Genomic DNA, 118,276 nt, shown 5'->3' on the forward strand with positions numbered 1-118,276 from the left:
CTTTTCCATATCTGCTACAACTCCTTTCTCTTTCCAGAGTTCTCTCCAATGAAAAATTAAAGAGTAAATTGTGGCCCTCAAAGTGAAACTATAGAATGACAATGGTTTAAGAAGTAAATGTATTTTAACTAATTACTACCAGCCTCTACGAAGCAATGGATGACTTTATTTTTGTAAATTAAATATAAAAAATACAATGGAAAAGATTTAAATTGGAAAAAGAATAGCAAAGAGAAAAACTTATAAAACATACGTAGATATCGTAACTGGACTGTAGAAAGAGCAACTTCCGCTGCTAAAGGAAGCACGTTGGTCAATTATCAACTCAAAAACATTTCATTAACGATGCGTATGAATTAAGACCACCACCACCACTCCAAGGTCTACTTCAGAACATGCAAAGCATTTGATTAAATCATATTCCATTGAAAGCTCTTTAACTTAAGCCTCACTCAAAAGCATTGTCTGTGAGCCAGTAATTCCCATAACATGCAAATCAATGTTAAACTCTCTTCCTTGAGGGTAGCTATATGCAAAGATTTGAAAAATTAAATTTAAACTCCAAAATGTCATAAATATTTTCAATGACAGATGACCTTACACATATTATACAAAAGCCTTATAATAACAGAAGAAAAAGTGAAATTAAGTACCTGGTCCCTTAATTGATCCAATAATGTGACACCAATCAGAGCAGGTCGGATATTGCCCACTGCTATTGCGGTTCTTGAAAGATGTAATGAGCCCTAATACAATCCTCCCGCTTTATCACTACAGGAATTTTGTACTCAGTACAACCATGAGCAATTGCACACACATTAATGTTTGCCTGCATTCATAAAACAGATTAGATCCCATCGTATTGTAAATAATGGATTCTGAGAAACGTGTAGAATCAAAGTCAACAGTAGCCCGTATTGTAAACCAATGTACAAACCATGAAATGTTAAATCAAATAAAATAATCCAACTTGTCGCCAAAATTAATAAAATGACAATAAATCCCTAACCTTTGCCAGTGCATTGAAAAGAGTTGCACTAACTCTTGGAGTACAGGCAATTTTTGGCCAACTGCTGCCAAAATACTACAGTTTGGAATGACTTGAACCTGAGAGGGAAGTGGTGCCAGATATTGGTATTAAAAAATGACCACAAATATACATTCAAACATATGTAAAATAAAATAAAAAATAGCGTGCAGTAAAAATTTCAATGTGGGAATCAGTTAAGAATGGAATAAACTAATCAGTATTCACATGGAATAAAACATATCTGAATATAAACCAACACATTCACATTAAAATTCCTGTCACCATTTTCAACTCTTCTTATAATTCTTTAACTGATCCACAAAATATGGGTCCAATAAGGTTTTTCACAAGTAAACAATAAAATTAGTGTCAGTACATTATCCTTGATCTGCTTAATTTACATATCAAGCAATCTGGTCAAGAACATTAGTCAAATAAAAAGCAAGCACCTGAGAGACACCCAGCATTCAAAATCTCACAAAATCTAGACTGCAGTAACTGAGAAACAGCTTTTACTTCCTTCAGCATATAACATGAACACAAATTCAGAGGATGACATAACCTGAGATATCATAATAACATTAGCCCCAACATCCTTTAATGCACTGAATATATCACTGTCTGCACCAGGAACACCAGCCAGTCCAGTTCTGTGAATGAAAGAGAATGTTACAAACAGAGGGAAAGTAAATTTTAACCCAGCAACAACCACTGCAATGCACATCTCACCCTTAAATCATGACGGGCCAAGTTTAAATTATGGCAAATGCCTTAAGAAACGACTCCAAACCTTGAGCAGTTTCATCCTCATTAGGGCAACAAAGTTTTGTTCCACGTCCCGCAACGTCAATCCTTATTATAATGGGAAAAAGTGCACAACCAAAGCAAAAGTACAACTTGACAATAAATTCATAGTTTAGAATAGTTTTAAATGGCAGCAATACATTATGTTACAGTACCAGTAAATTAAATCACAAACACTTCTAGCAAAAATTAACAAAGCACAATTTTAAGTCTGTTTCACAAAACTAAACATTACAAACTATAATCTATAGATGACAATTTGTCATATATTACCAATTTTAAATTGTTCATAGAAAGGAAAATGAGACGGGCAATAAATGTGACCCACAGAGCTCCACTTACACACAGTAAATGTGACCTACCCAATAAATGTCTGACGAGGTCCACTTACACACAATAAATGTGACCTACCCAATAAATGTCTGACGAGGCCCACTTACAGGCTGAGCTGTTGGCTTAATGGTATTTATTAGGGATCTGTCCGTTTCTCTACCCCATAAAAACAAGTTTTTTGCTCTTGTTTTTTCATTTTCTGTTTTCAAATTCATGTATTCATAGATGTTATGATTTTTTTTTTTTGGTGCATTGAAACTGGTTTTAAAAAATTGGAAGTACAGATACAAATTCCTAAATCGAATAGTATTATTATTTGATAAAAATCAAATAATAGATATATTAATAAAAATCAAATAATAATACGATTCGATTCAAGAATTTGTATCTATACTTCCAATTTTTTAAAACCAGTTTCAATGCACCAAAAAAGAAAAAATCATAAAATCTATGAATACATGAATTTGAAAACAGAAAATGAAAAAACAAGAGCAAAAAACTTGTTTTTATGGGGTAGAGAAACGGACAAATCCCTAATAAATACCATTAAGCCAACAACTCAGCCTGTAAGTCGGCCTCGTCAGACATTTATTGGGTAGGTCACATTTATTGTGTGTAAGTGGGCCTCGTCAGACATTTATTGGGTAGGTCACATTTACTGTGTGTAAGTGGAGCTCTGTGGTTCACATTTATTGCCCGTCTCATATGCCAAATACCTTTAATTTCCTTTCGAACTCACCGGGAAGTACCCAGTATACTGACTTGAATACGTGGAACAACTAGATAACAGCACCCGCCCATCTCAAATCTGCTTTAACACATAACCAATCGGCCTCTTATCCTTTTTGCCAAACACATTCTAGTCTGCCATCCAAACATGTCTTCTCTCTCACCAAATTACTACCAGTCTTCCATGAGTTCCATGATCCATCCCATTATCCCAAGCCACCGTCCTCTCCCACCACCACCACCAAGCCCACCCACCCTCCTCCCACCGGTGACTCCACCCCGCAGTGAGACTGCGCTGACAGTGGCAGAGGCCACTGTTCATCTTCTTCCCGACGAACTCCAGACGATTTCTCACCACCCCGACAAACTGCTCGGGGAGACTTCCAAGTTCCAATATTTCTTACGAGTTCCAATTCAATTTGTTGAGCGCATTCCAATTTTCAAATGCAATGTTCGTTATAAACATTTCAGAATGGAGGTCTTGGAAGAACTTTTGACTAAGAGTAAAAAAAATGGAGTATACTTCTTTTTTTAACAATGTTGGGCTCATTTGGATGTACTTTTAAAATAATTGAAAGCGTTTTTAGAGAGAATATTTTTAGATTCCAAAAGCACTTTACGTGCTTTCTACAAGAAGCACTAGTTATGTGTTTCTTTCAGGAAGCACTTAAAGTGTTTTTTTTCATGATTTACTATCATTTTTACTAAGGATTGTTTCTAAAAATATTTTCACCAAAAGCGCTTTCAGTCATTTTAAAAGCACATCCAAACAAGCCCTACACTAAGAGAAAAGAGGTAGGCAAAGACCATCTCCAACCATATAGGCTAAAACTCTCCAATCACAATTATAACCCTACACCAATATATTATAATTTGGATTTGCCTAATCATTGGAATGCATGAACGTCCAGTAAGTTCCATGAAAATATTTATACAAATCTACTATCAGTAAAGATTATCTTTTAATCAGCAAAACAATTCATTCCGAAGAAAAAATGTCCAAGAATCATGGCCGAGCAGAGAGACCGGTCAAAACACCCATAAAGTATTTAAACAATTCATTGTTACGCAGACATTTTATAGGAGACGGACTAAATCAAGTCACACAGTGAACTATGTGTGTGTTTAAATACACGATAATTGAAAAAATATATAAATTAAAATTAGAAAAGAGAAAAGTGGAAAGTGGGAGAGAGAGTGAAGTAAAATTATGGTTACACTAGCCTCCACTTATGACGTTTTACTCATGACTTGTACAATTTAAATGTATTTATCTACGTGGATTTGAGAAGGGAATTAAGCGTTAAAAGAGTGAATGTAACCTTATCATATTTAGCTTCAATACTACTGCATTTTGTCAAGGACAATGGTCCCCGCTTGGGAAGATCCAGAAAATGGTTTGGTTGACTCATTTCAAAACGAACAAATTTAAATAGGCATTTCAGGAAAGACACAGGGTAACACAATTGGATCTTTGTACCTTATAAAATCTTCATGCATATGTTGTTTGCTTCTTTTTACAATTTTGATAATAATCTGCATTGCACATACACAAAGATGATCACGAACAGGTAGCGTAGGACCATATGTCTGGAGCTGCATTGAATCAAATAAAGGCTATCCATCAGAGCCTGCTATATCACTTTCAAAACAGCCTTGCACGTAAGAACAAATTATACCCCGTTTGTAAGTGCAACTGTTCAAATAATTTACTTGTTGAAAATTTTAGTGTTCCTTGATTTTCTCGGGAACCACACACACCACCAGCAATGGACTAAATCAGAACGTGCATTTTCAAATTGAAGAAAAAATTTCCGGGAAGAGAGAAAGAAAGGGATAGAGCAGTACACACCTGAAAATGTGGCCTGATTGCCCATTTTTTCAAAAGTAGTCAAAACCTGAAAGCAATCAAGTCTGATCAATGCCAAAACAGAAATGACAATCAGCTAGCAGAAGCTATCCAGCAACAGGCATATCCAAACAGATACCATTCATGTTTCTGTAGATGATCAATGCCAAAATTCTCTCACTCAAAAGCACTTCTATAGTAAACGAAAGTCATAGAGTTGAGGACTCAATCTATATGCTGGACTGATGTCTGCAGCGGTGGCGGCCTTTCCGTTTATTTTGTTTGGGACTTGGGTGGAGAGTCCATTGGTAGATGGAGATGGTTTAACCTCTGGAATTCCAGAATCTGTCACAGTAACTCCCCTTAGTCTAGCAAGCGCCTGATCTGCAGGTCCACAAAACCGTATACCAACAGTTTGCAACCTATTTACAACAGCTTGCGGTAAATTAAGTTCCTGTAAAAGAAAATAATTATTAAGAAATAAATAATCTAATTCTGACCGACAATATATTCAAATATAATGACTTTCACATCATTATTTCACAATTGAGTTAACAAAACTCTTTTTGTGCTAGTTTAACTGTATGACAACATAGCTACCAAACCATTTGAACCCTTCGTTTCTATTATTAATTAAAGGATTTGTTCCTACTTTCTCTTCTTGAATTTCTATGGTGGAGATAGTCACATGTAATGACAGGAAAAAGAAAAAAAAAAAAAAAAAAAAAAAAAAAAAAAAAACACTGTTAGATGAATAAAAAATGCAAAGAATTCTCTTCGAACATCAAGAAGTCACTTGAAATAGTTTTTTTTTTCTTTCACAAAAAGGATAACTGGGTATATGATGGTTGGAGCCTTCACAGAATCTAAATGAAACTGAAGGATAAGATCTGTACACCTAGAGACAGCTGTAAACAAAACATGAAAAAATGAGCAAAAAATAGAGAGGCAGCAGCTCCCAAGCACAAAGGCAAGAGGGAAAAGCTGAGAAGACCCGTAAGTACCATGATCAAGCTTTAAACCTCTCACCTAGCTAAACTCAAAGCAAGGAAGGACATGAAAGGGCATCAAAAACCATTTCATGTCTGATAATTGTAGTCATACATGTTGCAATGATGTTACACCACTTATAAGATCACAACGATTCAATTTTCATACCATAAAAAACACAATTCTCACAATATTAAATAAGATATTCTTACAAAAAAGACAAATAAAAATAAAAAATAAAAAAAATCGAAGTTATTTACGTTGACTACGAACGGTTTCAAAGCTACAGACAGAAGCCCCAAAAAAAGAAGAACAAATTGTCCTGAAACAAAGCACACAGCCAAATCATATAACCAAGCAACAGATCTAAGCATATAAGATCACAAAGATTTAATTTTCACGCTATAGAAAACACAACTCTCACAATATTAAATAAAAAAAATCTTATACAAAAGGCTAAAACGAAATTATTTACCTTGAGTATAAATGGCTTCAAAGCTACACACAGAAGCCCCAAAAAACGAAGAACAAATTATCCTGAACAAAGCACACAGCCAAATCATATAACCAAGCAACGGATCTAAGTATATAAACAAAAAAGACAATCAGAAAAACGAAATTGAAATAAAACATAGAACAATCTAAACCCTAAGAAAACCAAAACCCCATAAACAAAAAATTAAAAAAAAAATCATTAAAAAAGCAGATCCAATAACATCAAACGCAGCCGGATCATAACAAAAACCGAGCAGCAAAACCTCCCAAAATGCCCAAACAAACAAATCATGGCATAAATTAATGAAAGAAAATCAAATACATTACCGTTAGCAGGTCGTTCATTGTCGAGGGCAGCTGACAAATGCAACCAGAAAAGAAGAAATCACGAAGGAAGCAGAGATGGAAGAGATCACGAAGCAAAGACTGAAGAAAGCGAAGCAGAGATCGAAGAGAGCAGAAATGGAAGAGAGATGGCGAAGCTGAGTGCTTAAATTTCTGGGTTTCAGACTGATCGGCGCGAGTAGAGAGATGAGATCAGAAAGAGAAAAATTAGGGTTTGAGAGATAAACAAACCTAATGGATCAAGAAGGTAAGAATGAAACGGACAAGGATCGTCTATCCTTCACTTTGATCACGTCAACATTTTATATTATCTATTTTTGTAAAAATAATAAAATAAAAATAAATAATAATATAAAATATTAATGTGGTTTAATCATGATCACATAAATAAAAAGACATAGTAATATAAAATATTAACGTGATTTAATCGTGATCACACAAACAGAAAACCATCAGAAGAATCGAAAGTGAAGGGCAGACAACCCTTGTAAACTGGGTCGAGAGGTGTGGAAGGAGCATTATTAAAAAATAAAATAAAAATACAAAATTACCCTTGAATTATCTTATGCATTCATTTTTGCTGATTTGATTTTTTGTGATGTAGGAGCATTTTGGTCCAATTATTTTATCGGATGACATTAAGGCTTGGTTTGGTACTGAGGTAATTTTAAAAAAAGTTGGTATCAAAAAAAATTGGGAGCTGTTTTTGTGTTTGGTAAACATTCAGCTTCAAATTTTTTTCACAGTTTTGGGTGAAAAAAACCAAAAACAAGAAGCTGCAAAACTCAGCTTTGAAAAACCGATTTTTTTTCACATCTGTTTTACATAAAAGTTTACCAAACACTATAATACTGCATTTTTTTTTTTTCAAAAGCACTTTTACAAAAAAAATTTACCAAATACTCTGCTGCTTTATTTCACAGCTACTTATTCTCACAGCTTAGCAGAAACAATTTTTTTCAAAGCACAGTAATACCAAACCAGTCCTAAACTGGACCTCTGGCTGTATGCATAAAAGATGCAGGTGTGAATGACTAAAAGAGACGGCAAAAATTATAGTCCCATGGTTAAATTATGGTTACATGTAGCTGTAAATGAAGAACAGATCGGTACCGCTTCCAAAAAAAAAATAGGAAAAGAGACCAGTACCAAAGACAGGGGAAGAAGTCAAAGGAAAAAGAATAAAAAAAGAAAGAATATAGCATCTTTAAATTATAATAGAAGAAAGATAGCAACAGCTTCTATTGTTAACAAATTACGAGTGGACACGTGTTCAAATTATGATTAAAAAATCAATTTGAAGATGCTATAGCAGCAGGAGTTGCTGCTGATTTTTCAGCAACCAAGCTCTGTTCATTATAATAGCATGATCTCTTTTAACGTCACATGTAGGTGGGGCTTCAATAAAAAATAGTAAAATTTAGACATTTGAAATTACATTATTGCCCATCATATTTTTTGTGTGATAGAAGACTAATTTGTCTTTTCACCCTCTTTTAGTTGACAAATAAGGTTTAATTAAATAGTAGAGATAATTACAATGAAATATATTATCAATATTTTTTTAAATGGGGTTTTTTTATATGGGTACAAAGTAATTAAAAATTTGACCTATTTCAAAAGTCAAAAGTCAAAAGTCACTAAAAATTGGATTTATTTCAAAAGGTGACCTATAAAATTGGACCTATTTCAAATTTTTCCTTTTTAAATTATAAAAAATATATTTTTTAGCCTGACAAAAAATTATGTTGAGTAAAACATTATAATTTTTGTAACTTTTTGGTTTTACAAATTTGCCTCGCCACTTTTTCGTCGAGTTTTTAATATTGTTCAATTTAGTGCAAGGTGACAAAATATCTTGGTTAGGTCAAGATGGTCAACACACATTTATATAACAACTATACTCGTCAGGATAACTCTGTTTCACCTGACGAAATTTTATATTTCGTTAGGTGAGACTTCCAACAACGGATTTTGCTGGACCAATATTTCTAGATGAACTTCCGTCGGCTAAGGTATATGATAACAAAAACCACTTTGACTCGACAAATTTTTTCTTCTAACAAGATGTTTTATTTAGTACACCATGTTGACAACCTTGGTTGATATCCATTCTTCTAACTTCAAGGTGGAAATATATATATATATATATATATATATATATATGTGTGTGTGTGTGTGTGTGTGTGTGTGTGTGTGTGTGTGTGTGTATAACAGCTGACTACAATTCTTCATTCAACATACATGAATTATCAACAAGAGCGAGGCCAACTATCTGAATTTAAGTAGGTTTCCCATCGCCTGAACGACTGGTATTCGAACTAAGAGCAACTCCAACCCAGCTAAATAGGCTGGAACAAAGGCTGAAAAATAGGTTGGCACCCATGGAAAACCACTCTAGCCGAACCAAATAAGCTCGCCCACAGCCCAAGCCAGCATATAGGCTGGCCCAAAATGTGTTGAGTTGACACACCCCGACCGAGATCGGAGCGTGCTGGCCGTCACCCGAAGGTGACGTAGCCATGTGCACGTGCGGAAGCTAATAAAGTAATAACATAAAGGTACGAATAATTAAAACTAGCATACAAAGTCCTAGAACAGGTGCTAGCACAGGTGAAATAATAATTCAGAGCAGGTCTATAGCAGTCCAAACGAAAACGACAACAGTAGTACGCCCGAAGGCGACCCTACAATGGTGAGTGTCTGTCAGAAACGCCGAAAAGCCCTCTGGGGAAACCACCGCAACGGCTAAGCAACTAGAACCTGGAGGGGCGCAAAACAAAAGCGTGAGTGGGCAAAAACAAAGCTTTCGAAAACCATTTATAAAATACTATCTAACCCCTCGCCGTAAAACCTGTATACTTCCCAGAAAATATATACGCATAAGACAAATGCCAAACATGCTCAAATATATGTCAAACGCGCTCAATAATATGCCATGCCAAATCTCATAATGATATGCAAGTGCTCAGGTATAAACATATCAATATCATATAATCTGGTAGCCGGAGTCACCTAACGTGACCTGTACGGCTGCATATAGAGCTCTAATCTCAATCTCAATATCTGAACCTGACCACGAGTCGGAACCACCAAAAGTGGTCTGTACGACAGGACTGGGTGTGAATAAGTGCTACGATCACGTGAAGCCTGGGCGAATAATCGCGGGTCACCTACGAGTCGGAACCACCTAATGTGGTCTATACGACAGGCCTGTGCACCTAGCTTGGATCCAAGCTGAGCATATGGTGCGGGAGGTGAACATCACGTGAAGGCCTGTGCCCTGCTCAGGGCGGGAGCACTAACACCGGGGGTGCAGGTTATGAGCTCTCTAAACATCTTAAACATACTAAAACATAAACATGATTAACGCTTACCTGGCACTTACCTGTGCGTCCACAGCACCCAATATGCATATGTATTTATATGCCACTACTAATGCATGTGATGATGCATAAACGATAATAATAATGTGCATGGCATAAAACAATCAACTCCTTTATCTACTTTCTGGGAATATAAATGTATATAGGTATATACGGAAAACAAAAGCCCACTCACTGGTATGTAGAAGGGTCGTAGCCCCCCTGTCTCGCGTGTGCACGCTCGTCCTCGGGGTACGTGTCACCTAAATGCGAAACAACTATAAAAACGTTAACTTTAAAGCACATAACCCATTTCTCGAAATAACTTCTCATACATTGTTCAAAATGGACAAATGAATATACCAATGTGCTCTACACAACCTCAGGATCACAACCATATTTTTAAAATAATTTTTGGACCCCGCACGCGCCCCCACGCGCCAGAACAGGCACGGACCCACGCGCCCCCACGCGCAGTCACGTGCCAGGCACACTGACGGTGTCAACAGACGCCGTCAGGAATATTCCGTTAAACTGACGGAATATTCCGTTAAACTTAACCTCTGCCGTTAGGAATATTCCGTTAAACTTAACGGAATATTCCTGCTTCTTCTCCGGTCAGTCCCCGACGCCGTCGCCGGCACCGTCGCCGGAAAACCTGTAAATCGCGATAACTCGCTCGTTTTTCCACCTTTTTCCACGTTTCTTGCACCAAATTAAAGCCCTAAACTAGTAGAACACAACCATACACGTTTTAAGGTCTAAAACTCACTAGATTATACCTGTGCAAGTTCTCCAAAACCGGTCAACTCCACAACCAACGATCCTGACGTCCAAATTCAACCAACGAGCCACTCCCAAGCTCCTGGGAACCTCACAAAGACAACTACAAGCTCAGAAATCCCAAAAACTCAATGTATAACTTTTGCATGAACAGTACTCGAATCGGCCATCGTCGAAACGACGTGAAAACGAAGGATTTCTCACCTGAAAAGGGTACGGCTGAGCTTGCCTCGACCTCACGAGTTCAAATGTGTCCTTGGTTTCCTCGATCTGCAAAGGTTTGAGGGTCCTTGGTGTGTGTCCGTACACATACAGAAGGAAGAAGAAGAAAGAAGGGAGAGAGAGAGACACGGGACAGGGACAGAGGGAGAGGGAGAGTGAGTCAGTGTGTGTGTGTGGCCCTACACTTGCCAACACTACACAAGACTACCAAAACATCACGAAAACCAATTAGGGGTAAAATGGTAATTTCACACGTACGATCTGATAATCCCGGGACGGGATGTCACATGAGTGATGTATGGCCTATTTGATGTCATGCTAGCGTCAGCATGACGTTAGTGAAGGTCACAAATTTTTTGCTCAGGAAGAAGACCTTGAACATGAAAAACTTTTTTTTTTTTTTTTTCCACAAGGTATGGATCATGGTTACAAATATCAATCATGATTTTGTTGAACAAATTTCGTTGCATTCTAAAACAACGTCTAAAAATATGATCAAGGAATAAACTGTTGGAGATAAAATAATCTTCCAAGAGATCCTTACCTCTTCTTTCCCTCTTTCTATCCAAGTTTGAGGCACGTTTGGGTTTGGAGTGAGGCTTTATGCCTCCTATGTTCATCATCCTCATCCTCTTCCAGGAAGAACGTCTCATTTCCACCATCCTCGAGATTGAACAATTCTCTTGTCCTGCCAACAATTTTTTTTTTTTTTGGCTAATCAATTTCATACAATCTCCTTGAAGAAAACATTGTAAGAACTCAAGACTTAAAAACGATGAAGAAGGATTCTAAGCTAGTTTGAGTTTGGTGTATGAATTAGGATGGATGTAGGGTTTATATGGACAAAAAAAAAAAAAAAAAAAAAAAAAAAAGAAAGGATGAGGATGTACATAATGCCATGTGGCATTACATGATTGGTTGAAAATCTTATCGAAATTTATTCTAAAGGATTGTAAACAGATAGTGACACGTGGCGCGTCGTGACACACCTCGAACCGGAAAATCTAATTGGACTCTGAAATCGAATTCTGCTGGCCGACACTGGAGGGTGACGAAGCCATAAAGTGTAGTGTAGTGGAAAAAGAATGTGAATAAATTTAAACCTAAAAGTGCCTAAACAAAATAGTGCACGGGTGAGCGAGATTGCACCCATTTCACTCTTGATGGTAGAGTATAAGAACAGTACAGTAAATAGGGTGAGGGTTATACCACTAAAGATAACCATCTACTGAGATTTGTTGTCACATCCTGGCCCGGGCCCTCACCACATCCCGGGCGGGGATGTGACAATTTGGTATTAGAGCCAATCTCTGGTCAAAAGTGTGCCGATGATGACGTCGGGCCCCTAAGGGTGGTGGATTATAAGATCCCACATCGCCAGGGGGAGTGGATCTTGTAAGCCTTATATGTATATTCCCACTAGCTAGCACAAGGCCTTTTTGGAGCTCACTGGCTTCGGATTCCATAGGAACTCCAAAGTTAAGCGAGTTCACTCGAGAGCAATCCCATGATGGGTGACCCACTGAGAAGTTCTCGTATGAGTTCCCATAAACAAAACCGTGAGGGCATGGCCCGGGCCCAAAACGGACAATATCGTGCTACGGTGGAGTCGAGGCCGGGATGTGGTGGGGGCCTGAGCCGGGATGTGACATGTCGGGATTGGTTTAAAATCTTATTGAAAATTTATCCATAAAATGGTACTTTTGAATAATGACACGTGGCGTGACAAGATTGGTTAAAAATCCTATCCGAAATTATAAATAAAATTATTTTTTATTATTGTATAAAAAATTTAATAATATTTTAATACGAATTGACTAGACTTTGGGCTATGCTAGAGCATTTTTAAGGGTTGGAGATGCATTTGATCAATTACTGTTCATTGGAGTCACTTACTATTCTTTTGAGTGGATTAAATGGGTTAGGTGCCAGCGTATTTTTTGGGGATGGAATGGGTGGTCGCGAGTGGAAAAACGCACGGGAAAGCTGGGAGCTTTCTTTTTTTTTTTTTTTTTTTTTGATTGGCTGAAGGCTTTCCTCCTCTCTTCTAATTGGTTCCTTGTCCCTTTAATTTAATTGGTCCACTATTCCCACATGGTGGGAGTTCAAAATTATTTAACTAACAAGTAACCAATTTCAATGTCCGTAACTAAATCTTTATAATCCGGACTCGCAAATGATTTCGCCTATGATTTCGTACCAACGAGTACTACAAGGACATACTAAAAGAATAAGTCCCACGTGTTTATAACCTATGGTCAACTAAGGTCAACACCCTCGCCTCTAAGGGCATTTTCGTAAAATCATGCTTTAAAAATTTATAAAATTGTAAAATTAGGGACGGGTTGTCACAGCATCTATACTACAATTACCTTGTACTCTTGCAAATATTTTATGTGATTTTGACCCTATTTGTGTAGACGGTAAAAATCCTATCAATCTTCTCCTCTCACACTCTTTTTGTCTTTTTCTCTATATTAAAATAATCCTTGTGGAGAACAACATTTCATGAGCATCTATATTACAATTACTTTGTACTCTTGGAAGTATTTTATGTGATTTTGACCCTATTTGTGTAGACGGTAAAAATCCTATCAATCTTCTCCTCTCACACTTTTTCTGTCTTTTTCTCTATATAAAAAATTCAAAACAAAATATAAATGTGGTGTAATTGTAACTGTTTAAATATGAAGGGAGGGAAGGAAAAAGAGATTAGTAGGAAAGATAATCCTACTCTTTTATTTATATGATTAGATGTAAAATTTATGCCCCTGATTTGATGTAATTTTCTTTTTCATATCAATGTAACTTTATTTCTACAATCAAGGTTTCTTACTTACATCTAAGAAATAGAAAAGTCTTCAGCAAAAGAATACTAATTTAAACCATATATTCAATAGAGATGGTGTCCGCACTATTAGTAAGATAATTGTTATTAGCACTCTTAAAATCTCATCATATGCTCGTCATGACAAATGTATGTGTCTTTTTCTAATTATTGAGAGTTAAAGTGCAAAATAAAATTTTTAAAATGCCACCAACACTTCTCTATCAGTAAATCCCAACTTTATTAAACAAATGGTTCAAATGTGACCTACATAATACAATCTCCTAGTATTTTCCAAATCTAAAGTAATATACAACTAAAAAGTTAATACTCAAATATAGAATTCACCACACGACTTGCACTTGAGTTTGGAATTTGTCCTTGAATTAAACTTTCATTCATTTACACTCTGAATTTAACAAAATGTGTACCATTTAATCCTAACTATTAATTTTCGTAAAAAAATCTGTTAGTTTAATAACATGACACACATGTGAGTCCCACACATGGACAGAGCCAATGAAGGCTCACTGGAGGCATATGCCCCCACTCAAGTGATTCGATTGTTAAGTTGCAGACTACAATTATATAATACACACACGTTATCTTTGAAGAAAATATAGGTATCTAATGTCCAACATACTTTCATACTGCATATACTTCATATCAATTATCATATGAGCAAAAGTGTCATTGTCCTGTCATTCAAACCGAAAAACCTCTCTCCCATGTAATCATGTATTAATATTTTTCTTATCACTCTGCCGCTTTCCACTACTACACTGAAATTTTGTAACATTGGAATTGTGATACATCATCATTTGAAATCATCCCTATTATCATATTGGGTATAAGCTATACTATAATAAGATTTTCTTAGTTGATTTTCTGGTTGCTCCTACTAGAAGAAATTTCTAGCTCCATCCCTGTTCCCACATATGTGATCCTAGCTCTTATCTCAAGATCTGAGTTCTTATGCAGTGGAGGAGACTAACACTATGTTTGAGTGAAGAAATTCAAGATTACTAAGGAATTTAAAAATGACGGAAATTGAAATGACGAGATTTTATTTTCTAGAATTTGTAAATTTTCTTGTTTGGTTAACCTAAAATAACAATGGAATTGAATACGGAATTTGTTATTTTTAAACTCTCAATCATAGAAATTGAGAAATGACTCCTATTTACATGAAATTTGAACTTGATATTTGAAGGTCCCAAATTCTAAGTTTTTTTTCTACGCGAAAATTCTAAATTTCTATGTTTATGAATCCAAACAAAAGAATTGGTACTTGTCAATTTATAAATTCTAACTTTTACCAAAATTCTATGTTTATTTCCCTCATCCAAATATAGTTTAAATGTAGAACGACTAGCAAAGACATTTATGGAGCAACTTGACAAGCTTAAATTTTTGTTCCCTCTCTCTTCTTTTTGGGTTGACGATGTGAAATCGTTTTTCGTTCATCTGCTTTTGATTGAATTAGATTGTCGCTAGGTTGTAAGCATCTTGCGTGACTTGCCTCTTAAAACTAATGTCCATCCTTCATGTCGTCGATGGACGTGTAAGTAGTGAGATTGGCACAGTTGGAATGGCCCGCTACACCGGTTGTCTCCATTGCAGTTGTGTTTGCAGTCTTCGAATTTGCCCCCGGTGATAGAGGTAGGGTTACTATGGCAACGTATGAAGAATCACAGAAAATTTGAATTTGTAAACACGAAATTCCTAAAAGCCAATCAAACAAGAATGCGCATACAAAATAATATTTTTTGTATTTATCATTTTCTGGGTTAAATTCTTTACAAAAATTATTTCTCTGATGCTCTCTCCTACTGTCAAGAAATTATTTCCATCTTCTTTGGCCTTTTCTTTGAATGCTAACTTTGGATGTTCCTTAGTGCTCCTTGTGGTGTTGTTTTGGAGCTGCTATCTTCATCCAATGCGGAACGCAAAACACGTTTCCGTGGTGCTCATATCCAGAACTCGTTCGGTAGTGTACAACACAAAACACATCTGGACGAGCCATTCACATTGAGATCCATACTTCAATCGGATCTTTTCTTCACAGATTGATTATAATTATATCAAAAGCTTGAATTTTTTTTGGCTGCATGACTTAACTTGTGATCCATAAGTTCAAATTTCGTGTGTACAATATATTTTGTTTTGTAATATGACCGCTTATTCAACACACAGTTTGTTTTGTTCATGTATGCTTACAAGTGAGGGAGCTTTCTTATTGGTGAAATCTCTAATTCGATAATGTTTTAGCAGAATACTGCGAGGGATTTGGTTTGTCCATTTTTTTGTTCTTTAAACAGAACAAAAAAGAAGAAGATATAAATACATAGAGCATGAAGCCCTAGAAATATTCAAACACGAAACTAGTAGTTTATCCACAAAATTACAACATACAAATACTACTGCTCAGTGCAGGCTATTATATTTTACATAGCTAGACACTCAAACAAAGACCCTGGGAACAGAATCAACAGGCATACAGCCCGCCTCCTTGAGCTCAGTCTTAAACCCTTTTCCTTCTCCGTTGGCCAAAGGATGAATCCCAAGATTCGGCCCCGCCATATACGCTCGCTTCTCCCTCTCCTCCTCAAAACTCACCCCATACCGCCTCTCCACGTCTCTCGCGAGCTCCGGTCGCAACTGTCCATCCCTAGTTAAAGCCAGCATAATTTGCGGAATACCGAGCGGCAAATCGTGCCCCCTATCCACCTGCCAAAAATGGATGGTCTTCCCGTAAGTCTTGCACAGCTTGTCCAGGTCTTGCCTCTCGATGGGACCCGGAACCCCGGGCATGAAGAGAACCCCGCTCTTGACCTCGTATTCATGCGAGTGCCAGAGCGGCTTCTCGCTGTCCGGGAGTTTGAGGAAGAGAGCCTCGGATATGAGATACTCGAGGCCGATGAGCTTGGCGTCAGCAGCTTCGCTGTCGTAGATGAGGCACTGACGCATCTCTTCGTTCTGGTGGGCACAGAAGTGGTGTGCTTCAACTTGGCGGGTCATGTCGTTGGAGTAGAAGTGGAAGGCGCAAAGGTGCTGGTGGATGCTTTTGATAGGGCTGAAGTTTTGGACCGCGGCTGTCCCGGTCTCAAGGAAGGCCATGCTCGTCGGGGTTGGCTCGCCGGGAACCTGTGCGTGAGTCGTTGCCATTTTTGATGTTTGGAGAGATTGGATTGGGTTGTGATGATGATCAGTTGAGAAGAGACTGGTTGATTATATAGCAATGATTTAGGGTCTGAAAATATTGTCACTAGTTTTGTTAGTTGTAGTGAAGTCGTGACAAGTGGCGTAAGAAAGGGTATGATTTGCATGTTGAAGTGAAGTCGTGTAAGAGTTTGAGCTACTTCGTGTGACTGCCTGGCTTAAAAGGGAAACGACACGAGCACAATAAATTGAATTTTTGAGAGTGGTGTGGAAATTAAATTTCCAGCGTAGATTATACTTACCATATGTTTTACATCATATTTGTATCAATTTCCACCGTAGATTACACTTTTGTGTTCCTTACATCATATTTTGTACCCATTTTTTAAACAAAAGTAGGCCATCAAACATATGTGCGTTCCATCTTTAATCTTTATTAAAGATGTGGTATTTTGTAATTCCTTATATGGTATTATGTTCTAAACAAAGCGATATTCTACTCTCCAAGGTACAAATGCAACTCTTACTACGTTTTTCGTATCATATTTACCATCTCTTCAATAAAAATGAGACTTACATGTATTTATGAACTATTCATCTATTAGATAGTATAATGTTATATAAAATGTGGATAGTGTAGCATTATTCACTCTAGAAAGAGCAGGATACGATCATACGACTAAGCCACATAATTGGATAGTCTTAACTAGATTTGAAATTAGCATTGCTGTCATACGTCACCATCTATGGGTAATATGAACTTAAAACCTCATTTACAAATAATAATAAAAATTAAAACTAATACTAATCAGTACATACTCCTGCTGGAATAGAAAAATCTGAACCACATTTCTCATCAGGAATTAGTGATACAATTCAAGAGTAAAATCAAGACATCTCCTATTCAATTTGCCAAAAGTTGGATAATTACAAGGCAGTGAAGTAGCAATCAACTTTTTACCTTTTTTTTTTCTTTTTTTCTTTTTTGAAGTTTCAAATACATTGTGCAGACTTCATGGGCAGACAGACCCCGTCACCTAATCGATATCTTTTACAGCATCCTGCATCAAAAACCAGAAAGATAATCATTTCAACATGGCGTAAAGATTGCCTATTTAGGCATCCGGTTTTCAAAAGGAGCAATGACATTTGACAAACCCTACAAATGACAATGCTTGTCAAAGTGGGAGCTTACCTTTGCTAGTCGTGTTACATAAGCAGCAGCCAATGCTGTGGCTAACAGTCCAAGCCCTAGTGTCAAGAGCTGACCATTTCCTCCAGGCAAACCAACATCAGATTCTTCTTGCTGAAACACCACCAAGACCAAAATAAAAACATTAACAAACGATTCAAAATGAGCCTCGGGTAACTACGCGGAACCTAACTAAATTCCTTAACTGTACAACATCAATAGAAGGAAACACATGTTTTCTAATTCATAATAACAATGTGTCTCATAAACAAATTGCGCATTATTTGATAACACCAAATTCTGATCCTTGGTAAGTCGTAAATTTATCGAGCAGCAGTATGCAACTACATAAATCTGTACGTAACAATATGAAGTTAAATACTGCTAAGAAATTCCTATCAATATGACCAGCTGCTTAGTGCCTGTTCATCGAATACTGTTCTGACAAACTTCTCATGTTTTCCAATTGTTCCAGTCTGAACAGCAATAACATGACACTCTTTCCCTAACAGAGTACAGTTCTGCACTATATCCAAAGCTAATAAGAGATATAAATCATTCAAAACATTCCCTTTAAAATGACAGCTGCTACCAAATAGACCCCAAAAAAGACGTAAAAATCCAAAAATTTGACGGTTCCTTAAATTCTGTAACCATTCATTCTTTAGATTCCCTTGCCATAAGGATTGCAAACAAGTGTAACTAATTTGATAGGATACCCAAGTTACTAACTGCATGAAAACGTGCATTAATACATATGTAGAGCCCAGTGTTGCAGATGCCAGCATGACAATCACCAATGCATCTGGATGTTACGACCCCTTTTCATTTCCCAGACTTGTAACTGCATCAACCACAGAATATAGCAAGGTTGATACAATACCTGACCTAGGTCTGGTAACTATCTATTCTATCATATAGAATAAGAATGTAACTAGGGTGTCCACACTTTTTCACTGCGTCAATCTTATGGCAAGTAGCAGTTCTCTAATTTACTCAAAACTATCAGATAAAGAAAAAGAGTTTGATTCGAACATGATGACCCAATAAACGTTAACCAGGCACTTACCAATGTAAAAGCTGTCTCTTCATTTGTGGAAGGTTAAATATGTCTAAATTTGCATTACATTGTCCATCTTCACTCAGAGTTAGTATTGATGGCTCTAGTCACAAGCATTGTTCATACTACTTAACTTCCATTAAGTGTTACCAGTTATTGCTAATGAGAAAGCAACTCCACAATATTTTCCTCAGTCTACTACTTATTATTAACTTGTTGCAGCATGTTAACTGAGAAAGAAAACCAACCCCTACTTCATAGACCTTATGGACAGGAACATACCACAGCAGAAACAAAGATGTTAACATTATCCCACTACGTTCCCTTTTTCACAACCCGATGATGTGCAATAAGTCAGTTTCTTGATCTATATTTGTCATTTTGTACTATCGTAGCTTCAAAAGAATATTTTTTAAAAGATTTTGTCTTATCAAGGAATAATAAGCATAGCCATCTATTAAATTAAAATAATGTAAAGACAAACAATGTGTCTGTTCTTATGTTTCATTTTCACATCTGATCAACGTTATATATCAACTTGAATTATATTGCTTCCTACGTATGGTAAGTATTTCTTATCTTGGTCGAATACTTATGGTAAGTTTAAATCATTTGTTTCATACTCATTCACCTAGCTCAACTCACATCCCATCTCCTTCAGACAGGAAGATATATATTAATATAAGTTTATCGGTGTAAAACATAGAATTGTCACAAGAGAAAAGTAAAACAGGGAGACTCACAATTATAGCTCGCCCAAATGCACCAGCACTTACGTAAGCCCATGTTCCTGGAAGCATCCCCAACCAACTGCAGGACGATTATAGATTTGACTTAGAACAAGATAGTCAATAATGTTACAAACCTGTTATACCTATTTAGATCAGTTCATGAGATTAGATATCAACTACTTTTGAACGTAAACTACCAGACATGAGTCCTGAGTCCTAACCATCATATTCTCCCCTTTTTTTGAAACATGAAAATTTGAGCCCTTGTGAGGAAATCAATGAACAAGCCATGAACGCAGACTGGCACAGAAGAATCTTCTTAGCCTCAACTTACTAGGTCATCCAATTTGTGTGGCCCGAAAATTTCAGCTAGAGCAACATTTAGTTTCCAAAAGATGATCTCTGAAAAGATTTTGAGCCCAAGCCTTTTTCAGGTAGAGCTTGGGCTTATCCTAGCCTATTATATGCCTGATCCAATTTATTCTTCATAGTTATCTTACGTTTGGTATGAAGATATGCATTTTGTATCTTTAACCTAGAGGTTGCCTGCAAGTTGGTTATTAAGTCATTTCCACAACCTAAGGGGTAACAAGTTGGAACCAGAATACCAAATTTTGTTTAAATTACCAAAACAACTTAGACCTAATCCACTTTGGTCCGACCCAAACTCAGCCTGTAGCTCATCAAATAGGACAGTTTAAGCTGGGTTAAATACTTGGTCCAAATAATCATCCTATGAACCTTACAAATTGAGCTGGGATAAAAAAAAGGTCCTAATTCCAGCTCAACCTGTCTGATTAACAGCCCTAACTCTCAAGAGCGGCCCATAAAAATTTGTATAAAAAAACCCAAGTTGAGATGTAAGAACTTTAACTGAGTGAAAAAGAAGCAGAGCAGCAAACCTTCCCAACACGTATGGTACAAACTTTACAGATGTCAATCCATATAAATAGTTCCCCAATGAAAAGGGAAGCAAAGGGCTCAAGCGAAGGAGAGTGACAACTCTAAATCCATTTTCTCCAATAGCCTTATCAATGGCAAGAAACTTTTTGTTTCCCTCAACCATTTTAAGAATACGCTCACGAGCAAAATATCTAGCAATCAAAAAGGCAACACTAGCAGCAACCTGAAATAGGTAAATACTATAAGGGAAAGAAAAAAATTCAGCACAAATATTGATAATTTGTTCTTTGTATAGTTATTAAAAAAAAAAAAAAAAAAAAAAGGGATAAAAAAAACTCACCGTGCTGCTTATAGAGACGAGAATAGAACCAACAACTGTGCCAAAGAGAAGACCAGCTGACATGGTCAATGGAACTGCTGGAATCGCAAGGATCTACGGAAACATAAGTTTTATTATGTTAGTACTTGAAATGACGGTTTGGCTTTCTATGTCTCATAAATCTAAAACAGATACTACAAAAAAAATAAAATAAAAATATCTGCAAAGGTTGAATGTGGAAATGTACATAAATAGCATAAGGGTGAACAAACAAGTGGGAATAAAAACATATTAAAGGCTAAAATCCATATAGATAGCAATACATTCAAGGAATGGGTATCAAAGGCATACTTCCAGTCCGGCATAAACTGCAACAAACAAAGCATATCCAGCTGGACCATAACCTGTTCACCAAAAGTTTGATGAGATTAAGTCAAATATAGAATTGTATCAAAAAGGAAAGAAACAGAAAGCCCAGCGTAATGCTACATATCCTTTTTCTTTGTTTTCCTTTTTTATCAAAAGATCATTAAGGTACAAGAACTAGCACTTCAAGAAATAACGCAGGAAAGGGAGCACAGTTTTCCCCCGCATATTAAGGGTTGATTGTTAAAAGCCCATTGGGGTAGGTCTTATGTTCATGCACCGCATTAAGGGAATGATTCCATCACAAGGGCTCCCTAAAATCAAACTAAAACATGTGATTGTACCTAAAAGGGAAGAGAACCTAGGAAGACAACACACTTAAATATATAACTATATAACTTGAACTCTACACAGTTACACTGTTACTCAAACACACACCGCAGCAACTTCTAAAGCACTGTTTTTCTTATGCACTTTGGTGGGGGCTATTGCAAACTTAAATGGTGAATCTATCAACTGTGGCCAGCGATAGCTTGCACTGCTTATGCAAACTATATTTGGCTAGAGAAAACAGCTAGATGTTTTACCAAAATCTGAGGATGATTTGACTCGCATTAAAATGAAGGCTATTTGCATGGAGATTCTTCCTTGCAGAAAATTCAAAGAAAAGAATGAAAAAACAGAACATGCTTTAATTTTTAGTGGCGTCTTCCTGATCAATTTTGTCATTGATCTGTATCACTGATATTGTTAGGCTGGTAAACGCTTATGTTCTGTTTGTTATGTGTTTTTTTCTTAATGCTGCTTGTCGTAAGCTGATCAACTGCCTCATTATTCAGATAAGAATTTTCAATCATCATGAATGAAAGAAAACATGAAGAACATATGAATATGGTATTGCAATGTAATGATTAAACTGTTAAGTGCCTTGGACAGATTTTTGTGCCCATAAGTTGCCTAGTTTCTAATCAGCATCACCTGACCCATCCAAAGTCCCTTAAAAGGCTAGACTTCTACATTGTCACATAGCTAAACTATGAGGGTTGAGAAACTGAATTAATAAAACATTGAATCTACCTCGAATCTGTCGACTTCTCCATATTACAATCAATCATATGCCAAATACATACTACAATCATAATGATATCACAAAAAGATCTGAAAAGCTGATATCCGATTTGCGTAAATGGCAATCCTATCCATTCAAAACTAATCATTGCACCCAGAAAAATTCTTAAATAAACCTCAGGTGGGTATACAACAAAACCAAGTTCTAACACCAATGAACAAAATCCAAGCAGAATTAACAGAAACCTGAAAAGGTACAAATATTTGGCAAATTTACCTTCAATGAAAGTGGAAAACTGATTCAAGAAGGCGTTGATTTGATCCTTGTACACATACCCAACACCGGCGAACCCACCAACAATACCGACCAGGACAACACCGGCCAAAACAGTGCCTTTAAACGCAGTGTCGCCGTCGAAGGCGCCGTCGTCAGCCTCACCGGTCTTTTCAATTTCAGCGCCGTCGTCGTTCTTGGGGGTGTTGAAGAACCAGCGCTGGCTCTGCGGAGGAGCATTGGGGGTGTTCTGGAGGGACTTCTTCTTGGACTGCTTGAGAGAAGAGCACGGGGTGAGGAAGTGGGAGCGCCTGTTGGGTCGGGAGCTGAAGAGGAAGACGGAGGAGGGAGGAGAGAGGGCGGAGAGGCATGGGAAGAGGAGCGACGACGACGGTGGTGGCGGCCTCAGAATGAGAAGGGTGCGCATTTTAAGTGGTGGGTAGTGTGTAGGATAAGAGCGGGAGGCAGAGCACTGCCATGTATGGTAAGATGGATAATTATTGTGATTTATAAGGGAAATGGAAAGGACTGGAAATTTTGATTTGATGTTTGGATTGAGTGTGGGGCTCTTTTGTGTGCACGACGTCGATTTTATGAAGTTAAAATTCAATTGAAATTTGTGTGGTTGAGATTTGATTTGGGGTAAAAGAGTGATGGAGGAAGTGCCATGTATCCTTTTGTTTACCACTCCTCTCGTTGTATTTGTAACGTAGGAGATGGAGTGGAGTGATGGAGTTATACATGTACATTATTATATGTTAGCTATCTAAATCGGGCAGGTTGGGCGGGTTAGATGAAGCCAACTTGAACTCAACCTTTACAAGCTGGATTGAGGTATAGTTTTGTGTACATGTGAGTTTATTTCAACCGAACTAGAACTTAACTCGAAGCGGTCTTAAGTTTACTAACTTTTATGTAGATCAATCTCATTGATTAGTGCTTATCCAACGAAACCTCACTTAAGCAATACAATTGAGATCTGTCATATTTTTAGCCGAACAAACCAAAGCTAGTCAATGATCCACCAAAAATAAGTATCATTTATTTTTACGAGACATAAGAAATAGGAAAGTTTAAGTCCAACAAAATTAGTCTTTACTAATACTGATTAATTGTCCATCTGCAATCCGACCACCACATCAATTCCAAGCACAAACAAAAGCTGGATTGTGGATACACAGTACTAGCAAGCTTCACAAGTACAACTGCTGATGGAATTGCAATCTGATCATATTCCAAAATAGCAGCAGCAACAGCAGCAGGCCGGTGTTTGGACGTTCTCCTTTCTTGTAATCTTCTGAACATATTCAGAAGATTAGCTGCGGTGTAATCTTCTTGCTAAAGGTTTCGGCTCCCTGGTTTTCCGGTCAAACCCTCTCACACAAATGAACCCTGCAAAACATAATTACTAATTTGATCAGCAACTGCATTATTTCGCCGTCTGTAACAAGGAACCACATACATTCACTTTTGAGTGTTACATGCAAATTAATGTTCCACATCATACCTTTCTTAAAGCAGTCCCGGATTTCTTTGGTCAATAAACCTGGTACGGAGAATGTAAGCTAACAAGCAAAATTTTCCAACCACTGTAATCAATTCCAAAACACATACATATACCTATAAATATTCCCGAAACACTGTTTCCACAATATAGTGTTCGTCTCCTCAAATGTTGTATCGATGACACAGGAACATCGATTGGGTTTTCACTTACTAATTTTATCAGCAACTGCATTATTACTAATTTTATCGATGACACAGGAACAAATGTTGTATCGATGACACAGGAACATCGATGACACAAAACATAATTACTAATTTTATCAGCAACTGCATTATTTCACCGTCTGTAGCAAGGAACCACATACATTCACTTTTAAGTGTTACATGCAAATTAATGTTCCACATCATACCTTTCTTAAAGCAGTCCCGGATTTCTGTGGTCAATAAACCTGGTACGGAGAATGTAAGCTAACAAGCAAAATTTTCCAACCACTGTAATCAATTCCAAAACACATACATATACCTATAAATATTCCCGAAACACTGTTTCCACAATATAGTGTTCGTCTCCTCAAATGTTGTATCGATGACACAGGAACATCGATTGGGTTTTCACTTGTTTTATAATCAGCTACCACCTGTTGTTCATATTATTATTTCATCATACCAGTTTGGATAGTTCAAATAATATACTTCCTAAATAAATGTTAAGTTTAGATGAGAAAAGAAATAGGCTTTACCTCATTAGCTTGAAAGTATGTTCCGTTGGGAAGGCTAACTTTTATGTAGATCAATCTCATTGATTAGTGCTTATCCAACGAAACCTCACTTAAGCAATACAATTGAGATCTGTCATATTTTTAGCAGACCAAACCAAAGCTAGTCAATGATCCACCAAAAATAAGTATCATTCATTCTTACGAGCCATAAGAAATTAGGAAAGTTTAAGTCCAACAAAATTAGTCTTTACTAATACTGATTAATTGTCCATCTGCAATCCGACCACCACATCAATTCCAAGCACAAACAAAAGCTGGATTGTGGATACACAGTACTAGCAAGCTTCACAAGTACAACTGCTGATGGAATTGCAATCTGATCATATTCCAAAATAGCAGCAGCAACAGCAGCAGGCCGGTGTTCGGACATTCTCCTTTCTTGTAATCTTCTGAACATATTCAGAAGATTAGCTGCGGTGTAATCTTCTTGCTAAAGGTTTCGGCTCCCTGGTTTTCCGGTCAAACCCTCTCACACAAATGAACCCTGCAAAACATAATTACTAATTTTATCAGCAACTGCATTATTTCGCCGTCTGTAGCAAGGAACCACATACATTCACTTTTAAGTGTTACATGCAAATTAATGTTCCACATCATACCTTTCTTAAAGCAGTCCCGGATTTCTGTGGTCAATAAACCTGGTACGGAGAATGTAAGCTAACAAGCAAAATTTTCCAACCACTGTAATCAATTCCAAAACACATACATATACCTATAAATATTCCCGAAACACTGTTTCCACAATATAGTGTTCGTCTCCTCAAATGTTGTATCGATGACACAGGAACATCGATTGGGTTTTCACTTGTTTTATAATCAGCTACCACCTGTTGTTCATATTATTATTTCATCATACCAGTTTGGATAGTTCAAATAATATACTTCCTAAATAAATGTTAAGTTTAGATGAGAAAAGAAATAGGCTTTACCTCATTAGCTTGAAAGTATGTTCCGTTGGGAAGTCTAACTTTTATGTAGATCAATCTCATTGATTAGTGCTTATCCAACGAAACCTCACTTAAGCAATACAATTGAGATCTGTCATATTTTTAGCAGACCAAACCAAAGCTAGTCAATGATCCACCAAAAATAAGTATCATTCATTCTTACGAGCCATAAGAAATTAGGAAAGTTTAAGTCCAACAAAATTAGTCTTTACTAATACTGATTAATTGTCCATCTGCAATCCGACCACCACATCAATTCCAAGCACAAACAAAAGCTGGATTGTGGATACACAGTACTAGCAAGCTTCACAAGTACAACTGCTGATGGAATTGCAATCTGATCATATTCCAAAATAGCAGCAGCAACAGCAGCAGGCCGGTGTTCGGACATTCTCCTTTCTTGTAATCTTCTGAACATATTCAGAAGATTAGCTGCGGTGTAATCTTCTTGCTAAAGGTTTCGGCTCCCTGGTTTTCCGGTCAAACCCTCTCACACAAATGAACCCTGCAAAACATAATTACTAATTTTATCAGCAACTGCATTATTTCGCCGTCTGTAGCAAGGAACCACATACATTCACTTTTAAGTGTTACATGCAAATTAATGTTCCACATCATACCTTTCTTAAAGCAGTCCCGGATTTCTGTGGTCAATAAACCTGGTACGGAGAATGTAAGCTAACAAGCAAAATTTTCCAACCACTGTAATCAATTCCAAAACACATACATATACCTATAAATATTCCCGAAATACTGTTTCCACAATATAGTGTTCGTCTCCTCAAATGTTGTATCGATGACACAGGAACATCGATTGGGTTTTCACTTGTTTTATAATCAGCTACCACCTGTTGTTCATATTATTATTTCATCATACCAGTTTGGATAGTTCAAATAATATACTTCCTAAATAAATGTTAAGTTTAGATGAGAAAAGAAATAGGCTTTACCTCATTAGCTTGAAAGTATGTTCCGTTGGGAAGTCTAACTTTTATGTAGATCAATCTCATTGATTAGTGCTTATCCAACGAAACCTCACTTAAGCAATACAATTGGGATCTGTCATATTTTTAGCAGACCAAACCAAAGCTAGTCAATGATCCACCAAAAATAAGTATCATTCATTCTTACGAGCCATAAGAAATTAGGAAAGTTTAAGTCCAACAAAATTAGTCTTTACTAATACTGATTAATTGTCCATCTGCAATCCGACCACCACATCAATTCCAAGCACAAACAAAAGCTGGATTGTGGATACACAGTACTAGCAAGCTTCACAAGTACAACTGCTGATGGAATTGCAATCTGATCATATTCCAAAATAGCAGCAGCAACAGCAGCAGGCCGGTGTTCGGACATTCTCCTTTCTTGTAATCTTCTGAACATATTCAGAAGATTAGCTGCGGTGTAATCTTCTTGCTAAAGGTTTCGGCTCCCTGGTTTTCCGGTCAAACCCTCTCACACAAATGAACCCTGCAAAACATAATTACTAATTTTATCAGCAACTGCATTATTTCGCCGTCTGTAGCAAGGAACCACATACATTCACTTTTAAGTGTTACATGCAAATTAATGTTCCACATCATACCTTTCTTAAAGCAGTCCCGGATTTCTGTGGTCAATAAACCTGGTACGGAGAATGTAAGCTAACAAGCAAAATTTTCCAACCACTGTAATCAATTCCAAAACACATACATATACCTATAAATATTCCCGAAATACTGTTTCCACAATATAGTGTTCGTCTCCTCAAATGTTGTATCGATGACACAGGAACATCGATTGGGTTTTCACTTGTTTTATAATCAGCTACCACCTGTTGTTCATATTATTATTTCATCATACCAGTTTGGATAGTTCAAATAATATACTTCCTAAATAAATGTTAAGTTTAGATGAGAAAAGAAATAGGCTTTACCTCATTAGCTTGAAAGTATGTTCCGTTGGGAAGTCTAACTTTTATGTAGATCAATCTCATTGATTAGTGCTTATCCAACGAAACCTCACTTAAGCAATACAATTGGGATCTGTCATATTTTTAGCAGACCAAACCAAAGCTAGTCAATGATCCACCAAAAATAAGTATCATTCATTCTTGCGAGCCATAAGAAATTAGGAAAGTTTAAGTCCAACAAAATTAGTCTTTACTAATACTGATTAATTGTCCATCTGCAATCCGACCACCACATCAATTCCAAGCACAAACAAAAGCTGGATTGTGGATACACAGTACTAGCAAGCTTCACAAGTACAACTGCTGATGGAATTGCAATCTGATCATATTCCAAAATAGCAGCAGCAACAGCAGCAGGCCGGTGTTCGGACATTCTCCTTTCTTGTAATCTTCTGAACATATTCAGAAGATTAGCTGCGGTGTAATCTTCTTGCTAAAGGTTTCGGCTCCCTGGTTTTCCGGTCAAACCCTCTCACACAAATGAACCCTGCAAAACATAATTACTAATTTTATCAACAACTGCATTATTTCGCCGTCTGTAGCAAGGAACCACATACATTCACTTTTAAGTGTTACATGCAAATTAATGTTCCACATCATACCTTTCTTAAAGCAGTCCCGGATTTCTTTGGTCAATAAACCTGGTACGGAGAATGTAAGCTAACAAGCAAAATTTTCCAACCACTGTAATCAATTCCAAAACACATACATATACCTATAAATATTCCCGAAACACTGTTTCCACAATATAGTGTTCGTCTCCTCAAATGTTGTATCGATGACACAGGAACATCGATTGGGTTTTCACTTACTAATTTTATCAGCAACTGCATTATTACTAATTTTATCGATGACACAGGAACAAATGTTGTATCGATGACACAGGAACATCGATGACACAAAACATAATTGCTAATTTTATCAGCAACTGCATTATTTCGCCGTCTGTAGCAAGGAACCACATACATTCACTTTTAAGTGTTACATGCAAATTAATGTTCCACATCATACCTTTCTTAAAGCAGTCCCGGATTTCTTTGGTCAATAAACCTGGTACGGAGAATGTAAGCTAACAAGCAAAATTTTCCAACCACTGTAATCAATTCCAAAACACATACATATACCTATAAATATTCCCGAAACACTGTTTCCACAATATAGTGTTCGTCTCCTCAAATGTTGTATCGATGACACAGGAACATCGATTGGGTTTTCACTTGTTTTATAATCAGCTACCACCTGTTGTTCATATTATTATTTCATCATACCAGTTTGGATAGTTCAAATAATATACTTCCTAAATAAATGTTAAGTTTAGATGAGAAAAGAAATAGGCTTTACCTCATTAGCTTGAAAGTATGTTCCGTTGGGAAGTCTAACTTTTATGTAGATCAATCTCATTGATTAGTGCTTATCCAACGAAACCTCACTTAAGCAATACAATTGAGATCTGTCATATTTTTAGCAGACCAAACCAAAGCTAGTCAATGATCCACCAAAAATAAGTATCATTCATTCTTACGAGCCATAAGAAATTAGGAAAGTTTAAGTCCAACAAAATTAGTCTTTACTAATACTGATTAATTGTCCATCTGCAATCCGACCACCACATCAATTCCAAGCACAAACAAAAGCTGGATTGTGGATACACAGTACTAGCAAGCTTCACAAGTACAACTGCTGATGGAATTGCAATCTGATCATATTCCAAAATAGCAGCAGCAACAGCAGCAGGCCGGTGTTCGGACATTCTCCTTTCTTGTAATCTTCTGAACATATTCAGAAGATTAGCTGCGGTGTAATCTTCTTGCTAAAGGTTTCGGCTCCCTGGTTTTCCGGTCAAACCCTCTCACACAAATGAACCCTGCAAAACATAATTACTAATTTTATCAACAACTGCATTATTTCGCCGTCTGTAGCAAGGAACCACATACATTCACTTTTAAGTGTTACATGCAAATTAATGTTCCACATCATACCTTTCTTAAAGCAGTCCCGGATTTCTTTGGTCAATAAACCTGGTACGGAGAATGTAAGCTAACAAGCAAAATTTTCCAACCACTGTAATCAATTCCAAAACACATACATATACCTATAAATATTCCCGAAACACTGTTTCCACAATATAGTGTTCGTCTCCTCAAATGTTGTATCGATGACACAGGAACATCGATTGGGTTTTCACTTGTTTTATAATCAGCTACCACCTGTTGTTCATATTATTATTTCATCATACCAGTTTGGATAGTTCAAATAATATACTTCCTAAATAAATGTTAAGTTTAGATGAGAAAAGAAATAGGCTTTACCTCATTAGCTTGAAAGTATGTTCCGTTGAGAGGAAAAGTTCCTCGCATTGCCGTGCGACATGGTATCTGTATGAGGTTAGTTTTTGTTATCTTTTGTAGTTTTGGCATATGAAAAAATGCAGGTTAAAACTTAAAATACATGCCGACGGTTATGGGTTCTCCTCACCAAAATTGTTCCTAGAACAGTCTGGGCAGTGTCTTCACCATTGCCGCGCAAAAATTGTCCATTCTCATCAGAGCAAGTGGTTTGACCTTCAGTTGATCCAACAGGATTGGATAGTTTACCTGAATCAAAAGTTGCACAAACAACACCATCACACCAATGTCGGTTCAAGGACTGCATACTTTTGGAAGATTAAAACACAACCAGACACAACAATTGGCTAATCGCTCTTACCAGATGACCATACAACAAGAAGGTAAGGGCAGGGATCATCAGGTTCTCTTCTCTCTAGCTGCATTTGTTTTTCATGGAAAAAAAATATATACCAGTGTCTGGAAGTCAAATACATCGACATATATGCCAGTATAAAGCTTTAGAGCAAGAATGCTTGAGATTCTAACCCCTTTCAAAATGTGGTGAGCGTCTGGAAGTTCTAAGCTGCAGTTGAATATACTTTTATCAGTACATATATGAACTTTTAAAGTTTAAATTACAGTTGTACGTACTACGTAACAATTTCTTTCGAAGATTAATATAAGCTCATAAAAACCTCATCCATATCTCACCCTACGAAAATCAAACTATTTTAGGTTTATAAATGTTGCTTACACTTGATGCTTTGTCCTAAATTGGCTCATGCACTTCGATCTGGGTGCGCGACTAGTTGGAACTGGAGCACTAAATTTTGACATGACACCTTCTTGAAGCGACTCACTTGTTCGGTCGAAACACTTCTGCTTACTTTGTGTATGATCAGCCTTTACAATTTTACACCCTTTAGGATTGACTTTGATTGTAAGATTCTTATCGTGAACCTTTACGCACAAATCTTCAATGTCCCCTTCACTCCTTGCACTTCATGAAACATATTTGTTACTTGAAATATCATTAACATAGAAGCACCGTATGATTTTAATTTTTTTAGTCAAACATGGGAAGTCTAATATCCCATGTCATGAACGTTGGATAATGAGTTTTGCGACACATTAGAATCAAAAGATACTGTGAAACTATACCTGAAGAGAAGATCAACTTATACGTTATAGCAAAAATATGTCACATTGCATAGATTCGTAGACTATCGAACAACATAATACTGCTCAATTGCCAGGTTGATTTCTCTTTCTTTTTCCTTTGCAAAATGAATCTAAATGATTCTAATTATGTCCAAAAAATAAGTAGAAGATATAAATAATTGAGCAAAGAACGAGAGATGAAACCTTGCAAAGTGTTGGCACTCTTCTCTCATCGGACATGCATTGCAATTTCGTTGATTTTTTCTACAGAAAACCTGTACAAGTACCAACTGAGAATGTGATGACGGAGAAACAAGGAATACAGCAAAATATATATTCTTTTCGTGTAACAGAGGTTGAATGAACAAGATGTATACCTTGCCGCATGTAATCATTTGGCAATGTAATTCATACCTGTCGAAGATTAGTACTCTAATCAATCAGTAATATTTGTCTTAATACATTCTGTAAACTGGAAAGCAACAATTTTATGGCATGCAGATTATATTGAATCGTCAAAAGAAATCATATAATGTTTGTTCATCCCTTAGAAACAAAAAGCCATACAGTGTTTGTAGGTCAAGGGCAGACAGCCTTGGCCAAATATATTTATGTATTGAATTTACCGTCGGGTACCTACGCAGAAAGAATGTTAGATGTTCAAGTAAGATCTGAAGGTTCTAGTTTCACATTATTTGAAGGATCCCTCAATCGAAATTCTCTCTCTACTTATGTGTTATATTCTGACCTCTTTAGATGATGATGTTGAAGCTTCCAATGCAATGGCTGAATAGGGATCCAACCAAGTCGCACAACTATCCGAGCAACATTAGTATCAACCTAATGCAACAGAAGATATAAAAGAAAATTATCAAGCAGCAGAATGAAGCTTTGTACTTCTGATTCATGCTACTTCAATTTCTTACTGGGAAGGCACGCTGCTTCAGTGCTAAAAGCCGCACACACTCAACGCATTTCAAGCCAATTCCATCTATGCTCAACAGATACTTCCTGCATCATAGGGAAACCTTAAATGTCCACATTCCCTTGAACATTTAATTATGTAAAATAATATTTGTCTCTTCAATGAGCTTACCTCACTCCTTCCGGGGGGGCATCTCTTAACCATTCGAGATCAATGCTGTCATGATCTCTCTTCAGTATATCAAGGAAACCCTGAAAAGTTGAGTGCCAACATATATTGACATTTTTCAAATGGAATTCATCAACCTAACCTGTTCTCAATCACCACAAGTTTTACCTTGATGCGTTCTGCGAGCTTATTGTTCATTCCTCTTCCGAAAATGCTTTTTGAAATTTCAGTTAGAGGTGCTTCTCTAACAGCTTCCCAGTCTAAAGAGTCCATTGTATCATTACTTCTCTCTTTTGTTGTTCCTCTGGTGTAATAAATGTACTCTAAAAAATCCCAACCAACAATGCTTCTCACATTTTTTTCGTTCCTTGCATAATCGCATGCTTGCTCCTTTTGAATAGTCGGATATTTTGCAGCAAGTGACATAAAGGCAGAACTGCACACCAACAAGAGGTCCACATTTACCGTTTTCCATAGGACAATATAAGCAGATCAAGGAGTAATAACATCTTACCTTGATGACTGATCTTTAGCATTTTGAGTTAAAAATGCCCCAACAACCGAGTCCACTATGGAACCTCTCCACGCTGAGAAATGTCTATTTCCTGCAAAAGTTAACATTGTGCTATGAGAAAAGGCTTGGAAAATTAACTAATCAACTTCTAAAAAATTGCATATATATGCTTGGATTCAAAAAATCCATTTGCCACCTTGGACTTGATTCATGCAGGCAATGAAAGAATTTGCTCGTTTACAGAACAGTTTCGTTTCTTCTTCCCACCATTCCTCCTTGTCTTTAATATTGTCGGATACATCTTTGCTCCAATCAATCTGAGGTTGTGCATGCCATCGCAGGATAGAATCAGAAGGCCCTACTCGATGAACAGATTTATTGCGCTTTCCTAAAATATCTCCATGTGCCTTCTGATCTTGTTTCATGGATTGAGCTTGTGTATCGTTTTGTACTTTTCGAACAGAAACTCTGTTATAACGTCCAACATTGGGCAACTTTTGAGCAGTAGCACACTTGGATGACCTAGTTTCTTTCAATTTTACAGGTTTTGGAGATTTCGTGCGCTTGCCACCAATAATTATTTCTCCTTTGGATTTATCTTCCATTTGTATTCTGACTCTCTTCGGTTGCTTGTGCCTCAAGTAAATGGCATTGTAGCCTCTCTTCTTAGACGTAGATTTATCCGGCGCAGTTGATACATCAGTGACACGAGTAGGAGTTGCAGAGCAGTCATCAACATAGCTACAGAAGATGTCATTACCATCTGCTGCTGGTCCCATTTCTTCAACTTTTGTGTTGGAACTGAACCTAAATTGAATTATACAACTATTAGGTACTATTTTAGTTTAGGTAACCATGATCGAGACGCGAGAGTGAGTAACATTGAGGGATGCAAAGAAAGAGACACGATCGTTGTGAGCAAATTATTCCTTCTTGTTTGACAGACAAGTAAGCCTCATAACGACATAAAAAACAGCAATCCTAATTACATCTTCTCTTAAAAACAGCAACAATCATTTATTTATTTTAAACAAAACAGAGGATTATACGATATTAGCTCTTCGTAGTAGAAGAACGTAGGACCCTCAAACCCGAAGGCGAATGTTCCTAACACTGCTGTGGCAGCCTACTGCCCTTCCCTCCATTTCTTTAATTAAACTAATAGTAAGCGAAAACAACAACAATTAAACAACAGTTAATCCGCAAATAGCTAGCTTGAGCTTTTAACAAGATAATTAAAAAAAAAAAAAAAAAAAAACTAACAAATATATTATACAACATATCTTGTTTGTAATCTGCGTACAACAGCAACGATTCAGCATGCATGCATGAATTAATGACATTTACCTTGTGTTGTAATCTGTGTGCTCCTGGGGTCAAAACTAAACTACTAGCCAGTAATTAATCGAAAAAGGGGGAGATTGGAGTAGTAATTAAAGTAGTTAATTAATTAATTACCAAGGAGTAGCAGAAGAAGAAGCCACGCTTTGAAAATTCTTTGGCTCCAACTCTGCAATCTTGTTTTTTATCTCATCATCTCTTTGTTCCAAACGCTTATTAGTCTTAAATCTTCTTCTTGTGAAAACTTTAATACCTCCTGCTGCTGCTGCCGCCGCCATTAACAAAAGGTAATTAACATGCAAGCACAAATTATGACCAAGGAAACAAGATTAACAAAAGGTGATTAAGTAAGAACATGGGCAGCATTACTTGAAGATGAAGGCTTGATTACGGAAGACATGGGAGATAAACTCTGTCTTCCACTTGAAAGCTTCAAAGGTTGGGAAACGTTGGATTGCGCAAGTAGAAATATTAATTAAAGAGGAAGGTAGGAATCGGCGGTGGTGGGGTGGATGATGTGACAATGGGCAGGGCCGTGGTTTGATCGCCACGTTTAAGTACCATTTGACATGTCTTTTCTTCATAATTACCATTATTACAACCCATTTTCTTAATCTTGATGGACCATGGATGGTTTCTTTGTTCTCAAATCTGGACTACGACTCGTTTTTCGTTCGCATTTGGATAGTTGGAGATCAAGTTCGAGTCCGAAAATGCTCTAATTGGTTTTTCGTTCGCAGTTGGATCGTTGGAAACCAAGTTCGAGTCCACAAATGCTCTAATTGTTCCTTTGGTTCCTTCATGGCCAAACGCTTCTATACCACCAAACCGAAGCTAGTCAATTCAGCTTAAGAATGATCAACCGGATACTTAAAATCACGTTCACCTCCGACGTATAAAGCGGAACAGTGAGACAAGGTTCACAATAATCAAATCGACAACGCCATATCATTTCGTACAAGATACAATGCTGACCCTAACAACCTGAAAAACACTATCTAAATCGACTGACTTAAAGTAGTTCTGGACTGTATTCCAGTGTGGGATTCAAGAAATCAATTCATTCTAAGTAATCTATGATTTACTAGAAGAGCAACTGGCCTCTTTTGACGAGAGATTTCCTTTGAGTAACAAATGGTTGAATTCCGGTTTTACCAAAGAAGACTTAATTTTGTGAAGCTCGTTGTAAAGACCCGCTTGCAGTTGCTGCGGAGAAAGCAGGTCTGGCCTTTCAAAAGCTTTCACTGCTGAGTTTGCTGCAGCATTAATCTGTAAGGCAACAAGGGAAAGTCCTAGGACAAATTAAAATTTATCATTCTTTCAGCATCAGAGAATTGTTGAATGGAATGTTTTTTCATGTTCAGTAACATAACAATCAAATATCTAACATTTTCTATATCCCATGGCCTAAGAAGCAGAGAACGAGCTAATCTACATAAGACGGGTCATTTCTACAAAGCTTTGCTGGAAGAATTCGCCATAAGGCAAGCAACTGAATAGAATTTTTACAGTGAACACGAAATACATACAAGGCACATATATATATATATATATATATTATTTAAGGACCTAAAATATAACAAATAAACAGATATCATAATTTTAGAACCCAACAAGATCTTGAATATATAGGAACATATGATTAAAACGTACTTACATGTATCTGCAACCTGCCATTTTCTATCCCAACTAGGACAACTGTATCCACATAAAATACGAGAAAGGAAACATATGCAAACGTCTAGCGACTGCTACTCGGTTTATGCTTTAGGTATCATCTGCTTAACACGTATTCTCTTGATGACCACTATCTAACGACTCCAGAAGGGCTGAACATCATGTACTTGCTACAGTTTAGGTCTACCACTGCCCAGCCTGCAAACAAGGTGAACTTTATGCTTTTTATCTTGCAAAGCCACACCTTTTTTATTTTCTGCTGAGAAAATTTCTACGGTGAACCTGCTAATGCATGATGATGGGTCGGTGAAACTCTCTAGCTCAATGGAAACAGCAACATGCTATAAAAGCAAATGCTGACAGAATATAAAGCACTATTGATTCATTCTGTTGGGTCAGTTTTTGTTCGAGTCTAAAGCATCGTTCCATTCGGGTCAAAACTTAAAATCATACTTGATCCTTAACCAAAAAGTAAAGCATCCTTGATCATACAAAAATACAAGCTTCAGTCCCAAATGTGTTATCCAAATGCTATCATACAAAAAGCAAGTGCCAGTCCCACAAGTGAAAATGTGCAACGGAACTATATAATTGCCAAAGACGTAATGATTAAACGCGTAATTTAGGATATTTAGGGGCAGGAAATTCATCATCATACCGATTGGGAAGCCATCTTGATCAAAGTTTTTGCAAGCGGCAGTATGCAAAACCTGAACCAAACCACAAGTAAATCCACAAGCATGGTACAAAAATTTCCAATCTGTGTTTCCAACAGGTATAAATTCATTACTTCGAATTATATCCCAATTCTTTTTCTTCTTGTTTCTCACTAACCAACCAATGGGTTTCAAGCTAAAGTATTTCAAAACAATAAAAAATAAAAAAACTTACATCCCTCGGCCACCGGCAAGAGCTTCCTCTGATGGGTCTTTCAATTCATCAATTCTGAAAAATTAATCCTAATTATTTCACGCTTAATTAATTACGTTTAGAGAGAGAGAGAGAGAGAGACTTACACCCAACCGTAACGGCGGTCGAACAAAAGGCGTTTGGAAGGCGAATTTGAGGACGCTGTAACGGAGAGTGAGGAAGCAGCCGAGGACTCCATTATCTCTCTCTGAATGTCTCAAGTGAGATAACAAGACGAAGCAGGACAAGTCCTTGGAAATTTGGGCTGAATGTGAGATGGGCCTGGCCCATTTTCTTGTGGTACTTTTCGTAAATAGAGACAACTACCGCAGCTAATATTACGTTACAAAACAGTTCCACATTACAAACCGCCTCAATTTTCCCGCTTCGCTCGAATCTCCCTTTGCTCTCTCTCTCTCTCTCTCTCTCTCTCTCTCTCTCTGTGGGAGCTCTGGGGAATGGCGAACGTGAAAGAAGCAGCTCAATTTCCGCAAAAATCCATGAATTCAGGTACTTTTCCTTTTACTTTTCACCGATTCATCAATTCACCCCTCTCATTTTTCCTCGGAAAATTTAGAAACTGAGTTCTTAATTTGAATTAGTCTGAATTCGATCATTTTCCAGTGGAGCAATTATCTGTTTGATACAAATTCTGGATAATTTTATTGTTTAGGTTAACCATTTGATTAGAATTTCGATTAGAAAGATTACGATTGATTTGTGCTGGAAATGGTAGAATTAATGGAGTGAAGAAATCTTAAATGTTGGATTGTGATTGCAGGTGGTGGTGGTGGTGGGGTTTGTATGATGAGCAATACATGGAGGGACGAACAACATCCGTCCTTCATCAACTTCGTCTCCGCTTTCCTCACCGCAAACTCTTTCCGCCTCAACTTTGTCCCAATTACCCCCGTAATTTCCTTCAATTTAATCATCTGATCTCATGCTAAAAGGACAAAAGAACTGAAAAGAAAATAATTTTGGTGCATCTGATGGTTGGATTTGCATTGCAGGACTTCATTTTCAACTGTGGGGGTTCATCTGTGGCATTCATTTTCATGACTAGCTTGGATTCCAGTACCGTCTCGCAATTCTTCGGCAGGTGAACAAATTAATTGCTTTCGTTTTTCGGTGCCTCTTGCATGCGTGTGTGCTTGTGTTTTGTGTTTGACGTGATCAATTTTATTATTTGTACAGAGTTCAGAAGCTGAAACTGCAATTTGCAAATCTATACGTTGTCATCACGCTCCCAACCAAGGAGCAAAACGATTTGTTTGTTCGTTCTTACTTCAAGTGAGCTATGTCAAAACTTGAAAGAAACTTATGTCCAATTGCTGTTTGATATGTCAAAACGATACAAATGGTTTTCCAATCTGTGAAGATTCGGGATGGAACTCGGCAAGCCAACGTTCGTTCTGGTTAAGGACTTGGAAATGGGGTTTGAGAAGATAACGAAAATAGCTCATTCTCGTGGGGGTAATAAAATCTTCTCCAAGCTCACTTACCTTAATCATGAATTGTTTTCCCAGTAATTTGTCTAAGACTCTTAAGCAAACACTAATTACAGTGTGCAAGCGAGAGGATGCCACAACAAAATTGAAGGCTGAGGTTAGTGTAAATTTTGACCACATTTATGTAGAATGCTTTGGTTCTTAGGAGTTCGGACCTCAAAACATCCCCATTTTGTTCAATTTTGTTGGAGAAGAGGAAGCAAACAGTGCAAACACCAGGCATATTTCAAAAAGTGATCACAGCCATTCCGGGCATCGACAATCATGATGCAAATGCGGTACTTAACTCATCCTAATGAACGAAATTGAATCGTATAATCATACGTTGGTTTCTTATTCTGGGTAATTTGTTCAGCTTAACCAGGCTATCGGATCGATTGATGGAATTGCCAAGGCATCAAAGGAGCACATTATGGAAAACACAGACCTCTCAGCTGACAAGGCACAAGTGCTTTCAAGGTTTTTCAGAGATCCAAAGTTTTACCTCAGTCCTAAGATCAACTGAGAGGAGTAACTCGTTTATCTCAGTACATGTCAAAGTACTGCTTTAAACACAATCAGGGTCATGTATTGAAAACCATGATTATTATTATTTCTCTTTTTAGTTCCGTACATAAAGGATTTGAGACAGTTTCGTTTCAGGAGACAAATAACGTGTTTGCATCCGCTTAAACACTACCGAATGAACGACAATTATATACCCCCATATCCCCAGCAGGTAATAACTATTCCTCATATCAAGAAGCTACACTTACACTTCTCAGGAGCCACAACAGATCCGCATCTCAAAAAGCTACACTACTCGGGCTGTGTTACACCATATTTCAATCTTCGGGCTATATGGGCTTCCCACCTATGATGGGGCACCAAGGTATGAAGCAAGCCGCAACAGGTCACTGAAGACTCCACCAGCAGTGACTTCAGCACCAGCACCAGGTCCACGTATTATTAGGGGTTGAGCTTTGTATCTAGTTGTTGTGAACGCAATTATATTATCTGCCCCGGAAAGCTGAGCAAATGGATGATCATTCTTGTACGTCTGCAGCTTCACTTCCCCTTTCTGATTGACCATGTCAACCACCCCAACGAATCTCAAGACCTTCAGATATCAAAAAGAAAAGTCAGGCGGGAAGATGAGAATCATTTAAACATATCAGAAACAAAAATACAAAACAAGAGGAGAAAGTGCTTGTCATCTACTATATTATTATATATCCCTGCCCAGAGAACTCAGAAATAAAAATATCCACATTCTCTAAACTATTATCGCCAATAAAAATCCATAGCGCATGTCAACATAACGTAAAGAAATAATGCATCATCGAAGGAAACCAGAATGATATGATTCAAATATTTATAAGAAACGTCCAATGGTCCATGGACAGCTGGTAAGCTTCTAAACAACTACTTGATTAATATATTGATCAAATATCGCTAGGTTAAGATTGTGGTATCACACAGGAATAAGAGAAGAAATGCATATGAGAGATACTTACTCCTCCTGCATCCTCAGCTATCTGTCTTTTCTTACTCATCTCTTGATCAAATTGTGGAAGTTTTTGCATGAATTCTTCGGCTGATGCACTATCCTGAAAACATCTCATCCAAAATTTGATTGTTAATGGTGAGCTTTTGCACTTGGTAACGTACATTAGAAAATGATTTTACCTTCAACGGTTCCGGCACAAGGCTTTCAACAGGGATGTCAGAGAGTTCCAGCTTAAGACCAGATTCCCTAGCAAGAATTATCACCTGCATTTGATGGTTTTACTCAGGTGGCAAATCGCACACAAAACAGTGAAGCAAAAATCAAGAAAGCAGAGATTGAAGTTTGGGCATGGGGGCCCAAATAAGATGGCGTTGATCTTTTATCAACAATGCAAACTATAGGGTCTCATTCAAAATTTGGGGACGTAAAACTGATTAAACAGACAAAACATCATCACATTATAAGCCTACATAACTAAGCAGACAAAAAATAGGACAAGCACCTTTCTACAAACATCTGTTCCAGATAGGTCATCCCTTGGATCCGGCTCAGTATAACCTGCCTGCTTTGCTTCAGCCACCACCTCACTAAAAGTGCGTCCTCCAGTGAAATTGTTGAAGATATAACTCAGAGTACCACTGCAACATCAAATGATAGATGCAAGACTTGTGTTAAAAGTCATATGAAGTGTGCATTTGCAGACATCAAGATTTTACGTGTAAACAAAGGAATTACTCCATTAAAAAAGAGAGGAACCACTCTTGTAATATTTTCAATTTGCACAGAGAGAAGATATAAATCAAAAGTTCTCCACAAACCTGAAGATGCCTTCAATACGCAATATTTTGTCTCCAGTTTCAAGGAGACCTTGTAATGTATTAATAATTGGCAGACCAGCTCCAACAGTAGCTTCATAGAAGTAATGTGTATATGATTGCCGTTGAAGAGCTCGTAATTTTAAATACTGCATGAAGAAAAGCAATGTCATAGCCGATTAAACCCAAAAAAAAAAACACACACACACATGCACGTACACAAGATATGAACACTATTATTGCATTCTCAGAATGCATTAATATTTTTCTAAATTTTTCTTAAAAGGAAACTAAATCAAAGTCAAAGTTAAAAAGAAGTAATTTCTCTTTTTCTTGCAAGTCAGTATATGGTAACGTTGCAGGGGGACTCATGGCAAGCAGATCAAACAAAATAATATGATAAAACTAAGATATGGAGGTCCAAGTGTGAACTCAAAATAAAATCCTTAAAAAAAAACAAATATAGCAGCTGAGCTGAGTATAATTGCTACTAGAAAATTTTGTGGGATTTCAATCAAATTTTACAAGGAATCTCTAGAAATGAATAAAAATTCTATTAAACTCCATAAATTTATAAATCCAATAAAATCCTCAATATCCCAATTGAATACACCCCACAATAAATTCGAAAGACAAATATTGGGATCTTTTATCTAAAAGAAAACAGTCAAATTCATATTAACATTGCATCACATTTCTGGAAATTTTTGTGCACGATTATTAGAATAATTTGCATGTGTAAATAGCTGGTTTTATCACCACTTTGTTCAGACGACAAGGTATAACTGAAGTCTCTCTAAATGTAAAAAACCAAGTGTTAGGAATCAAAACTCATCGCTCACATCTCAAAGATAAACCAGTAACAACCAAGAGTCACACAAAGCAAAGCGAAAATAAATAAATTGATAAAGAACTGGAAGATATAAAACTTGAACAAAAAAAATTTGTGGAGACCATAAATAAGCATAATCATGGCTTGTTAACCGTGTAAATCGTCAGAAAGAAAAACATATCCCAAATACATGGGTTTTGGATGCAAGACTATTAATGAAAACCACAAAAACACACTTGGGCAGATAAACTAAGTAAAGAAATGGTTGATGTTCTTGTTCTTTTCAGTTAATTGGAATTATACGTACTACTGAAACAAGAATTTGCAATTAGATATCCTCAAAGATACAACACTGGAAAGAAATTTGCATGTATAAAAAGACATATTACTTGATCAAGCGGCCCTGAATTGGCCTTTTTGTTGGGAGTGACTACGTGAATTCCTTTCCGCAACCAGTCATAGTAATGGCTTGCAATACTAGAGTCAGCTGTGCAGTCAACCAAAACAGTATTTGGAATAAAATGATTCCCATGTACATGCTGCACAAACTTTTCCATATCTGCCACAGCTCCTTTCTCTTTTTGGAGGTCTCTCCATCTAGATAAGTCAACACCCCTACAACAATGAAAAATAAAAAAGTAAATTATGGTCCTCAAAGTGTAACTATAGAATGACAATGCTTTAAGAAGTAAATGTATTTAACTAACTACTACCAGCCTATACGAAGCAATGGATGACTTTGTTTTTGTAAATTAAATATAAAAGATACAACGGAAAAGGTTGAAATTCAAAAAGAATAACAAGGAGAAAAACTTTTAAAACGTAAGTATATATAGTAATTGGACTGTAGTAAGGGGCAACTTCTGCTACTAAATGTTGGTCAATTATCAATTCAAAAACATTTCATGAACGACGTGTATGAATTAGGCCGCCACCATTGTCAACTTCAGATTATGCAAAGCATTTGATTAAATAATATTCCGTTGAAAGCTTTTTAACTTACGCCTCACTCAAAAGCATTGTCTGTGAGCCAGTGATTCCCATAACACGCAAATCGATGTTAAACTCTTCCTTGAGGGTAGCTGCCTGCAAAGATTTGAGAAATTAAATTTTAATGAATTGCCCAACCTAATAAAGAAATTCAAAGTACCTGGTTTTCATCAAAGTTTGGTTAATAAGCCATCAGCAATATATAACTTATGACGAACATGATTAAAGTTAAGGAGGATATTTCAATTGGTTGGGCCGTAAAACCAAATTTTAACTTGTATGTGGCTGTAAATGAACAACATGCATGCCCTCAGAATGTATTTGACCATTCATTGGCTGTGTTTCCTGTGCTCAAACTTGATGTGCATATCTCACCACATAAACAGGAGAATAATGAATTCAGTACAATTCAACATTTTGCTGCTCTCAAATCTAAATCAGACTAGGATGGGCACTCGTATGTAAAAACCCAAAAAGGCCACAATCAAAGCACACCGAATGACAAAATCTGACTAAACTGAGCCCTTCTAAGTTCTAAACTTCTAAGTGCCACGAATAATTTTCAATGACAGATGACCTTACATGTGCTATATTGTACAAAAGCCTGATAATAACAGAAGAAAACGCAAAATAAAGTACCTGATCCCTTAATTGATCTAGTAATGTGGCACCAATCAGACCAGGTCCGATGATGCCCACTGCTATCGTGGTTCTTGAAAGATAGAATCTAGAATGGACAGCTCTCAGAGCCCTAATACAATCCTCCCGCTTTATCACTACAGTAATATTGTACTCAGTACAACCCTGAGCAATTGCACGTACATTAATGTTTGCCTGCATTTCATAAAACAGTTTAGATCCCTTCGTATTGTAAATAATGTATTATGAGAAACACTTGGAATCAAAGCCTACAGCAGGCCATATTGTAAACCAGTGTACAAACCATGAATTGTTAAATCAAATAAAATAATCCAACTTGTTGCTAAAATTAATAGAATAATAATTAATCCCTAACCTTTGCCAGTGCATTGAAAAGAGTTGCACTAACTCCTGGAGTACTGGCCATTTTTTGGCCAACTGCTGCCAAAATACTACAGTTTGGAATGACTTGAACCTGAGAGGGAAGAGGTGCCAAAAATTGGTATTAAAAAATGAAACAAAGATACATTCAAACATACTTAAAATAAAATAAAAAACAGAGTGCAATCACAATTTCAGTATGGAAATACACTAAGAAGAAATAAACTATTCAGTATTCACGAGGAGTAAAACATATCTGAATAACTTTCACATTAAAATTCATGTCACCATTTTCAACTCTTCTTATAATTCTTTAGCCGATCCACAAAATAAGGGTCCAATGAGGTTTTTCATAAGTAAACAATAAACTAATTGTCAATGTCAGTACATTATCCTTGATCTGCTTAAGTTACGTATCAAGCAACCTGGTCAAGAAAATTAGCCAAATAAAAAGTAAGAACCTGAGAAAGACGCCCAGCATTCAAAGCCTCACGAAATCTAGACTGCAGTAACTCAGAAACAGCATTTACTTCCTTCTCAGGGACAGCAAAGCACACAGAGTGCTCACTACTAGCCTACAATGAACCATCATTAACAACATTAAGCATCATAGATGCTCTAAGCTTTCAGCATACCATGAACACAAATTCAGAGGATGACATAACCTGAGATATCATAATAACATTAGCCCCAACATCCTTTACGGCACTGAATATATCACTTGCTGTACCAGGAACACCAGCCATCCCAGTTCTGTGACAAACAAAGGAGAATGTTACAAATGGGGGAAAGTAATCTTTAAATTATAATCCAGCAACACTGTAATGCACAGCTCACCCTTCCACATTGACAAGGGCCAAGTTGTCTATTGTGGCAAACCCTTTGACAAACGACTCCAAACCCTGAACAGTTTCATCCTCAGTAGGGCGACAAATTTTTGTTCCAGGTGCAGCACGGTTGAAAACGTTCCGTATTATAATAGGAATGTCATATTGCATCACTGGGATGATAGTGCGTGGATGCAGAACATTTGCCCCAAAATAAGACTGCACATACATGTATATCAAATGTCAGATTTGTAAACGCACCAATCTCAGAAACTTTGATAGAGAGTAGTGAGATTCACCATTTCCCAGGCTTCTTGATAAGACAAAGTCTTTAGAATCACTGCCTCACTGACTGCAAATGAAGATTTCTTATCATTAAATTAAATCCCACAGAAACTCAGTAACATTTTTAACTTTCTTAGAATGGCATCAACCAATTATTCTCCCAAAAAAAAAAAATATGTAGACCGGTATTCATATTTATAGTTATTTAAAATTTTATGATGTTTTATATTGTTTACTAAATACAAAGGCAATACGAACCTTTTCTGGGGTCTGCACTATAGACTCCATCAACATCTGTCCAAATTGTGACTTGACCGGCCTTGAGTAAGGCACCCATGATTGCTGCAGAGAAGTCACTTCCATCTCTCTTCAAAGTAGTAGGAATATTTTGAGGTGTGCTAGCAATGAAGCCAGTAGCTACAATTGTTTTTGATGGGTTTTTGGAATACCATTTCTCAAGTCTGTCTTCAGATTCCTTTAAATCAGGATCAACTTGATTAGAACTTGTAGGATTTACAATAAGGACTTCCCTTGTATCCATCCAATTGCAATCTACCCCATTCTGCAGAAAGAAATCAAAGAATAATAAAAAGATATTAATATATCAGACAACTAGGAAAGGTGACATTCAACAAATGCTCTTGAAAATTGAACAAACCACCATTATACCTTTCTAATAACGCATGACAACATTTGCGCGGACCATAACTCTCCATGTCCTACAACAAAATCTGTGAACGATTCTGTTGCATGACCAGCTGCAAAAAGTAAGAAAAACAGTCAACCTGATAAGCTCCAAACATTTAAGTTTATCCAAACTTAGAAGAGTGGACACCAGCAAAAATAACAGGTAAATCTAGATTACGTGGCACAACAACTATGACTAGGAAAATAACAAACTCACCATTACAGAAATAGCGGATGATAGGGGCACTAACCCTTTTATGCATTATAATCCATTCTGCTAATTTATTGTAATTAATAGCAAAATGGGAAGAATTAAAGAAGTCATTAACTCCATACCACACTACTAAGGATTCAGATAAAAGAATTAGTCTTTCTACGAAAGAGAACACTGGCTCGTATTGTTTGTAATATAAACAAATACACAATACAATTAACAATACTAAACATGAACAGTTTGAATTCTGATGGGAATTGAAATTACACATCAAATTTACTTCTTGTGAAAATCCATTTGAGAGTTTATATAGATCAGAGAGCCACCAATGTCCTGATGTTTGATGGAAAATTATAAATGAATAGAGAGAGATAAAAAAGTAGTACCAATGTATATAGCACGAAGCATCGCTTTCAGGTTACTGATGTCGTGATGCAATTGTGCTAAGAAACTACTAAGATCATCCCCATCAAGTAAATCAAGAGCTGTAGATTTGTGCTTTTCTAAAACGGCATCTAATGCAGATATGTAGGCCTCATCTCGTGATTGAGCCTTGTAGATAAGATCATACATCATGTCCGTTACCTTGGACATTGCCGAGACAACTACCATCTTCCTCTCTGAGTCATCACTAAGAATTATTTTTGCAACATTCTTAATTCTTTCTGAACTCCCCACACAGGTGCCACCAAATTTATGGACGGACCAACAGTCACCCTTAGGAAGCTGAACTTTTTCTGGATATGCATTTACTGGAGTATCTACTAATAAAGGAAAGGAACTAGAGTTAGATGAAAAGCTAAATATACAAGATCCTGAGGGAAAATTTGTATAGTTTTGGATGAGTATGGGAAAGAACCTGTGACTGATGCAAAGATACAGGTTTTGAGTGACCTTTTCCTTTCCAGCCCAGAAACAAAACGCATTTTGCAAAAGGCAACAAACCTCCAAGTCAATTGATAAATAATTTAAGATAACCTAAAGTATCGACAAATATGCTCCACATGGAATAAGAAGTCATATGTGGATCAATTTCATTCTTTGTTTCCTAGTCAAATAAACCTACATTACTATTTTTTTATGAACCCTACATCACAAACTTGGTAATTTTAGAAGTGAAAAAGGAGGATGATTAAAAAAAAGGACTGTTTAATTGAACAATAAAAAGTACATTTCTCAAAGGAAAATCCAAAACTAAGATAGAAAATTGAACATCTTTCTTGAAGGTTGAAAGTAGCTACTTTGATCATGGTAGTTATGATCCGTAAGCAAGAATGTTCAAAGAAAAAAAAAAACTAGTTGAAAACGACGGTAACATTAAGAAATGAGCAAATTCATACAGATTGAAGCAGCTCAATACTATCTCTTTCGGACGCGCTCGCATACAAAATCAAAGAAAAACAGAACCAATGAAGAATTAACAAAAAGTACCAATACAAAAGTACAATTTGACAAAAGAACAAAAACGTCCCAACAGCCCTCGGAAAAATATTTCCAGTTTCCAACAATGAAAAGGACCCATTTTCCGCTGTGCTTTGGCCTCTCGATATAACATTTTTGTTAAAAAAAACCTTTAACCACAGCATGAAACTTTAGGGCAAGTTAAACATTTCAATCGGTCCAGGCTTAGTTACACATTTACTACTCCAGTTTTAAGCTCAAATGGTAAAGTAAAAAACCAAAACTTTATATACACAAAGCTCGTCCATTTTCTCGGGAAACAAACAGAAAATGGAATCAGGAAAAACTGAGTACCTGCAAATGGGAGAGCGGTGAGGAGGGAGAAAGAATGTAGAGCATTGAGAGTAGCAGATCTTCCTGGGCTTGGCGTCGTGAGACAATATGTTGGGGGAGAGCGCGTGGCCGGGATTACTGGAGATCACCGAGGCGAGCGACGCCATGGCTGCTGCCTCCACGAGAAGACGAAGAGAGATTTTGGTTGTGTTGGCGGCTTCACGGAAGCGATGAATGATTAAGGTGGGGGGATGGATGGGATTCGAATACCATGTAACCAATACCGTGTACCAGATTTGTACCGCCTCTAAGATTTGAACACGCGTACAACTATTCAATCACTGTTAAGTTGTTAACTTTCAGCGGGCTTTCTCTTCAATTCTTCAATGGCCAACCGCCACACCCAGATCGGAGAGAAACAGAGGACGGGAGGTAATGAGAGAGATTGAGAGGTGGCGGTGGCTGAATGTGGTGAATTGGTTGCGTGGTGGCTTGGGAGGGTTTAAAGTGCAAGAGAGGAATGCGATGCGACGTCTAAAACTGTGGGGAAGGATTATCAACCCATTCAGGTTTTAACACGCGGCTCTCAAAACCAAATTTTATTTTTCCTCTTGTTCTTTGGTCTCGTTATACTCACAGGTCATAATTAAGCTGATGATTCTTTTTTTTTTTTTTTTTTTAAACAAACATATTAATGAGAAAAAGAGAAAACAATCAGCAAAGAGCTCTTGAATTAAACAATCAACCAGCAAAGAGCTGCTGAAAAAACAAACAAGCAGCAAGGAGCTGCTGAAAAAAACAAACAAGCAGCAAAAAGCTGCGGCCACATTGAAAATGACAGCAAAACTAACAATGCTGCATCCAAGCAGCAACAACAAGTACTAACCCATTCATAGATGTATTCTATTTCCGTGAAATAGACGATTTTCATAAAACTCAACCGGCGTATTTGAAAAAATTATTTTTACTGACACTACTATTGACAGTAGAAAAGCAAAAGTAAGTTCTAGCATACTTAAAAAAAAACACTTTTTAAAGCATGCAAGTGAGTCCTCATTTAATAAAATTTTCAAACAGAGTGTACATCCTCACATGTATTATTAAACTACAATATTTGCCTTTATATTATTATATTATACTTAACATCATATCATTTTTAGTCTTTTAAAAAAGATTACCAAACATTCAAATACTTAACTTTTTATTTTTTTTAAAGAACTTTTACAAAAAAATTATCACACACTTAACAACTTTATCTTATAACACAACATAATCAATATTTTAAACAAGCACATCATTACCAAACTAACCATAAATATGTATCTAAAAGACATTAGGCGCTAGTCGGGTGACGGTTGGGGCCTAGCGCCTAGGCGGACCAGGCAGATTTAAGTAAAACTATTATATTTCGTGTAAATAAGTGTCTGTTTATACTTAATATATATATAATTTCATCATAAACTACAAAAAAGAATAACATATATATTATGAAGTATTGGAACATAATGAAAATATGGGGAACAAACATATAATGTGTGTTCATTTAAGTATTCAACAATTCTCTTACAATTTATTGAAAGAATAAAAATGCAAAATGAAAGTTATATGTTTTCTGTCTAAGTGAGTCGCAACTTAGGCAGGTGCCTAGGTGGTCTAGGCAGGCACCTCATCATGTCCAGACTGTAACGACCCGTCCCCAAAAATTACAGTTTTTATAATTTTTAAATGTGAATTTACGGAAATGCCTTCGAGGCAAAGACGTTGACTTTTGTTGACCGTCTTGTCATGTCACGTAAAATCTATTTTCTTGGCTTATTCGGATAGTACTCGTCGATATGAGCGTGTGAGCGTAAACGGAACGTGATTTGGAGCTATAACGAAGAAGTTATGGGTGAGTAAAAATAAGGACAAAATAGTCATTTAAATATTTTCTGTAATGCTCCAGATTTTTGGAGCATAATCTGGAAAGCCATGTGTGTGGCCCAGATTAAAGGGAAGAAAAGATGGGCGGTGGAAATGAAATATAAAGGGAAGAAAGGAGGGGCGAGATGCCTAATCAGAAAGAAGATAATGAAGAGAGTGACCAATGGGGGAGAGAAGAAAATAGGGGAAATGAGATAGTGGAGGAGCACTGGATCACCCTTGACCTGGTTCCTACCGCCGACCCGACTCAATTTTCTTGTCTTCTTCAGCGGGTTTTCTAGCAAATCATGCCATCTAACCACCTAGAACCAACTCCACGACCTTCCTCCTTCATGTTTCACCCCAAAATCGAAGGAAATGAGCCTTATTTCATGGAGTTCGAAGCCGTCGACTCCAACGGCAATCTCGTGAGTTCCTAAGCGACGATTTGCCATTTCTGAATGCAATTCCATTGATCCTCACCATCAAACAACTTCCCTTAAGCTCAAAAACAATTCACAATCATTGGTTGGAGCGTTGGAGTCGATTTGAGGACGAATAAAGAAACACCCTTTATGGGGTTTCCGACGGTTCGAGGATAATTTGGGGCATTTCCCGGCCAAATTGGACTTAGCCACAAGTATAAAACTTACTCTACTCATTGAGATCTTCATTTCTGTGAAGTTTGAAAATTTTTAGAAATAGTTGATTTTTCCGACGAGTTGGGGCGGCCAACCGCCGTGTACAATGACGCGTGGGCCGAGGCATCTCCTGACCTTTATAAGCTAAGTTTGATACCCCAATTCCATAGGTGAAGTTAGATTGATGAATTCTCATCATTTGAGCATAGTTTTGATAGGAACCGCCACTTGATTATTATAGCAATCGACGATCTGACCGTTGGATCATCACCAAACTTTACTACATTATAGTACGTAATATATGAGGATCATAGGAACTTACGGATCAGGAATCTAATGTATGGATCTTCCCGAATTGGATTTGTAAGTTCATAAAATAAAACGTTAATCGTCACTTGCACTTACAATTGGCGGAGATCTAACCGTTGGATCGTAATGAAACTTTAGTGTGATGTTTTAGAAGCATAATGTGGATCTTTGAAGTTACGGATTGGTAATCTGTGATGCAGATCTTCTGGATTGAGTTATGTAGGTTTGTGGACCCTATTGTCAATCTTTGACCGACGGCTGACTTTTGGTCAATGGGTCTTAAATCATTTTAGAACATCCTTAGGGATGTATTTTATGTAAGTTACGTGTTCTATTAATAAGAACTCTGAGTCATGATTGAATATTTGTTCTAGGCAATGATTGTTCATGATGCGTCGATATTCGTGCTAAGGAGTTGTATAGCAGACCTCAGGTGAGTAGGCATTTGTTATATATATATATATAAGCTTTACGATTTTCAAAAAACGTTTTTAAATGAATTTATGCCTTCTATGCCATGTCTATACCACTTATTACTATATTGTTGAATTAGTATAAAATGTGAATTATACTATTTGATGCTACGGAGGCTCAGGTAAGCTTCATGTGAGTTAGCATGTGATTGGCCTTGTTGCATTGCATATTGCTATGAATTTATGCATTTAGAGCTAATTATGCTGCACACCGGTGTTAATGCTCCGGCTTGAGGCCAGGGCACATTATTCACGTGATTGTTCATCTCCCGCACCACACGCTCACCTTGGATCCAAGTTTTGGTGCTAGCCTGTCATACAGACCACAATAGGTGGTTCCCACTCATAGGTGACTAGTGATCTATCGCACAGCTTTCACGTGATCATAGCACTTGAGCGTACTTATTTACACCCAGCCTGTCATACAGGTCACATTAGGTGACTCCGACTCGTGTGCAGACATATGTTGATGAGTTACAGGTCTAGTCGTACAGGTCACATTAGGTGACTCTGACTGGCATACTATTTTATAGTGGTTTAACACCTGGCTTACATTTATTGTTGCTGAGAGATTATGACATGATATACTTCAATTTTCGTTGCTCTTGTGCATTGGTTTTCATACCTATGTAGTAATATTATTTTCTGGAAACTATATGGGTTTTATAGCGAGGGGTTATAACACTTTCAAAAGGTTTTATTAAAACTTTATTTTTATGCACACTCACCCTTATTTTTCGCCCCTATAGGTTCTAGTAGCAGAGTTTTTGTATCGACGAGGATTATTGGCAAATCTTGGGTAGATAATTACCATTGATGGTATAATTCTCACCCTATTTTACTGTACTGTACTTATGCTCTGTCATCACATGTGAAATAGGTTCATACCCGCTCACCGCGCACTCTTGTACTTAGGAACTTTTAGGTTTAAATTTATTCACATCATCCACATCAATACACTTTATGGCTTCGTCACCTTCCAAGTATCGGCCAACACAGCTCGATTTGGAGTCCTAATGGACATCCCAGGTCGGGGTGTTTCAGTTTGGTATCAGAGCATAAGTTGAGCTGTATTGCATCCATCCCACGTGTGAAGTAAGCATTCTAGGTTCTTGAGCCTAATTTTTGAATCTCGCCACCTCGTTGAACATGAAAAATGTATTAGTTTTTCAAAGTCTTGAGTGACTTAGTCGACTTATCGACCTTTTTGAAGATCATTTTGACGAACCCTTTAAATTGTAAGTGAAGATTTTCCCCGCCAAGGAAAGATGTAGATTTGAGATAAGTTGATGGCCTTGAAGCAGGGCTACTATATCGACAGTTGTGCATCATGGGGGAATTACACCCCAATTTTACTACCATCTAGTCATTTCTACCAACCCTTTCGAGAATGGAAGCTAAGAATAGTTTTGATCTCTTAGCAGTATCCGTTAGTATACCTTATATCAAAATTCCTACGAAGTTGTATTTTCGTCAAAATTTCCAGAAATGTCTCTAGTGACAAGGTGGTGCTAAAGGGTTAGCACTTGACGGAAGAATATCGGGGGACAGCCACCTTTGGTCCCCGATAGTGCTAATTTTTTCAATTGCACTAGTGATTATTTTGGATCTTCAGGAGGAAGATCAACTCCTGTTTTAAGTTTGTTCTAAAGTAAATTATTAGCAAATTCTTTTTCTGGCCTTAGGACATCCCAACCAATACTAGTTTTCGAATTTCTTTGGTGAGGTAATCATCCTTTCGACAAGCATAGGCAAGTGTACGAGTTGTTATAACTACAGTCAGTAGAAATCCCTGAAGTAGTAAGTACCTTCCCCCTAGAAACAACTGGAACCAACTCACAGGATCAGTTCCTTACCAATCGTCTTAAACTATTTACCTGAGTGGGTTCTAACATGTAATATGTCTACAGTGGTGCTACAAATTGATGATATTGTTCAATATCTGGGAACTGTCAACCAATACCCAGGCGGTATGATTTTTGATATCGGACACATGCTAGTATATGGGAGTGATACCTCTATGCCAGAACGTTGGTTCACAGTTTCAGGGTAGCGAACAATATCAAAATATCGTATATGCATTAATTAGCGGTGCGATTGATAGACTGATTAACAATGACTACTTAAGCCGAAGAAACTAAATCATGGAAACTGAGGAGCAAGTTTTGTATTAGGATAGTAAACTCATAGTTGTTTCTACCTTATCACCTATCTAGGCAAACAGAATCCCTTCAACTAGTCACCTTTTTTATCACTTCTACAAGTAGGCAGAAAAATTGAAGTACGAGTTAATTCCTCGCTGCTAGAGTAAACTGAGTATCGAGAAAGCTGTGAAGACCTTTTAGCACGTGGCGTAGTGAAAGGAAGTAGTATGGTATGTTTCAAGGATGAATACTTTTGGCATCATTTTCCAAAATTTACCTGAGATATCACAAATGGTGAAGTGAAATATGTCATCGACCCACTTAATTTTCAAACACCTAGGCATTAATTGGGGCGGTGGCCAATCGCCTAGCGCCTAGGCAGGGCCTAGGTGGAGATATTTAGAACAGTTACAGTATTTGACTAGTAACTACCATAAAGTAAACGTACATGTTTAGTTTATATTTGGCTTCAAAAGAAGACTATGGAGCACCAACAACTTTGTTTTGATCAATTAGACTGAGATTCAAAACCATAACCTCTTTCAACATTAAACATTGGATAAGAAGTATCAGAATATCTAAGATATATAAAAAACTAAATTTGAGATAAAAAAAAAATATATATCTATATTAGATATTTGTATGGTATAAAGCGTATGTGAACAATATTTGAGAATTTCTTTGTCACGCTCCCATTTTCATAAAATCCTAGTCTCGCAACTACGCTTTGTGATTTGTTAAATTTCACATACATTACAACTTTAATGTACGATATTCATAGTATACATGTATGCATGTACTGTGACAACCCGTCCTTAATTTCACGATTTTATAAAATTTAAAAGACTAATTTTATGAAAATGCCCTTAAAGGTGACGATGTTTGACTTTTGTTGACTGTCTTTTCGTGATGTGTACAAGCTACTATTTTAACGTATTCTTAAAGTACTCGATGGTACGAATGCGTATGCGTAATCAGAATAGAAATCAGCGTTACGATTAACCTTTTATGGAACTACAAATTCGAAAGTTATTTTTGAAGAAATTACTATTCTAATTATCTTATACTATTTTATATTACTAAGTTATTATTTTCTAATTGGATCTTTTTATTATTTTATTAGTTTTTCTGGTCGTGGAGCCCACACCCACAACAAAACTCATCTCGTGCCTCCTTATCTCTCAGGACACTGTCTCTCAATATTCAAATCTCTCTTACCTCACTCTCCCAATGGATGAATGCCACCTCACCCTTCCTTCTAACCCTCTCAGCTTTATTTCCTCTCCTTATTTTTTTCTCACTCTAACTCTCTCTCTCTCTCCGTGAAACTCGCCGGATCACGACCACCATCCTCTCCAAGAAGCGTCGTTGCCACGAACCCAAGGCCTCACCTCGTCTCTTGGTCGTGGACTTGAATGCTTAGGCATTGAACTACAAACGCGAACCTAGTTCGCACCGTTGCTCCTTTGATTTTTCGTCATTTCCGATGAGGTAAGTCACGGAACACCCTCAATCTTTCTCATCCCACCATCCTAAGTCAAATTTGTAGGTTAAATGTGCGTGTTGGTGATGTTTTGGTGCAGGAAACACCTTAGAACTCAAACTCTGTTTCTCCGGTGAGAACCTAGCGGCTTTCGAGCCGTTTTCCAACCAAATGAGGCTGGTGCCGAGGAAACTAATGGTATTATTCGAATCCTTGTTCCCTGATCTTCATTTTCGTATAAAATATGGGTAGGGTTAGTAAAGGTTTTGTTAGTCGGAGCTTCCCAGAATAAGAAGGGAAAAAAAAAAAAAAAGGGCTAATCTGGACCCATGGGCCTAAGTCCAAACCTGGCCCAAAACCTTAAGCCAAGCCTTTGGGTCTTTGTCCCAGACCAACCCATTTCTGAATTAGGCTCAGAATATTCTAATAATATTCTCTGGAATATTCCTTGGGTTGATTTTTCAGAATTTTCTCGGAAACCCTCATAGGCTAATTTCGACGTCCCAAGTCCGTTTTTAACATCCATTTAATGAAATTCCAAAGTTTTAACGTAGTTGACCACCAAAGCGTCTTGGTTGATTTTTTAGAGTTAACCGTTGACCTTCTCATTGACTTTTTATAAAATTTACCGAAGACCCTCCTTAGCGTATTTCGACGCCTTGATTCCAAATTCGCACTGCGTTTTCCCAAATTTTATTATTTTAGTGGAGTTTTACTAATGGGTCCTAATATTACGCTTAAGTGCGCTATTATTGGAGACTTCGGCTTTTCACACCCGAACAGTTGTGTCCTCGCAAGTAATTGTGAGTGGGTATTTTCTTTTATATAGCATATATATATATATATATATAATCGTTAGTTTCCATTTATACATTTCATAAAGAATTTTCTACAATACACGTAGGATAGTGTGACGCTTATAAGATTTAGCACATTGATAGAAATTATGAAGTTATGCTACGTCCTATAGGATGCACATGTATGAGTATTATTATTGATGCCATAATTATATTTACAGCTATGAATGATATTATGTGGATTAAAACTATCGAATCACTATATTTGTGTTATCTGCTCATCGTTTGCTACATTAACACTATCGAATTACTCAACAAGTGAAGGGCAACAACAAATGTCAAAAGCCTCACACACTCTTGATCAAGATAGTATGAAGCAAAACCAACTTATAGTGCCAACAAAAGCTTCAACAAATGTCAAAAGCCTCACACACTCTGTATCAAGATAGTGTGAAGTAAAACCAATTTATGGTGACTAACACAAAAGCTTCACCTACAAAGCTTCAACACAAAAGTTTCACCTACAAAGCTTCAACACAAAAGCTTCACCTACAAAGTTTCAACACAAGAGTTTCACCTACAAAGCTTCACTTACAAAGGCTTCACCTACAAAGCTTCAACACAAAGGCTTCACCTACAAAGCTTCAACACAAAAGTTTCACCTACAAAGCTTTAACACAAAAGCTTCACCTACAAAGCTTCAATACAAAAGCTTCAACACAAAAACTTCACCTACAAAGCTTCAACACCAAAGCTTCACCTACAAAGCTTCAACACGAAAGCTTCACCTACAAAGCTTCAATACAAAAGCTTAAACTATAAAGCTTCAACACAAAAACTTCACCTACAAAACTTCAACATCAAAGCTTCACCCATTAAAAAAAAAAAATTTCAAAAATTCAAAAAAAAAAAAAAAAAAAAAAGAAAAAAAAAAAAAAGAAAGAAATAAAGAAATGAGCCTAGGCCTCCCCTTCTTTAGGCCTAACAACTTTCATACCAAATATATATGAAGGAGGAGGTTTGGGCAACCACTTAGAAAGGAAAATGATGAAGTTTTGTTTGGAAAATTGCCTACTAGCAAGACGCCTCCCTCGTCAACTCCCTCGACCGGAGACTTGGGGGACTTCTACCATATACCACTAGACCTTGGTACTTGGAAGTTTCGTGATTACTCAATGGCTTGGATCTTGCAAGTCCCTAAACGAGGAGTTTCCCTCACTCGAGAACTTAGGGGAGCATTGTTTGTACCATACTTGACCAATCCCGAAACTACTAAGCACCGATTAACAGTATACCGTCAAGGACCCACAAGACTTTTCCTCCAACCAGGAGGCCAATCACAATGCGACATGTGTCGATATCAGAGACCAATCACAGCGCAACACGTGTCGATATCAGAGACCAATCACAACACGACATGTGTCAATGTCACAACAAAGCTAGAAACTCTCTTCTATAAAAGGGGATCATTCTCCCACAATAATCCCGAATGTCATTTGTACTAAACTATTCACTAGAACTCACTAAAAGAGAGCTTGAACCTATGTATTTGCGTAAACCCTTCACAACTAATGAGAACTTCTCTACTCCGTGGACGTAGCCAATCTGGGTAAACCACGTACATCTTGTGTTGTTTGCTTCCCTATCTCGATTCATTTACATACTTATCCACACTAATGACCAGAGCAATCTAGTGAAGGTCACAAACTTGACACTTTCTGTTGTACCAAAGTCCTCGCCGATTTTGTGTATCAACATACACGAAGAAGGAAGAGGAATAAATTGGTTGCGTACTCGTTATTTGCGAGATTCGAACATAAAATTTCTGATTTTCAAGTGAAGAGAAACACCAATGGAACCTACTATTAAGTAGTCCTGCTCTCATAAGGTCCTCATTTTGAGAAATGCATATTAACCACAAAATTATATTAGTTTATATCCAAAGGCTTAAAATATTTGGCAACTTAATAAAGCAAAACCAACTTAAAATCCATGAACTATTCGAAAACTTAGTTTATTGTTTTGCTTCTCAGATATTTTAAGCATTCATATATAAACTAATATAATCTTGTAGTTAATATGCATTTGGTCATCATAGGTCCTCAAATGAGGACTTACGAGAGCACGACTCTATAACTCGTTTTTCAGAAAATAAATTAAATATATATATATATATATATATATATCTTGTTATTACTCATTAAATAAGTTATTTTCTAGTATTAAGACTACAATATATCTACTCAAATGGATGTAGGACTTGAGTCACAATACACCAACTATAATAATATGGTCTGAGCTCATTTTCATTGAAGGTGGAACCTAAAAGCTCACTTACAAGTGAAAGAGAGTAATGAATATTATTGGACTATAGACTAAGGGCGTGTTTTTTTTCCCTCATTAAGATTCATTGGATTAGATTAGCTTAGCTAAGCGTACTAATCCGTGTTTGGTGAGAGCACGGATTCACTACCTATGTACCCTAAGACGAGATCAAGCCATTCATAGTTCGCAGCTCATTAGACTCCTATATTTATCATAATATGTTCTAGCAGAAAAGCATAGAATTCCATAATCACTCAATGAAACTTGATTTAACTTCCAGACTACGTAAAGCAATTATTTCACGATTAGGATGTCATTTCGCCATCTTAATACATCACGCTGTTTTCCAACATTATTCCTCTATTACATCAACTTAATGAGTTTAATGACTCAAAGATGCATAATATAACTATGTTAATCAATCAACCACATCAAGCATTAATTCACAAAATTTAATAAAGTTAATCACCTTATTTTGCTACCTGGATCCCAAGCAATGTTAGAGTCCCTAATTTACCAACATAAATGTTTACCATGAGCAATTTCTATTCACCCTAAACTAGGGTTTCACACTATCTCAACATAATCAACCCCGAGCTAGGATTCTAGACCACTCAACGGATTCCAACTTAAGACGGTCGCCCGTCAAGGATTTATCAATCCATACAAACTTAAGTAGCCAGTGAACACCAATCATGGATATATCAAACACGATCACCCCTAAATACGTATAGTCTTTCATTATGGATATATCAAGCAGAACCATAGGCATATACGTATAGTCCTTCATTATGGATATATCACTGCTACATGATGCAGTCACATCATCACACGTCATGCATCAATTCAACATGCAATTTAACTGTTAGCATACACATGATCAATTCCACAAGCTAGACGAATATCTAATCACATATACATATAGAATAATTCCAACATGGTTCTAAGCTTATCTTTTCATACTAGCAATCACATCGATCATTCATATCACCTAGGAGTTTAATAATCACATACTTCTAGGTTTTATACGCCCCTTAGGACACAAAAATCAATTGTTGGTCAAAGGTCAACGATAAGGTAAACAACCCTACGTAACTCGAACCGGAAAATTCGATTACCGAATTTATGATCTGTAACTTCTTAAGGCTCTTATTATGGTTCTAGAACAACATATGGTCGAATCTTTGCCAATCGCAAATTTAAGTGGTGGCCTATCATAAATGTATTTAAATGAACAATTTTGAACAAACGGAGCGTTGATTTGGAATCAAAGCGTTGAAATACCTTGAGAGGGTTCCTGGGCCAAAATCTTTAAAAAAAAGTCAACTGTCATTGGTGAACGCTAACCTAGCCGAGCCAGAGCTGACCCGAGCAACCGAAAACCCAATAGAATCTGGGTAAGCTCGCCGGATTTTTGGAAACTTTTCTAAAGCTCATAACTTTTTCATTTTTCAACCAATTCGATGATCTATATATGGAGATTCGTCCACTCAATGAGAGGAATCGATTTATACATGTTTGAAGTCCAAAAGATGGATGAAAACGATTTGAAACTTACGGTAAACTCTCGATCTATTTTGAAGCTCTAGAAACTTCATTTCGTTGTCATTTTATCACAATCCAAAGCTCGTCCTTGAGCTGGTAAAGAGAAGGAGCTTGTTTTGGTGATGATTTAGTGATTAACTTGTCAAGATTTAGAGGTGGTGTGGTGTTCTTCTTGGTGAGAAAACAAAAGAAAAACGGGAGGGAAAACAAAAGAGATATGAGAGTGAGGTCAAGAGAAAAGAAAGAGAGATGTTCCAAAATTTTTTAGTAGTGGGCCCTATGGGCACACACAAGAAGGCCACTAAAGACAAACAACATGTGTCGAAAAAATGGTAAAATTACTAAAATGCCCTTGACTTTCAAGTTTGCAAAATCTTCATTATAGCTCCAAATTCTATTCCGCTTGTGGTCACGAGTTCGTATCGATACGTACTATCCAAATATGCAAATAAATGTGGAAAAACATACAAGGATCAAGTAAGAGCTTAAAGAAGTCAGTTTAGCCTATTAGGGGCATTTTGTCCTTTTATTTATCAAAAAAATTATACACCGCAAATATAAACGCGTTGGAATTATGAAATACAAAATACTAAATGTCATCACAAATAGTGAAAATCGAGGACAAGATTTCATAGCACGCCTTGTTGTCTGTAACTCGTACTCCCTTGCCTAGCCCAGATCTGAAACCCACCCCCACCCACCGTTTAAATCTCAAAATCCAACTCATAAAATTTGAAAAGAAAAAAGCAAAATTTTTAGAAAATCCCAAGATTTTTCGAGAAAATCAAAGGATGCGTGGTGTGGAGAGCTCCACCGAATCTTCTGCACAAGGAAAAAAGGGAGAGTTGAGGGAGAGTGAGTGGAGGAAAAAGGATTCCGTAGAAAAGGTGAAACAAAGAAAAAGATGTGAAAGGAAGAGGATTCCATAAAATAAAAAAAATAAAAAAAAGGTGAAACAGAGAAAAGGAGGTGAAAGGAAGAAGGAGAGGGTGGACGGAAGAAAAGAGGGATAGGTTTAGAGAGAGAGATGATTCTTAAAAAAAAAGAAAAAAAAAAGAGATAAACTAATAATAAATATTAATAAATATGAATTGAATGATATAATATTTGAGTTTTTTCATTTTTCTATTTTTTGATCCGACGCTGTTGTAGACATCGAAATTTCGGTGAAATGAATGTTAACCAATAATTAAAATTTCAACGCTTACGTGTCACATAAATTTTACATGTAGCGTGTGACTCAATGAAAAATCGAAATAAATTGGAAAGGTCATCAAATAGGACACGTGTCAATATCTGGCAGAAATGATTTATTTCATCTGATTATTTAAATCCAAAAATCAAGTTTTGGAATTCTATAAATAGGAGGCCAAGGCATTCATTTCGAAGAAAAAAAGAAGGAAAGGAATTTACATCACACCAAAACCTTGAAGCCTCGAAACTCTAAAGCTCTCAAGCAAATCCCGAAGGATCAAGAAAACACTCTTCGTTCTTCGTCAAATCCTCCTTCAAAGGTCAAGCCCCAACGGCCCTTGAAGAACTTCCACCGACTCAAGATCAAGCCCCGACGGCCCCTTGAAGAAAGTGTTCATCATCCGTTCATCCTAAGATCAAGCCCCAACGGCCTTTTGGATCAACAACCTCAACAAATCCACACATCCAATCGTTCTTCAAGATTAAGCCCAAAAGCCCTTGAAGATCCGCTCATCCATCAACCTTCAAGATCAAGCCCAAAAGCCCTTGAAGAAATCCATACATCCAGTCTTCAAGATCAAGCCCAAAAGCCCTCGAAGATCCGTTCATCAACTGTTCATCCCTAGATCAAGCCCCGACGGCCCTTTGGATCAACAGCTCATCCACAAACCTTCACCCTACGAAGATAGAATCAGAGGATCAAATTACAAAGAGATTGTAACCCCAAAATCATTAACACAAAAAATATATTTTGTACACGTATTCTTGTTTCTTGTTTCAGGAATTTTTCGTGTTTACAGCTGTACCAAATACTTCACTAAATTAATCTAGCTTAGTCCCTGAAACTAATTTAGTCTGAGATAATCCATTGCAACAAACGCACCTTAAACGTCTTGATTACTTAAAGTCTAAAATATATGATAAACGAATAATAAAAAAAAAAACTTGGGGGTAAATTGCCAAATACTCTCAAACTATTACAAGGCCCATTAACTCCAAACTTTTTTTTTTTTGTTGATTTACTCTCTTAACCAGTAAAAGACTACTAAATATTTTGCAGTTAAATGCGTCTCATGCCTCCCACACGACAATATTTAACTGAATTTGGACAATTCTCTTAAATTTAACAATGGGGAGATATTTAAATAATTTGTACTAATTAAAGGGGATAAATCAACTGAAAAAATAGTTTAGAGGGTAATTAGCAGATTTGTAAATTTGTAGTAGTTTTTTAAATGATAGATTCGCCTGTTTATTTAAAGTTTTTAGAGAGAATTAATAAGAAATTCCTCACAAAATTTTTCATATCGAAAAACACTTGGGTAAATAAGACATTTCCATTAAAATAATAAACAAAAAATATTTTTAGTTCACGAAAATTTTGAATTGGCCTTTTACATTACCACCACCATAAACGAAGAAGCAATCGCGATGAGAAATCACACCTGTTTTTTCTCTCTATTCTCTTTATTCTCTCTTTTCCTTGCCGCACATCTCTTTATAACTCTCCTCTTAAATAGGCCTACAATTTTCCATAAGAAAATCACAAGCTTTTTATTAATTTTCTAACAATCTTGAGCAGTCCTCGAATCCTGTCATCCGCACTCCAAGTGAAAAACCCTAGAACCTCTCACACAGTCTCTCTCTCTGAGCTCCGACAATGGCGGAGCTGCCAATGATAACAGTAGGAGGCAAGGGCTCGTCTCTGTCCTCCTCCTCCGTCTGCTCCATCGCCAAGGGCCTTGCTCATCTGCGCACCGACTCGTCGGCGCTCAATCGGCTCGACTCCTCCTCCTCCTCCTCCTCCTCCTCATCGCCCCTCGCCCACAATCTCGTCTCTCTCCTCCCCTCCCTCCCAACTGTCGAAGAATCCAGAGCCTCCCTCGTCGTCCTCCTCTGCAAGCTTTTATCTCTCTCCGGTTCCCCCAACGTCCGTACGGTTCTTGCGGTTCGACTCGCCGAAGCCATCAATTCCCGAGACTTGGAGCTCGGGTCGCTCGTTTTGACCGAAGAGGAGGCTCTTGCGTTGGAGGAATTCAAGTTATCCTCAGCTTTGTGCGGGATATGTGCGCTTCTGGACCACCAGTCCGCCGCTTTGTCTACTGTTTCCGATGCGGTGGCAGCGATGTCTTGCGAGGCGTTGAAGGCCGATGTAAGGGCGTTTAATTCGATGGATTTGGGGGATGGGTACGCAGCGAAGGAGGTCATTGCTGTGGCCAGTGATTTGAAGGTGCTGCTCAATGGGTCTAAATTAGTGGGTAAGCTTGAAATTGAAGCGGTATCGGAAATCCCACAAATTCACGCGAGTTTGAGAGAGCAGGTGAAATCTTTGCACTCCAAGACTCGAACGGAGCTGAATTCTGGCGGGAAAGTAGTTACTCCTAGGACAGTGGTGACCACATTGTTGTCACTGGCGTCGGCGCTTCATCACTTGGGTGACCTTAGTTTGTCCCGTGCGAAGATGATTGTGGATGCGGTGGGGAGTGAAGATTTGAGGTCGAGTTTGGTGGCATTGTTTGAGAAAAAATGCCCAAGTGGTGAAAGCTTGATTAGTGGGTTCAAGTTGGTTTCCCATTTGGGATCTGACGCGGAAGTGAATTATGATAATTTTGCTCACGAAGTGAATCTGTTAATGGGAATTGTGTGGAAGATTGTGACTTGGGAGGCAATAACGGCATTTGTGGTGCTCGAGGGAGCTGAGTTGAATGTGAAGAAGAGTGAAGGTAGTGAAGTGAATGGAGGAGGGAATGTGAGAGTAGAGAAGAAGAGTGAGAAGAAGAAGAAGGTGGTTTTGGGTAAGGGGACTAGTGTTGTAGTACAGTTGATTAAAGATAGGTTGCAGGGCAAGGGAGGAAATGCTGTTGATAGTTTGGGGTTGTTGGTAATTTGGGCGGACGAGCTTTCATCGTTTTTGGACCCCAAGGACCTGGAATTTGATAGTTTGTTGAACAAGGTGAAGGAGATAGTGGAAAGCAATGAGAGTAGAAGACTCCCAAAGCTTCCAAAGGTAAGATTCCAGTACTCATGTCATTTAATGTAAAGTATAGTTGATCAGATATGATTCAAGATGATAATTAAGAAGGATTATACAGTTGTTAATTGGTTGAATTTTGTTTGTTACTTGATTGGTGGCTTTAGATAACCTTTTATTCAACATGTTTCTGCTTGTGCGGTAGATGTGGATAATGAAAAAGATTGGTACTTGCACCCCCTAATTGTGAAGTTGTTTTAGCAGTCATCTTTAAAAACACTCTTAGAGTGAGTTTTTTGACATCAACATAAACTTTTAAAAGTTAAAAATCATTTTAACCCTTTACACATGTTCTGATACCTTGAAGTTTATGTAGTGGATAGTTATTGGTTTTGAAATTTAGTATAGAATCATTGTTATTAGAAACCTGTCAAGAATTATTTCTTTCTTTTATTTCCAAATGGTCCGGACTAGGATATATCTCTTAAAAGAATTTAGTTTAACACTCAAGTTTCGAATGGAAACATGTGCTTTGTTCAGCACGAAAGCAATCTGGAGTGGAATTATGTTGATACTTACATAAGTTACAATTAATGCTTTTCCAATTGTCAGTCAGTAACTCAGTGCGAAATATTTTTCACACCAGTGTACACTCATCTATTTGATATTTACATTGACGCACCTAACCTATACTTTTGTCCTGCTCCTTAGCTCTCTTACTTGATACATCTCGCTTTTTGTGTAGAGAAAGCTAGAATCAGTGATCCTATCGAACTTGTCCATCATTTTTTGACAATTGAAAACTCAAGAGGGATATCTAACAAGTCCCTATATATCTGTGTAATTGATGTAAACATATATCTGATGCTGCTATGGTATATGTCAATATTTGATTACAGTGGATCATTAATGACATCCTATCTGTCTCGGAGTATTTTCGCTAATCCACATTATTTCATTGATTTGTAGGAGAAGAAAATTAATATCATTCTTTCTTATCTAATTTTTTTTACCTTTTTCTTTGGGAAACTCTTCGTGTTTTCAGGATAACCACGTGTGGTTATTAACTTATTACTATCTACCTCTTACTTTATTGTCTTTTGAAAGGAAGGGATTTTTTTTTTTTTAGAACATAATGTACATACTTTAACTTTGTAGTTCGATACGGATAGATGTTTGAATCTGTAATAGTGACCATTTGGAAAGAATTGGAAACTTATTACAATTGTGTGATTGTATATTTTCAAGAAACCATACTTAGGTTGCTGTCAGTTGCCTTTGCAGATTGTGGTCTTTTGTTTCAACTGATTTTATGATTTATTTCTTTTTGGGTTTATGCTGAGTGGACTTACTAGCATTCTGACCTTGTATATATTATTGGAAATCCTAGGGTACTCGTGACTTCGCGAAAGAACAAATGGTAGTAAGAAAGACAGCATTTTCGATTATTGAAGAGGTCTTTGAGAGGCACGGTGCGATGGCCCTTGACACTCCAGTTTTTGAATTGAGAGAAACCCTCATGGGAAAATATGGGGAAGATTCAAAATTGATTTATGATCTTGCTGACCAGGTATTTCTCAGTTCCAACTGTCGTCAATTTAAGTGGAGTTTTGTTCTTATTTTTCATAGTTAATTTCTTTTTTGCAAGTTTCATGAAGTGTTTCTTAATTTGGCTATGAAATAGTACCTCAAAAGGCCTTTTAGGTTTTCTGTGCATGAGCCTGGGAGCTACTTCTAAAATTATCTTGTGTGGTTTTCCCAAGAATTTGGCTATAGGGATGACCTTTTGTTGGTTGCATCTTGCTTATAATTTTGTTTATGCTTTTTAAACCTTCTGGCGGGTATTGTTGTATTTTTAAACATGAAATAATCTCCTATATCTTGCGACCACTACGTATTTTTCATGTACCATATGGGGAATTGCCAATAATTGCCGAGAAAGACCTTGTAATTTCTTCTTCATAAATACTTCTTTTAGGTTTCTAGCAGCTAAGGTGCAATGTTGTTATAGTTTGACAATTAAACTAAAATAATCACTCATATCTAATGGGGGTTGTGTTTGTCATGTCGGCAGGGAGGAGAGCTTTTATCACTGCGATATGATCTTACTGTTCCATTTGCTAGATATGTAGCTATGAATGGTATCACATCTTTCAAAAGGTACCAAATAGCAAAGGTTTATAGAAGAGACAATCCATCCAAAGGACGATATCGTGAATTTTACCAATGCGACTTTGATATTGCTGGCCAATTTGAAAAAATGGGTCCAGATTTTGAGGTTATTAAGATTTTGACAGAACTTCTTGATGAGCTGAATATTGGAGATTATGAGGTAAGTTTTCATTTTTACCCTCTGTTTGTGTCATTGCATACAAAGTTTTGTTAAATTGAAGAAAGGCATGATTTTAGCACCACAGATCCTCACATGTATCAATTTTGAGATGTAGTTATGCATGAGACTTCTTTTGAATATTGTTATGACATATGAGATCTGGCTCCCAATTTCAATCATTTAAAATTACCAGAAATGCTTTCGAGGGCGAAGGATATTGGTTCATGGTAAAGAAAAAACTTAATAAATGCAATCAATGTGGTAACAAATTAACAATAGAAAAAGTCAAAGCAAAGTGTCCGTCTTACTGTAATGATTCCATGTTTGTATGCATACAGAAATAGGACTCATTCTATTCTTTCATAAACCCTTCAATCTTGTTGTAAAGCAATTATGGAAAGATGTATTTCGACCTCTATGAAGAAGCCTATGTAACATGGATTTCGACCTCTATAAAGAAGCCTATGTAACATGTTTCCTAAATGTCATTTAACTGTCTATGAAGTGCTTTCTAGACTGCTAATATTTAGAACTTCCAATGGGTTCTTTTGCAATTTATGTTGGTCAGTAGAAAAAAAAAATTATTGCAAGATCTCATTCGCTGCATATTTTCATAATAAAGTGTTGTTTTTCTTCTGGCGGGTATGAATATGATTTAGATTAATTGATTAAATGTTATATTATTTATCTTAAAGTCTCTCAATTTTGACTGCGTATTTGCTTGCATTTTACATCCTAATTGTAGATCACTCTTATGTGTGTATAATTGAGTTGTCTAATTTGTATTTGTGAAAAATCATAGATTTTAATTGTAATGGAGTTATAGTTATTTACTTTCATGAATTATGAAAATCAAAGATATTAGTCCATTGCAATAAAATTTGTGTTTATACTGATCTTATCTGCCGTTCTTAAATTAGTTGGCAGGAGCTCAACTACAATATTTTCTAGTTCCTTTTTTCTTTAATAAATAAAATTGTGGAACATGTATGTTGATTTCTTGACAAAAGTCACAAAATGGACGTTTATTTGTTTAGTAGCATCTGCATCATAATGTGAGCAATTATTTGGTATGCCTCATTTTTCTGGCTTAACTTTAATTACATGTGTTTGTCACTGTTTATTATACAGATTAAATTGAATCACCGAAAGTTGTTGGATGGAATGTTGGAAATCTGTGGAGTGCCTCCTGAAAAATTCAGAACTATTTGTTCAAGTATTGACAAGTTAGACAAGCAGCCTTTTGAGCAGATAAAAGGGGAAATGGTAAAGACAAAAAAATTGCAACTGATTTCCCATGTGTATGCCTGAGTTACATTGTTATATCTTGGGTTTGCTTATTTCTATGCTCTGCATGTGCTTGTTTGAGTTACATTTTGTGTCTGATGTCCTTGCTGAGTTACATTTGTCTCAGTCTCTTTGCTTTTTGTTAGTTGGTGATTCACTACTTAACAGAACATTAGTTACTGCATAATATTGTCTTATGAAGTACTTCGCAAGCTGACCCCTAGTAGTTGGGAGGAATCCTATATATAACTGGAGGATGTTTCTCATACATAACCTAACAGAACAATGATACATAAGATTGATTTTACGAGCTGGACCCAAGTAATAGGAAAACTTTGTTTTGCATTAAACACGATAATAGTTGTCATGTGTCTGCTTCTTGACAAGGAATGCTGTCTAGTTGGGCAATTTTCCTGGTTAAGTATCTGTATTTGTATCATTGCCTGATGGAGGGCTGAAGTCTCACACCATGAGGTAAAGCTTTTGGTCCTGTACCTACCAACCCAAAAGTTTTATTGATAACTTATAGTTGACTTTCAAACACTAGATGGTATTGATTTAAAAAGTATGTTTTGAGTTCCAAATAACTGAATGGTAAAAGCATTCGTATATCCAAATAATGAATAAACTGTATTTCTTAAAGTAATCTGTGATCATAACAATTTCTAAGAAAGACATATCTACTGGTTTGAAATTTCATACCATGAGAACCAATGCATTTCAGTTCTTGTTTATTTCTCGTCTATAAGCATGTAATTGGTTTATCAATTTGTTGTGCTTTTCTCCATAATTGGCGGGCATGCATTTTCATTTCTATCCTTTATTGTTTGTCTTGGTTGATGCCATTTTTCATATGGTTGACTTATTTTCTCTTATCCGAACTAATTTTATGTCTGCCATATATGAATTTTTCTAGGTGGAGGAGAAGGGCTTAAGTGTTGAGACAGCTGACAAAATTGGTGCTTTTGTAAAAGAGCATGGTCATCCTTTGGAATTGTTAAGTAAGCTTAAACAGGAGGGCAGCAAGTTCTTGGAAAGCAGTGCATCTATAGATGCGTTGAATGACCTGGAGATCTTATTTAATGCTTTGCAAAAATCAAAGTGCATAGGAAAAGTGGTTTTTGACTTAAGTCTTGCAAGGGGTCTCGATTATTATACGGGAGTAATATTTGAAGCTGTTTTTAGGGGGGGTGCCCAGGTAAAATTATGTAAATGCTGTTGTGAATTTTTTTTTGTATTCATTTTGTGTCCTATTGTTGTTTGTATAACATGTCTCATGTGCCTTGTATAATCTTTCTGTGACATTATTTAAAAATTTCAATTCAGATGAACAGTGAAAGTAATAATAAATGGCGTATTCCCTTTACTTCCTCAGCTTAACTTATGTGTTTCAACCTATATTAACTTGTTATCAGGTTGGTTCAATTGCTGCTGGTGGACGCTACGACAACCTTATAGGAATGTTTGGTACAAAGCAGGTTCCAGCTGTTGGTGTCAGCCTTGGAATTGAACGAGTATTTAACATAATGGAGCAGCTTAACAAAGACCAGAATCAGGTGATGTTTCACATGCTTCTGGGTATATATCAATTAATAGTCTTATATTTTGGGTGAATATTATTGTGGGGTTATAATCTGATTGGCAGTGACAGCACTTCAAATCCTGTTCCCCAACTGGGTAATTAATAGAACATAATGGAACTATAAATTCATTAGGTTATACGTTTCTTAGGTTAAGTTACACTGCCTTCTGACTGCTGATTCATATCTTAGTTTAGTCCCTAAACTGTATATTTGTCATTTTGGTTCCTGAATTTTGGTTAGTTGATCCAAATATAAACTTCCGTCAATGAATTCAACCGGAGTATTGTGTACATGCACACATGGCTACATAATCGAGAATAAATTCTTCATTCCGATTCAAACCCACCCTTATTCTTTTTTTACTTTTCGAGAAAGAAACTGAAGCTGAAATAAAATCAAGAGGTTAGACCATTTCCAATGGTGACCTAAAACCTAAAAATATTTAGCCCAGAAAATTTAGGTTTTAGCCCAGAAACAGCTTTTCTACTCCAACCCTTATGGCTTAAAATTTTAGCCCCAGATTATCAAAGAATGAATTAAGGCTATTTTTTTTTTAAAATTAACTTTAAAAAAAAAAAAAATTTATGTTGACTATCCTAAATTAATTTTATGAACATTTTAACCTAAAAATATTTAAATTCCGATAAATTTTGAAAAATCACTAAATCAATACATGAAAATCAAGATAAACCACATAAACTTAATACCAACGACATTTAATAAACCACATAAACTTAAAAAATAAAAAAGACAATTAATAAACCACATAAACTTAAAAAATAAAAAAAACAATTAATAAACTACATAAACTTAATACAATTGAAAACTCATAGACTACATAAACTTAATAATGATATTCACCATCTTGACTTGGTAATGGACTTGGGTGATAGTCTTGAGATGAATCATCATCTTGAAATATACTCCTTGTGGCATTCCTTCGTAAAATTTCCTTTTGCTTACCACGTAAGTATCTCTTCCTCTCTGGAGTGTATTTGTCGAGGTCCTCCATTATCAAATTAGTTTCGTACCTTTCTTGCTCCCTATCCCCTTGTTCCTTCATGGCCAAAAGCATTTGGGCCGATTCTTCTTGCCGACGGCACTGGATTTCGTTCATTATTGTCATTTCGCTAGCAAATTGTGCACGTGTCGGATCTTGGGACTTCCCTTTTCTCTTTGCTTCCTTTTGCTTATCTCTACCCGGGGGCCTTGCAAAAGAAGAAGTTGGGGTCATTTGTTCGACACCTTCATTGTCGGCAAAATTCACACCTTCATTGACATCATTTGGGGGTGGGGCTTCATTATGAAATAATCTTCCACATTATTGGTTCGCATCGGTTCCCCACCTCGTACAATCCTTGAGGATGTTCCAAGCATGATGCAACTTAAAAGCTTGATTTTTTGGTGTAGTTCTTGTCTTGTAAATTGCCATTGCTTTGTCACCCTATGCAACAAATACATAAAAACAATTAGTTGCAAAATACTATTATGTACATGACAACTAAAATATCAACAAATAAACTCACAATTTCTGAGGCGCCCCTTCCACTAGGCATGTCAACCATGGCTCTCTCCAAACTTCCTTTCCACAAAGTGCATGCTTTGTTGATAATCTTCCACCGATCATAAACACCACCAACTTCCCTTCGACCGGCGTTGGAGTTTTCATGGAACTTATCAACGATTTTACCCCATAAAACCTTTCTATTTTGATTGGTGCCGACGGCACCATCTTCACTAATCGAAATCCATGCCAAACATAAAGCAATATCCTCGTCAAAGGTCCAATTACGACCTCTAACATGCTCTTTTGCCATTTTGAAAATTCTAGAAATGAGAATAAATGGTATAAAGAAAAATTAGAAGAATTGTAGGAGAAAAGTGAGTTTTGTGTGGATGTTTGAACAAATACATAGGTATTTATAGAGTTTTTGGTTGAATTTGAAGTTAAATAATTTTTTAAAATTATTCTAGCCGTTGGATTTAAATTTGGACCGTTAGATCTTTTTTTTTACCGTTATATTTAATTATATTTGATCTAAGCCGTTGGATTCAATAAATACATAAATATAAAACTAAAAAAAAAAAAAAAAAATTTGAACCTGGACCGTTGGATTAACCAACGGCCCAGTTAATTGCACCGTTAGATATAAAAAGTAGCCGTTAGGCTACCTTTCGGACTGATTGCTGAGGGAACAGCCCACGTGGGGCTGTCGGCTGGAGCAGAAGTGATGGCGCGTGCGGCGCGTGGGCAAGTGACGGAAGGGAAAGTGGGCTTCACAGCCCGTGTTTCACTCACAACAGATAGGGCCCATAATGACTTTTGGCCTAAAAACGGGCTGGTATTTGGCCTTCTTTTAAGTTTTGGGTTTTAGGTTTTATTTAGCACATGGGTTGGAGTGGGTTTTGGGGGGAAAAAAAAGGGGAATTTTAGGTTATAAGCCATTGTTGGAGATGGTCTTAGAGGAAAGAAACTCAAATCAATATCCTTGTATTGATGCTCCAAGGAAATTAAAACTCGTTATCTTGGTGTTACCTTTTAGTCATTCTAGAGCCATCTTTCCGTTTGTTCAGCGTCCCTACTGTTTTTCTTTGAAAATTGTTTGAGTTTAGAGCAAGGGACTGCTATTTGGGAGATGGATTGGGTGTTAAAAAGCAGCAAATAGGTATGACATCTGTCATTTACCAGGTATCTATGCTGTGTTTCGGTGACTTGTGATTTTGATTGTCCTACACTCTGGATTGGTTGGTCCAATGTCACAATAGATATAATAGCGCATTGAAGACTTATTTTGTTCCTTTTTGGCTTCTTGTTTTATATATTAGTTCGTGTAAGTACATGACTTTTTGGCTAGCGACATGGTGGATTTAAGGCTGATACTGTAGATATATATATATATATATATATATATTAGTTCGTGTAAGTACATGAATTTTTGGCTAGCGACATGGTGGATTTAAGGCGGATACTGTAGATACATGTTTTGGTTAATAATTTGGAAAGCCACATGGCATTATAGGTTTTGCAGCCTTGTATGAGGCATTGATCTGTTTCATGTTTTATTGATATTGTGATACAGAGAACACGAGCAACGAAGACTGAAGTCCTAGTGAGTATATTGGGGGATGATTTAGGACGAGCAGCAGAGCTATCAACGGAGTTGTGGGACGTAAAAGTGAAAGCAGAGTACTCGGTGAATAAAAGAGTGACGAAACACTTTGATCGAGCAAAGGAATCTAGGATCCCTTGGATGATAATTGAGGGTGAACGGGAGCGGAATGATAATGTTGTGAGATTGAAAAACATGGAGGCTGGCGAGGAAATCACAATTTCTAGAGATACAATTGTGGAAGAAGTTCAAAAACGGTTGAGTTCGTCATAATTTAATCAGTTAAGGCAGCAAAGATATGAAACCAGATTACCCTAACTTTTGAAACTTAATATGTTTTTGGTGGTGACACCGGTTTGTGGGTATGCTTTACAAAGTGTATCTGTTAAGATGCTTGGATTGTAATGTAAGTTGGTGATTTGAACTTAATAAATAAAATGTGGGGTTGAGTTAAGACTTTGTGTTGTATTAGAAAACAAGTAGGGAAAGTAATGTTGAAATTGCTTTATTCTCCCTCGATCACTTGAGATTTTGTTGTGGAGAGTGATGCATCGCAGTCGCAGTCGCAGATGGTGGCCTTTGTTGGTCCAGAGTCCCCGACATATCACTTTACGATTGGCACTGGCAGGCAGTGTAAGGGTGGGACTGAGGAGATGTCATGACGCTTCAACTTACACCCCAAAGGAAATGGGCGAAAAGAAGCTACCGTCAAAAGAAAAACAAGAAGATTGCCATTCCCTTTTGATTTATATGCTAATCCTATTTATCGACAAGAAAAGATTATCACCAATTTTCTTGTCTTTGTTTCGGCTCCATCTTTATTTGCTGTAAAAAAAGGACTGATAGACTTATTTGCCACGTCAATTATGACATTTCTTTTGGAAAAAAAAACATAGTCATTTACTCCAAGTTGACGTACTTGACATTTCATTTGGAAATGCTCTTAATGATTTATATGGCCTTGTGATACACCGCTGGGTCCATTTGGTCATTTTAACTAACAATATAGTTTAACTTACTAGTACCTAAATAAAAATTCAAACGAAAAGCTCTCAAGTAAATATGAAAAAACAAGGGGGCTAGAGCCATAGTAGAAATGAAGCACTCTTTGTAGCTCTCTTCACCCAATTTCGAGGCCACCAGCCCCCTTTCCCTTCATAATCCCACTTTTAACTATTGACAATATATATATATATATATATATAGAAAAACTCTTCAAATGCGAGAAATGGACTCTACCGTCCCTCAATCACACGCCATACGTTTGTTGACGATTATAATTTGAAAACATAAACTAAAAATTGTATAAGTCGAGCAGAGTGTGCGTAAGATAATTAGTATATTCTTTCTTTATAGAAAACCTAGCAAGCTCATTTTGTAAATAAATCCATCAACATTGAATTCAATTTGTAAACATTGTCGGTAGGAGGCTCCGGTTTCAAAATGGGTTTAGAGAAGATGACCGTAAAATCGGTGGTATTCTATTTCAACAACGTGGAGAAAAAGTACATCACATGTGAGTGAAGTTGGTTCAACGTGGAGAAAAAGTACGTGGAGAAAAAGTACATCACATGTGAGTGAAGTTGGTTCAACGTGGAGAAAAAGTACATCACATGTGAGTGAAGTTGGGATCCATATCCGGTTTATTTCGATAGCAACTTGTATAAACGAATACGTTGTCAAGGTCACATGAATGAAGTTGTTGGTTTAGCATCCTTTTCTTTCCGACAGTAATTTAAAAATACGAATACACTGTTAAGACCATCTCCAATGGTTGGGCTAAAAGTCAAATTTTTTAGCCCGAAAAATTTAGCTTTTAGCCCAAAAATAACTTTTCTACTCCAACCATTCTACCCTAAAATTTTAGTCCGGGATTATTAAAGAATGAATTTAGGCTATTTTTTTTGTTAAATTAAATTTTTTTAAAATAAATATGTAGACTATCGTAAATTAATTTTATGAACATTTTAATTTAAAAAAATTTAAATTCCGATAAATATTGGGAAGAGTTCACCCCGATTTTTGGGCTAAATTTCGGGGGGAATTTGGCATTGGTTTAGCATTTAGCATTTAGCTCAAAATTTCCCCTTGGGTTGGAGTGCGTTTGGGGGGAAATTTTGGGGGGTAATTTGGCTTTTAGCCCACCATTGGAGTTGGTCTAAGGTAGTGTTTTATAATAAGGATGTAAAAACATGTGAAAAATAACTAACTCTAAATATCAATATTATAGTACAAATGTGCTATACAAAATTCCCTAGCTGCTTCCCATTTTCTCTCTCGTACGAAACCACCCCACCGCCCCAACAAAAAAAAAAAAATTCCCCTGCTCTCGCTGCCAACTCCTTCTTCGACCTCCCCTCTACCCATTCCACCCCAAATTTGATGAAATTTAGTCTTGAAATGGTGAAATCCGCACGGTGGGTGCGACAGAGATCGTGGTGGCAATTCCTCCAAATCCTAAAGCTAAACCGTTCAATAACCACCACCCTTCGACTCCCCCTTGAGGCCTGGAACAAAGCCCATGCATTGGTTGAGGCGTCGGAGCTATTTTAGAGTCCAATCAAGAACACCCAAATTCAAGGGTTTCCAGCAGTTCGTGGTAGTTTTCAGGTGTTTCCCAACCATTGAACTCTAATTTCCTGTAAAATTTGGTAATTTTTGGAGTTCGTCGAAAAACTGTGTTTCCGTTCATCGAAAACTGCCACCCAGGGCGGCGAGTGGCCAATGGGTCGACGTTGCCTTTTCATGCAAATTTTGATATTCTAAATACGTAGTTGGTATCCGATTGATGTGTTTCGATTATTAAAACTAATGTTGTTTATTTATGTTATTTGAATGATTTAGAAAATGGATTAACATTGATTTGTGAACTACGAATGGCTTGATCCCTTCTTAGGGTACGTTGGCAGTCTAACGAGATGGTTAGATGCCGCCATAAAATAACCCAAATTTATTATTGTACTTGATTTCTTTAAGGAAAGAAATTTATTATGGTTCATAACGTAGAGATTAACCATGATTTTGTTTTAGTTTATCACCGGATTTAGCTTCAAAATAAGAATTTTGGGTCGTTACACCCGCTACCTCCCCACCCACCCCCAACTTACTTCTCTGCCCCACTCCCCTCCCTCCCCTATTTCTAGTCCCCTCTTCTCAATTTTCCTGTTTCTTTTCTCTTCCTTGTTCCCACTAACCTTCTTAATTTCTAGTTTCTTTGGGCTTGTCTCAGATCTAGACTTTTATGTGCCTTTCTTCACCCATTGCTTTTCTCCGTCATCAATTCTCCACGCCAATCTTTGCTATTAGGCCCATTGCGTGTCTCTTCTAGGTGGCGCACTTTGGTGTTGGGTGGTTGTTAAAATGCTTTTAGTATTTTTGGCAAGATTGTGGGACCGGTTTTTGTGCGGGTGGCTCTTTCATCCCCATTTTCCATTCATCCAGCTTGTTTGTGGATTCTTCCTCTTAGTGGTGGTGGCGGATCAGTAATGGAGACGTTTCTAAATCTAAGGATTTGTTATTGTGGTCTTGCTTCTCCAACATTTATGTTGTATTTTCTTATGGGCTATACTTGTATTTGAACTGCCTTTATGCCTTCTATTTCATGTAATAATTTTTTTAATTAATAAAAGTTTCAAAGGTTGAACAAAAAAAAACCCTGATTCCCTACCCAAATCTCATCCGGTCACCACCTCTAACAAGTCGGCGTATGCATTTACTATTCTACTTTCTCACAAAAAATAAAGTAAAAGAGTCTATTTATTTATTATGTGATGCGACATTGCAAATGACTGACTAATACAGTCCTCAACCTCCCCTCAACTTTGAGTAGGAATTTTCTGTTTTTTTTTTCTTTTTATTTAAAAAAAATTAAATCACGTTAATATTTTATATTAATTTTTTATAATAAAAATTAATAAAATAAGAAAATATAAGAAAAGTATATGAAAAATATTATCTCAACTTCCTCTGTCAGGAAAAGGACATCTCAAAACTATCCTTGTACTGGTGTCGTGTATTCTCTCCTTGGGCGGCAGTGTTCCCACCACTCCTCATCCCACTCTACCCCATTACGCGGCACGATCCTATTAGTCAAAGCTTCCAAATACTATTTGAAATTTACAAACTTGACCTCTTCCTTGTATACTCTGTGTTATCCCCCATTCTTCAACACCACAAGGCACAGGTGGCCCAGCTTCAACGAAGGGTACCGTCTTTAGCCCTCATCACTCTGCTCAAAATATCGAAATACAGAGGAGGTGGGTTTGGAATTAGGGATTTGGGAATTAGGGATTTTGGGGGAATTGGGAGAGTAAAAAGGGTACCTGTGTTTGTGTGTGGTTTACCAATAAAAGCGGTCTTTCTCCGTCCTTGAATTTTGTTGCCAATCCAACACGCAGGTGCACGGTCCTACACGCCAAAAAGGAAAAGAAATCTCATTTTTCTTTGCTCACGGTTAGGGTTAGCTGCCCTACTCTAGGCTCTGTTCATTTCCTACTATTTCTATTGAGCTTTTATCATTTTCTCCGATTCCGAATACCCGCCATGGAAGGAGGAGGAGAAGTTGGTGAGTTGCAGGACTGGGAGGTGCTCCACAGCTTCGACCCTGCCCTGGTTAACTTGGACGACTCCGTTCAAACTCCCAGGAGCTTCGAGGGAATCGATGTTCACGCCGAGGGTATGATCAGGCCTGATTACTTCTCTCTCGATAATCATGACAAGTCTGGGTATGGAAAGGGGGTGGTTGATGTCGCCGAAGAGGGTTCAGTTGAGTCGGACAACCCCAGTTGGATTGACCCGGATTCGGTGACTCGCTATGGCGGAAAAGAATCGGGTGGGTTTTGGTCTGATTCGGCAAGTGATCGGTCCGATGACCGTAAAAGTAATGATTTTGAGGGGAAAAACGAATTGGGTTTTGTGGAAAATGAGAAAAGCCATGTTGGTTTTAAGGGTTTTGGAGAAATGTTAGCTGTGGACGAGAATTTTGGGAAATTTGGGTTGGATGCTCAGGGCCGAGTGAGCTTTGAAGAAATTGGGGAAAACGGAAGCCTTGATAAGGATTTGGGTAAGTTCTGGTCTGATTCAGGCGGCGACAGTCTGGTTTCGGTGAAATTTGAGAAGGTTGCGAAGGAAAGCGAGATAGGTTTTAGTGGTTTGGAAAGTGGAAATAACTTGGACAATGAACCAGAAGAAGGACAGTCAGTTGAGAGTCAAAGTGCTGCAGTTGAAGAAGAGAAATCGGAGGTGAAATCCGGTGAAGAGGTAGTGAAGAGGACAATCTTGTGGTGGAAGGTCCCATTTGAGGTTTTAAAGTATTGTGTTTTCAGGGTAAGCCCTGTTTGGTCCTTGTCCGTCGCTGCAGCTGTAATGGGTTTGGTGTTCTTGGGGCGGAGATTGCGCAAGATGAAGCGGAAGAGCCAGAGCCTGCAGCTCAAGGTTACTCTGGATGATAAGGTCAGTTATTGCACTTTATTATTGGATAGTGATCATTTTTTTCACTTCATGTTATTGCAATATATTAAGTATGCCTGCATTGAGATCACTATGTGGTCTGTACGTTATGGCTGTCAATTAAAAGCTTAATCTGTAATTTTGCGTAATAAATTTTTTTGCGTCTGTTCATCCAGTAGTGTTTGTAATTTATTTGGAAAGTTAAAAAGTTGAAATCCGAAGCTTTTTGCAACTCATGTGATCAGTTGAGTCAAAAGACATTTGAGCTCGTTTCTCTGTATGTTGGCATTAGTTTACTTCTTTGAAACCACTATATCAAACTCTTCATATTCGCAGGACTTCTTGTAATAAATTATTAAAAACCAGGATTCCAGTAAAAGGAACCTGCCCAAGTGCAATAGGATTCATACTGATATGTCTTTGCTTTTGTTTGCCAATTTATTGGGACTTTGATCGTTTGGCGATTTGTGCACAGCAAAATTTTAATGCTGCCATTTCACATCTTTCTTTTGTACTTTTCAATTTTGATTACTTTTCTTAAAGATATCATTTGGGAGTACTTTTCTCTGACTGTTTTGCTTGTTCTCGACATTTTCTGGTGCAAAGGATTTTAAAATCCTGTTTAATCACCTTCATCCATTATTTTTCTTGTATTCTCCATGATAGATTATGATATTATGTTTGCTTACTGGTATCACTTTTTTTCTCTCTCGTTTCATTGGTTTGGAAACAAAGGATATTTGATTAAGATAAAAATTAATTACCAAAGTTTACGTAGAGGTGAACAAGTAGTCAACGTTATACAGACAAACATTTAGATAGCAAACATTTTTGGAAGCTGTGAACATTAACACAAAGGTGGTTCCCCAATCTCTCTGTCCTGCAAAAACTAATTCTCTTATCCTTTCCCCTTAACAAAACAAAACATAGATCCAAAAAGAAACTAATACCCTGCAAGTTGACTATCCAAGGATCTATGCTGATGCCACAACCCACTGATTTTGATTCCACCAATTGGCTTCAGCCTCTATCCACTATTTGTTTTTTTCTGTCATCGCATCTTAATGCTCATGTATCTGCAATTTTTTTTTTTTCATTTGCCGCGGCATCTTCACTTATGAATTTTAGGGATTGGTGTGGTTCTATAAGTGAAGGGAAGAAACATGTATAAATGTTTGAAATTTTATTTAAACCAAGTCTATATTTTGATAGCTGCAGTGAACTGGAAAGAAATGTAGGCTCAGAGATCAGTGAATCTAATATTTAAAAAAAATAAAATAAAATAAAAAAATTATACACAGGGAGAAGTAATCTCTTTAGAAGAACATGTGAAAGCTTGCTTAATGTAGGCCAGTAAGAAAGTACTGCGTGAAAACATAAAACTAGAAACAAAATAGACTCTTAATGAAGTCTGTTAACTTATTCTATACGTTCAAATTAGCAAAAAGGTAAAAGAGCTCTTTTATGAAACTTTTACCTGGGGTTCCTGGAAGTCATAATCCATACTAGGTAAAAAAAATACAGCACGATCAGTGATCACTGATCAAAAGAACGGTAGTCATACTAGTGAATGTTTAACAAGAAATGAAATCCTTATATTTTGCATGATTGCATTATCTTTACAGTGCCTTTGCCAAGTGAGCTATAGGTGATTTTCCTGTTTTGGCAATTTTTATTTGGGATTATAAGTTGCAGAAACCCTCAAGTGAAGCCAGTGATAATCAACCTCATCGTGCATCTTAGGAAATGGTTAAAAAGAACAAGTTCTGTTGGATTTGCTTATTCTTCAGATCCTTGTCTCGGCCGTGAGATCTAGCTCAAGCGGTATTAGGTTAGGGGTGGGAAAATGGTAGAACCTTATTCATGTTGTTGTAAGAAAAAAATGATTGTTTTCTGGTGGGATTTCATTTTGTTATATGAGTTACGCACTTGGTTTTACAAATGTGATCTTTTGGTCTACTGTTTTGAGATACACGTTGAAGTGGCCAACCAAGGATATATAACTGAACGATTTTTGCAGAAGGTGTCTCAGTTCACAAGTCGTGCTGCACGTCTCAATGAAGCATTTTCAGTGGTGAGGCGGGTGCCTACAGTGCGACCTTCGCTGCCAGCAGCCGGAGTGAATCCATGGCCTGTAATGGGTTTGAGATAAAATGATTCTTGTTGTGAAGTATATAGAAAAAGAAAGTACTTTGCCCATGACCGTGCTAAAAGTACTACGTTGTTGTGCCTTGGTTTGTATCAAAAACAATTGTGGCTGTTATGTATTAACTCTGAAATTAAGAATCATCTGTAAAATGCAGACAAAGATTACCATTTGGTATTAACTTTACTTTTCCCTGTTGTGTGGCATGCTTTATCGCCTTACTGGAATTCTCTCGGTGTGCTTTTCATGCCCACCATTGGAATTTCGAAAATGAGGAATTTCAGTGTGTTCTTAATATACCAATCCCTCCCTCTCAAGTCTTGATGCAAGTTAATACGGCATTAATCACTTATTTGGAGCCGGCTCTACAGATGAATCTTATGAACCTTTTTGTTTACCGAAAATCGCTTCGTTCATGGACAAACCGAAACTGAAAGGAGGAAAGAGTTGCATTCTTAAATTTTACCATCGACTTTTTACATTGTGGAACAGGCAAGAGGGTTTTCATCGCTAAATGTTTGACAAGGGTAAATGTGCTGAGTTGAATACTGAGGTGGATATTGGAATACGCATTCTCCTCCTCCTTCCGGGCGCTGCTTGTTATTATTAGCCTTGTCCTTCCCTTGCCCCTTGTTATCTGCCTTGTCCTTTCCTTGCCCTTTCTCCTCACCTTGTTCTTGCTTCACTATCTCAGCATGCTTTCCGAATTCCTTCTTTATGTATTCCACCAGCTTTGCTGCTTCAACTATTCCCCTCACTCTTACCCTTGAGCTCTCCATATTTGCTTCTACACTTAGAACACCTACAATATGCCAAAGAAAAATGAGCCGGTTAATTTCACCAATGATCCCTAAACTCGTCCGTCGTCCCTGTGTTTTATTCTCATTCATTACTAAAATCTTGTTTTCTATAGACAACAAGAGAAATGGTACTTCTTGTTCCGAATTAAGAACAACAGAAAAATGAACTATTTAGGTTAAACGAACAAACGATTTCCGATTTTGATGATACATAACATGAAGCAGCAGTTGCGCATCCTGGGATTTACCTTTTATTTTCTCCAAGTATTTCTTAATGTCAATTGCACAGCCTTCGCAATGCATTAACGTTTTGAGAACCACAACTTTCACCTGAGGCGGAGCCTACATTTCCAGTCCCAAAAACGGTAATACTAATATATATCGTATAAAAAAATGAATGCTTCTCCCCGTAATTTAGACCAGATGGATTAGAATACCATTTAAATAAAGAACATACCGCTTCTTTCTTTTCGGGCTCCTTTTTCTGTTTGTTTTCTGGTTTTGGCATTGGAGATATGAGTTCAGCGTTTCTACTAAACTTGTTTTGTACTCTCTCCAAAACCCTTAGAGGGTCGGCTTTCTTCCCCTTCACAGTCACTTTATGATTTGGGTAATCAACCACAACCTCTTCAACACCTAATCAATCAAAAGAAAATCTCCAAAAGTTATACATGCAAGTACACTATACTATCGAAATACAACAACAACAACAAAGTTTTATCCTACTAAGTGGGGTCAGCTATATGAATCTTAGAAAGTCACTGCGCTCTGTTTTGCTTCATGTCTTCCGTTAGCTCAGTATATTATAATTGAGATGCACAGCAAAAAGAACAGAGATATTTGTATAAAAAATTTTACCTTCAAAACTTCTCAAACACTTGGAAACCTTACTTTGGCATCCTTCACAATGCATTAATACTTTCAACACAATTTCTTCACCGGAATTGTTATTTCTCTCTGTCATGTTGAAGTTGGGTTGCTAGGAATCCCCTTTTTGACACAAGCCGCTTGCGGATTACCAAACATAGATGATTTATGGTTGGAAACTTTGTTCTTGAAGTTAATATGTATTTCCGTTAAGAATAGGACATTGAGTGTCCATAAACTAATGACAAATTGTGGTTTAAGAAGTCTTTTAACTCTTTTTTATGTTACATTATTTCATTTATATTTACTCTTACCAAGTGGAAGATAATAGTTCCTATTTATGTGGTTAATAATCTTTCGCATGCCTTTTTATGTGGTTAATTGTTCATGGCCCGTGTGACAGTGCAGAGTGGTACAACATTCCGATCGAGGTTTAAAACATGAACTTTGGTCATCAAATTACTAGGCACAACTGCTGCAGCCTTAGCAGATGCATCTGCACTTTCCAAAAAAAGGAGCAGATAATTTTGTTGGTACTACTGGTTTGTACACATATCACAACATCATACATTTCCCAAGAAGCTAAAATTATGTGCTTATGTTCTCCTCCTTTATTAACTACCAAATGTCGACAATAACCATTGTTGGTACCCGAGGTTTCACCTATCAAAAAAGATATCCAAGACTTGGCTTCGTGGATGTACTTGCATGCGTATGAGCTCAACGATAACTATGAACAACCTTCTATAACTATTCAAGGTTTAGAATATATGGACCTCCTTGCAGTTGTTGGTTATATGAGATGCCTTCAGCCACCACTTATCGGAGGTATTATGGCCAACTCATCCTTGTCTTTAACGACTGCAGAATCAGCTGTGTACGCCTCATTAAGAGCAAGCACCATGCATCCTCGGATCTCTGTCAAGCTTGGAAACATGGCAATGAGCTTATCTAAACAATCAAGGGCAGTACTACCAGAGGACACCTCCAGTGGCATATCACTCAAGCCAGTTAGACCACGAGCCCTGGCAAAGAACAACACCTTTATCTTAACAGATGAACCCTCGATCCCCTGACTGGTAGAGTCCATGGTTACCGTCTTACTCTCTTCTTGTTTGAAATCCATTGCAGAACACCCTGCCTCATGAATTAGTTGTTGTGAAGCATGTTGGCTGCAACTTTAAGACACCAATAACTAATCAAAACTGATAAACGATATGGAAATCAGCGGAAAAACAAAAACTAATTTCTTTCATGCTTATCAAAAAAGGAAAAATCTACAACTCATGTTTGACATTGACTGGCAAGGATAATGCAATTAAACAATTCCAATATCAGTCATACAATTATATAGATTTGACCTCACAAAGTCTAGCATGACTCCAATTCTCACAATTGTCTTCTCGTTAGCCAGACAACTAATCCACAGCCGTTTTTCGAGATCTGGCATAAACAAATCTTACCCCCAGGATTTGTGAGCCTATATCTTTGAAATATGTCAGATTTACAATTCTAGATAACTAAATCTTTGCCATTGCCACAACAGCAAGAACAGGTCTTTCTAATACTAGTTCTAGTGACATTAGCAAATCGTTACAATACCATCATCACATTTCCTGTGAACTATGAGTTTGAAAATGCAGAAGGAGACAAAGTAGCAATGATCAATGTCATTAAAGCTTTCTCATGTATTTTCAACACCTTATAAGCATCAGAATCACAGCAGCATTCTCAACAATACCATCATCACATTCAACTTCAGAAAATTAATCAGGACAGGGAATAGATCCATCAACAAACCCATTATTCCATTTCCCTCCAACAAAAGGTCCATCTGGAAATTCCAAGTGACATAATTTGAGTTATCCAATTTTACAGTAATAGTATTAAACACATTTGATAAAAAAAACAAAAAAAAATTGGTATTGCACACACTTGGAATTAAAGATGAAATTGGAGACTGAGTAAGGGCTAACTGATTAGCAGTAACCATTGTGCACAAGCACAACCAAAGAGAAAGCAGATAGCTTCAGTTGTAAGAAAGCTAGCTATAGAAACAAAGAATCAAAACCACAGAATCAAAAGCAGATAACGAGCCACACAGATCTGATAGAATCCGTGACAGAAATCAACAATCTCAGCAACGATGCAACTATAAACAGAAAACCCCCAAGAACTAGGGTTTGAAAGTTTTAGTTATATTTGGGATAACCTATGCCTAAGTGATGAATGTTTCTTGGGTATCTGTGTCCTCCGCAAGAACCCAAACATTGAGTTTTCATGTAACTGCAAGAATAGTAATAACCCTTCCCCACCTGTTAGTAACCCAACAGCGAAAAACCAATTGGCACTGATAGTTGCGAAAAAATTTGTTGCGCTATAGAGTAACGCTTCCCCAAATACAAGGATTTCGATTTGGCTCACCAAAAAAATATGTGCCCGATTGTAACTAGCAATGTTGAGGAAACTAGAATGGACAGCTTTACACATTTCATGTATATGTATCAATCAAAACAAAGTTGGAACTCCTACAAATTAACTCGATGCCAGACAACTTCTATAACACAAAATTTCCACACAGGTGTGGAGGATTAGCTAATTAGAAACCTCACTTTTACTTGATATTGCATACAACAAAATTTGGATGCAAACTCAAACCTCAAAATGGGTTTCTCTCAACTCCGGTTTTAAACTACACCACCTCTGAACACTGTAAGATTCCAAGAGACAATGATGACTCAAAGCACGTGTTGAAGATTACATACATACAGGTGAATCTAGATATCATTGGATTATCCCATTCCCATCCCTCAATCACTAAATTTTGATGTAAACTATAAGCTATTACAAACATTCAGAGGCATGAATATCAAGTCAAGTCCTTATTAATTAATCACGATAATTAAAAAATAACCACAATAATAATTCAGACAATCACAGTATAATATTAGTCCTACAAGCAACAAGTATGAACTACCAACGTGAGAAAGGGAAAGCTTTGGTTTTGGCAGATGAAAGAAGTACAAAAGGACTTGAACTTTAACTGGTATTTTGGTTTCAAACAACACGAATAGAAAAACCCACCAACAAACAAACTTAAAAATTAATTGAAAGGAGATAGCAGCAAACAAGCATTGTGCTTTTTAAGATAAAAAAAATTAAAAAAAAAGGTTCTATGGGGATGCCCAGATGATGAATCTGTGAGAAAAGAAAGTAAAAGTAAAACCCATCTCATATTTGCTTAAAAATGATGGGAAGACGTAGAAGCTTTACCTTCACCAATCGTTCAGAAGTTTCAGAGATTGCAGAGAATAAGAAGAACAAGCTAAACAGGAAGAGAGTTTTGACCAAATAAACTAAAAACAAACAAAGAAGATGACAGTGCCTGTTTTCGACACTTCCGTGTTGGGTTTGGGTTTTTGGGCTTTTAGTTTTTATTGGTTTTTTTGTTTTGTTTTGGTTTGGGTTTATATTTTTTGACATGCTGTCTGCAAGTTGTGCAGAGAAATGATATTCTTTATTTCTGATTTATTTATTTTATAACACTCGATTCATATATTATTCTTATAAAAATTCAATTCAATTTAACCGTCACAATAAAATTTTAATGTTTCAAAATACAGTGTTCATGAATTTATTTGAACTCATTTATGTCTTTTCAATTCACTAATATGTTGCAAGAATCTTTGAGATATAACTTGAAAAATAGACAATTTGAATTGTTGAAGTTCGATATGGTATAAGTCCCACAACTAATCTCCATTTTTTGGGGAAAAAAATGAGGATCTCTTCTCTTAAAAAGATGATTTTTCAGTGTGCTCGAAACAAGAGAAGGTATGTTATACAATCGTGTACAAGTAGAGAAAAGTTTTTTTTCAATTACCATTTAACTTGCATAATGATATATGGCATGTGTCCATATTTCGACAACCCCCTTAAAAGTTCTGGATATTGGTGAGTGAGTTTGTAAATGGGCGTTCTGGATATTGGTGAGTGAGTTTGTAAATGGGCTATGTAACCCAATTCCCCTTTTTTCATTGACCCCAATAAGCATTAGTTAATGGCAAACTATTTACGGGGTGTAGTCAATTTGAATTTTACGGGATTTTAATAGACTTTTTTTAAGTGACAAATTTCAAAAGATTTTAAAGATTCTCAATTCTATATGGATTTCGACAGATTTATGTGGATTTCTATTATAGATTTCTATGGATTTCTTAGGATTTATTAGTTGAATCTTATAACATAAAATGAAATAATGCTAAAGAAACATAAACGTTTTGAATCAAAGGAGATCAATTAACAATAAATTTGGGGTGTGTTTGTTTGGGCTCACAAACTTTCATTGGACTAGACTGGACTAATTGTTAGTCCAGTCCCATGTTTGTTAGGCAGCGGGATTAAGTTAAGTGGGATTCAATCGAACTCGCTCCGACTATCTGCTTCGCTAAGGGTGCGTTTGTTGCACCGGACTGTCTCGGACTGGACTAGCTTCAGGGACTAAGCTCGATTGGCTTAGACTAGACGAAGCTGGACTAGCTTAGTGAAGCGTTTGGTACAGTGTCGGACTAAAAAACCGGACTAATAATAAATTTTATTATTATTATTATATTTTAATTTATTTTCTATTAAAAATATCAAAATGAATATATGGAAAAATAAAAGGGCATAGCCCTCTTCTTCTTCACGAATTGCAGGTGCTTCTGCAACTTGTAGAATTATCAAACTTTCAACGACTCAAATTGATAGGCAAATAGAACCAAATTTGCAGTTTAGAAGATGAACGAGCCTTGTTTAAGATTTATTGATAGGCAAATAGAGGAAGATGAGGTACAAAGACTGTTCCAATGCGATGGACGTGAAAAGAAATCACATGGTGTAGGATTGGATTCTTGATGACACTTTGTATTTATCCACCCACTCTCATATCCCTCAAAATCCTTCAACCATTAAAATCGTAATAAATCTTTGACATTCTCACTATGCCTAGATTTGAATGCATTCTTTAAACTCTTAATTGACTACTTTGATTTGGGTGTATTATTTAAAATCCTCTTAAATTCTAATTTGACTACACCATGTTTTCATAATATTTTAAAATCCTCTTTTTAAACTCTAATTGACTACACCCGACTATTAAAATTCTATCAAATCTTAATTTGACTACATCCTTTAGAATAAAACCTTGCTTTAATAGTGGAGTGAATAATTTCCCATTGCTTCATTTTCAACAGTAGTACCATCACACTCTCCAAATCACACATGGGATGTACAGACCTCCATCTATTTACTCCCCCCAATTCCTTTCCTTCCGTCCGTGTCTCTCTCCACATTACTGCTGAGTTTCCCAGAAAACATTGAGGATTCAATTGATTCATAGCCATCTGCTTCCTCCACAGATCTTCTTCGCAGCACAGCATATGCCTCCGTCACACTCAGGTATTTCACTGATTTGGGTTTTTATGCAAATACAAATTCGAGTCCATTGATCTGTTGATTTGGGTTTATTTCTCTTTTCTGACCTAAAAGAAAACCCTAATGTAAGATTGGCCTTGGCCATATCTGAGTCCAGATTGATTTCATTCACCCACATTTCTTAACAAATTCCCCAATAAGGCATTTCCCTTCATATTTTCGTACATTTTATAGCTCTAATCAAGTCTTTTTTGACCTGTTTATTTCCCTAATACAGTTGTTAATAGGTGAGTAAGTTCCATGCCTGCAAAACCCTAATTACTTTGATTCAGTTATCTTTCAGGAACCTAATTTCATTACCTCAAGGTTGACGCCTACAAAGTTGGAATTTTCCCTGAATCCGGGAAATTCCCTGAACTTGTTAAGTTCATTGACGAAGTGTTTTTGGATTGAATCCCAAAGTTCCCGTTTCAAGGCTTGGTCTTTTGTGCACATTTTGCGTGGTGGGTTTTGTAAATCATCGCATTTTATTGAAGGTATTTGATCTGGGTATTCTAAACTTATCAACTGTTTTTCCGAGTTTGCAAAACAGTTCTGTGGTTTTGGGGAAGCCCTTTGATTTGTGAACTTTGAAGGAGCTGTATATTCTTGTGTTTGGTAGTGCGAAAGTGGTCTTGATTCTTCAGAAGCTTATTACTGTTGTGGAAATTGTGATTTGGCGATTGTGTAGGTTGAGTTCGAAACGTTCTTGAGAAATATAGTAAAAGGGTTGGCACAGATGGGTAAGCCATTGGTTTTTTAAATCTTGGAAAAACCAGTGACAGATTGTTGCTTTCTCTGCATAAGTGATGCTACTTTTACTACAACACATACAGGCCCAACAATTTTCCTCAACATTTTAAATGAAGAAACAAGTGTTGCAAACGTTAAAACAATCAACGTTTCGGTTACTTGGTAGAGGATCTTTGGACACCTGAAATTTTAAACAAAAATTGCATTCCCTAAATGTAATTTGAAAGGATAAATAATTCTCAATGAGAAAAAAATTGAAACACCATAATCATTGCCCGATAGAAAAGAATATCCAATGAAGGGGAATCTAGATACATACTGGCACTGATATAACTTTTTACACAGAGGGACGCTATTCTATACACTCGTTTGAATATAAATATAGAAAAGAAAATAAAAAGAATTGTACCTTTAAAAATTAAAAAGTTGATAATTGAATATCTTGCCAACTGGAATTAGGAGATCAGTTCCCATCCTACTCCATAGCGCCGGAGAATCCAAGACAAGCAGATGACACAAGTGAAACAGTCGATATAGAGAAGTTAGATCCGTGATGCTTCAACAAATTCGAATCACTTTGTTTTGTCGCCATCACATTTCACTTGACTATCTGCAAGTATAACCATATCCAGGGTTGTAGGTCAATATGACTCTGTAAAACAAAGGTGATAATGTACATAAAAATAGATGCAATCAAGGTGCGAATAGTATCATCCGCAAAAGTTTACTTGACCAAAAAGATCGACAAAATATTACTATGGCTGTCTTTCGTTAGACATGTAAACACCAAAATCTTAATCTTAGTCCTGAAAAATTGAATATAAACATTACACCCACTAAAGGAAAAAGAAAGGTTTCTTCACACCCCGTCATCAACTACTTGACATATATAAAGCAGACAGGCCCAATTCGCCTCTGTGCAAGATATCCCGCAAGATCCAGAGGACCATAGTCCATATTTTTTGTGCAAATTTAAAATGTGTGTCTATTCAAAAGCTTAAATCCGAGTTCAAATATCATTTACGTCCACCTGAGCAGCATTCATGGATACATTGTCATTCCTTGAGTGTATCATTTGACAACGAGCAAATAAATGATGCCATAAAAATTCTTATTTTGCACAATGCCACCAGAAATTAGATCCTAATTGTTAGCAACATTGATTCAGACTTCGAGAACGAAATAGTTTATTGTTTGTTCAAGATAAAGGGAGCATATGGGACAAAAGGTGAAGACAATGTACTGGACAGGCCACAGTATGATTACACATTCCAAACTGCAGAACAAATTTCCTAATGATAGGACCAAGAAACAGGGAAAACACGAGGACAGAAAGAAAAAAGAAAAAAGAAGCAATTTAAGCCGCATGCAGGAAAAAAGATTACAAATTTCTTTGAATTTGTTTGAAAGTTTCTTTCAAAACAAAAGATAATTATGATGAGGAAGCATTTTGATGACGTTTCTTCCATGGCAGAAACGCCACATCATGCAAAACTAAAAAAAAAAATATCAAGGTGACCACTGGTCAGAAGAACTTACCATTTCTTAATCTCTATGGAACTGCTTTCATTGTCTCCAATCCCATTAACACATGGTGAGCCCAAGCTAGAGCCATTTTCATGGTCACCTGGATGAAGCATGTGGGAAAATCCCTGCCCAATTGACTTCCATAATCGTGTAGGCAGATTAGACTGCAAACTGCCAGTACTCCTACCAAGATATGGTTCAGTTGGCCTTGCCACCGCAGGGTCTAGTTCAGAGAATCTTACAGCACCTAAAAGTTGTTCTGGAAGCTCTGATTCAGTTTGGCTCTCGATGAGAAATGCAAGGTCAACGGTCAGAGTTGTGATATAACCAAATGCAAGATGAACTATTGCACTTGCAACCATGGAAGACCCAATATCCACGTCTACTTCTAAGAAACTATCTGATGCACAATAATTACAAGAAAGGGCACGCCCAATTATGCATATGGCCTGCTCCCCAACTGCTTTCCTCACAATCCAAGGGCCCTTGACAATGTTGGCAATCAATTTAAGCCTTGAATTCCTAAACCCATCATCACCTTTCAAGAACTGGTCCATCAAAGACCCCTCCAGAATAGGCTCTCTGGTAGTAAAATACGCCACAGCACTATAATTATCCTTACTCGGAACTTGAAGATTGAAAGCCCAAACGAAAGGCTTATCACCTGTCGGAAACTCTTCCTCAATAGCCTTCTTAACACGACCACTTGGATGTTTTAAGACCTCCCCAATCTTTGTCGAACTTCTAATCCAATCGAAACCAAGAGACTTTAGAAGATATTCACCAGCAGGAACTTTAACCCTGGTTGACAAGTAGTCTGGACCTCTAACCAAGAACTTGTATCCAGGTGGAGAAGCCCAACCATTTCGGCAATTGTCCGGATCAAGAAGTGGAACAGCTCCTTCTGATCTCACTCTCTCTATCCATTCAAGCTCCTTCTTTTCACCACTGCTGTCCATACGAGATTTTCCTTGAAGTAAGTCTATCACATAATAAGAGAAAACAAGATAAATACGAAAAGAGTATAGCTGTTTTCCTGAATTACGTTCAATTTGTGTTGTGGATACACAACCAATAAATATGGCCATATTATCCTGGCAATTGCAAATTCTACAAATACTTTATAGTTTATACTATAGACCATAACCATGATAAATGCCCCAAGAATCAGAGTGAAGGTATTTTGTACTCCTGTAACTATGCTGAAACAACAAGCTCTTTCTGATAATCACACAACTATTCTTCATACCCTTCAAAATTCATACAAAAGGATTTGAGAACGCGGATAGCCAGATGCTATTGCCACATATAACATTTTCACCGCCACAGATCAACCTATATTTCTCCAAATAAGTTATTTTTCCCTGCACCCTCTTCCCTGGTGTGCTAATGCACCAACCCTCCTTACCTCCTCACCCTGTTCTTATTTACAACAGAAAGAAAAATCCAGAGCAATCGTCTAATATCTCGATAGTTTTTTTTCCTTGTCTTTCCTCCCCAATTATTTAACTGTTAAACAAAGTAATTAAAAAATCCCACACAAATGAATCCAATTTCCAGCTGAACTTGAAAGATTTTGAGCCACACAAAACCAAACCAAGGCAAAAATGTGAATCAATCAGCCAAAATTGCGAACACATTATATAACCAAATTGAAGCAAAAAGATACGCAATTTACACCCTTCCCAATCCAATTAAACTTTTGTAATCAAATAATAAATAAGCATGACCAGATGCTCAGAGATAAGGAAGAAAAACTCTAACCTTGAGTTTCTGGGGAGAAATTTGGGCAATGCTGGGCTTGCAAACCCTAACTATACAGATTAGCAAATGGGAATCAGAAATTAGGGTTTTGCAGTCTGAATATTTTGGGGAGGGAGAGCCTGGTCCTTGAACTTGTGTTACTTTTTGTCTATTGGGTTTGTTTAGGCAACGAAGGAGAGGAGGTGCAATTGCTAACTCCGTCTGCGGGCGAGCTTCGCTATGTTTGATAGCTTACGTTTTATTTTTTTCATATATTTTGTTTTTCGTAAATTATGCTTTTCTATTTTCCATATATATTTTGATTTCGGTAAATTATGCTTTCTACTTTCCATGGTTTGAAATAGTCAATTTTAACGGAAAACTTCCAGCACTGTTTATTCTAACGAAAAATCATATTTTTACACTAAAATGTCAATCCTGGTATTATTCATTTTACCATTTATTTTGTTTTTATCGTTAAAATTCAAAAATTTTATATCTTTTTCATTAATTTTCTTTTGAAAAATTTTATTTTTGAAGAAATCATTTGATTAAAATTAAGGAAAATGGCACAAATAAAATCACCAGATTGTTTTTTTTTTTTTTTTTCTTCTTATGAGGAAATGCCACTAAAAAGAAGTATGTACCAAAACGCATTTGCGTTATGTGTTGCGTGCGTGTATTAACTCTTTTTCATGTGTATATTCATAATTTTAAGATGTTTAGACAAATGGGATAAATAATTTCGTTAACTATAACTTGTCTTCGAGGAAACCGAAGGTAAATGTCCATGAGCTTTAGTCAAAATAATTTTTACCCAAGTCTTGTAAAGATCTTGAAGTGGTTACAATACTCTTAAAAGCAACTCAAAACACTACATATGATGCATTTTGACTAATATTTAAAGATTGACGTAAGTGGTTTGTTCATACTAAAGTATGAGTATGATGAGTTGATATCATATAACCGACCCAGTTTAATAATTGAATGACACTTAGAACCAAAGCAATTCAATCCAATTTGACCTTTTTTATTTGGTCTTGTCCAACTCATTGGTTTAAATGATTAAACAGAGTAACTTACATGACATGAGTATACTATCAGCATAACGTTTTGTGCCAATAATACAAATGTCATATGGACAAATTTAAACATCTCTTTATCTCGTACCTATAATACAAATATCATACGGACCAAAACCTAATCATTACAGTATTCCCGTGTCATAAAAGTAATATAATTCAAACAACCATAGTCTTTTCTTCCTTTTTCTTTTTTCTTTTATGTCAATGTTTCTAACACAACCAAGTCATACAACTCAAAAGTACAAGTCAAAACCATATACTAGGAACCAAACTGGAGACACACCAAACAGAGTAGGGAGAATGAGCGCAAGCTAAAAAAGAAGCAAATGTGTGAAAGGAGAAGCAAGCTTTTAGTTTTTGGCAGATATGATTGTGAAATGTGGTCTGACTGAAAATGTCACAATTGCAACCGGACTGCTGGATTTGTATGCAAAGTTGGGGAGACTAACTTACTGCTTAAGATTTTCGAGGAGGTAAATAATCCGGACAAAGTAGCTTGGAATGCGATGCTTGCAGCCTATGCTGTGCATGGGTATGGGAGTGAAGCAATGAAGCTCTTTGAAAGCATGCTTAAAGACGGTGGGGAGCCTGATCATGTCACCTTCACACATTTGCTAAGTGCTTGTAGTCACTCGGGGCTTGTCGAGGAGGGGAAGAATGACTTCAACATTACGCCCCAAGTTTATGGAATTGAGCCTAGGTTGGATCACTATTCATGCATGGTTGGTCTTCTGGGACGCTCTGGGCTTCTAAATGATGCTTACGAGCTGATTAGATGTATGCCAATGGAGCCAAATTCTGGGTATGGGGGGCTTTCTTTTCGGTGCTTGTAGGGTTTATGGTAATGCTAAACATGGGAAGGAAGTTGAGGAGAGATTATTTTCTTTGGACCCATCGGATTCTAGAAACCATATCCATGCTATCCAATATGTACTCTGCAGCTGATTTGTAATATCCCGAAAATATTAAGTGGCTTTTGGTCCATTAAATGATCTTTTACTTGAGACCAACCTTTGGAAGAAAAAAAAATATAACAGAACTTCCATTTCTTCTAGTTTCCCAAATAATAAAATTATTTTGAAAGGATTGTGCCAATGTTTGTCGGATTAGGTAGATTTTGGTATCTTGAGAAGATGTGGTGTATCCATAGAAAAAAAAAAAAAAAAAAGGATGCTTACGTGGGTAAGAAAGGATAAAAGGGAATGAGCTTTCTAGAGAACTCTCTCTCTTCTTGCTCTTCTCCAGCCGAAGGAGATGAAGTGATTCATCTCTTTTAGCTCTTAATTTGCCAAAAAGAAAATTGGAGGAGGAATTTAGTTTTCTTTTCCTCTATTTGTGAAGATTAGGCCAAGTGAGAGGATCTTTCCTTTGTCTCCATTAGAGATATCTATTTCTTACCTTGGAAATCTATTTGATATTTGGTTTGTTAACCCAAAAATTAGTTTGGGTGAGAGTAGGAAACATGAAAGTATCATATTACATGTTATAGTTTTAGAGATGAGCACCAAGTGCTTGATTAAAGTCCCCAATTAACCTTGAATTAGGGTATGTTGTCTGGTATTTTGTATGAGCAGTGTGTGATGATTTTTCTTACTTATAGATAAGGAAGAGAAGGACAAGGTGACTACTGAACAAGTCGACAAACACCATGGTAATTGAATATCAAGAAATTGTGTTGAGGTAGGGGAATTTTCAACCATAAAAATATTTAGATTTTCCATTCTTACTTGATAAAGAATTGTTGGCATTTGAGCACTATTTCAACCTTACTTTAATGTTTTCCGTTTTTGATTATGTGAAAGAAGTGAAGCAAATGTTTTTCTATGGGTTGATTTCTAATGATTTTAATTTCCTTCCTACAACTTTGGGGAAGTTTAAAATGATTTCAAAGGCTGTCAAGATTTCGTTCTTAAGTGCTTGCCTTTTATGTGACCCATTATGAGATTCTGAAGCATGTTAAGATGAATGTTTGATTTTGAAAGTAGATGGAAAGTAGTATAATACATGTGCTGTTGAGAATGTTGAGAAATGTATGAATGGGCACAATGACCCGTGAAATTGTTAGATTATGGGCACAATGACCCAATGTTCCCCAGGGAAAGCTCCATATGTGGGTTGTAAGAATGAGTTATCAATGTGATAGATATATGTGCTATATATGTTGGCCAGGTATATTACAATTCTTTCCAATCTGCTAATCACTTGTTTGGGATAAAAGAGAAACTTTGTGATTAGTTGTTCTATTGTTTCTTTTAATGACAATGGCTTTGTTGTTTTATGATGAAAGAAGTGTTTTTGAACTATGTGTTGTACCGTGTTGTTATCAAAGCTATTTATGCTCTGAAACTTTGGTTTTCCTACCATCTGTTGCTTCCAAGCATTTTAGAGTATAATTCCATTGTTGGATTACGTAGTGCTGGATAGAAATTGTTTCAAATCATTGTTATCATTTTCGGCATGCACTAGAAATTTTAAATGACTATGGACTTATCGAAAAACCCCTACTGGGCATTTTATGCTCACCCGTTTTTCTAAGAATGTATATTTCAGGTGGTGTAGGGTTGACTAGCTGGGTTTTGAGTTGCAGCTCTATTCTGGACTAGTAGAAGGGCATCCAGACGTATCTTTTGGGTGAGCTGCCAAAGTATTTGTATAGTTAATCTTAGACTGTAAATGATCTTTTTGTTGCGTTGTAGACTAAGAAGGGGTAGGCCAAAATGGGTTAATGTCTCTACTTACCTAGACAATGAAAACCATGTGTATATATAATTACCTGTCTTTTGGCTTGTATAAATTATGCTCATGTACATTTTCATCAAATGACCTGAACACATTTTTCTTGTATGAAACCTTGAAGGTCTTTTGTGAACTTATTATAGTCTGTAAGGCTTAATGAATTGCCTTTGGAGAATCACTATGAACTGGGTTATGTTTAAAACTGTGGGCGATTATCTACTATCAAGGTGACATTCTGAAAATTTCAGATTTGTACCCTTTGGAACATATTCAGCTTTATTTCCAAAGTGACTTAGTGCTGCTGAAACTTTTTTTTTTTTTTTTTTTTAGAAAAACAGCAGCATGCCTGTTTTAGATTTAAATTTTCCTAGACTTCCCGAACTAAAAAATCAATGAAATTTTAACACAACTTAGTTTTATGTGTCTACTTTGGATCTGGAAATTTTCACACTTTTTGGTTGGATGAGTTTTTTTTGGTGAATTTTACGGTTTAGGTCATCTTTGCAGTTTGTATTACCACAATAAGTCTTTAACTCTATTTCTTTAAGTTAGCTTTGTAGTTTTGGATTAATGTATTTGTTAAGTTTAAATTTTCTTTGACAAAATCTAAACGTAATATTGTTTTACACCCTTAAACAACCACTTTGTTCTATTTATTTCTCTTAATCTCACACCTCAAGTTTTGGGGTGTGACATGGTTCGTGGAGGGATGCTTCAAAGGCGAGGGCTTTGATGAAGGACAAAGGTCTCATCAGAAACCCTGGATGCAGTTTTATCGAACGCGGAAGTAAAATTCATCGCTTTGTCGTGGGTGATCAATCTCAAAAGTAAAATCATTTCACTCTCAAAAGTTCTAACCTCTCTCCATAAAACCTGTATAATTTCTCAGAAAATAGAATATATACATATATCTAAACCATACTCGAAATAGCAAAATCCACAAATATGCCATGTCAAATCTCTTCGCATAAGATATAAGTAAACCAAGTGATATCAATCAATGCAAATGATATGTCAGCCGGAGTCACCGAACGTGACCTGTATGGCTAAATCTAGAGCTTAAATCCATATCTCAACAACTATACTTGCACACGAGTCGGAACCACCTAAAGTGGTCTGTACGACAGGACTGGGTGTAAATAGATACGCTCTAGTGCTTCGATCATGTGAAGATTGTGCGAATAATCGTGGTTCACCTACGAGTCGGAACCACCTAATGTGGTATGTACAACAGGATTGTGCACCTAACTTGGATCCAAGATGAGCGTATGGTACGAGAGGTGAACATCACGTGAATGACTGTGCCCTAACTCTGGGCGGGAGCACTAACACCGGGATGCAGGTTTATGAGCTCTCAATGCATCTCACATAACCACTAATTCACAACCATAATCTATAAACTTACTTGACACTTACCTGTGCGTCCGCAACACCAATCATAAATATATGCAACTACTAACGCATAATTAAATAGGCAGACACTTTGCATGACATTTTAAAACATATAAACATTCAATTCGATTTTCTGGGAAAAATCTCAAGTATATAGGTATATACGGAAAACCAAAAGCTCACTCACTGGTATATGGAAGGGTTGTAGCCCCCGAGCCTCGAGTGACTGCGCTTGTCCTCAGGATAGGTTTCACCAATATGCGAAACAACTATAAAAACATTAATTTAAGGCACATAACCAAAACTAGGTAACAACTTCTCATACATTGCCACAACAGTACATTTATTCTAGTAAAACCCTAAAAATATTTTGGTAGAAACTCTCCTAAAACAAAACAAACTCTTACACAATTAATGACACTAACTAGGAAAGAATCATTCTTGGCTTGGGAAAAACGTCATCTGTCTTGCACACCAGTTTTGGGGTCGATTTATCTTCTGGAAAATTCTGTAAAAATATGGGAAACGTAGCTTTATCTCTTATCTTTTCCAAGCATATATTGCATGCCCCTAGGAAAAATCGGAAAAGCCTTCAAATCATCATTATCCTTCAGATGCGCAGTTCTGACGAGAAAACAACTTTTGTGGGATTGATTTGTGAAACTAGAATGAATGGCTCCATGGAAAATTATGATATTCGGATACAACAATTTTCAGCCTCTTAGCTTCCTTCTCCAATTAGCATTGCATCAAAAATCCTTCGGAAACTCGAATTATCACAAAAAACGTTCTAAGTGCGCATAATAGCTGAAATTGAGAAAAGAAAAGTAATAAGGTTCTTTTATAATCAATTCCTTAATAAAACCTAAGAACAATTAATATGAAAATATGATAAATAATGCACCTATCAGTGTCCCACAGAGGCATTTAGTAATTTTAGTGTGTGAGATAATAAAAATAAGGGTGAAGAACAGTAAAAACGGAGGCACATATTCCTTTCCAATAATAGAAGATAATCATCATTTTCTTTCGATGAAGTCGTGCACCGATTTTTTATTTTATTTTATTTATTTATGTATATCGAAAGTTTTTCGGAGATATAACATTTGAGAAATGATAATAACAAATATGTATTACTATTGGTAGTATTAGTATTTGAGGAAATTTTGTCTTTGACAACCATACCGCGAATCTTGTTAATGTAATGTTACAAATGTACACAAATTATGATAAACGACAGCGTGTTTAATGTAATCAAATAGCAACCCATACTGTACCTGCATGATTTGCACAAGACCCTTCATTCAGAGGAAAAAAAGAAAAGATACACATAAGATCTTGGATGCAGAGATGCATGCTTTTAAACATTCAACTGTACTAGGATTCTTTCTCCTCCTTTTTCCATCATCTTCCATCCTCTCATCTCACATTCTCTATTTTGTTTTTCTCTTTCTATAAAAAATTAATATAAGATGTTAATGTGGTTTAATCGTGACTGTTCAAATAGAAGAGAAAGGAAGGGTAAAAAAAAAAAAAAAAAAAAAAAAAAAAAAAAAAAAAAAAAAAAAAAAAAAAAAAAAAAAAAAAAAAAGGAGAGAATCCTACTCCTAACAAAACAACACCTGACACCCAATTATGTTTTGATCCACTTTTTGGGTCATGCTTAAACAAGGGGCACCATAAAACAAAGACCATCATTCACCAAGGATGCTGTATTAGGAAACAGATATGAAAATGGAACTGGTGAATCCAATGGGCAACATAGAGCATTTGCCCTTTCAGATGCCAAAAGAAATCATACGAAAAGGAAAAAAATGATGATTTTCCCAAAGAGTAAATTTTTCCCTTCATTTCCATTCCCTTTAGTTTTGTTTCAACAGTAAACATCCTTAACTCTGCAACAACATACAGCATAACAAAGTTACACTTTCTATCATTTTCTTGAAGCAACTTGTATGAAACAAGTTGATTATATGTGACGTTCGAGTCTAATAATATCAATATATTAAGTGAAGAAAAAACTTACACATGACATATTATTATAACAACACTGTAAATCCATTTCATAAGTCATTTTCCTATTTATTGTCCTCACCAAAACTAAGCCATCAGTCACGTGGCATTATTTCCCACCGAAACTTATTAACTTATTGCTAGGGTTTTGCCTCCTTACTTGCAGGGAGCTAGTGGAGCACCGCAGAGACAATCATTCCCCAGAAACGCCGAAGCACCAAACTTGGTGGCCGGAAGCGGTCCGCAAAGATGATTGTGGCTGACGTTCAGTCTCTCCAGCCCTGAAACTCCACTCGGCACCTTCCCGAAAACCAAATTCCTCGACAAATCCAAATACTTCAATGTCTTCACAATCCTCAATTTCTCCAAATCAAACTTCAACTTATTCCCAGAAGCCCAAAACCCCACCAAGAAATCGGTCCTGTTCAGCAGCACGAATGGACTCCCCGAAATCTCGTTCTCCGATAAATCGATGTAATCGTAGAAATACGTCTCCGCCGGCTTCCAGTCGTCCAATTTCAACTTGATCCCACACTTTGCGAGCTTCAGAGAGTAGATGATCGGCGACGACGTCACCCATTTTGGAATTTGCTTCAGATGGAAGCTGTTGTACGACAAATCCAGGGACTCGATGCCTCTCACGCTCAGTTCCGGAAATGGGTCGGTGAGGTAATTACGAGAAAGATCGAGGTTGAAGATCTTGGTCAGATTCGCGAACTTCTCAGGTACGACACCGGATAATTTGTTGCTAGAGAGGTTGAGGGTGTCGAGGGCCTTGAAATTGCCGAGAAAATCAGGGATTTGGCCGGTCAGGGCGTTGTGGCCGAGCTCCAGGTAGGCCAGTTTTGGCGCCAAAGCGGAAATTGAAGCTGGGATTTTCCCGGTAAAGTAGTTGCCGGAGAGACTGAGGACTCGGAGCTCCGGAAACGATGTGAAGAAATCGGGGATGGGACCCGACAATCCGTTTTGCTGGAGGTTGAAGAGGGTGAGGTTCTTGAGGTTTTGAATGCCGGACGGGATCGAACCGGTTAAGATGTTGCCGCCAAGGTTGAGCTGGGTGAGCCGGGTCAGCTTGGAGATTGAACTCGGAATTGGACCGGTGAACCGGTTGTAGTAAAAGCTGAGTGCTTCGAGTTGGGTTAAGTTGCCGATAGTGTTGGGTATTCGACCCGAGAGCTTGTTGTGTTCAATGTAGACGTATTTGAGGTCGGGTAGTCCGAATAGGAGATCCGGGAAGGGACCCGACAGGTTAAGGTTTTCGAGATAGACGCCGTTCAAGAATTTGAGTTTGGAGAGGGAGGGCGAGATTTTACCGGATAAGTAAGTAGTGGGCTTGTCGGGTTGACCCGAGAGGGAGAGGCTGGTGACCCGGTTGTTGAGGCAGTTTGTACCCGCCCATGTGCAGCAGTCTGTACCCTTTATCCATGAGCTTAGCTTGTTAGATGGGTCGGCTGTGATGGCCGATTTGAAGGCAAGCAGACCCGCTTCGTCGTCGACGTGGCAGGCTGCGGAAACGGGGTTCATGCAACGGAAGGTGAGGATAGCAAGGAAGAGGAAGGGGAGGTTCTTCATGCTCAATATTATCGTTTCTGAGACAGCCAAATATGGCAAAAATGGAAAGTTTGGGGAGTGAAGTAAAGGCAAAGAGATTTTTATAGGACATAAAGACATGAGACAAGTTTGACTTTGATTCTGCCGGATTTGACCAAACTTTGCACTTTTCTGAGTTATGTGATTTATACACGTGCCCCAGAGTGTAAAGTAAGAGAGCTTATGTTATGCGTGCAAACTGTTATTATCACTCTAAAAATCTCATTCTACACTTATTACAAGTGTATTGTTTTTTAATGATAGAAAATTTGGAATGTCAAATAAAATTTTTGGAGTACTAATAACAATTTTTTATGTGAAAGTGAAACTAATTCCTACAACTTACATTACGTTACGTTTTGTTGTATTAGTGGACTTTCATGTCCCAAGATGTCTATCCAAATCCTAAGTTAGATACATTGAAAAATGGAAAAGTGAATTTAAAATCAAATAATCTTTTTTTACTCAAATTCTCTTCCCATTAAAGTAGTCTAACTTCTTCTCCCAAATTAGGAAAATGACTGATATGTAATCGGTTTATTGTTACATGATATTTTTTTGTTCAATAATACATTGTTATGTGTAAATTTTTCTTCACATAATGATGTGTTAATGAACAAAAAAATCACATAACTGTAAACTCATTCTATGTAAATTGCTCTCTCACATCAAGCATGAACATAATCTTGTGGTATTATCTGCAATTCTAAAAGGTTAAGAGACGCGATTAAGATGGAGTTAATCAAATGGTCAAGCTTGTCAAAAAAGAAGAAAAAATGGTCAAGCTTATCGGCTTACATCTATATGTCGGTTGGATCTAGATCCATAATATCTGGCTACTTGCTTCTAACTAAACACCTCTTCGTTCTTCAAAAAAAAAAACACCTCTTCTAGAATACCCAACTTGTGGCTGACAAAAATTTACATACCAAGAAAGCTAGGATTCAAACCTTCAGCTGGTGGTTCAGTGGTTGAATGTATATTTCAAATTTGTATTTTATAAGTTATGTTTTGAATTTGGTCGGTGTGATGCACTAGTTCATCACATTGTTAATGCTAGTGCATCACAATGGAGAGAGAGAGAGAGAGAGAGAGAGAGAGAGAGAGAGAGAGAGAGAGAGAGAGAGAGAGAGAGAGAGAGAGAGAGAGAGAGAGAGAGAGAGAGAGAGAGAGAGAGAGAGAGAGAGAGAGAGAGAGAGAGAGAGAGTGAGTTGAGGCTTCTAGTTTAGACTCTCTTCATCTTCCTACAACAAATCAACAATCCTCCAACCATATACACGACGATGAACAATAGACAACACATTATTCAGCCAAACGATGGGCAATATCATTCCCTTGAGCTAACATTGAAGCCACATTTACACTATATTCACAAAAACAACTCATCAATTCAAGAGAGGGTTAGATATTCAAAAAGATAAAAGATGTAAATGAGACAATTTCAAAACCTCAAGGGTGTAATGTGAGAAAATTAGAACTTCATGCCTCATTTTGAAAATAATGCCAAACCTAAAGGGTGAACAATGTAATCAAACCTACATTTGTTTACGGAACCATGAGTTGGTAACCCAGTGGTGAGAGCGGATTGCGAGGCTTCCTTCAAATTAAAAATTGGAGGCTTTCGGTTCGAAACCCGTTACTGGTGTGAAAGCCAGACTTGTGGCTAGGGGAGGCTAAAATGCTTTTGTGAGCCTTCTCTGCCCCTGGAAGAGGTGGATAATCATGACTTGCCACCAGTTGTTCCCCTTTTTAAAAAGAGAAAAAAAGAATATTTGTTTATGGGTGCTGCTCTTCACACATACATTTTTTTTTCGACCGTTCGATTGAATGATTTTTTTTTTCTTCTTAAAAAGAGAATAATGGATGACAAACCACGATTACCTACTTAGTCCGATTGAATGAATTGAAGACAATAGAAAAAACAAAAAAAATTAACCAAGACTGGAAAGATAAAAAAAATCTGCTAAACATCGTGTATATGGGCCTACTTAAAATTTTGCGTACCCCTACTTAAAAAGTGTCCAAGGGCTCATATATCATTGATCCAAATTTACACTTAACTTGCCATATAAGGCCCAACCCACCCACCGACTATCCAAATATAAACTGGCCGCCACGTGTGACTCAATCATCTCACCTAAATAATCAGAAACAAATTAAAATTTAATTAATTAAACCCAACAGAGGCCAACTGAAAACAGCAACAAACTACCCGTGCCCGGAGAGAGAACTTGTCCCGAAACATTTGAAAAATCATTTTTTAAAATTAAAAAAATTAAAGAAAAGAAAAGAAAAGAACCACGAAGAGAGAGAGGGAGGTGGAAACTGGAAAGCATATGATCTGAGGAAAGCTTCCAAATTCCCTCCACCTTCTCCTCCGTCGTCAACCCAAAACCCTAGAATTCCTTCCCAATTCCTGCAGATTACATACACCTATACCAACACTGCTTTTATATTGATTTATTTTCCATTGTACACATTGCAATTCCTCCATTCTTCCCAAGATGTCACTCAATATGAAAACCCTAACCCAAGCCCTCGCCAAGACCGCTGCGGTCATCGAAAAGACCGTACAGACCACGGTCCAGGAGGTCGCCGGACCCAAGCCTCTTCAGGACTACGAGCTCTTCGACCAGATCGGGTCCGCCGGACCGGGCCTGGTCTGGAAGCTCTATTCCGCCAAGGCGGCTCGTGAGTCTACGCGCGCGCACCAGTACCCCACCGTCTGCGTCTGGGTTTTGGATAAGAAGGCTCTGTCGGAGGCGCGCATGCGCACCGGATTGGCCAAGGCGGCGGAAGATGGGTTTTTGGAGATCATTCGAGCTGATGCGGCAAGGCTGGTGAGGCTGAGGCACCCCGGGGTGGTGCACGTGGTGCAGGCTCTGGATGAGAACAAGAATGCCATGGCAATGGTGACGGAGCCGTTGTTTGCGTCTGTGGCAAATGCACTTGGGAATGTGGAGAATGTGGCTAAGGTGCCCAAGGAGCTTAAAGGAATGGTAGGTAGGCTCTGGTGGGCTTCAATTGTTTCCTTTTATGCTGGTTTCAAGTTTCGATAGTGTAATTTCGGTAATTTAGTGAATGCATGTTTGGATTGGATTCGTATGGACCTTTTGAATATTGGAATGTAGTTTAAATCAGTCAAATGCTCGGTCGGATTCTGTTTCTTTTATGTGGATCACCAATAAAGTAACCGACTTGAATTCGAATTTAGTTGTGTGATTTTGAGAATGATACATTTTATTAGTGTTAATAAGCGGATGCTCTGTAGAACAAGCAAGTTGTTCGTATTCCGAATATTATGTGCTCCTTCTTGCGTCTAGATGTATGCCCACTTATCAGAAATCATGGAATACATCTGTCATTTGTTTCCTTTAGCAGCCCTCTAGGCATCAGTTTCGACTGAGTTCAGGGATTATTCTCTTTCGTATACAGTGATGGCTGTGTTAGCGGTTAAATGAATTTGGTTCAGCTTTAGTTACTTGTAAAGTAGTCATACTTGAGAGGTCTTTGCTATTTTTGCTAGTTGGTGGATTTCTTATCCAGTTGTTGTAATTCCTTCTATTGTTTTAATAAAATTCTATCCTTCTTCTAAAATAATAAAAGTTTTCAAGATGGAGGTCACTGCTTTTGGCGGTTTGCTTGTATTGGATAGACCAAGCTATTTGACTCTTAAGCTTCTATTTCTTCTTCAGCATTATTTTTTTGTCTTCTGTAGAACTCATTACTCTCAAATATGAACTATCTAACTTGATAAACAAGTTTTCTGCACATGAATGTTCAATATGCATGTCATACTTATTTTTTACTGAGGAAATTCAAAACCCTATGAGCAACCTCAATACTATTGGGATGGTTATATTGAAATGAGTAAAACAAATATTGGTGAAGTAATTTTTTTATAGCTACATTAAATTGATCTAGTTTGTAAATTTTTAATGGGCTGGATATTTTCTCTCTCCAAGGGCAGAATGTTCTGGAAAATATTATTCTACAGAAAGTGCATTTTCTTTAGTCAATCTCCTATCTGTCATGTGCTATATTCTGAATCATCCTGTGATATCATAGCTTGCTCAAAAGGATTTTTTTCTTTGCAGGAAATGGGTATATTGGAGGTGAAGCATGGTTTGCTCCAGATAGCAGAATCCTTAGACTTTCTTCATAACAATGCGCGTCTCATTCATCGGGCCATATCACCTGAGGTTACAACTTCTTCTTGGTCTGTTTTCACAATATTTCAAATATGTAGAAGTGAAATTTGTCAAAATTTAAACTCTTTGTAGATATTTTATCTCTTGTTTATCTTGAGGCTAGAATGTCTAGCAGAATAATTTTCCTTGTTGTCCTCTGTAGCGTGAAGGTATAATTGTTGGGTTTTGCGTCTCAACATTAGGATGATGCAGAAATTAGGTTTGTATTACCTATTTCGTTTGGTGTACTATTTGGGTTTGGATTTGACTTCTTGGTTGGATTCCTTATTTGGTGGAGAGTTTTTGTTAATTAGTATAATTACCTATTTGATTAGGGTTTGGATTTACTCCCTATTAGGATTCTATGTAAACCTAAGCCCTATGCTCTATAAATAGGACAATAGGGTTAGTTTATTTTGTGTGGCTCATTCGTGTGACAATTTGGTGAGAGTCAATTTGTGAGTTTGTGAGTTAGAGAACAATTTAGGAGAATCTTCTTCGTTAGTTTTGTGTTCTCTACTGGTTTAGGGTTTGTAATTTGTGGGTTTTGGGTTGTGAGAGTTTAAACACTCTTTTGTAATCTCTGGTTGTATAGTGAAATTGCTCGCCATGCTTTGCCCGTGGACATAGGCTTTACGCCGAACCATGTTAAATCTCTTGTATTCTTATGTTTAGATTGTTTGTTTCTTCGCTTTCGCCTACAAAGTTGATGTATGGTACTTTATTAGAATTTGCTTCCCTTTGCACATAAAAATACAACAATAATTACTAAGGAAAAACTTCATTTCATTTTATTGCCTGATCTTTATGTATCAGTCCCTCACTGAGTCTAATAAGTGTGTTTCTTGCCAATTAATTATCATACTTGTCCTCCAAATTAGAGGTTCAATGCATATTGAATATGTCAATTGAATGTGAAACCATATTGCTGCAGAATGTCTTTATTACAGCAAGTGGAGCTTGGAAGCTTGGTGGATTTGGTTTTGCAATCTCAACAGATCAAGCCTCAGGAAATATGGCTAATGTTCAGGCATTCCATTATGCTGTGAGTCAAGCTTCTGTTATAAGCTTATTACACAAAAAATTCTACTTCACCTGCATATTTTTACAATTATGAAAATGTGTGCTTTCTGTCCTGCAGAACATTATTAGCACACATTTGTTTTTTTGATCTTGATCTCTTAACATTCATGAATTTATGAATGTCTTCATTTTCTTCCTTGCTTTATCCAATTGTTTTCCATCTATGCAGTTGCATTTGCAACAACTTTGAATGATCTATACTTGCACACCGGATTTCTTTTCAAACAGCCAAGAGTCTGGCAGTTTTTTTATGAGCAGTATGATGCTTCCTGGTTAAAATGTTGACCGTAATTTTTTAGGTTTATTTATTTAAATCTTATCTAGATCCAATGAGAGTTCCCCATAAGCAATGTGTACCAGTCATTAATTGATTTGATATGGGTTGCACAGGAATATGATGTTGAGGACTCTGTGCTGCCCCTTCAGCCATCACTGAATTACACTGCTCCTGAACTTGCTAGGAGTAAAGCATCCTCAGCTGGATGTTCTTCTGATATTTTCAGTTTTGGTTGTCTTGCCTACCACTTGATTGCTCACAAGCCTTTGCTCGACTGCCACAACAATGTCAAGATGGTAATTTTCCTTTAAATTCTTCACTTATTTCATACAGATGCAAGTGTTTAATTGATAGCTTGTTCATGTACAGAAAACACAAAAAGAGCTTGTATGATATGCTTTTTCTCGCCTATTTACTACAGCGACGAAGAATCGAATTATTGCTATATTTATTCCTTTTTCTACATCTCCTTTAACAAGGATCATCTCCAACTTTTAGCTGCTACTTCCCCCACATGCACACTAAAATAGGTCATGGAATGAAGTAGGATATGTGTACTGGTCTTTAATACTTTTCTCCATTTTCATTGAGTGATCCTCATGGTTGATCTATGGTTGTGTATTGGTGATATTGTTAATACTAATATTGGTGATATTGTTAATACTGAAGTTTTTCTTTTGCAGTATATGAATACCTTAAGCTACTTATCCAATGAAGCCTTTTCCCCTATTCCTCCAGAGTTAGTTCCTGACTTGCAAAGGATGCTTTCTACGAATGAGGCTTTCAGGCCAACAGCAATGGATTTTACAGGTAAATCATTAAACCTAACTGTATTGGAGCTTTGCCACTGAATGTAGGAAAACATTTCTCTGCTTCCGATGTAGAATAGGAGACAAAGAGAACAAGGATGATATGTGTAAAGAGACAGAGAAGGTTAAGGAGAGGTAAATCATGTTAAAATCAAGTATGGTTACTAGGAACCTATTAATAATGTAGTATAGGCAATTTCAAGATTAATAAATACTTAGAAATAATTAAACCTAGTAACTGAATTTCCTGGTTCTTTTGATTAAAAGTAAATAATAATCAAATCTCTAAGCCCACCATCATTGTTAAAAATAGAACGCATGAGTTAGGGATGTTCCTGTTCTGATACATGAAAATCACTCTCAATTCTCCGTGGAAGCCAAAAGTAATGTAGTATTATGGCTAGAATTCGTTTTGTCATGCACATATTTTTGGTTTAATCTCAGCAGTATAAAGTGCATACACATTTGGCCTCGTTATTATTGTTATGTTACTTATTTAAGTGTACTTTGACTGCTCTTTGTCTCATACTCGGGTTTGTTTATAATATTTATATGCAGGTTCTCCATTTTTTCGGGATGACACTAGGTTGCGTGCTCTTCGCTTTCTCGACCACATGCTTGTATGCATTTGCATTTCAGCATAATCAGTGCATACTTCTGGGATAATGTTACCCTAGATTAATGTCTTAAAAGAAGAAAAACGGCTTGACAAAAAAGATTTGGTCATAAATCATTTTTTTTTTATTTGCAGGAAAGAGATAACATGCAGAAGTCTGAATTCCTGAAAGCATTTTCTGATATGTGGAAAGATTTCGATTCTCGTGTATTGCGATATAAGGTTTCTTTCTTGTCTGATCAAGTGATGTGTCATTTATTTTTACAGTATTTATGTTTTGAGTATATGTTTGAATTTTGGAAACAAAGAATAATGAAAGGACCACCTGATTATTGAAATGAAAACCACATCATGATTTTTGTTTTTGGTTTGAGAAAAAAAGAACCCCTCAGGTATCTGGTTATGCCTATTGGTAATTTGTGTTTCACTATATTGCATTTCATAGTTTTGTTCAGCCAACTGCTAAGGATATTTTATCTATTGAACATGGTCTCTATTATGTCTTTCTAGGTACTGCCGCCGCTTTGTGCAGAACTTAGGAATTTGGTTATGCAACCAATGATTCTGCCCATGGTTCTCACGATTGCAGAGTCTCAGGTACTAATTGCTTTGCCCTTGTGATTGGAAATGAGCCATTGTTGTACCTACAAAAAAAGCTTTGTAAAGGATTGTGATTGTTTGTAAACTAATCATGCAAGGCTTGTTATGATGTATCAGATTCACTGTTCTAAAAATCCCCGCCTAGGCACTAGGCGGCTGGCCATTGTCCCAATTAATCCCTAGGCGTTTGAAAATTAAGAAAGGGTGCCTAGACCTGCCTAGGTTGTTCCCGATGTTTTCAATATGTTCTAATACTTTATAATCTCTATGTCTTAAAATTAAAAAAACTGCTTAGGTGCCTAGACGATAGGCCCCTATCCGCCACCCGACTAGTGCCTAACGCCTTTTATAACCTTGATTAAATTGTATTATAGTTCCAATAAAAAAATGGTAGCAATGATGGATGCTTGAGTTTTTTAATTTTTGGGGTAGTTTAGGCAGTTTGGAAATCTTTAATTTTGTCGCTGTAAGTGTACCCTTGTCCATAGGATGCATATCATTTTTTTCAAGAAAATATTGTTTTCTTGTTAAAAGAAAATTGTTGTCAGCTAGCCGTGGAGGGTTTAACTGAGAAAATAAGGAGTTCATGGAGAATCACTCAAAAGTATATGTGAAATTTTGAAAGATGCAAGAAAACAATTATGTGATGATCTCATAAAAACTGCCATGATACTTAATTTTTGAAAACATGCACGATTGTTGAGACATCAAGCTCTAACCCTAAACTTTCTATAATAATGTCTTAAAACTTGTACTCTCTCTCTCTCTCTCAGACGCGCGCGCGCACACACACATATGGTAGAGTTTATGGACATCATCAAGTGACAGTGAATGCTTTACGTTTTGTAACTAGATTGACTAAGTTTATGTCTTAAAACATAATGTAGGATAAGAATGACTTTGAGTTATCAACATTGCCAGCCCTTGTTCCTGTCCTGAGCACTGCTGTGGGTGACACATTATTGTTGCTTTTGAAGCATGCAGAACTTATTATCAGCAAGGTAAGTGAAAACACTTTTCTGATTCTCTTATTTGGTATTTTAAGATATTATTGCATTATTCGGTTCAATCCCTGCACACTTTGTGTGCTGTGTCTGTTCAGTGCCTGGAAGGGGTGCTTACTCCCAGTGGATTACTATGTTGCTAGTAGATACTTTCCCCATTATTGAGTTATACACTTAACCTGTTATGTATTTATTTTTAGACTATGCAAGATCACTTGATATCACATGTCCTGCCCATGATTGTTCGAGCATATGGTGATGGCGATGCTCGCATACAGGAGGAGGTTTTGAGGAAGTCTTCTTTCCTTGCTAAAAAGATTGATGTTCAGGTGAGTATGCATTTACATTCTTTGGAAGCACACGTACACACACACAGCAATGAAAACATTTGAAATACTACTTTTGAAGATGTGTTACGGTTGTGGGTTATCTATTGGCTTTTTTTTTTTTTTTTTTTTTTTTTTTTTCTTTTCTTCTTCTTTTTCTTCCCGTAATACAAAAATGTGTTTAGCACATGGATGAAGATAAACAAAAGCTATATTTTAGTTTTAGTATCTTTCTTCTAAATGTTCACATACTCTCTCTCTCTCTCTCTCTCTCTCTCTCTCTCTCTCTCTCTCAGTGATGGACACTTTTGAAGATGTGTTACAGTTGTGGATCCTTTTTTTTTTTTTTTTTTTTTTCCGTAATACAAAAATTGTTTAGCACATGGATGAAGATAAACAACTTAGCTATATTTTAGTTTTAGTATCTTTCTTGTGAATCAACATTTTATGGGAGAGCTACTAGTATTTGTTGTCTTATATTTTCATTATTTGCAGCTAGTGAAACAAGCTATTCTGCCTCGTGTTCATGGCTTAGCTCTTAAGACAACTGTTGCCGCGGTATGTATTTATTCTTTTATTGGCTTTCTTTGTTTCTTAAGTTTAATTTAAGAACATTCTCATTATGCATTCACCTTAAATGATATCAGTCTGTTCTTGCCATTAGTGAAAATTGAAAATACTGAATTTTGATTTTCTTTCTGTGGGTTATACATAAAAATGATTTAAAAAGAAAGAAAGAAAGAAAGAAAGAAATAAAAGAAATAATTTGTTGTAACTTAAAAGGCAACAGATTTTGATGTTATAACTTATATTGAGCATGATTTGGTTTTCATTTCATTCGTATTAAGAATTTGGAATCAAACTAATTATTTAAGGGTATGATCCCCTATAATAATATTTCTGGCACCACCTTTTTTTGGTCAGCCTCTTGGTTTCTTATCTTGAATTTAACTGATATTTTCTTTGGTTATAGGTGTATCTAGTGGTCAACATTGTAATATGTTAAATAACTTAATACCAACGAAGTGTCCCTGCCAGTCCTAATAGATTGACTTTCAATTGTCTTTGGCCTGTCACTTCTATTATATTTTATTTCTGTTGTGAAAACTAGTTGATAGTACTTAGCACTCTATTTTACCAAGAGTTATTGACCTAATCATAGTAGATGGAACTTTAAATCACACATTTTTATCACCTAATGCGCCAGAAACTTGTCCGAGTTTTGTGCATCCTGTGCTAGCTGTATGTTGCTTCCTCATACGTCCACTTTGCATTACTGATCCTGAGTGCGGAAAATGACTTGATCGAGTGATTATTATCTCCCAAATTGCTATTGAAGCATATTGTTTCTTTGGTTGAATTTGCACAGTGTATACTGTTTTCTAATTCCACTGATTATTAAACAATTTGACTGTAATGGGTTTGCCCTTGTTTCTACTTCTGAGGAAATTAACTTTTTAAACTGCCATTCATTATTTAACAGAGTGAAAATTATAGAGGAACAAAATTGTACAGTGGGATTCATCCTATGATTCACCTCGTGAATCTTCTGCCTGAGTCGGTTTCTTTGTGTATTTTCTTAGGACAATGTAATGCTGGTGGCAATGAACTCATAAGAAGTTAAAGTCCCAAAATACAGTTTTCTTTAGTTTTTCTGAATTGACGGCCAGTTGTATGACAGTTGAAGATGAATGAACTGGATGTTACCCTTTTTTTTTTCTTGGTACTGTGGGTTCAACTGTAGCTTTTAATTCCATGAGACCGCCAGTTCGAGGTGGCTCTTGAACTTGACTTGGGTGAATTTTATATTGTTTTGTTATGGTTTAATCTTGATGTAACAATTGAACATGAATTTCAAATGTGCTTGTTTTGGCAGGTGAGAGTCAATGCTTTGCATTGTCTAGGAGATTTGATTCCTACACTCGATAAGCATGCTATTTTGGATATTCTGCAAACAATTCAGCGTTGTACAGCAGTTGACCGCTCTGCTCCTACCCTTATGTGTACTCTTGGGGTGTCAAACTCAATTCTTAAGCAGGTAACCGTTTCCAATAATGAATCTGGTTCTGTGGTTGCTTTATCTGTCTTCTGTAGCATTTTACCCTAATATCGTTATATATTATAAATTTATTACAAAGCTACAAGATATAATTCATTTTCTTTGCTTCATGATTTTCAGCTTGGGGTAGAATTTGTTGCAGAGCATGTCCTCCCGCTGCTCATACCTCTTCTTACTGCCCAGCAATTAAATGTTCAGCAGTTTGCCAAATATATGCTCTTTGTCAAGGATATTCTGAGGTGATAATTGAATGTTTTGAGTATCACCCAAGTAATGTCTGCATGCTTACATGCATTCTTATCAGTTTCAGTATTATATAATTCTTTCTTGCATTTAGTTTTACTGATATTAAGTCTCCTTTTCTGTATTGGACCTATTGGTTTTGTGGCAGGAAGATAGAGGAAAAACGGGGAGTTACTGTGATGGATTCTGGAATTCCAGAGGTAAAACCATCTCCATCTGCCAATGGACACCACTTCCAAGTCCCAAGCAAAATAAGCGGAAATGTCGCCACCGCTGCAAACAGCAGTCCAGCATGGGATGAAGATTGGGGTCCTATAAAAAAGCAGCCCTCCAATTCCCTCCAAATTTCTACAAATTCCATTACCTCCACTTATCCCACTCCGGGTAATGAACCAATTCAAGTAACTTCTTCACAGCCAAATTCCTTGTCGCGAACTGCAGTATCTAGTCAGCAAACACCCGTATCATGTCCCCCAGTTGATATGGAGTGGCCTCCTAGGGCGTCTTCTGGAGTTACCCCAGTTGCTGATACTGAGAAGCAATTAAATGCAGGAGCATCATCCAGTTCCAGTTTTGATGACGTTGATCCTTTTGCTAACTGGCCCCCACGGCCTAGTGGCCAAGTAAGTGGAATGGGCCCTTCCAACAATGGTACGATAGAGCCTCCCAGAAACAAACTGTCCAGTGGATCAAACAGTATGAACCTCTACAGCAATAGCAATGATAGTTGGGCCTTTGTTACCGGAGGGTCTGTTGAGCAAATAGGACATGGTCAAGGCAATGCAACTTCGATTACTGGTGGTTTGGGTAGCTCAGGTTTCAACCCCCCTAGTTCTATTGGATTTATGAAACAGAATCAACCGATATCAGCTTCAAATGCTTACACAGATAAAAGATCAGCTGATCTTGGGTCCATCTTTGCTTCTGGAAATAATGCACAGACAGCACCTAGACTTGCTCCTCCCCCATCAACTGCTGTAGGTCGAGGAAGAGGCAGAGGGAAGGGTGCTAGTTCGGTGTCACGCTCCAGCCATGCGAAATCGGCAACTGAACAGCCACCCCTTTTGGATCTGCTATAAGCTTAATACATGGTTTTAACCTTCATAACGTTGGATGTAAAAACGGTACAACAAAAGATTTGGGAATGGCCCATGTAGAGTAGGCCTGCCTTGCTGTGTGGAGAAACTGATTTTGTAAATGATTTTGGGATCCTACTGTCATATTTCGAGCATGGATGACTGACAGCAGCAGCTCTCGGGGATATCAAGGTTTGTTATGTATCGGTTTTTTTTGTGCTTAGTTTGTATTTTGTTGTGATTTGGCACCAAATTTTGCATTGTAATTTGAAAGCTTCTTGGGTTCAATTCTTCTGGATAAGTGTAATCTTCGTTGCAGGCCCAGCCTCAAAGACTGGGTTTGAAATCAATAAAAGAGACTCAGGGTGGCCGAATGCTATTGGAAGGAATATGTACCGAACAATTTTTGCTACTTCGATTTGGTTTTGTAGTCACCGACTCATCGCCAAGTGCGTATTCACTTTTCTAATTTTTTTTTTTGATTCTGCTGTATGAAATTGTTATACGGGTGATGACACCCCCCGATCGAAGTCGAGACGTGCTGGCCGTCACGTGAGGATGGCGTAGCCAAGTGCGCAACATAAGTGATAATAATAAGAAAATGCGAATAAATAAAAAAAAATCAAAGCTAAACTTATTTAACTAGAGATAATATGTAAGAGTGTGAAAGAGATCCAAGTATAAGATACACGCATATTAGAGCATGGGTAAAACGAAAGTGCAGTTGAACTAAGTAAGTATTAATTATACAAACAGGGAGAAGATCCCTACTTTTATTTAGTAGAATGTTAGAACCGCCGTTTAGTCCTTGTGAGCCACCAAGGATGAACAACTACCTAGAACTTGGAGGGGCGCAAAACAGAAGGATGAGTGGGCAAAAACAAAGCGTTTGAAAACGTATTTATCTTTATGAACATAATAACCCCTCTCCATAAAACTCGTACAGTTTCCAAAAAATACTACTACGTAAGTATGAAAACCAATGCACAAGAGCGGCGAAAACTGAAGTATGCCATGTCATAATATCTCAGCAATAATAAATGCAAGTTAGGTGTGAAACCAATATAAAATAATATACCAGTCGGAGTCACCTAACGTGACCTGTACGATTGGACCTTTAGCTCATCAATCTAGGCTAGCACACGAGTCGGAGTCACCTAGTGTGACCTGTACAACAGGCTGGGTATAAATATGTATGCTGAAGTGCTACGATCACGTGAAAGCTATGCGATAATTCGCAGGTCACCTACGAGTCGGAACCACCTATTGTGGTCTATACAACAGGCTGACACCAAACTTGAATTCAAGGTGAGCGTGCGGTGCGGGAGGTGAACAATCACATGAAAGCCGGCCTTAGCCCCAGGCGGGAGCACTAATACCGAGGTACAACCATGATGAGCTCTAAATAAGTGTGTGCATACCAATGCAATACAACATTCAATCATATAATACTCATCTGAAGCTTGCCTGAGTCTCCGTAGCATCACACAATACAATTCACAAGTGTATCAATGCAATATTTAAGATGTAACTTATTTACGACATGGCAAGCAAAGCATAGTTCCATATAAAAATGTTTCTGAAAACTGTATATAAATATATATACAAAACAAATGCCTACTCACTAATAAGTAGCAGGATAGTAGCCCCCTAGCTTCGCTTGTCCATGCCCGTCCTCGAGGTACGTCTCACCTATATGCGATACAACTATTTTTTCGTTAATTAATTAGCACATAAACAAAGCCTAGGATTAATTCCTCATATGTTGCTCAAATGGGGTGTTTGAATATACCAACGTGATCTACTCGACAACACGAACACCTCCATATTTTTAGAAAATTTTTTGGATGTCAGACGCACCCTCACTCATTGCCCAAGTCACGGCCACGCATAGGCATGTGCCTGACACACGGGACGGAAACCCTAACGGCGTTGGGAATATTCCGTTAAAATAGCAGAATATTCCATTATTCTAATGGTGTTACTTGATGTTGTTAGAATATTACGTCAACTTTGACTTAATATTCTTCTTCTTCTCTGGTGGATCATGCTGGTCTCCATCATTTGGTTCGTCGGTTTCTGGAAAAATTTCAAAGCTTAATATCTACGTCATTTCTCAACCAAAATCCATGAAATTTATATGGATTTGAAGGTCTTGAAGAGTAGAACACATTCGTACCTATTAGGAGTTCAAAATCCTACGAAAAAGGGTCAGAAAATTCCTTGGAAAATCCTGCCAATTTTGCAACTTCAAACTCGCCTATATCGATGTCCGCTTCACTCCAAAACTACTCCAAAGTGTAAGGGAAGTTGCGTGGATACCTTTCCAAGCCTTAAAACCTCAAAACCACGTTCGGGATCGCGTCGGAACAACTTGGCTCCTCGTCGGAGCTCGTGAGTTGACGGTCAAAACTCACCAAAACTGAAACCTAAGGGTATGGCTAGGTTTGTGAGTTTGTGAGGAGTGTGATGGTAGTTTTCGTAGGTTCGATCCATACTGTTTTGGTGTGGTTTGTGCGTGTGAGGTGTCTCGGGTGCAGAAGGAAGAAGAAATGAGAAGAGTCGAGAATGAGAGAGAGAGTCTATGTGTGTGCGTGTGTGTTGTGTGTGTGTGTGTGTGTGTGTGTGTGTGTGTGATTGGCCAGAATCAGAAAATGATATTTTCTAATTGGGTTGTCGTGAGAAAGATAGAGTTTCAATTGACCCAAAGAAAGATAAAAGCCCAAAATTTGATTGGTTTAGAGGTAATGGGAGCCAATATAATTGGTTCGTGATTTACTCGTTTACGTATTCAATTAATCGTTTTCATTACGAATCCGATTCGAGCCTAACTCGCGTTGACGCGCTCGTGACGTCGAGTACGATTTAATTACGATGGCAAGAAAATAATTTAAAACTACCAAGGTACATCCACGTCACTAAGCCAATGAGGACAATATCATCACTTTACGCACTAGGGGAGAAAATATATATAATAATTTGGGACGGATCGTCTTAGGTGAGAGATTGAGAGTGGTTTTATTGTGGGTATGGTAGTAAAGACTGAGGTGCTTTACCGGAGGTGGGAGTTTGTAAGATGGTAAAGACATGAAAGTAGAGCTGCCTGCCAATCGGCAATTGTACATTTCTAGTTTTGTGTGTGCTGCCGCGTTCTATTTTACTTGCTTTGAATGGTGATGTGGTATATTATTTTTGTCGGTAAGATTTGAACGCAGAATTTACCCCCATCTACTTGAAGGCTGGTTGTGGCGATACTAAATGGTCATGGGCTCATTTTATTGCTTGTCGAACAGCGGTACTGGCTGGATAGAATAATCTCGTTCCAACATTGTAAGACTCTCTTCCCTTCACCCAAAATCTGCCGAACCAAATCCACCACAATGAAAACTTGACCCAATGGAATGGTTGTATGCTAATGTGAATTTTAATACACCAAGTCTTTTTTTGATTTTTTCTTCGTCATGGAAACTCCCTCTTTATTGTCAATCTTATCTAAGTGAACGAACATGAAAGAACCGATTGGGAAATAATTAAGACAAGTACAACCAAACATAACATTAACATATATAAACAACGACCAGATTGACACGAGCATGACACAAATAAATAAGTCGTGCTCAAGCTCTATTACATTGTTATTTCGTTGTCTATTTTTTGAAATTTCTTTTCAATAAGCAATTTCAGATTAACAAACAAAATTCTTTTAATATTATACTTTAGAAAAGAAGAAAAGTATAAGTATCCACATTTAAGTGAATCACGTAAACACTTGTGTGGTGGTGTATTTTACGAACCTAACATAGTTAGTAGTTAAGCCAATTATTTGCATGAACATGCACATATAGACATGTAATGGAGCTCAAGAGATAGTAAGTGCACCTCACTTTTGGATTTGGCATGTTATACATTGAATTGAAGAGAGTTGTAATTAAGAATGTAGAATCATATTTGAGTACATTGTATAACAAATAATAATAAAAACATATCCGCAATTAATTTAGCAGGTACATCATTAAGTGTATGGAATAGAAGGGTGTAATAGAATTAGCCAAGTTTTGAATTTTCGGAAAATTCAAATACATTCTAATTCCAATTTTAAAGTTTGAAATTTCAGTTTCGGACTTGAATTGCACGGAATATTTTTGGAACTCTTGGCCAGAAAATTGGAATATTAGAGAACTAAATAGCACGACTGCAATGCATGGATTGCTGCCGCCGCCGACTAGAAGTAACTCCTAAACTTGAAGCATTATTAATTTTATTTTATATTCTAAGGAATTTCATGTATAGTTAAGCAGAATGCAATGCATGAAAAAGACGTAAATTGGACTACTGAACGAAGAGGATTAGGGGTTTAGGGGGAGTATCTGTATCTGTATCTTATCTTTGTTCTTTATCCTTCAGTTATCATATATAATGCTTGTAAAATCATGGACTGGTTTATCCTCAAATCAAGCTAGCAATCCAGAAAGCCTATATTTATGCATGGCTCAACCCTGCTTTGATATTAATTTGGTCACTTTGGTCTCGCGGCACAATGCAGGATGCATGCAGCTAGCTTTCTCAATAAATCAATTGCTATAAGATAATTGGATTATAATATACTCTTCCACCGCATGACTGATCGCATGATTAATCTAGCTAGTAACCAACCATTAATCAACCAAGAGTAATGGATGCACCTGTCATGATCAACAAGTAGTGGATCTGCTTAATATGCTTTTACTGAGTCCAATTGTAGGGTTAGAGTTCGGATTCCGGCTTCAATATGTCTAGTTTCTATGTTATTTGAGCAAGATTCAAATATAATCGAAATTAACAGGAAAAGATTTCAACTTGGCTAAGCTCAAGTACGTAGTATGTTTGTAAAAACAAAACAAGTGTTTTGGAGTATGAATCAAGAGAGACTACTTATCACCTAAGCCTCCTCAATTTCATCTTTAATCAGTTTTGTAAGACAGATAGAGGTCCAGTAGGCTTGTCATGATTTAGGCTTGAAAATGTCCAAAGTGGTGATTGGCTTTCAAGTTGAGTGAAATAACAAGTAAAGCCACTTCGATCTCCCTTTCTATTCAAACTACCTTTCCAAAAGTCTTAAAAAGAAAAAAATAGTAAAATACATTATAAAACTAGCTTACTCCTAAAGCATACGAAAGAAAGTAGATATGGTGATTGGCCGTCACATGGTTTTACAATTTCATTTATGTTAACTTTGCCACCAACTCATATATATATATATATATATATATATATATATATATAGAGGAAAGTGATATTCACACATCCATTCACACATAGTTTTGTTAATTTTTTAGTTATTTATTTTTTTCAATTTATTCGATTTGATGACTAAAAATTGAGAGAGATGTGTAAACGTAAAAATAAGAGGAAGATTATCTACCCTCCTAATATCTCTACCCTTCCATGTTCTCCTATTTGAACGGTCACGGTTAAGCCACGTCAACATCTTATATTGATTTTTTTATAGAGATAATAAGATAAAAAATAATGTATGAGAGGAGGAGATGGAAGAGGATGAGAATCCTCCTCTGTAAAAATAAGTATGTGAATAATATTACCTTGTATATACATATAAATCACATGTGCAAAGTACACAACAACACAAGCATTCTAGGTACACACAGAAAAAAAACTTTATCTGAGAAAATAAAGATTTAAACAAAAGCAACACGCATGGGATGAGATGACATGCATTAATCAATCATCTCCAAACTCAAATCGTTATTATAAAATGAATTAATTACGAAAAAGTAATCGGAGCCGATTTTTTAGCGCCATCGACGGCCACGGGGTTGAACGACGGACGGAAAGGGGCGCCATTAGCGCCTCCACTTTTCAGTGATCAAATGCACAACCAAAAAAGAGGAAACATACATTACACATGGGAATTATGGGAATGGAATATTGTAATGCGGAGAATTTCAATAAAGTGGGCCGTTATTTTTGCACTCTTTTCTGCTTGTCTATGGATTCTCTGCCTAACCCTCATCCCTTAATATGACCCAAAATCAGGGACTCTGCTTTCTCATTCGCCCAGGCATTTGTACACAATGGTCGGGCATTGACCAACACCATAACGAGTAATTTAAAATTACAATTTAGTGGTTAGTTTTCTTCATTTTTAAGTAAGAAGTCTTAACTGTGATTCTTGCAGAATGTGAATTCTAACCAAATTATTATAGCCAAGCCATTGTAAGGCTTAGCCAACTTCTTTACCCCTTAAGTGTAAATAAGTATTAAAAAAAAAAAAAAAAAACTACTAGTGCATGGGGTAATGATTCAGTTTTTGCTTGCACTTGATGATCGAAATTGTTGTGTCTATTCATATTCGTTACATTCACACATTGTGACATTCATAATATGTATCTGATTGATTCACTCAAATTCTAAAACATGTACACTTGATAATAATATTTAACCCTAACCTCTAATAGTAAAATACTTAATACATGCATTACTCTTCGATGGAAAACATGCTGCCTGATGAATCGAATACGCTTAAGGATTTTTCAGACAACATTCAAAAAGAAAACTATATATATGGCCATTGGTTAAGAGAAACTGAGGCCAAATGCATGCAATGCATGATAATGATGCTTGTGAATTTATCACAATTAATGATGGTAAAGTAGTAGTTAGTTATGCTTCAGAAAATTCGGATCATTATTAATCCATATTTTATGTGTAACATCCCACATCACCCAAGGGAGTGATCCTTAAATGTATATTCCCATCCCTACCTAACACGAGGCCTTTTGGGAGCTCACTGGCTTCGGGTTCCGTAGGAACTCCGAAGTTAAGCGAGAAGGGGGCTAGAGCAATCCCATGATGGGTGACCCATCGAGAAGTTCTCGTGTGAGTTC

The 118,276-nt window shown here is 37.0% G+C and overlaps 14 protein-coding genes and 1 long non-coding RNA gene across 35 annotated transcripts in view; 5 read left to right on the top strand and 10 right to left on the bottom strand.

Annotated features, from left to right (window-relative positions):
* The window catches only part of LOC137723345 (bifunctional aspartokinase/homoserine dehydrogenase 2, chloroplastic-like), a 10,509-nt gene extending 3,686 nt beyond the window's left edge, over window positions 1-6,823 (bottom strand). For 3 of the 15 annotated variants that reach the window (XR_011066895.1, XR_011066893.1, XR_011066892.1), the window contains exons 1-9: window positions 6,558-6,823; window positions 6,211-6,272; window positions 4,885-5,199; window positions 4,749-4,794; window positions 4,377-4,492; window positions 1,760-1,882; window positions 1,593-1,680; window positions 1,010-1,107; window positions 1-829 (exon numbers count right to left, since the gene is read on the bottom strand). The exon at window positions 1-829 is cut by the window's left edge. Coding sequence is in view for 7 of the 15 variants with exons in the window: in XM_068462543.1 (XP_068318644.1) it covers window positions 772-829; window positions 1,010-1,107; window positions 1,593-1,680; window positions 4,377-4,438 (306 nt within the window). In the remaining 8 variants the exon portion in view is untranslated. Of the gene's footprint in view, window positions 830-1,009; window positions 1,108-1,479; window positions 1,681-1,759; window positions 1,883-4,376; window positions 4,493-4,748; window positions 5,200-5,995; window positions 6,058-6,210; window positions 6,316-6,557 lie in introns of all 15 variants that reach the window. The other 12 variants (XR_011066894.1, XM_068462543.1, XR_011066899.1 and 9 more) reach the window with 12 other exon arrangements.
* Window positions 6,824-16,235: 9,412 nt separating this feature from the next.
* Window positions 16,236-16,956, bottom strand: LOC137724401 (oil body-associated protein 1A-like). Its single transcript, XM_068463144.1, has one exon. It carries the CDS (start codon window positions 16,938-16,940, stop codon window positions 16,236-16,238), a length of 705 nt encoding a protein of 234 aa, XP_068319245.1. The 5' UTR covers window positions 16,941-16,956.
* A 770-nt stretch (window positions 16,957-17,726) lies between these two features.
* On the bottom strand, window positions 17,727-23,359 carry LOC137725954 (uncharacterized). Its single transcript, XM_068464800.1, has 7 exons — window positions 22,851-23,359; window positions 21,491-21,543; window positions 21,161-21,253; window positions 20,820-21,043; window positions 19,930-19,996; window positions 18,130-18,240; window positions 17,727-17,995 (listed from the first exon to the last, which is right to left on the bottom strand). Exons 1-7 carry the CDS (start codon window positions 23,272-23,274, stop codon window positions 17,972-17,974), a joined length of 996 nt encoding a protein of 331 aa, XP_068320901.1. The 5' UTR covers window positions 23,275-23,359; the 3' UTR covers window positions 17,727-17,971.
* A 6,461-nt stretch (window positions 23,360-29,820) lies between these two features.
* Window positions 29,821-33,907, bottom strand: LOC137725114 (DNA glycosylase/AP lyase ROS1-like). The gene is made up of 15 exons (XM_068463706.1): window positions 33,325-33,907; window positions 33,129-33,219; window positions 32,783-33,050; window positions 32,618-32,697; window positions 32,448-32,532; window positions 32,270-32,361; window positions 32,089-32,157; window positions 31,899-31,935; window positions 31,726-31,796; window positions 31,115-31,360; window positions 30,853-30,943; window positions 30,740-30,797; window positions 30,509-30,627; window positions 30,013-30,070; window positions 29,821-29,897 (listed from the first exon to the last, which is right to left on the bottom strand). Exons 1-15 carry the CDS (start codon window positions 33,905-33,907, stop codon window positions 29,821-29,823), a joined length of 2,025 nt encoding a protein of 674 aa, XP_068319807.1.
* A 1,410-nt stretch (window positions 33,908-35,317) lies between these two features.
* On the bottom strand, window positions 35,318-37,281 carry LOC137723408 (uncharacterized). 2 transcript variants are annotated; one of them, XM_068462605.1, is made up of 4 exons: window positions 37,163-37,281; window positions 37,038-37,091; window positions 36,805-36,856; window positions 35,318-35,738 (listed from the first exon to the last, which is right to left on the bottom strand). In XM_068462605.1, the coding sequence occupies exons 1-4, from the start codon at window positions 37,252-37,254 to the stop codon at window positions 35,544-35,546; spliced, it is 393 nt and encodes a 130-aa protein (XP_068318706.1). In that variant the 5' UTR covers window positions 37,255-37,281; the 3' UTR covers window positions 35,318-35,543. The 2 variants fall into 2 exon arrangements, with proteins under 2 accessions (XP_068318706.1, XP_068318710.1); XM_068462609.1 differs by having other exon boundaries at window positions 35,318-35,761.
* A 232-nt stretch (window positions 37,282-37,513) lies between these two features.
* LOC137725295 (protein PARTING DANCERS) lies at window positions 37,514-39,113 on the top strand. Its single transcript, XM_068463934.1, has 8 exons — window positions 37,514-37,565; window positions 37,837-37,967; window positions 38,069-38,157; window positions 38,253-38,348; window positions 38,437-38,531; window positions 38,623-38,663; window positions 38,761-38,844; window positions 38,922-39,113. Exons 1-8 carry the CDS (start codon window positions 37,514-37,516, stop codon window positions 39,069-39,071), a joined length of 738 nt encoding a protein of 245 aa, XP_068320035.1. The 3' UTR covers window positions 39,072-39,113.
* Window positions 39,114-39,134: 21 nt separating this feature from the next.
* On the bottom strand, window positions 39,135-48,000 carry LOC137725294 (bifunctional aspartokinase/homoserine dehydrogenase 2, chloroplastic-like). Of its 3 annotated transcripts, XM_068463933.1 has the most exons (18): window positions 47,481-48,000; window positions 46,585-46,670; window positions 46,112-46,489; window positions 45,494-45,582; window positions 45,083-45,386; window positions 44,839-44,891; window positions 44,550-44,758; window positions 44,378-44,465; window positions 44,174-44,287; window positions 43,708-43,806; window positions 43,332-43,526; window positions 42,706-42,788; window positions 42,092-42,317; window positions 40,874-41,019; window positions 40,558-40,693; window positions 40,235-40,318; window positions 40,063-40,155; window positions 39,135-39,665 (listed from the first exon to the last, which is right to left on the bottom strand). In XM_068463933.1, the coding sequence occupies exons 1-18, from the start codon at window positions 47,624-47,626 to the stop codon at window positions 39,420-39,422; spliced, it is 2,775 nt and encodes a 924-aa protein (XP_068320034.1). In that variant the 5' UTR covers window positions 47,627-48,000; the 3' UTR covers window positions 39,135-39,419. The 3 variants fall into 3 exon arrangements, with proteins under 3 accessions (XP_068320034.1, XP_068320032.1, XP_068320033.1); XM_068463931.1 differs by lacking the exon at window positions 47,481-48,000 and having other exon boundaries at window positions 46,585-46,694; XM_068463932.1 differs by lacking the exon at window positions 47,481-48,000 and having other exon boundaries at window positions 46,112-46,486; window positions 46,585-46,681.
* Window positions 48,001-61,716: 13,716 nt separating this feature from the next.
* On the top strand, window positions 61,717-72,005 carry LOC137725985 (histidine--tRNA ligase, cytoplasmic-like). Its single transcript, XM_068464833.1, has 7 exons — window positions 61,717-63,279; window positions 64,634-64,813; window positions 65,318-65,575; window positions 66,707-66,841; window positions 67,779-68,060; window positions 68,278-68,418; window positions 71,526-72,005. The coding sequence occupies exons 1-7, from the start codon at window positions 61,933-61,935 to the stop codon at window positions 71,826-71,828; spliced, it is 2,646 nt and encodes an 881-aa protein (XP_068320934.1). The 5' UTR covers window positions 61,717-61,932; the 3' UTR covers window positions 71,829-72,005.
* Window positions 72,006-75,671: 3,666 nt separating this feature from the next.
* LOC137726981 (uncharacterized) lies at window positions 75,672-79,335 on the top strand. The gene is made up of 2 exons (XM_068465930.1): window positions 75,672-77,006; window positions 79,024-79,335. Exons 1-2 carry the CDS (start codon window positions 76,098-76,100, stop codon window positions 79,153-79,155), a joined length of 1,041 nt encoding a protein of 346 aa, XP_068322031.1. The 5' UTR covers window positions 75,672-76,097; the 3' UTR covers window positions 79,156-79,335.
* A 290-nt stretch (window positions 79,336-79,625) lies between these two features.
* On the bottom strand, window positions 79,626-80,913 carry LOC137725115 (heavy metal-associated isoprenylated plant protein 8-like). The gene is made up of 4 exons (XM_068463707.1): window positions 80,808-80,913; window positions 80,407-80,585; window positions 80,198-80,291; window positions 79,626-79,951 (listed from the first exon to the last, which is right to left on the bottom strand). The coding sequence occupies exons 1-4, from the start codon at window positions 80,911-80,913 to the stop codon at window positions 79,626-79,628; spliced, it is 705 nt and encodes a 234-aa protein (XP_068319808.1).
* A 331-nt stretch (window positions 80,914-81,244) lies between these two features.
* LOC137726982 (molybdopterin synthase sulfur carrier subunit) lies at window positions 81,245-84,220 on the bottom strand. 3 transcript variants are annotated; one of them, XM_068465931.1, is made up of 2 exons: window positions 84,090-84,220; window positions 81,245-81,988 (listed from the first exon to the last, which is right to left on the bottom strand). In XM_068465931.1, the coding sequence occupies exon 2, from the start codon at window positions 81,940-81,942 to the stop codon at window positions 81,625-81,627; it is 318 nt and encodes a 105-aa protein (XP_068322032.1). In that variant the 5' UTR covers window positions 81,943-81,988; window positions 84,090-84,220; the 3' UTR covers window positions 81,245-81,624. The 3 variants fall into 3 exon arrangements, with proteins under 3 accessions (XP_068322032.1, XP_068322033.1, XP_068322034.1); XM_068465932.1 differs by having other exon boundaries at window positions 81,245-81,994; window positions 84,090-84,211; XM_068465933.1 differs by having other exon boundaries at window positions 81,245-82,021; window positions 84,090-84,192.
* Window positions 84,221-87,294: 3,074 nt separating this feature from the next.
* LOC137726980 (protein ENHANCED DISEASE RESISTANCE 2-like) lies at window positions 87,295-90,526 on the bottom strand. Its single transcript, XM_068465929.1, has 2 exons — window positions 88,563-90,526; window positions 87,295-87,633 (listed from the first exon to the last, which is right to left on the bottom strand). Coding segments are annotated over exons 1-2 (1,077 nt in total). The 5' UTR covers window positions 89,639-90,526; the 3' UTR covers window positions 87,295-87,632.
* Window positions 90,527-92,614: 2,088 nt separating this feature from the next.
* On the top strand, window positions 92,615-94,292 carry LOC137721982 (uncharacterized). Its single transcript, XR_011066740.1, has 2 exons — window positions 92,615-93,058; window positions 93,929-94,292. It is a non-coding gene; the product is annotated as an uncharacterized lncRNA (long non-coding RNA).
* Window positions 94,293-97,333: 3,041 nt separating this feature from the next.
* Window positions 97,334-99,305, bottom strand: LOC137725898 (leucine-rich repeat protein FLOR 1-like). Its single transcript, XM_068464735.1, has one exon. It carries the CDS (start codon window positions 99,188-99,190, stop codon window positions 97,676-97,678), a length of 1,515 nt encoding a protein of 504 aa, XP_068320836.1. The 5' UTR covers window positions 99,191-99,305; the 3' UTR covers window positions 97,334-97,675.
* A 2,025-nt stretch (window positions 99,306-101,330) lies between these two features.
* On the top strand, window positions 101,331-111,766 carry LOC137725396 (SCY1-like protein 2 A). Of its 2 annotated transcripts, none has more exons than XM_068464061.1 (14): window positions 101,331-102,108; window positions 103,207-103,311; window positions 104,234-104,344; window positions 104,773-104,955; window positions 105,343-105,469; window positions 106,027-106,088; window positions 106,220-106,306; window positions 106,595-106,681; window positions 107,572-107,685; window positions 107,889-108,017; window positions 108,510-108,572; window positions 109,891-110,052; window positions 110,194-110,312; window positions 110,465-111,766. In XM_068464061.1, exons 1-14 carry the CDS (start codon window positions 101,614-101,616, stop codon window positions 111,393-111,395), a joined length of 2,775 nt encoding a protein of 924 aa, XP_068320162.1. In that variant the 5' UTR covers window positions 101,331-101,613; the 3' UTR covers window positions 111,396-111,766. The 2 variants fall into 2 exon arrangements, with proteins under 2 accessions (XP_068320162.1, XP_068320163.1); XM_068464062.1 differs by having other exon boundaries at window positions 101,981-102,112.
* Window positions 111,767-118,276: the final 6,510 nt, after the last annotated feature.

The sequence above is a fragment of the Pyrus communis genome, chromosome 2 (assembly GCF_963583255.1).
Source record: "Pyrus communis chromosome 2, drPyrComm1.1, whole genome shotgun sequence".
Classification (NCBI taxonomy): Eukaryota; Viridiplantae; Streptophyta; class Magnoliopsida; order Rosales; family Rosaceae; genus Pyrus; species Pyrus communis.

What these genes read in the sequence shown, in the direction of transcription:
- LOC137725295 (XM_068463934.1), top strand. Translation starts at nt 37,514, where the DNA reads ATGGCGAACGTGAAAGAAGCAGCTCAATTTCCGCAAAAATCCATGAAT. An exon ending in TTTGTTCGTTCTTACTTCAA is followed by an intron (nt 38,349 to 38,436) that starts GTGAGCTATGTC and finishes CAATCTGTGAAG; the next exon opens with ATTCGGGATGGAACTCGGCA. An exon ending in ACAATCATGATGCAAATGCG is followed by an intron (nt 38,845 to 38,921) that starts GTACTTAACTCA and finishes TAATTTGTTCAG; the next exon opens with CTTAACCAGGCTATCGGATC.
- LOC137725396 (XM_068464061.1), top strand. Translation starts at nt 101,614, where the DNA reads ATGTCACTCAATATGAAAACCCTAACCCAAGCCCTCGCCAAGACCGCT. An exon ending in AACAGCAATGGATTTTACAG is followed by an intron (nt 105,470 to 106,026) that starts GTAAATCATTAA and finishes ATTTATATGCAG; the next exon opens with GTTCTCCATTTTTTCGGGAT. An exon ending in TTAAGACAACTGTTGCCGCG is followed by an intron (nt 108,573 to 109,890) that starts GTATGTATTTAT and finishes TTGTTTTGGCAG; the next exon opens with GTGAGAGTCAATGCTTTGCA.
- LOC137725114 (XM_068463706.1), bottom strand. Translation starts at nt 33,907, where the DNA reads ATGGGACCAGCAGCAGATGGTAATGACATCTTCTGTAGCTATGTTGAT. An exon ending in TTTAGGACAAAGCATCAAGT is followed by an intron (nt 30,944 to 31,114) that starts GTAAGCAACATT and finishes ATTCAACTGCAG; the next exon opens with CTTAGAACTTCCAGACGCTC. An exon ending in CTGTTCTAGGAACAATTTTG is followed by an intron (nt 30,071 to 30,508) that starts GTGAGGAGAACC and finishes TTTGCTTGTTAG; the next exon opens with CTTACATTCTCCGTACCAGG.
- LOC137725985 (XM_068464833.1), top strand. Translation starts at nt 61,933, where the DNA reads ATGGCGGAGCTGCCAATGATAACAGTAGGAGGCAAGGGCTCGTCTCTG. An exon ending in AGCAGATAAAAGGGGAAATG is followed by an intron (nt 66,842 to 67,778) that starts GTAAAGACAAAA and finishes GAATTTTTCTAG; the next exon opens with GTGGAGGAGAAGGGCTTAAG. An exon ending in TTAACAAAGACCAGAATCAG is followed by an intron (nt 68,419 to 71,525) that starts GTGATGTTTCAC and finishes ATTGTGATACAG; the next exon opens with AGAACACGAGCAACGAAGAC.
- LOC137726980 (XM_068465929.1), bottom strand. Translation starts at nt 89,638, where the DNA reads ATGGCCATATTTATTGGTTGTGTATCCACAACACAAATTGAACGTAAT.
- LOC137724401 (XM_068463144.1), bottom strand. Translation starts at nt 16,940, where the DNA reads ATGGCAACGACTCACGCACAGGTTCCCGGCGAGCCAACCCCGACGAGC.
- LOC137725954 (XM_068464800.1), bottom strand. Translation starts at nt 23,274, where the DNA reads ATGCGCACCCTTCTCATTCTGAGGCCGCCACCACCGTCGTCGTCGCTC. An exon ending in TCGTCTCTATAAGCAGCACG is followed by an intron (nt 21,044 to 21,160) that starts GTGAGTTTTTTT and finishes TACCTATTTCAG; the next exon opens with GTTGCTGCTAGTGTTGCCTT. An exon ending in ATGTAACACGACTAGCAAAG is followed by an intron (nt 17,996 to 18,129) that starts GTAAGCTCCCAC and finishes TTTTTGATGCAG; the next exon opens with GATGCTGTAAAAGATATCGA.
- LOC137726982 (XM_068465931.1), bottom strand. Translation starts at nt 81,942, where the DNA reads ATGGATTTCAAACAAGAAGAGAGTAAGACGGTAACCATGGACTCTACC.
- LOC137725115 (XM_068463707.1), bottom strand. Translation starts at nt 80,913, where the DNA reads ATGACAGAGAGAAATAACAATTCCGGTGAAGAAATTGTGTTGAAAGTA. An exon ending in AGCCCGAAAAGAAAGAAGCG is followed by an intron (nt 80,292 to 80,406) that starts GTATGTTCTTTA and finishes CTGGAAATGTAG; the next exon opens with GCTCCGCCTCAGGTGAAAGT. An exon ending in ATACTTGGAGAAAATAAAAG is followed by an intron (nt 79,952 to 80,197) that starts GTAAATCCCAGG and finishes GGCATATTGTAG; the next exon opens with GTGTTCTAAGTGTAGAAGCA.
- LOC137723408 (XM_068462605.1), bottom strand. Translation starts at nt 37,254, where the DNA reads ATGGAGTCCTCGGCTGCTTCCTCACTCTCCGTTACAGCGTCCTCAAAT. An exon ending in CTTGCCGGTGGCCGAGGGAT is followed by an intron (nt 36,857 to 37,037) that starts GTAAGTTTTTTT and finishes GGTTTGGTTCAG; the next exon opens with GTTTTGCATACTGCCGCTTG. An exon ending in TCAAGATGGCTTCCCAATCG is followed by an intron (nt 35,739 to 36,804) that starts GTATGATGATGA and finishes GTTGCCTTACAG; the next exon opens with ATTAATGCTGCAGCAAACTC.
- LOC137726981 (XM_068465930.1), top strand. Translation starts at nt 76,098, where the DNA reads ATGGAAGGAGGAGGAGAAGTTGGTGAGTTGCAGGACTGGGAGGTGCTC. An exon ending in AGGTTACTCTGGATGATAAG is followed by an intron (nt 77,007 to 79,023) that starts GTCAGTTATTGC and finishes CGATTTTTGCAG; the next exon opens with AAGGTGTCTCAGTTCACAAG.
- LOC137725898 (XM_068464735.1), bottom strand. Translation starts at nt 99,190, where the DNA reads ATGTCTTTATGTCCTATAAAAATCTCTTTGCCTTTACTTCACTCCCCA.
- LOC137725294 (XM_068463933.1), bottom strand. Translation starts at nt 47,626, where the DNA reads ATGGCGTCGCTCGCCTCGGTGATCTCCAGTAATCCCGGCCACGCGCTC. An exon ending in ACAATGCTTTTGAGTGAGGC is followed by an intron (nt 42,318 to 42,705) that starts GTAAGTTAAAAA and finishes TCATTGTTGTAG; the next exon opens with GGGTGTTGACTTATCTAGAT. An exon ending in CGTATTGAAGGCATCTTCAG is followed by an intron (nt 40,694 to 40,873) that starts GTTTGTGGAGAA and finishes TTGATGTTGCAG; the next exon opens with TGGTACTCTGAGTTATATCT.